This window comes from Phyllostomus hastatus, unplaced genomic scaffold (genome assembly GCF_019186645.2).
Source record: "Phyllostomus hastatus isolate PE091 unplaced genomic scaffold, TTU_PhHast_1.1 phas_scaffold_78, whole genome shotgun sequence".
Classification (NCBI taxonomy): Eukaryota; Metazoa; Chordata; class Mammalia; order Chiroptera; family Phyllostomidae; genus Phyllostomus; species Phyllostomus hastatus.
In genome coordinates, this window is record NW_025334041.1 from 29923946 (window position 1) to 30060841 (window position 136896).

Below are 136896 nucleotides of genomic sequence, written 5' to 3' on the forward strand. Positions count from 1 at the left end.
TATTTAGGGATGGTGAGATTTTAACAGATCTTAACTTTCTTGTATTAGTATGTATCATTTAACTACTTTAATGTAGAGATATATTATTTGTTATTAAAAATATAACTTTTATTGTGCACAAAAAGTTTTTTAAATATAATTGTTTTTAAAATAACATATAAAAAGTAACTGTGATATAGTACAACTAAAATAACATTGGAAGATAAGGGATATTGAGGTGAGAAAAAGATTCTGTAAATCCAAAAGAACAAAGTCAAACAACCGAGGAGAAAACATATGAACAAACAATTGTTCAGAAAAGCAAAACCCAATAGCAAATAAACATCGAACAACATCCTGGTGATCACATAAACTTATAATAAAGCCACAATATGATACAATTCCATACTCCTAAGTTGGCAAAAAATAAACACAAATAAAGTCTAATATACCAAGTGTGATGACATTGTGGAGTAATAAAATCTCTCTAATACATGGCTCGACAAAGTGCACCTCTGAGAACAACTTGAGGACACCTGATAGATCTGAAGTTGCATTTCCTATGACCTTCTCATTCCCTATCAGAGAACCTCCCACAGATGCACACAAGGAGACACATGAATGCTCCCTGCAGCACTGTTTGTGATAGAGACAAATTGTAAACAACCTGAATGTCCTTCAATAGAAGGATGAATAAATATTGCAAGTATGTAAGAGTTGCATCAATATGGATGAATCTCAGAAAATTTCATTTCAATTAAAAAAATAAGCTGTCACAGGAAACACCAAGCATGAGTCCATTTATTATAAAACAGGCAGAAAAACAACACAAAATTCTGGAGTGTGGCTGGACAAGGGTAAATGGGATGGAGGTCAGGCTGTACATGTACAGATCTTCAGGAACAGTTTGTTTTAAAAAATTAAAAAAACAAATATGACAAAATGTTGTGACTGACAAACCTGAGAGAAGGATGAAAGATGACGATGATGATGATAAATATTGTAGATGTATATAAATAAAAATTTGCGTAATGTAAAAAATCTTGAAATATTGTAACAATGTCTTTTCCAAACTTTTGCTAAGAATAACTTTTTAAATGAAAATGTGCATAAAATCACCTGGCACATAGTAGCTCATAAAGTCTTACTTTATTTTACTACATGAACATAATCTATTTTTACTAAGCTGTCAAAGTTCTATTAGGGGCCATTGGTTTCATCAGGATTTCATAGGAAACACAACTCTAACACTGGATCTATACCTAACAATTGATCAAACCAAGGCACAGTTGAACTAGTCATTTCAACTTTCTTCAAGATCAATATCAATCACTACACTATTGATTGGAATACAAGGCCAGATAGAGATTGCAAAGCTGGAGGAAATGATTGGCTTAACCTGATTTTAGTGTCAGCACAGCGTGGCCCAAGAGAAACAGAAGAGCAAAATCCTTTCACGTGTCAGATGAATGTTATCAATTTAGAATCCTACCCGTTAACTTTTCTTACCTCCCACTTTACTTCCTGGGAAAATTTTCCTTTTAATTTTGCCTTTTTAAGCTCAGAATGACTACATTATTTCTGAAGACTTCCTGTACTCATTCCCCAGAGAGCAGGTCCGATTTATTTTGACAAAACAATAATGGGAATATAAGCCTCCCCTATGCTTGATTAAGATTCAGACTGTAAAATCCAGACAATGAAAATCTGGTGGACTAAACCTGTGGCACGAGGTGGGATGAGACTGTAATAAACTGAAATTTACATAACATAAAGCATACCATATAATATACATATTCCTGAAATTTGAAAGCTCTTATAATGAGTGGATGCCATTAAATTCCCTGGGTCATGTGGAAATGTTGGGGTTTTTTCCGTGTGATTATGATCATTACTAGAATTAGAATGCATCAACAGTATGGCTGTGATGCACGAACAGAGGAGACAGTGTGCATTTCAATACAGTAGGCTGAGACATTATTCAGGCTTCTTTTATTACCTTCTTAAACCAATCCCCATAATGACATAGTGGAATTATGGAATGCCATAATTGTGGTCAGCTAGCAAGAGTGAAATAACATAATCTGGGTACTCCAAGCAGCACAATTCAGGATATCCAGCAAAGCAAATACCTCTAACAGTCTGCTTACAAGTAATGCCTTCTTACTCCTATGGCACAGTTATACATAACAACAGCAGCTAGATGTAACATGCAGCAAGCAGCCTTCAGAATAAAGAAGGGAAATTTCTATTTCAAACTTTTTTTTTCTCCCAAGTTAGGGGAAAGATGTAGGGAAAAAAACATCCCTGTAGAATGCTCAGCATTTAAGTCTCCGCACAGCAGTGTGGGAGAGTTCGTCTAATGACGCCTGCCAGGGAAAAGATGTAGATCAAATTATTCATGGATACCACCTGCTGGTAGACATGCAGCGTTGCTTCATGGAGAAGGGCACAGAGGGGAAATCGTACTCACAGAAATGAAAAAACCAGAGTATGCTGAATAGAGAAATATGACATTTATAAAAAGGTGGTGAAAATGACTAAGTTTTATTGCAACACCTCATTTTTTTCAAGAACTTTTCTAACAAATTTCTGAGTTTTGATTTGGAAATGTCTGTAGTAGTGGTGACAGGTAGCAATTGACTCCAGTTTATAACTTTGTAATTACTAATTCTTGTACATAAATTCAAAATTTCTAAGCTTCTAATTCATATATCTGGAGCAACGATTCTCAATAGGAACAATTTTGCCACTCCCCCCACCAGCCCCATTGGGAAATTTGTCTGTCTGCAGACGATTTTAGTTGTCGCTATGGGGGTTGCTACTGACATCTAGTGGGTAGAGCCCTTGTATGCTGCTAAACATCCTACAATGCACACAGGACAGCCCTACAACAAAGTATAGTCTATTCTAAAAATGAAATGGTCTCAAACTTGCAGAACTCTGACATAGAGAAACCAATTCAGAAATAAACATACACAAAATTAACATTAAACCATGACACTTGCACCTTCTGGCTTTACATAGTCTTTACTATGTATCCGCTGCTCTTCTAAGACCTTCAGGAACATTAACATATATTATTTTCATAACAACTCCAGGAGGTATATGTTATTAAATAATCCCATTTTAAAAATAGGAAAACTGAAACACAAAGAGTTTAAATAGCTCATCTGAGATGTTAAAATTAGCAGATGCTGGAGCCATAAGTAGAACCCAGGGAGACTGACTCCATAGTCTACTCCCAAAACTAGGAAACATGCTGACCACCTTTCAGTGGACCCACTCTATTTATCTAAGAATATGTCCACAAGTAGAATTGCCATTTCGATATTTTTTGTGCATCTTTGCATCTTCTGCTGGAACCTGATGAAGTCAGTGTGGTGTTCCTGACTGCCCTCTTTGATGTCCTCATATCAAGACAGTAAGTTGACAAAGTAGGAAAAACAAAAACACCGGGTTTTGAAACTCAAAAGGTATGGGGTCAAAGGCAACTGAGCAAATGGAAGAAGATATTTGCAAACAATGCTTCTGATAAGGGCTACTATCCAAATTGTATAAAGAACTCATATAACTCAACAACAAAAATACCAACAATCAGATTAATAAAGGGGCAAAGACCTGAACAGACACTTTTCCAAGGAGGACAAAAAAAGATGAAATACTGCCATTTGTGGCAACATGGTTGGATCTTGAGAGTGTCATGCTAAGTGAAATAAATCAGACAGAAAAGAACAGGAACCATATGATTTCACCCATATGTGGGGTATAAAACAAAAAGTAACAAATGAACAAGCAAAATAAACATCAAAATAAAGCTCCCAAAAACCCTCAGCTACAGACGAGAGAATGGCGATACCAGAGGGGAAGGAGGAGGAGGACAAAGAGGGTCAAGGGCATCCGACCGTGGTGAAGGAAGGAGCCTTCAGGCAGGAAGCGCACAACAGAGTACACATATGTCGTATCATGAAGCTGTACAGCTGAAACTTATATAATGTTATAACCAATGTTACCTCAATACATTTAATAAAAAAATTTGGAAAATGATAAAGAAAAAAGAAGAAAAGGTATAAGTTCAAATTCTATCATTATCCTTTTACTTAGTGACCTTCAACTTTCAACAGTTCCTTTCATATAAAATAGAGGTATTAATACTTGCAGACCTGTTGCAGACCTGTTGATAAGGTATGTTTGTGTGCATAGCACACAGAAGCCATTGAAAGTCATAATAGCCAAGAAAATATGTTATTTTTTCTTTTTAATAGACTAGAACTTCTTACCAATATCCAACTGATTCCATATTCCCTCTTCCTTGTACTTCACTACCTCACTTCCCATCCAAGTCTGAATAATTAGTTCTAGAACATTTTGGCTCTCCCAGTTGGCCCCACTACATTAATTATTTCAATTCCCAGGCTATGTAAGAAGTAAAGTCACTAGGATCATGACTATAGAAGTACATTCTTTTGTTATTGTGGTTCAAGTATCTTGAAAAAGCATTTTTATATTCACCTTGCTATGTTGGTTTCTTTGTGCCAGTTCAGACATTAATTCATGTCTCCTATATTATTCCTTTATCTGAAGCAAGACAACTCCCTGGTCCCAGACAGAAAATAACATTATAAATGGTTCGATTTGTGCTTGCAACATCAGCATGGGCTGGTTAGACTGCCTGCAGTAGAAGACCCACTCAAGCTTGGAACAAAAAGTAGTGCATGCGGTAACTTGTACCACTGGGAGGTCAGGAAATGTCGCAGGTCCTGGGGTTTCAAGGATGCCTAGAAAGAAGATACTGCCTCTTTGGCCATATGTTTTTTTGTTTTTTGTTTTGTTTTCGTTGTAGAGCCTTCCCTAATATCTCTAGCTGAAAACTCCCTAGAGGCTCTGATGAGCCTAAATAGGTAACACGCTCACCAGTGAACAATCACAGGACCGGTGAGAGAGGGTACTCTGACTTTTCTGTCCTATGCCATATCCCTTTCCCCCACTGACCAGAAAGGGAAGAGCTGTGCTCACTTACTCAGACAAAAAGGGTTTCCAATGAAACAAAAGTTTCATCACCAGAACAGATTGCAGACATGTGCTGCCCCTACCATCACCAAAGAGTTTGAGGAAACAAGTTTTGGTTTTGTATTTGCATGTGCTAGATGCCTAAACCAAGATTATTTTTAATGTGCTCATTCTGTTACCTTGAGAATTTATCTTGATCTAAAAGTTTAAATGTTGTAGAAGTACCTGAGGAATCATTAGTGACGAAAATATACTCAACCAGTAGGACAGGGCTAAAACTAACGGCAGGCATCAGAATAATAGGAACCTAATGACAGGGAAGCGAAGTCCAGCCAAGCACAGCAAGGGATTTGGGAAATATGGTGACAGGTAAAAAGTTGTGCTTAATAAGCAGTTGCCTATGGAGAAGTTTCATAAAAGTCAAGCAAACTAAAATATGTGGGTCTGTAGGCATGAGCAGTAAAACTAAACAAGTCCAAACACCTATTACAGCCCTACTCAACTGTTTCTCATAGGCTGGAACCCACCCAACACTGACTAGGGTAATAGAGAGAAACCTATAGTACAGAGATCAAGGGTATAGAAGGTGGTTATTGAAGGCACCTTTTGTAATGGAACCCAGGGCGGACTAGGAGACATTCTTTTAACATACAAAGACATAGAGAACTGCTCCCTAGGGGAAGACTTATTTTTAATGCTATATCATTAGCTCTTTATTTATCAACATAACAAAGAAATGAATGACAATCCTTATTTGCAGTGATAAAGAAATAATAGCCTTTCCAATTCACCACTCTGAGGCAATGACATCATGAAGGCATCTGTTCCTCCTCCTGCTTTCAACATCAGAAAACCCTCTCCCACCTCCTAGTCAATGACAGAACTAGAAGTACTGAGGATGGCTAACAGCACAGATTACAAGACAGATTTTTTCAGAAGGCTACAAGATAGATTTTTCGGAAGGTACCACAACACTAAAAAGCACAGGGCAGCTCTGGGGGCTGACAGAGAGAAAAATTGGTGAGCAGAGTGTAGAAGTAAGAAAGACAGAAGGCAAAAGCATGGCATAAGCTGAATGTGTGAGAGAAACTGCTTTTGAATATCCATCATCCACTGGACTCTGAATGTACTAGAAAATAACATTTGCACTTGAAGTACAAGACAACTTAGACATTCTTCAGGATCCTGTGCATGTACTTAGCTAAGAAGAATGAGGTGCTTTTATTATGAATTTGACTACCCTTGGCTTCTATAATCATATAATAAGGGAACATAGATCTAGGATGACATGTTCATTTGAAAAAAGTTTGTTGAATATATGATACATATATGCTAGGATCTGTGTCAGCACCAGGAATACACAATTAGCACAGTAGGTTCCTGACAGAAATAGTGATAGGTCCTATAAACAGTGGGATGAACAGAACTTCATGGAAACAAAGAAAGAGGCAGTGAAACAGTAGAGAGAAAGAGGCTGGAGACATGTAACTGGATAGGAGTGCATGGACCTTATCTTTTCATAGCTAGGAAGACTTTAAATATAGGACTTAGGCAATTAAAAATAAATTAAGAATTTGTTTAAAATCTAAGAACAAAGCAGAAGTCCAGGTGCTAGAACTAAGCAGTGAGGGTCAAATCAGGTCTGATGACAGAAATGGATTTAATCCTTCGTGCACCAGGCAGAGATCTGCATTCCTACAGTCTCTCCCCTGCTGAGACGACGCAGGTCTCAGAACCCACACATGGAGAACAGGCCTGTCTGCAGGAGAAATACGGTCATCAAGGCAGTTACTCAGTAGTCAGTTATGACTAGAGAGAAATAGACACCTATTCATTTGGGTTCTTCTTTTCTGATACTTTGTATTTAGGATATCAGCAATTTTTAAACCTTAGCCCTGGTGATCACTGGGGTGAAACCACTCAAATTCTTCATCGAATTCCTATTTTTCTTAGAACATCACTTCAAAAGCACTTCAATAGGATTAACACAAATGGTAGTGAATATGAATGTGTACTTGGATAGTCCAGCCCGAAGTGGCTTACCTTAGGCATGAGAATTTTGTATTCCAATCATTATTTATCCATATTTATATTACACATGTTGTTATTAAAATGTTTACCTCAAAACACTTCCGTAACAGATAATACAAGATGAACACTATTTGTCAAACAGTGATGGATGCTACAGGAATCTTGCCAAATGTCCCAAAGGAAACAGACTCAGTTTGAAAAACTTAGTTTTAGAGAAAAAGAAAATTCTTTCTATCTTCAGGGAAAGAGAATAATGGCTAAGTTTGGATAAAATTACTCCATGATACTTCCCCCACCCTTTTCTCCCCCTCATGACATAAACATTCCCAATATTCTTTGGAAACCCATGTCATGTATGTGCTGGACATTGATTCCACTGGTTTAAACAAGCCCCTTCTCAAGAGGCTTTAAATCCATCCTGATAATTTTTTTAAAGAGCAACTCTTTTTTGTTAGAGTCATTCTGCAAATTTGAAGCATAACCCAGTGAAACAAACAAACACAACTATCTTTTAATCTTGAAGGACACATAGTTTGATGGGGACAATTGTTATGAGAAACCTTTTGAAGAAAAAGTATCAAATGTGTTGTCAATTTCTGATTTACAGAATTGACTTCCACCTTGTATGTCAGACTGTTGGAAGAAGACTATAGTTGATACTCCGTGACCTCCAGGCACTTTGCCTCTGGCGCCTACATACACCACAATGCTTGGCTTTCTGTGCGGAGCCGAGCTTACATCATGATTCCTTAAAGCCAAGAGATGAGAACCATTTTGACAGATGTTGGGCTTTGTTGTAACAAATATTCAATGAAATGTTCTCCCAAGGTGGTCCTACTGCTTACAAAATTTGCCCTTCACTGTCCCGACTCTCCAAGTTGGAGGCTAAGAGATAACAATAGATCATAAATAATTCCCACAAATGGAGGTTTTAAAAAACTGTAAAAATATGTACTTTCATCATCTTACTGACTTTACACATGAACCATACCTCAGAGTAAAGAGTCGTGGACAGACTCCCTTACTAACACAACTGTTTTATTGTGAGTCCTGGTCATGAAGAAAGTTAGGATGTGGAGCTCGTAGTATAATAAACTTTTCCTCACTAATTGTCACAGCTTCTCCCTTCCTTTACTTGCTTCAGAAATGAAGACCCTTCTGTCATTAGTGCACAAGATGTAAAGATATGCTCAATTTTCAGGTAGACTCCTTCGACTAAGAGGTTAGGAGCTTCCAGTTCAAGAGGGTGAAGTAAGAAGATGGATTCTAACCTCGTCTCCTTCCACAAACACACCGAATCCCTAGCTACATGGGGAATAACCTCCTCTTTTAAAAATCTAAACCTATCTGAGCCATTTCTAGCATCCGTCAAACAAGACAAGGTCCACATGGAAGCAGGCAGGAGAGGCTGGGGTGGGTCACTCCCACTCCACGTGGAGACCCTCAGCAGGGAGAAATCTCAAAACCTGGAGCTTCTCACTAAGGAGGGAAGGGTGTGATGCCCACATCAGGCACCCCCAGCTTTTAAGGCCTGCACCTGAAAAACAAGTCCCCAAACAGCTCTCCCCAAGAGGAGCTTTTACACCATCTGGTGCCCTCATTTTTCCTGCTGCCTCCCAGGGGATGGATGGCCCTGGACTACCTGACTTGTGGCCAGTGGGTGTTGCATTCCTGGGCCCCACAGGGACAACCCCAGAGCCAGTTCTTGGCACACTGCTACTCCCTCTTCGACCTGTCCTCAAGCTTTGGGCAGAGGGACAGGCTCCTGGTTTGACACTGGTAGAGTCCTGGGAGGTGTGCTAAGGTCGCGCACCCAGACTGAGCTGCCATCTAGGAGCTCTCTGACTGCCTCCTTCCCGCTCATGGGTGTCTCCCAGACTCGAGCTTATACACTCGTCTGGAGCCCTGGTTTTTGGGACTGCTGCCCAGGGGACACGCTGAAATCACCTTGAGCTGGTGGCCAGTGTGGCATGTGCCTGTGGTCCCAGAAGACCATGTATACTTGCATATATTAAGAACTGCTGCCTTCAGATTACTTACCACAATGTAGCACACTAGAAGACTCTCAATAGGAAAAATAATCTTCCACAATCTCATCAGTGGTCCTTGACTTTTGGATGGGGGCCATGCTCCAGTCCTTGTCCACTTCATTTTCAGAATCTGTATGAATTTTTATTTTCTAGTGTGGTAATTTTCAAGTATAATATTAGTTTTTTAAAAGATCACTCTTTTTCTGTATTTTTATTGTATTTTTTCCATTACCTTTTCTCCCGCTTATACCTCCTTTCCCCACAATCACCACTCTGTCGTCCATGTGCATGAGCCCTTTTTCCTTTTTGCTCAGTCCCTCCAACCCCTACCCTCCCCAGCCCCAGGCCTGTCAAACTGCTTTCTTTGTATGAGTCTGTCTGTTCTGATTGTTAGTTCAGTTTGTTCATTAGATTCCACATACAAGTGAAATCATATGGTATTTGTCTTTCTCTGACTGGCTTATTTCATTTAGCCTAATGTTCTCCACATCCATCCATGCTATAACTGGTAGTACTAATAAATCAATTCAGTAGAGTAGCAGGATACAAAATTAATATCCAAAAATCAGTTGCATTTTTTATATGCCAATAATGAACTATCAGAAAGGGATATTAAGAAAACAATCCCATTTACAATTGCTTCAAAAAGAATAAAATACCTAAGGATAAATCTAACCAAGGATGTAAAAGACCTCTACTCAGAAAATTACAGAATGCTGAAGAAAGAAAGGAAAGGAGATACAAATAAGTGGAAGCACATACTGTGATCATCAATAGGAAGAATTAACATCATTAAAACACCCAAACTACCCAAAGTAATCTATAGATTTAACACAATTCCAATCAAGATACCAATTATGTATTTCAAAAAACTAGAACAAATATTTCAAAAATTTCTATGGAACAACAAAAGGCCCCAAATAGCAACAGAAATCTTGAGAAAGAAGAACAAAGTTGGAGGAACATGCTACCTAATATAAAACTATACTATAAGGCCATAGTCATCAAAACAGCATGGTACTGGCATAAAAACAAACACATAGATCAATGGAACAGAAGGGAGAACCCAGAAATAAACCCATACCTTTATAGTTAATTAATACTCAACAGAGGAAGCAAGTACATACAATGGGTTAAAGATAGTTTATTCAATAAATGGTGTTGGGAAAATTGGACAAATACATGCAGAAAAATAAAAGTAGACCATCTTCTTATGCCACACACAAGAATAAGTTAAAAATGGATTAAAGACTTAAATATCAGACATGAAACCATAAAAATCTTAGAAGAAAACATAGGCAGTAAAATCTCAGACATTGCTCATAGCACTATTTTATATATGTGTGTGTGTGTGTGTGTGTGTGTGTGTGTGTGTATATATATATATATATGAGCTATATATATCTCCTTAGGCATGGGGAACTAAAGAAAAAATAAACAAATGGGACTATACCAAACTAAAAAGTTTTTGCACAGCAAAGCAAACCATCAACAACAACAACAAAAAAAAAACACTAAATGGGAGAAGATATTCACTGGTGCATCTAATAAAGATTAAATATCCAAAATTTATAAAGAACTTATAAAACTCAACATCAAAAAAAAACACAAGCAATCCAATTAAAAAATGGGCAAAAGACCCAATAGACACTTCCCCAAAGAGGACATACACATGGCCAATAGACATATGAAGAGATGCTCAGCATCATTAATTACCAGAGAAATGCAAATTAAAACCACAGGGAGATGTCACCTCACACCTGTCAGAATGGCTATCATCCATAAATCAACAAACAACAAGTGCTGGCAAGGATGTGGAGTAAGAGGAACCCCTTTGCACTGTTGGTGGGAATGCAGATTGGTGCAGCCATTGTGGAAAATACTATGAAGATACCTCAAAAAATTAAAAAATGGAACTATCTTATAACCTTGTGATTCCACTTCTGGAAATGTATCCAAATAAACACCAAACACTAATTTAAAAGAATATAAGTACCCCTATGTTCATTGCAGTGTTATTTATAATCACTATAGATCTGGAAGCAGCCCAAGTGTCCATCAATAGATAAGAAGATAAAATAGCTATGGTACATACACACGATAGAATACTACTCAGCCATGAAAGATCACTCTTAAAGAGCTATAAGTATTCTCTACCAAACACAGCATTAGATTCTATATGTGTCATGAATAACTTTCTGAATATACCCTCCTTGTGTTTCTTTTCTTTTTCATGTATGGATTTTGCTAATCAGTGACTGTCAAAATAAATATTTTGCATTAATCTTTTCAATCATGATTATTAAACTTCACAGATATAGTCAGTGGTTACCCATGATAACTTATGAAGACCAAACAATTAACTTGTCAAATCATTTTAAAAAACAAATTTATAACTTCAAAACCTCTGCATACATATACTATAACTATTTGAGGGTCTTTTTAAAGCTCTTTTTTAACCTTTTAAGGCTTTTCTCTAACTTTGCCAAGTACAGTATTAATAAATCTCTCAATAATTAAATTTAAACAAATTTTCTTCAATTTTAAAACAAATTTGCAATGTTGTGTTTATTTAAGCACTTTGAAAAATATAAAATATCAGGCATTCTTGAAAGCAAACTTTAAAAAAACTGACCCAAGACATTCTCTGGTGCATGACTTCTGTATTAATAATTATATAAATGCAACCAATACCCCTTCCATTACTGTAAGGCTTAATGGTTATGGTCTTATGCCAACATTAAAGGTTTTTCTAAATAAGTAGCATCCATATCTTCTTGTGAATATTAATTTTTTAACTTCAAGGCAAGGTGAGGAATTGATTATTCTGTGATCATTTATATCAGATTAATTTAATGTGAATCCTTCCTTAAGGTAAATCAATTAACCTTATCAGTAAGTCTTATTTTGTTTTAGATATGCTTTGTAGTCTTGACTATTTGAGTTACACACACCACATTAGAGCACATTAAAAGACTTAAAATAACAAAAATTATCTCCCACATTTTCACCAGCAATCCCTGACCTTCTCATTTCTGCCACCCTTCAGTCCTTGCCCACACTCATCTTAAGTAGTGGTAGAATTGTGAACATTCCGGGCTCTGTGGCAGAAAGGGAAGGAAGTTATTCATCAGACATCTCTATATCATTCTGCCCAAATTTCATGAGTACATCTTTTAATTGTCTCTTTTACCAATCTTGTTTTTACTTAAAAAATGGGTCTTTATTTTTTCAAAAGATTTTATTTATTTATTTTAGAGAGGGAAGGGAGGGAGATAGAGAGAGAGAGAGAGAGAAAGAGAAACATCAGTGTGCGGTTGCTGGGGGTTATGGCCTGCAACCCAGGAATGTACCCTGGCTGGGAATCGAACCTGGGACACTTTGGTTCCCAGCCCGCGCTCAATCCACTGAGCTACGCCAGCCAGGAAAAAACGGATCTTTATTATTTCCATTAATAACACTTACCCAGCACAGGTCTTCACCACTGGTTAACACTATCTTCATCCAGTGCTATCCTCCTTTTCCTGGCCCTGCATTTGACATCCTATTTAGATTTTGACCAAGTTCTACTATAACTGTATGCTATTGTTAAAAATCACATAGCAAAAGAAAGTATCCCCTCAATATTGTCCAGACAATATATAATCCTAAGAAATGATCACTAAAAAAGCTTCTTGGGATCCTGTCTCCATTTCTGAGGAATGGAAAGTTCAACCAGATGGGAAACAAAACAGAATATAATATTGAATACTATTCCAATTGTTTTTCTATATTAGACTTTTCTGATATTCACAGAAATCCAGTGGTGTAGATACTTGGGCTCCAGGGTGTGTGGCTTTAATCATTGCACATATTGTCTCATAATATGATTAACATGATCTACCTTTTCTCACTTTCTAACTTATACCTCCACTGGACCTAGATGGATTTGAGAGTAGCTGAATACATACAAGCAATTCCAACTTCAAATTTTCTAACAATCTTTAGCTTAAAAAAAAGCCAAAGAGTATATTCTCAATATTTCAGATTTTAAAAAGAATTTCAGGCAATTATGATTCAAATTCAAAAGTACTTGAGAAAAGATCAGGAATGTTGTTGAAGTATTAAACAGTAATTTCCTTTTCACTGTAAAGCTATATAATATGGTACCACAGATAAAGAATGCAACCAGAACTTAGAAGACCCAGCTCTGGTCTTGGCACTGCCTCCAGATTTCTGTCACTTCAGACCAGTCACTTTATTTTCAAATTAGTTCCTTCTTTGATTAAAAAAACTGAATAAAAATAATGTTTTGCTCATCTCACTAATTTGTTGCACATACAAATAGGATAATGTATTTAGAGCACTTTATAAATTGTACAATATTATATACAATGCTACACAATAGTAGTTTCTGTAGAATATGGTTTGGTGCAGACTCTAGTGTGTTTTTCATAAACTCTCTCTAGCTATATGACCTTGGCCAAGTTCTTCAACCTCTGTAATATTCCACTTCTCTAACTTTAAAAAGTTATGAGAAAGTTTAATAGTAAACCAATTTCCTGGGATTTTTGTTTACCTTATATAAGATAACACACATGTATGGTTTGAGTTTCCTCTGACACAGGTCCTGAAACAAGGATTCAAGTGCAAGTAATTTAATAGGAAGTATGGAGGGCAAGTAATTTAATAGAAGGTATGGAGAGCAAGGAAGCAATAAAAGACATGTTATCAAAAAATAACCACCTTGGGTTATTAGAACTCAGTCCTGCTGGGGAACTGTGAGTCTGAGGAACAGCATAGGAACACATACTCAAGGAATGATTTTATATGTATATACATAATCTTCAAGTTGTTACTCTCATTTCTATGTCCAGTTACCAAATCCTTCAAATGAATGTTCATTTTAATAATACATTTGTCATTTCTAGAATTGCCACTTATTTCTTTCTTACACTTGCCATTTCTCTGATGAAATTCTCTATCTGTTCATAAGTCTTCTTTACCTGCCCTAGTTATCATTACTGCACAATAAATTCCTCACACACTTAGCAGCTGAAAACAACCATTTTGAATTGCTTAATGACTTAAGGATAATTCAGAAAAAGCTCAGATTTTGTTGTCTTTCATGTGGTTCTCATAAGATATCATCTTGGACTGCAGTTCCCTGTAGGCTCACCTGGGCTGGATATCAAGGTGTCTCAACCCATAATAAGCAGTTGATGCTGGAAGTCACCTGAGAACTCAGCTAGGGCTGCGTGTGCCTTCCTCAGAATGGCGATCTGAGGGTGGTCAGCTTCTTATCCAGCATCTCTCTGACTTCCTCCAGGTGAAGCAGTCCAAGAACACCAAAAGGTAGCTGTATGGTCTTTTCTGATATAGCCTCAGGAGTCACATAGGATCACTTCTGCCTTACTCTATTCAAACTTCATCTGCTTGTGGCAGATTAAAAAAAACTGTTCATAGTCAAGGTGAAGTAAAATAGACTTCTCAATAAACAGTGTCAAGAATTATGGGGCCAAGTGTTAAAATCACCACATGACTAAATTAAATAATTTAGAGGTATATTTGTCGTAGTTACATTAAAGACCCTTTCAGGTAATTCCACATATGTGTTATTTTGGAACCAGCTTCAACTAGCTCTTCCTTCTCTTGACTGTGGGTGACATTGCCCTGACTCTTCATATACCCTGTGGTTTCCAACTCAACGCCACATACTGCATCTGAATGAAACAGTAGGGACTCACATAAATAAAATTACTCTAGAAAATGGCCTGCTCTTTCCTCAGACAAGCTGCGGGGTTGAGCTGTGAAGTCAATGTACTCTATGGTTGTGTAATCTGTCCTGGCTTTTGTTGTTTTAATTGGATCCAATTCACCACTGGATTTAAATATTTAGTTGGTAAAATCAGGTCTTTCTTCAGTATAGGAAGAGGCTGAAGATCTCTCTCTAATTTACAGCCTAGCCACCAGCATTACATACTGCTGAGGAGTTTGCTTTCTAACTTTCTACCCTTTTTGCCTGGCCCCAGTTTTCCCTGAACTCATCTTGGTGAAGCTTTCATGCACCACAGGCTCATCTCTCTTACTTCGCCTGCTCAGCCCTTGGCCTCCAGTGGCCTGCTTTCTTGCACTTGATGACAGCTCTATGTACCTTAGAGATACACCTCTTATCTTTCTTTCCCTGCACCTAACTTTTATCCACTCTTTCTGTGCCTCATGGAAGATCCCATGGGAAAGAATGTATCAAACTGCTTTGTGACTAGGATTTTTAGAAATCTAATTACTCATTGCCATCTATATGCAGCCATTCAAAGTTTGCTAAAAATTCAGACTGCTTTTTTCTTACCTCTACCTATTAGAAGCTTCTCCCACTACCAGAAGAAGGATGAGAGCAAGCATAGGCACCTTCTCTCCTAAAAAGGGATAGTTCTTATCTGAAATTTAACTCATTTGGATTGCTTTACATTCTCAGCTTTCTGAAGTTTCTGGAACATTATGATATTGCAGTAGTTTATAAGATGTATTTGTGTTGTTAAGGATGGAAAGGGTGGTCTCTTTCAATGTTCTATATGAGGAACTGACTTTAAACGGGAAAATTTTTGTGCTATATGTAGTATAACCTCATTCCATAATGCTAAGGGTCTGCATTGTGATTCTTCCATTGGGATTTACTGCAGTCTCCACATGTTGCAGTCATGTGCTGCATAACAACACTTTGGTCAACAATAGATGGAACATTCAATGGTAGTCCCATAGGAGGTCCCATAGGTTTTCATAATGGAGCTGAAAACTTCCTATTGTCTAGTGATAATGTAGCTATCTTAACAGCATAGTACAATGCATGATTAACATGTTTGTGGTGATGCTGATGTCAACAAACCCACTGTGCTGCTAGTTGTAGACTAATGTAACACACACAATTATGCACAGTACATAATACACAATAATGAAGAGAAGCAACTATGATACTGGTTTATGTATTTATTCTTTGATACTTTTTATCATTATTTTAGAGTGTACTCTTTCAATTTATTATTTTTAAAGTTTTCTTTAAAACAGTCTTATGCTGGCAAATCTCATACATCTTATGCTCACTGCGTCTCTTGATTACAGCATGCTCTGGGGGGCTTAGTTTGATCTTGTGTTGTTATGTTCATTCATGGTTCCTAAATGTACAAAACCTACTGTTAATGTTGCCAATAAGAGGCCACATCAAGTCACTGACATGGAAACAAAATTAAAAGTGATTACAGACTATGAAGGTAGAAAATCAGTGAAGGGTATTGCTCACCAGTCAGGCATGTCTTTTTCTAGCACAGCTCTGACCTTGAAGAACAAGAAAAATGACAGAAGCTGTTAAAGAGTCTGCTTTATTGGAGGCAATGAGACATAAAACAATTTGAGAAGGGCCTGTATCAAACATGGAAAAACTTCCAATGGCCTGGATTAAAGAGCAGACACAGAAGCATATGTCTCTAAGCACCATGATGATCACAGCCCAAGTCAAAATTTGTTTGCAATGTTGAAAGAAAAGGCTGGACCCAACTATGGTACTGAATTCACTGCTAGTTTTGGGTAATTTAAATTATTCAAGAATCATTATTCATTACATCATAGGAAGGTGTGTGGTGAGCCGTGAGTGCTGATGAGAAGGCAGCTGAAGAATTTTTGGAAACTCTAGGGAAGCTGACTGTGGAGCAAAATGACTTGCCACAGCAGGTATCCAATGTGGATGAAACCTCTCTATTCTGGAAACCAAAGCCTGACAGGACTTTCATCCGTAAGAAGACCAAGTCAGTGCCAGGCGTCAAGGATTTTAAGGACAGAACAGTCTTGCTTGGGGGCAATGTTGAAGGCTACGATTGAAACCCTCTGTGATCTGGCACAGTGAAAGCCCAGAGCCCTCTGGTATATCAATAAGCAAACACTGCCCGTATACTATAGGAGCAATAAGGAATCATGAATGGCCCAGATTCTCTTCCAAGGTACTCCTCTGAATTGCTATGCCAGAGAAATGGAGAAGTACCATGAGGAGAATAACCCACCTCTCAAGATTTTGCTTATTGTGGAGAATGCTCCTGAACATCATCCTTTCCTTAGTGATATTCATCCCAAAATCAAAGTAGTATTTCTTTTTCCAAACACCACCTCTTTGGTCCAGCAGCTTTTAAAGCACACTACCTGAGGAAGACCTTGTCCAGGTTACTGCTGTAACTGAGGAAAGCTCTGAGAAGACACCGGTATAATTCTGGAAGGATTACAACATCTATGACTTCCTCAAGAACCTTGCTTAGGCTTGGAATGATGTCGCCATGGAGTATATGAATAGCATCTGGAAGGAAACATCCAAGAGGTTTACCCATGACTTCAAAGGGTTTGCTAAGATGAGGAGGTTGCAAAATCAACCAAGCTGTGCAGTTGAGAAGGCAAACAGCTTTAACTCAGGTGTGGAAGAAGATGACATTGAGCTTCCCCGGACATGGTTCCCAAGGAATTGACTAATAAGGAGTTGTGGGAACTAGAAGAGGAACACATAGTTGGAGAAGAGGCAAGAGAAAAGGAAATTGCAAGAGAAGAAAAAGAAGAAATCCAAGTAAACTCTCAGTGAAGGGTTTACCAGAATGTTTTGTAGACTTCATCAAGCTCCTTAAAAGTTTGAAAACAGACCCCAACACTGGAAGGTTTGCACTAATAAAAGGAATGCCATTGTGCAGTATCTGCTTCTAAGCAAATCTATGATAAAAAAAATCCAAGCAAACCACCATCAGCATATTTCTGAAAAGAATGACACGTCCTCAAGAAGAGCTTTCATCAGGTCCTTCAGGAGGGAAGCCTGAAAAAGGCATCGTTATCCTAGAAGATGCCAGATGACAGCTTCCTGTGTGTCACTGAACACGATGTGGACGTGAAGGACAGTGATGCTTATGATCTGGCCCTGTGTGCCTCAGCTAATGTGTGTGTTTGAGTCTTAGTTTTTAATATAAAAATTTAAAAAGCATAAACAAACAAACAAACAAATATATTTTAAAACATAAAAAAGCTTATAGACTAAAGATGTACAAAATAAACTATATTTGTACAGCTGTACAACGTGCTTGTGTTTTAAGCTGTGTCATTACAGAAGATTCAAAAAGCTCAAAAATTAAAATGTTTATAAGTGATAAAAGTAAGCTAAGGTTAATTTATTATTGAAAGAAAAGTATTTTTAAATAAATTTGGTGTGCTCTCACTGCACAGTGTGTATAGAGTCTACAGCAGTGGACAGAAAGGTCCCAGGCCTTCACATGCACCCACCACCCAATCACTGACTCACCCAGGACAAACGCCAGGCCTGCAAGCTCCACTCTTGGTGAGTGTTTTACACAGGTGTACCATTTTTTTAATCTCTTATGCTGTATTTTTAACTGTACCTTATCTGTTTGGGTATGGTTAGGTACACAAACACTTACCATTGTGTTATAGTTGTCTACAGTATTCAATGCAGAGCACACTACACATCTGTAGCCCAAGAGCAATAGGCTAATCATATAGGCTAGGTGTGTAGTCGGCTGTACCACCCAGGTTAGTGTAAGTTCACTCTTGGATGTGGGCACCATGACACAGTCGCCTAAGGACACATTTCTCAGAACACATCTTCATCATTAAATGGCACATGATTGTATGTAATTTGACAACCCATCCCTGGTGTGAGGCTATAAATTTCTATGTTTGTTCATCCCCAGTGAAGTTTGTATGATCTTCTTTCTTGGTTGGGATTGAAAGGAATACTCTTGTTAGACAAATAGTCTCATTCAATGTGCTGCAAACCAAATGAATCTGTATAATAAATATATTACATCTGGCATAGCAACTGTAATTGGGGCTACCACTTTAAGTTTTCAGAGGCATATCATTAGCCACCATGGTCCACCTGGTTTTTGCCAGGTGGCAGATGAAGATGCAATATCTGCATTCTTTCATTTTTGAAAGTGGCACTGATCTCTGCCATTCTACCTAGAATGCTTCTGATACACTACCTTGAATGGTGGAATACAGCTTAAGGGACTTTTACATGGCCTTTCCCACTCTAATGGATATTATTCCAAAGGTCAAGGAATCAATAGGAGAGCCCACCAGTTGCTAAATATATGCATCCTTTTAAGCACATAGATATTAGATGAATAAACACAAGTTGATCCACGGACCCACTGAACCCACTGCCAGATGGACTTCGGCCATGGCTCTACTTTGCACCTGGTCTCAGTGTGCTTCACTAAGCTAAGAGTCATCATAGCATTGATGTGTCCTGGATGCAATCTAAGAGGAGGTGAATCAGTTATCTATTGCTGTGCAACAAAATATTAGCATTTTAAAACAAGAAACAAATTATTATCTTACATAATTTCTGAGAGTCAGGAATCCATAAGTGGCCTAGCTGTGTGATTCTGGGTTAGCACCTCCCATAACTTTGCAGTCAAGCTGTTGGCTGGGACTGGAGTCATGTGAAGGCATGGCCTGGGCCCACGGATCTGCCTCAATAATGACTGACTGACAAGTCTATTGGCAGGAGGTGCCAGTTCCTTGACATAAGAACCTCTTCATAGAGCTACTCAAGCATTCACATGATATGACAGCTAGCTTCCTCCAGAGCAAGTGATCCAAGAGGGACTGCAAGGAGTTACCCATGATGTCTTTTACCCCTACACACAAAACATCACTTCCACCACATGCTAGGAACAAGTCACCAACTCCAGGCAAATTAGGAGGGAGTTTGGCTCTGTTTTTAGAAAAAGGAGTACTTAAGAGCTGTGAGCATATTTACAACCACCACAAAAGGATTTGTGTGCAAATCGTTTGGTTGGAAGACAATCCTAGGACATACCAGAAGGAGAGAAGAAATTTAGCACAGACAAAGAAGGAAAAGTTCCAACAAGAAGGATGTTACCAACTGCCCACTGTGGGCAACTGAAGTGTCACACTGCTGGGGAATGGGAAAACCCCTCTCAGAGTTTTGTAAGCCGTGGTGTGAGAGGGCAGAGTATTTATTCAACAACTCCTGTCAGTCATTGGTGTACATGCATCACTTATGTTCACAATTCATTGCTCAGGACTAGTGGTCCCAACCAACTTTAAGGGAACCAGTACAAAAAAGTACAATTCTGCCGTTTTCCAAGAAGAGAAATGCTTACCTAAAATAGAGAGTAACTAACTGGATATTGGTGTACCTAACTGGTGATGACCACAGCCCTTAAGAATCAAACCCAACCATGAACAAAGCATGAACAGGCCTAGAGTTTTTGCTACAGTGAGAGACTGGAGAGATAATGGCAACAAATGAAAGTCCTGTGGGGCTGGTCCTGAGGGAAAGGGGATGACAGGGATAAACCTGAAGGTCACAGGACCTAGGAGGAAGACCCCAGACCTGGAGGTTTTCCCATCCCTCTGTTACTTTACCAGTGAGCCAGAGAAGGCCTGATTCAGCACCTGTAGATTATTATCATCCTAGCACTCACTACACTTCCCGTATGATTAGCCACATTATTTATTTACACCACTGACTTATAGGGCCCTTAGTCCACAGCTGCCTTCACTTTGCTACAGAAGCAATGCCTGAAACCCTGTCCAGCCTCTTCTGAACTCCCCACGCATATACCCATTTTCTATATCCGAGGGGGCATTCTTAACACCTAGAGAGGCAGAGATAGTAAGAAAAGAAGTTCCCAGCCATTGTACTTGGGAAGCACCAGTGACGAAAACCATCTCTGTTATTTGCTACCTTTCTGCTAACAACTATAACTGGTTAATGAAATTCTCCAGTTCCCACACCATGCTAGATATCTGAAAATGTATTATACTGAGGAAATGAGTGTGTTAAGCTTCTCATAATCCCATTCATTTCCATCACTACCGGTCAAGTATCTTTCAAATGCAATGTGAGGTACAGATCCAGACTTTCTGTGATTATTACAGATTTCATTACACTCTTTGTGAGACTGACATTGCTAACCCCAGTGCCTGGCTCAATTCAAGGGAAAGCAATTATATCTTGTCTCAGTCACCTTTTGGAGTCTGTAATCTTAGAGTGAAAATTATTTTTTTTTGCACGTCTTGGGCTATGATTTGGTGCATTTTAGAGAGCTCCTGAATTTGCCAGTCACTTCAAATTTCATATAAAAGTCCTAACTTTTAACCAAGAAAAAAAAAAGATAGTGAACATTTCTTTAATGTCAGTGTTGTCAAATTACATCAACATATTCAGCTCTGCGTTCTACGTGAATAGATGGATATTACTAGCCTCCACATCACCATAGAAATAATCATCAAAGTACAGTAAAAGCACATTTCTCTCATATGGGAAAGTGGGAATATTAGCCAAAGGTCTGGCAAATTTTCCTCCAATTGAAACAAAATTAAATCTTTGAAACAAAGTAATGTAGCAGGCAAAAAAAAATAGATAACTTTTAACCAAGCACTTCATGACTTACCTCAGACTTTTTAGGCTTTGTCCAAATAGAAATTGTCTTTACTGAGAGGAAATTTCTTTCTGAGGAAGCAAAATTCACAACACTCCCAACTCTCCCTCAGTTATTCTTCACACCATTATTTCACTATTGAGTATTATTCATCACATTTAGGGATGATAATTCTGTTTTCTAGTTTATGACATATGGCATACAGAGAAGAGATAAAGAAAGTATGGAGACTGGATATTAACTGCAGAAACTGTGCTTTCATGTGTCATTAAGCTGACTTTTAATTTACATTATGTTGATAGGGTCTCTCTTTTCTCTGTGTTTCCTGAAAACTTTCCTGAGGGCAGAACTGTTTGGAAATATAATTTGGTGATAGGTTTCTAAAATTGGTTCTAGAGCCCTTATAGAAAATATTGTAAATATGCCTTACATGAGTCAATTTATTTTTCAAAAAGTGTGTAGTGAGAATGCGAACATAGTAAAGGGGGATATTGAAAATGAATGAGCAACACAGCTTGGGCTCTGACCAATCAGAATGGATGTTATGACTGATGAGAACATTGGCCACAATTAGTCCATCTCTATATCCATGCCTACCACGTGACTATACCATCTGAAGACCGAGGTCACCAGGAAAAACTGCTAGGATATATGAATAATAATGAAAGAATGTGTGTATTTTTAAAATATCTCAGCAAAGCTGATATATGTAAGATTAAAAGTATAGTAAGAGATATTATAATCCTCATTCTCTTGCCAAAAAGAAAAAACAAAAGCATGAAGGGATTTTATGATAATAAGATCCCTGACAGATTAAAATATAGAAAAATGTTTTGTTTCATTCATTTCCTGATGGGCACTTAGGCTGTTTCCATCAAGTGGCTATTGTAAATAATGCTGCACAAACATAGGGGTGCATAGGTTCTTATGGATTGGAGTTTCAGGGTTCTTAGGGTACAATCCCAGCAGTAGAATCGCTGGGTCAAAAGGCAGTTCCATTTTTAATTTGTTGAGGAAAATTGGGACAACTGTAATAGAACAACAATAAAAAACTAAAAATTAAAATGGCAAAATGTTAAAGAAAATAAAAATGTTTTGTAATTGCTAACACAGAATGCTGGTCACCATTTCTAGTTCTCTAAATTTATGTTAAGGATTTTATTTTGTATGAAATACATACCCCAAATGAATTCATGTCCCACATCACTAATTATTTCTCTACCAGATAAGAGGACCTACTTAAAGATGAATGACCAATGAATCCAATTTTGGTTTATTCCTAGCAATAGGTAATTTGGTGATGTCTCCAACTGAGCAAACGGGCCACCCACGATGAAAAGTACTCTGTAATGCTCCCTGAACAGTGCATGGGATGCTTAGTAATTGTAAGAAAACTATCCAAATTTCACACTGAAAAAATACAGGGTGACCATGGAGGAACAAGATATATTTCAAAGTTATTTCCAAAGAGAAAATGCCCTAAGCTTTCTTTTGCGTACTCAAAATAAAAAGAATCTAAGGAAATTTTTAAGCTTTACATTGTATAAAAACAGGTCGTGAGACTGCAAATCAAAAATGAACAAGAAGTAAAAATGGTCAGTCAGTGAGCACTCAGCAGTTTAGATTCTGGTTTGAGAAAGTAACCACAGTTCTGCATTTCGCCCTCCATCACTCCCAACTCTCCAGACACCTACAAGAAGGCAGTGTGTTTCGTCTGAAAGAGAATTTCTCTTTGTGAGGTCCCAACAGACCCATCCTATATTTAATAGGCCTGTAGGAGACTGTATATTCCAAGATAAAGGCATATTTCATTTTCTTCCCTTCTCGTTAACTTTGATAGCACCCTTTGGGGAATCAAAACTCTTCACAAGTGGGAAGCTAACATTTACAACTCTCTTGCCACTTAGGTGTGTGTCTATCCAGTTAAGATGACAATTTTCTTGAATTCAATCATCAAATCCTTCTAAAGCATAACATATATCAAACCATAGTGTCATAAACCATTTGTTTTTCAAGACTTTTTTCGCCACAACTCAGTAAATAAAAAATACATTTTCATCATGATCTAGTAAGCATACTTATATGCTTGCATACATATTAATTGAATCAAAGAGCCTCACTATAAAATAAAAGCTAATATTCTCTATTCTGTCACAGCTGGGTCACTTTTAAGCTGCTATATAGTATCTTTTTTTAAGATTTTATTTATTTATTTATTTATTTATTATTATTTTTTTTTAGAGAGGGAAAGGAGGGAGAAAGAGAGAAAGAGAGAAACATCAATGTGCGGTTGCTGGGGGCCATGGCCTGCAACCCAGGCATGTGCCCTGACTGGGAATTGAACTTGTGACACTTTGGTTCACAGCCCACGCTCAATCCACTGAGCTATGCCAGCCAGGGCATATAGTATGTTTTTATTATAATTGCTACTCTATCTAGACCTACTAAATTGATATTATAATTAATTTATAGCTTGTGTTCTTCAGTTTGGAAAACACTGCTGTAAAGATCTCAAAATATTATCTAGACCATGGTTCCAAATAGTAAGAAATTGAGAGGAGGGTCTCTGTCCTAAACATAATGAGTTCTCTAGAATAAAAAGGCACTGGTCTCTGAGGTAACCTACAAAGCCCAGCAAGAGGAATCTGTTTCAGGCGCGAGGACTTGTGTGGCTCAATGCTTTCAAACAATCTCTAAGGCCTGATGGCAAAAGTCTGGGATCTCACAACCTTGTGGAAACTCTGTAGGGCTGCACTTGAATCCACCGTGCAGCCCCCCTTTACTGCTTCCAGAGATAAAGTTATACCTCAAATGTAAAAGGTCCAAAAGGTCATGTGGCATCTTGAGGTCTGCAAAATGCCAATATAAACCTGATCTTGTGACATTATTATCAGCATCATGCTATCAATGTCAGTGTCAAATAGGATGGGTGTTACTACAGTTTGCTGATGGAGGCAGGAGCCCCACAGGATGACCTCACGGCTGTATTAGCCTATGAGGACACACTTAGCACTATTTTTATAATATCACACAAAAAAATCTTGGAGCATTTTCGTAGTGTTGTGAATTGGTTAGCATTTATTTCAGTTGAATTTGCCTTTGTTTTTTTCTAGTGTTCCACTCTATTTTTATACCACAAGTCCCTAGGCCCATTTTCTCCTTTTTAATAAATATATTCTTATATTTTAAAGAATATATTCTTTTTAGTTAAACATTAAAGTTCTATGCCCCCTGAAGCCCTTCAAAAGAAAAAAACATACACAACAATGTTTCTCTTCTTTTATTTCCTTTCCTAAAGAAGAAGCAACAAAACAACATGACTAAAAGATTTTTCCACATTTAAAACATTATTCTGGGGGAAAAAACATTATTTGTGGGGCCAGCATAAGTGTTCAGTGGCATGGGCTACTCACGATGGTCCATTATCTGCCATTATGCATCATCTTACTATGGGTTATATTTTAGTAAAAAGAGAGTAAAGGGATCATTTTTTAGAAGCACATTATCTTCTTCAGGCTACTGAAGTGTTTGTGCATATTAAAGAAAAAGCTTTCGATCCCCAAAAGTTTAATGCACCTTTAATAAAGAAGAGACTTTCTTCCTAGTAGGCTTAATGTAGAGAGAAGAACTACCAGTAGACAAGAAAATTCAATAATACAGGCTACACTGAATGTAATACAGACAGGTTCAGCCATTCCAGACAAATACATTTTGATACACCTAAACACTGTAATCAGCTGAAAATAGCTATGCGAACGCCAGGATCATTTTGTTGCACGAAGTCTTATGTTCACTTTGACATAAAACAGAAAAGTATAAAAAAGAAAGCATGTGTAGAGATATTAATGTCCCCTCATCTCTCAGCAAGATGCAGAAACAAATAGATCATTTTTCTGGGGTTTATAAAGTATTTTAGTAGACTATCTCAGTTAGAATCTGGTTTATTTGTGATTAATTTTTTTATACTTAATAGGGTATAATTTGGTCAAATCAACCTAAAGCACATTTTAAATAATTATTATTCCAGTAATTAAATAAGTAATTATTACTTAAATTATTAAGTAAATAACTACTTATTTAATTACTTATTCAACAAATAACTTGATCTTTATCTTAGATCCTCCCACATCCAAAATTTTATTATACATATTATACATTTGAATAAAAGCTCCCTGTTATTACAATAATATTGGGGCTTTTAGATGTATGACTATTGCTTCTAAAAAAAGACTTAAATAAAATTAATCTGGGTAATAAAATATGTATTTGATGTGAATTTATGCTTTATGTCCCATGGTAGTGTGTGTATGTGTGTGTGTGTGTGAGAGAGCTCACAGTGGCACTATTACTTTTCTTTTTAGCATAAAATAAGCAACCTTTAGTGAAAGATAGCATTAGCAATTGTGATATTGGTGAAGCTAAACCTTCCCAATGGTAACATTGAGAGTCACAGAGTTAACTGGATATTGAAAACAAACTTAATTACTTCACTCTTAAAAGAGATCCTGCATTGTTTCTCATAAAGACATTCCCAGTCATGTGTGGCTTGGTCCCAAATACTATAGGTCTATATTATTCATCTTTGAAGGCCAGGCCAAAAAATAGAATTGAAAATCTCCCAACTGCAAAACTTTACCTTTAATCATTAACAAGTATTTATGATATAAGCTTGATAGAATACCTGAGTTTGCTACTTGTTCTTAAAATGGCTCTTTTTAATTATATAAGTCTTTCTCACATTCTTAGTGTCACCTAAAGGCATCCATTAGGTGGACAGGAGGCATTAATATACAAATGCCATTTGCCACAGATGATTCACAGTTGTGTAGCTCCAGCCAGACACTTCCATGTGGACTCTAAGAAGGCCTGTTTGAATCTAGCAAAGTCCAAGTCAGTAGGCATTAGAGTAAACTCTAAAATTTTACTGTACCTGATTTGTTTTTTATGGGCGGGGGGGCAGTGAGAGTAGCATGTCAGTACATTGGAGTAGCAAATTTGAGGGAGATAGAGGAAACGACCAGCATAGGACTCACATCCTGCTCTAGCTCGAAGCGATTTGGCCCAACAGGGTTAGGAAAAATGACTCTTTCACATACCCCAGCCTAGAATTTTTGGATTTTGAGACAAAACCCCAGTTAATATAAAATACTGCATTACCTAGTTTGTCTCCTTTGTGAATGGGTTTCTTTCAGGAGTCAAATGCAGACTAGGTCTGTTTGGGTGAAACACTATGTTTGGCATTGAGCCTGAGCATTATGCATCTGCAATTGTTTCTGGAAGCCAGCAAGTGCATGCCTAGGAAGGGGCATGTGGAGAACAAGTTACAATGTGGACAGGTTCCTGCATCAAATGTGGTTTCTTCCTTTTAAACCTCAAAATGAAAGTGTACTTTTCTAATATGAATGGGATTGGGGATCCAGAAATTTCTGGGATTTTAAGGCATAAAAATATTTAAAAACCTGATGAAAGAGACTGACTTGGAGGGAAAAGGCACCTGGCCACCACTAGGCCTAAGATTTGTTTAGAGGAACATAAAACTTACCCTTTAAGCCTCAGACCAAAGGGAAAGCTGCTGTTATTGTGGACTGGATCTCACAAGGAGTCAGCAAGCTCTTACTAAAGCCTCAGTGGATATCAATGGCTGGAATTCATTTCTAGGAGCAAGGAGTCTCAATCCTAAATAGAGACATGAGCATTGGTTTTCCCTACTTGTTGAGGGTTTTTTTAAATCAGTACTGAGAACTTTCATATCTCTGCATAGCAAGTCAGGTTGTGCTCCAATTAGAAAAAAAAAAGATGTAGTAGATAAAAAACATGGTATTCTAATCAAAATGTTTTTTCCTTTATTCAATAAATATGTATTGAGCACCTAGTATGTGCTAAAGTAGTGAAGTTCATTTACAGCCCCAAAGGGCTGAGATGAGTTCAGGAAACGAGAAGATGGATTTCAGGAGATGAGGTGTAGGGTTACGTACAGCATGAGACCTGGGCAAAGGTACTTTGCTTCTAATCTGGCCCTGAGGCCCCAGTCTCCTGAGGGGAGCATCCGGAAGCACAGCTTTTAGCAGCAAACACTTGACAAGCTCTTTTGGTGTTCCAAAGATAGTAGAGAAGTGACACCTGTAGCACAATTTACCCCTTAGTGTGAGATTTCTTTTAAATGCCCATTAACATCTAGAAGATTGAGGGATAGTCTGAAAAAGCTGAAACCAAGAGTCAGTCAGTAGACAGACAGACAGACAGATAGATACAGATAGAGATATCTCAGAAGCTGTATGAAATAAATATCCTCTATATTTATCCTATCTACTTTGTTTTCTCAAATGATGCTTTTTAGCTACCAACTTCAGTCTGAACCCAGACATTAATAAGAAATTATTTAGAGAAATTTCTTTGCTTGGGAATTATTATTGTATAAGAGAATCAGCATTTTAAGTGTAAGTTGCTACTTTTAGATTAAGGGGTCTTCTTGGATCCTGGCAAATATTTATAGTTAAGTCACACAGGTATTATTCCAATGCCATAGTTCTATGTTGTGTTGACATTCTGGAACTTAGAAAAGAATATATGCATGTAAGAAACTGGTCATATTAGTTAACTATTGCTACCCAACCAATAACCCCCAAAACACTTTGATTTTCTCATGACTGTGTGGTTTGGCAGCTTAGACAGGGCTCTCTGGGACAAACAGCATGTTCCCATTCCACGCAGTGACAGCTGGGCTCATTCATGTGTTCGTGGTCGGCAGCAGGTGGGCCAGGATCTAGGTGGTCCTGGATGGCCTCAGTCACATATGTAACAGTTGGCTTGGGCTTTCAGTAGAGGCTCTTCGATTCTTTCTCAGATGGCCTTTTCTTATGTCCAATTCAGATGTTGCAATTCAGATGTTCCAGTGGCTAGATTTTTAAAATGTCATAGCCCAATGCACCAATGCTAATCAAGCCACTGTTTGCACCACATATGCTGATGTTTAATGGACAAAGCCCCAAAGACAGTCCAGAACCTGTATGGAGAGGAGCACACAAGGGAGGGGCCAGCTGGAGCCAGGACTCTTGGGGAACCATTAACATAACAGTAGATACCGTTGTGCTGAGACTAATCCCTCTTTGGCAAAGAAAGCATATTAGTGGTTCTGTGCAAACTGACTGGGGCTAACCACACATGCATGTGTGCACACACACACTCATTCACTTGAGGAAGGCTTTTATAGGTAGGGCCAAATAAGATAAGAAGTGTTAAAGAGCCAAACTGAAAATTATCATTCTGTTGTCAGAGGAAGAGTGATCCAGTTGTGAGCAAATATCTTCTCCTTTGCAGAAAAGAGTAGGAAAATTAATTTGCCCTTCTCTGTGGGAATAGGTGTTTTCTTGATCATTAAAGGAAATTATTGCATTATTTGGCCTATAGTAGCCAGAGCACAATGTTCAACACTTTGTGATGAGTGTGACTGAGTCACAAAAATTATTCAAGATAGGAAACAGAAGAGATGGCAAACTCTTGAGTTGATGTGACCTTAGTGATAACTTAACATTTATTCTGACTGACTGCAGAAACTTCTGGAGGGATTATAGAAGATTTGAGGGTGGAGGGGTTTCAGAATATGTCCACAAATTCTTTGATGGCCCCTCCTTCAAGTGGCAGAGTTTAATTTCCCTCCTCTTGAACATGGGCTGGATTCCGTGACTCACTTCTGATGAATAGTGAGTAGCAGAAATGATGGTGTGTGATGTGCAAGATCAGGACATAAAACACAATTGGCTTCCTTGTGGATCATACACTCTAAGGAAGCAGCTGCTATGTCTTAAGGACACTCAAGGAACTCTACAGAAACGTTCATGTGGGGAGAGATTGGGGCAGTCAGCCAACAACTATGTGAGTGAGCCACTGTGGAAGCAGACTCTCCAAACCTAGCCAAGCCTTCAGGTGACTAGAGTGCCACCTGATACCTTGAGGGCAACCCTGTGAGAAACTCTGAACCAGAACCATGCAGGCTAGCCTTTCCAAGATTCCTCTCTCTCAGAAACTGTGTGGGATAACAAGGGTTTGTTGTTTCATGATGCTAAATTTGGGGTAATTTGTTGCACAAGAGAGTACAGAGAAGCAGAACTCTCATTAATCCTGGGTATACAAAATAGGGTATGAAAACTGTTCAAGAAAATCACCGTAGTGATGCAGGTAAGACTTACTGATGGCTGCTGTCCTCTTTCCCGGAGAGAGGCAACCTTGCCCTCAGCTGATCACAGAGCTGATCTTTGCATGGAATTAACAAGAGAACTCATACAAAGATAACAGTTTTGGCTTGTGGGGAAAGATATGACAACTTCCCCTAAACTCCTCTCCTCCTTCCTATGCCTCAAGAATGAATGAGAACCAGGTGAAAACTACCAGCAAGGAAGCCCATGCACTACACTGAATTTGGGGGGCAGCAACCGCTGGTTAACAGAGACACCCCAGAGTCCTGGCTCCATGTAGACAATCCCCATGGCACCGAGCTGACAGAGGAAGGCCACACACACTTTACTCATTCTTTCCACTTTTTTTCTCTTCTATCCACAAGACATAGAGAAGCCCCAGGACTTGTTTTCCTTCAAAACAAAGAACGAAACTGCTAGCTTTCTCTTTCTCTCTTCTCCCTCTCTTCTCCTAAGTGGAAACTAGCACAGGTGTTGCCATCAGAGGTAAGATACTAGACTCTGATGGGCGTCTGTCCTATGGGGAAGTAGCCTACTATGGAAAGAGGAAAGCTTTTTCCGAAAGCCCAGCCTACCTACTACGGCTTTATATTGTCTTCCAGAGCAAAACCGAGCCAAGAACGAAATAACACTTGGCCTTCTTTGTGCTTCTTTGGGCATGTGCATGTCTTGGGGGCTCTTGGGGAAGAAGGCAGAGATAGGGTTCAGGTGTTAGTTGTTGTTCTACCTGACCAATGGCTTTTTTAAAATGTACATTTATTAAGTAAAATGTGGGTGTTGTCTGCTTGCATTCATTGGGGGATCAAGTTAAGAGATGAATACAGTGACATCAGCCTAGATTGACTGGCCAACTGCCAGTCAGGCTCAGTTTCTATGGCATGTGAGGAAATGCAGGATTATTCTGAGTAGGGATTGGGCACCGTCAGAGCAAGCAAAATGTCATAGTGTCAAGTTCAAAGTAAGGCACATTGGAATTAGCAATTTAACATCCTTTGTCTTGATTTTGTAGTTTCTGTACCCAACTCCCATTATTTGAGGGAGCAGTTTTGCCTGAATATGAATGGTGGAACCGGATCACAGCTGAAAAGCTGTGAAATAATTTAACCACTTTGAGAAGGAAGAATAAAAAAAGACCTAGGAGTTATCACTGTTGTGACAGCTTAACAAAACATTCTGTTCGGTGTGGAAAGAACCCTAAAAAGCAAAAACTCTATAGTCAGTCTAAAGAAGTGATCATTATATATTAAAATTATGTATTGAGGGTCTGGTATATGCCAAATTCATTACATGATTCTCTCATTTGATTTTCATTAAAAATGACTGTGAGGGCAGCACTATTATCATCCCTATTTTACAGATAAGAAAACCGAGGCTTAAAGAATGTGAATGTGTTGGTGATGATCACACAGAGTGAGGAGGCAAATGCAGGTAGGCTAACCCCAAAGGGCTCAGTCCCAGCCGCCTTGCTATAGTGTCCCTAACAGGAAAGAACCCTGAGAATACTGAAGTATTATTAAGTACCACCAGCAAATTCTTTAGACTTGATCATTTCAAGGGAGAGAAATAAAGAATATGTTTTTACTATGTCTTTTCCTGGCCTCCAGGCTGGTAATATTATAGTCTGTCTATGTCTGTCAGTCTGTCTGTCTGTCTCTCTTCCTGTCTCTTATTCTAAGATTACGGATTGTAAAAACTTCAATCCTTTCTCTCTGACTCAAAGCTGGGTATGCAGGAGAAATTCTTTGTGTAGTTCAAAATTGCCACCTTCTTCCACATTCAAAACACAGTCTCAGGTCACTGCGGTCACTGCTCCAACCAACAGTTCCCAGCATCCTGGAGAAAATCGATATGCTGCACCTATCCATCACTGTTGCCCAGTGAAGCCATCAGAAAATGTTCTACCTGCACCACTGAACACGTGGTTTTCCTCTCCACTTCAACTGTTCCGGTGCTGAATTTGCAAGATAATATTGTTCCAAGTCCTCAGTTTTGTGCAGGAATTTCAGCGACATCTGCTGTTTGACTGTATTATCTCCTCACTCTGGAAGTCTGTTGTGGAGCCTGAGGGAGCGCACCAGACAGTCTGGGTTTCACTTCACCAGGACAAAATTGACTTAAGTTGCTGTTAAATGCTGGGTCATCTTAAAGTGAATGATAAATGAATGTTCCCAGTAATTTAAAATTTATAAATGGAATTTGTAGCTGAATTTGGTCCATGAGTATCAATATAATTATTTGAAAGCTGATCTAAGAGAAATGAGTCAAAGTTAAGTAATAATAGATTTAAAAAAGTATCTTTAATTTCTTCCACATTTTCAGTATTTCACACACAGCATGTAAGCAACATAGACGATAAACTGTTTGGGCTATTTCTATGAACAATTAATGTTCTTATGTTAACAGGAAAATGATCAAGTCAACAGAAATGCAGAAACTCATTTTAATCTCCAATATTCACTGAAGTATCTATACTTTTCTATTAAATTATATTGTTGAAGAAAATGTGCCATTATGGAAGGTAATGTGGTTCTTAAATGCAAATCATGATAATCCTACATACATTAAATTAATAATAAAAGAAATAGCAGATTGTGAAAAAGTCATAAATATGCTTGCTAAAATCTCTTCCAAAAGTTTTACTACAATCTGGCTATGATGTTTCTGTTTCATCCTCTTTGCAGGGTTCTTCACCTGAACGAGTCACTCCAGACTGCGACAACACATCAGGAGGTATTGCTCAGAGGGATGGGTATTTCCAGAAAGAAGGAGAGGAGGAGGGGGTAAGGCCCAAAATAATACTACGTGGGATACCATACATACTTTAATTTTTTTCTTGTCAATTGGGAGAACGAAAAACAATAATTAGTGAGAGAGGGGATGTAGATGATCAAGCCCAGTTGCTGTCAAGGAGTGGGGACAGGAACTGCAGAGCAGCCTCCTCGTCTTCCCAAGGAACACATCCATTTACAGTGACACAACAATCAGAAGGGGTCACTTGCATCCTCATTTTATCCTGTTTTACATCTTAGTTCACAGCAATTTCTCTAACCCCACAACCTCCATCATCGCTTATTTACACATGAATCCCCAATGTCCATCTCCAGGTCTCCCTTCTGCCCTGGGGTCTAGATCCGAATGCTCTCCATCTCAAAAAGGCATCAGTAACCCAAAGACATTAAAAATGAAAAATAACGACTTTTCCCCTGCCCTGCTTCCAACTCACTTGTTCTCTACATCGGTTTATGTCATCCCCTTTACTGCCCATTTTTACCTACATTCTCTCAGCCCCAAATGGGCTTACCTACCCCTGCAAGATCCTTTTATTTATCTCCTCCTTATTATCTCTGCTAATGACCTAAATTAGCTACCATTACCCCATCTTTCACAAGGACATTGGCCATCCTTGCTACTGGTCTGTACCTTCCTCTCCCTTTCCCTTTTAATTAAGATGATTTATTTCCTAAAATCCATATTTGATCATATGTAAGCTCTGCTTTAGAGCTTAATCACCTTTACAGTTACATTTCCTGTCATTTATTTCCCACAATCTTAGATTCCAGCAGCATGAAGCAATTCACATTTCTTCAAACAAGGTATGCATGTGGGACCTTTATGCTTGCCTGGTGCTCTTCCCTCTGTGGGAGGTGCCCTCTTTATTTCCCTTCTCTGCCCACTCATGTTACCTGATAGGTACATCCATGGCACCTGCTTCATGCTTCCCTGTCAAAAAAACTGTTCTCTCTTCTTTGTGCTCTTAAAGCATTCATACACACACACTTCTATTGAAACACTTATATTTTGTGTGATACTTAATTTTTTACAAGATTTTATTTATTTCTTTTTAGAGAGGGGAAGGGTGAGAGAAGACAGGGAGAGAAACAGCAGTGTGTGGTTGCCTCTTGAGCACCCCCTACTGGGGACCTGGCCCACAATTCAGGCATGCGCCTTAGACTGGGAATCGAATCGGCTACCCTTTGATTCCCAGGCCAGCACTCGATCCACTGAGCCACACCAGCCAGAACTGTAATACTAAGTTTTTTACTTCCCTCTCCACCACACGGCGGCTTTGAATTCTTTGAGAATAAAGACAATGATTTATCCGTGATTATATCCTTAATATATAACACCCTATCTTGTACATAATAAGAGTTTGTATTATCATGCTACCCATCTAAAGGTTGTTTTTTGTTTTGTATATTCCTTCTCCATGAAAAAAAATTATCCATTACTTTAGTTTTATTCTCAAAAGAGAATGACTTGAAATGGTCAGGGAATCAAACCAGGACGATACTCATGCTATGATGGCATTTACACAGTACACTTTAAGTGCACCAAAGTGCTTAATAATCACCCTAATTATTTACTAAAATTTAACTCTCCTTTCTAGTTAATTAAACTTGCATTTGGTAAAGCTATCCAATTTTGGCAGATAAGCAGCTTTCTGCATGTGTGTATGTATGTGTGTTAAAGGCTGACTAGATATAATTTTTACAGCAGTAGAAGATTTCAAATTTCCCTCCCTATTTAAATAAGTGGCAACATCTTTAATATGGGAAGGATCCCCCAAAGGACAATGAGACTTGATCTATTGCCTCTAAAGGGGTAAATCTTAAATTATTTAGAGAGTTATTTTTCCTTTACATATCTACATGCTTACAGATTGAAAGTACCTTTTTTAAAAAAACAACAAAAACATAAATATTCAAACAGTGTATAACATGGTGTTTGGTCTTCCTAAATAATTTATCCTACTATGAGTCAATGATCCGCATTTTATGCCAACAAAAAATTGCAGAGCCCTTATTACTTCAGGCATTCTCTCCTCCAAACTGTCTCTCAATTCCAACACAGGATGCTCCTTTTCTGGGAGACCATGACCTTCCTCTCTGGTTTTGGATGCAGGTGCTACTTTTTGAAGTACCCAAGCAGAGGCAGACACATTTTACAGATGTGCAGAAACTCTAGAACTGCTGATATGATTCTGGAGTTTCAGTCACAAAAACATCCCACTCCAGTAGGGTCATCTGCTGCTGGCACCACTCTGTGAGGGACTTCCCCCGGACATCCACATTCGAATGGCATCAAAACTCCACTACGAGTTCTTTTTTTTAAAGGGAGGGCTGTAATTTTTTTTCCTTTTTAAACTTTTCAAGTTATTTAATTATAGAATATTTTAAACATAAGAAACGAAAAATAATTTCATAGCATTCCATATACCCATCAACTAGATTTGACAGGTATGACTATTTTGTCACAATTTACTTCTGATTTTTTATAGTTTTTTGAATTTTTAAAAAATTTTATTTACTTATTTTTAGAGAGAGGGGAAGGGAAAGAGGAAGGTAGGAAAAGAAACATCAATGTACAGTTGCCTCACACACACCCCTTGCTGGGGACCCGGCCCACAACCCAGGCATGTGCCCTGACTGGGAATCGAATTGTGACCCTTTGGTTCACAGGCCCACACTAACTCCACTGACCTACACCAGCCAGAGCTACTTCTGATTTTTTAAAGAAACTAAACTGTATCAGTATTTCCTAACTCCCACTCCCATCTCTTCTCCTTCTCTCTCATCTAAATAATAATATAAACAAGAGTATTATATATCTGATTTATGGATCCACCTAATTGTACTAAAATATAAAAGGTTTCTTTTAACTAGGGACTTAGTTACAAAAAAAGGGTATTCATTCAAAATTTGTGAAACCATACTCTAGAGTCCAGAGCAAGAATTGGCAAACTTTTAGGAAAAGTAAAATAGTAAGTTTTTCAGGTCCATGTTGCAATTGTTCAACTCAGCTTTTGCAGTGCAAACATGGCCAGCCATGATACACAGGTGAATGAGCATGGCTGTATTCCCACATAGTTTCATTTACAAAAACGGACAGTGTGCTAGAAGGCTCTCGAGTTGTTGTTTGCTGACCCCCACACTGGAGAGTCTCCAGTGAACTATTTATTTTATCAAAGAGTTGCCTGAAACACAATTATAGATAGAGTAAGCTATAAATAATATTCACTGTGGTTCTTGTAATAACTTTTCTAGAAAAGATCAAAACTGTCCACTTTATCCATCCTCACTTCCTTTCATTGATACAATTTTATCACAAGTTGGTCTGGAATAAAAATTGATTTTCCTATATTATTTGCCCATATTCATTGTGCCAATGCGCTGTAAGTACAAGAGTCACTTAGCAGCTTGTGTGAACTTCACTTGAAAGAAAGCTGGCACACACCCTTCAATGCTCTATCCTTTGCTTCCTGCATCCTGCCACTTGATGAAATGTGGTTGCAGTCACTGGAACTCTGTCTTAGGTCATAAGGACATGAGTCTCACTCTAGGAACAGAAAAGCAACAAGTTGGAAGGAGTCCAGGTCTTTGGGGACTCATAGGAACAGATCCTATTAGCCATATTCAAGCGCTTTTCCGCTCCTCCCCATCCCACTTTCACTGCCTCACCCACTACCGACCCTCTCCAGGGGCTCCCAGGTGGTGCTGTCCCCCGAGTAGTGGCTGAAGGAGCCAGGGTGGCAAGGTCTCCCGGGAGGGTTCTTTTGGAAACTCACCTCCCTCCGAATTTGCATCCTCCAGAGAGGGGTCAGGGCTCCCAAAAAGCTGTCTCCAGGGACGGTATGAATCTCCTAGACCGGACCACTGCCCCCAGCCCACCCACTCCTCCCTGCCCCAGGTCTAACTCGGGTCCCTTTCTTGCTTTCCGTGTTTACGCCGCGTTTTAGTCTCCGGGACCCGTGGAGTGAGTCCCAGCCCGGACTGGAGCAAGGCAGCCACGGGCGAAGCCCCACTCGCGCTGTCCGGGCGAGAGGGGCTGGCGCGAGGCGCTTAGTGCTCTCCAGCTTGCCACTCCCCCTTCGGGGACAGGAAGGGGCTGGCGGGGGCGGAGGGGAGGAGGGGGGCGGCTGGAGCTCATCAATTCCGCAGCCACCTCCTCTGCAGCTGGGAGGGGGGCCGTGAGGGAGGAGGGAGATGGGAGGGGTGGGGCGGGCGTGCGGGAGAGTATAAGACTCCTAAGTCAGGAGAAGTTTGCGCACTGCTCACAGCTGAGGGAGAGAAGGCAGGCGCCTGGAAGGTGAGCCTCCGGGACTTTGGGGAGGTGGAAATAAAGCATGGGGAAAAAGCAGTTGCCTTTTAGCCTGTAATACAAGCTGGAGCTAGGTTTAAAGCATCACTTAAGGCGGAATTCAAGTGTCAGGAAATCAGGAAGAGGGGAAAGGGGAGAGAGGGTTCAGGACTTAACGCTGTTTGCTCTCTTTTCAAACTAAGAAAGGCAGCCCCCCAGGCAGACTCTGGGTGGGCTGCAGTGCGCGGCTGGCCCACCTGCCTGGGTTGGAGGGGTGCGCACTGTCTGCACCTCACCCAGCACCTAACATCTCCTGCCCTGCAGATGAACGCTGTGGCTTGAGTTCCAGAGTCTGGAGCACCTGAGAATTTCCTTCGCTTCTACTGAGCTGTGCCCAGCCGTCCAGCGCCAGTATGCGAAGTAAGGAGGGTCTGGGGATGAGCTTTGGGTTGTTCCCTGGGATGGTTAACAGTGGCACTGTCTGAGGTACCTTGTTTCTTCTTATTGCAAAACTGCTGTTTGATTGTGGTGTTTGAGGTTCTGATGTGGGGGTCAGCTTGGTCTCAGGCGCGTCACTGTGCCCTTGATTGAGGAAGAAAAGGTGGTCTTGGGAAGATGCTACAACTTAGTTTCATATTGAAAAGTCCTCTGAATTTTGTGACTTTTGTTATGTTGTTAATATAATTTTTCACTCAAAATTTTGTTATCCACCTTATTGGATATGGAAATTATGGGGCTAACAGTGGTGGGTTTTTTTTCCAAACGGTGTTTATTAACTAACAGAAAGATAATGTCAGCGTCTATGTGATGTGTTGTGGCTGTTCTGGATGTTGGGAATGAGCACAGGGGTGAATGGGGTTGCTTGTTAAGTCATGTTTTACAGAGAATTATTTTCCAACAATCGTTTATGCATAGCAGCCATTCTTCACACCTATTAGGAAAAATATGTTGTGTGCACAGTTTCCAAATGGGTACTCTTTTCTCGTGATGCTCTTCCCAAGCCTGTGTGAAGGGCACCTAGCACAGCTCTAATAAATTAACCCTTTTTCCGAAAACATATATTCTTCTTGAGACCCAAGAAAATTCAATCAAAGTCAAAAATCAACAGTCCGATCAGAGTTTTAACACATTATTCAGGCTTTATTTTGCAAATCTACTTAAGTTCTATCCAAAAGCTTTAACCTAACCTTACATGGTACATGCAAGACTGGAAGGCAGGGATGCACTAGCGGACATTCAGGAGACCCTTCCGATGTCGTGGCTGTGGTTAACCTGAGCCAAGTCATCTAGTCACAGCTATTTGCTGAAATTATTGCATGATTGAAAGTGAAATGTTCAAGACAAACCAAAGTGTGACCACGTAGTTCCTGGAACTAATCGTTAAATAGCAGAATGTCCAAGTTTGAGTGTGTCTTAAATGATAAGAGAAGGCAAATGTTTTATGCATTTGGACCACTTTGGCCGACCATGAAAGACAAAGTAGGAATTAATGCATTTGGTGTTGTGCAATTTATAAAGTATAGTTTGTAATAGCATGTTGCCAGCCTACTATGTGTTCAGTTCAAGAACTCAGCTTTAATATTTCAAAATTGCTGGTCCTCTTCATTAGCATTATGAGAGGAACTAAGGTCATTAGATTTGCAAAGCATCTCTGCAGTTTGAGCCAGTGCTCTTGGGGGGCACTCATTTCCACGCAGTGTTTTAACTAGCTCAAAATATCCCTCAGCCGTGATTTGTTTGGGTTTTATGCCTCTAATCTACTGTTAATTTCGGGAGCTCTAGCCACAGGAATAATATTCAGTCATATTGAGAAGTGCTCTAAGATTACTTACTGACCACACCAGCATATTGAGCACAGAAGACATGAAATCCTTATAATTACTTACGCACAGGAACACATAAATAATCTTAGAGGTGTATTGTCTTGTGATGCTTGGAATTGAAGAAAATTAGCTGATATCAGTTCGGCTTCTGTTTCCCACTTATTTGTGTTTTTGGAATTCTGGATAATGAATGATGATGACTAGAGAAAAACAGAATTTGCTCCAGTTAAAGAAATAGAGCTAAGTTTTGGCCTCGGAATGCTGCGGCAACTCTGTTCTTGGTGAACTTCTCAGACCCTTGCAATGTTGAGATGAATGATTATCTATTGTCAGTTTTTATTAAGAGTAAAAACAAACTGGAAATAGGAGACCGGTGAAATTTTCAGTGATAGCCTAAACCAGTGTTCTCCACTTGGGCTGCAAATTAGACTCAATGGAAGAACTTTAAAAAAAAAATATGGCTGTCCAGACCCTCCCCGAAACCAATGAAATCAGAATATCTGAGGAAGGGGTCTGCATTTGCATTTTAAAAATATGTATATATATGACGGTAATGTGCAGCCATAGTTAGGAACCAATGGCCGAGATGGTTCCCGTCGGATTTGGCAGAGCCTGTTAGTGTCAGAGGGTCTTACTAAAAAATAAATAGTATATGTTTTATTGATGGGCTAACCTGTTTTCCTTAATAAAGTATATAACTTGACTTCCTAATTCGAAGAAAGAGATTTTTGTTTGGTAGATGTTTAAATCATAACAGCCACCAGGAAAAAATCTTTCTCTCCAGAAAACAATCTATTGAGTTTGAAGCTTATTGGCTGTCCAGAAAATGTTTCAGTAAATTAAGTGTACCTGTAGGAGATGTTGGAAATAATCCTTTGTGAAACAGAACTTGACCTTATTTTGCTAAGACCTGCATGGTGTGTAATGTGTAAATATGTACCATTTTGAAAGGGGAGAAGGAGAAAAACAGTACCATTCTCCTTGGCACACCAACAGATTCCAGGTGCTGACTATGTTCTAGAATTTTCACATGAATTATTTATGTAAAGCTTACAATTGCTTTGTGAGGTACCAGCTATTATTCTGATTTACCTATGAGGAAATTAAGGACCCATTAGGTTAATGTACTTGCTCAAAACCACAAGCCAAATAAATTTAATATGTGTTTGAACCTAGGTCTTCTTGTTCTAAGTGCAATACTGTAATAAAAATATATATTTATATACATATTTTATATATTTACATTTAAAGACAGAATTTTAAAAGGCAATTTTAGTTAAAACCACAGATTCGGCATGGCTTTGCTTGGGTTTTATGCCTGGCTCCATCACTTTCTAAGAAGCTGTGGGTTTTGGAGCAAATAGTCTAACCTCTCCAAGCCTTAATTTCCTTTGTAAGACAAGGGTTTTCTAATGAGTATTAAATGAGTTAATATTTGTAAATCACTTTGGGTAGGTGTTTGGTGCATAGTAGGTTCTATGTAAGTGTTATATTTCTTTAAAATATCATTTATTCAAAAATGGTTTTGATGGTTTATTATATGCCAAGAATTACATAACACTTGATGTTCCATAGAAAAATAAGACCTGTCCCAATCTTCAAGGATTTTGTGTCTAATAAAGGATGACCACTACATAATCATTCCACACAAGAATGAGATTTTCTTCTATTTTAATTATAATTAAAAGCATTATTTTGTGAGACACTGTGTGCTTTTCAATATTAATATGATCTCCCAGAGGCCTGTATAATGAGGATTATAAAAGACAATTGATAATAACTTGGGTTATCACAATGGTATTAAATTATTTTCAAATATACACAAAACACAAAATAATATTCTCATATGTTTCTGGCTTTATGAGTGTAGAAAGCTGGTAATGTGGAAAGGTTTTTGAGTCTTTAAAATTTTATTTTTGAGGTGAAGAATTTGGGGTGGGGGGAAGAATTGATAGAGAACATCATCGGAGTCTACTTCTAAATAAAATGTTCTTGTTTTCCAACAAGAGTGTTGTCTGGAACATGGTTTTGTTTTTTAAATAAAAAGCAAAATAATTTTAGGGTAGAAGTGTCCATCAGGGAATACAATTAAAGGCCTCTTATACAGGGTGGCTCTGCAAAACTCGATCTTGTAGGAGCTGGCTGTGCTTCCTCCACTGAGCCGATGCCCAGCATTACATGGTACCTGCAGGGAACCTGTGATATCTGAGGTGTTAAGATTCTGTCTTCATTCAAATGAAAAGCCACTCATTAATAAAAATAGCATATGAATTGCTATTCTTTGTGAAAGAGTAACACAGACACTCTAAATCAATGGAGCTATTTACCGCCCCCCCCCAAAAAAAACAAAGTACCTGGCTTCTGTTATATATGTTCTGTTTTTGTAATCAATAGTTAACCATTTTATTTCATTAAAATTTCTGTTTGCAAATGTATGTCTTTCTTTGCTCTTATCAAATCTCAAGGCTACTCCCAATTTTTCCATGAATGCTGCATTTTTCTTCCTCATTGTTTCACTGCCACCCCTCCAGTTTAAGCTTTTATTACCTTTGACAAAATAAATATATTGTAAAATATTCATTCAAATATATCGTAAAATATTCACTTAAATAAATACCCTCAAACCATCCAAGCGGCCGCCTGCAGTCCCCGCGTGCTGCCTGCAGTGTTCTGCAGTGCGGTCAAGGCTTGTTTACCAGGCTCCCATTGTGCCACCCTCTGGTCACCACGTCTCACGGATTGCCTGGGGACCCAAGACTCAGAAACAGTCTTCAGCCTGACATTTAAGATGTTTCATGATATAAGATTATCCCCATTGTATCTTTCTTATCCAGGCTACATAGAAAACCTCAACGGCCACCTAATTCCAGTTCTGAAGCCTTAGTGTCGCCACCAAAATTGACTCCAGCTTTGGAGGCCCTCCTGCACTTTCCCCCTTCACACACTTGCCCGTCCACCTCAGTCTGTATCCTGTTGCCTCAGCATTGGGGGGTGTGGCAGGGGAGAGGGCTTTACATCAGCTGCGGAGCTGCTTTGCTATAGTGTTGGTTTCTACCAGAAACCCTAGCGCCAGGTCCTGCCTTTTATTTGTCCAGTAGTTCCAAATTCAGCATTTCAAACCCTACCTTCCTCTGTCCTTCAGAATGTGTTCACCATTCACCCGTAGCATATCCAACAAATGCTCATTCTTATAACTTTGCTCATATTTTAAAATTTAGTAAATATTTACTAAATTCCTATGATGTCCTAGCCAGGAGATACTGTGACAAATTATAGCTCCTGGCTTTTTGAGGACTGGAGGAGACAGGCAAACCCGTGTGGTAAGTACCTCAATAAAAAATGCCGTAAGTGCTCTGGAAGCAGCGACAACACTGAGCTGGCCATCGGGAAAGTTGTTTGATGAAGGCGACCCCTAAAAGGGACATGATACAGCACTGAATGGGCAAGACAGAATGAGGAGGGGAAGAGATGAATTGTGTTACAGACAAGACACCAGTCTGTAAAAAGCCCTGGAGGCTTGAAACAGGTTGCTGATTTGGGGAACCAACACGTATTTAGTTGGCCCTGAGGTCTACAAGGCATCGATTACAAAAGGGTTTGTGTGCCTTCAGGGCTGAAGGGTGTGCATTTTATTATGAAGACAATAGGGGTCCTTGAAGGAGTTCAAGTAGGGGACTGAAATAATCAGATTTGCCATTCTGGTAGATCACTCTTGTGGAAAAATAGGAGAAATATTATCCTTAAAGAAGGATAGATACAAATGAACTGGAAGCTGGGAGCCTTTTGCAGTAACAGGGGAGAAAATAATTAGGATCACCTTGTTGGAATTAGAAAAGGAAAGAAAACATTATTGCTGGAAAAAGGCTGATGGTGTGATTAATTCCAGGTTTCTTTCACAGATGATAGGAGAGCTGGGTATCATTCACATAGTCTAGATAAGGAATATTTTAGGGAAGGAAGATAAAATAATTTAATTTGAAACATGATACATTTGGTTTATTTATGTGAGGATGTCCAGTAGAGGTTGATACAGAAATTTGTGGCTCAGCAAAGAATTCTGTACTAGAGATACAGATCTGGAAGGCGTAAATGTGTAGGAATGGAGAATTTCACCTTTGAATAAGTAAAAAAGAAAAAAAACAGAGGCAGAAAATTCCAAAGAAAAGAAAAACTAAGCCAGAACTGGATCACCAGTTTTTTAAAAGGAACAATTAGAAAACTAGCCTGCAAAGAGGGCAGTGATGAAAAGCTAGAAGAAAGGAAGAAACACAGAGAAAGCAGTTTTATGGAAGCCAGGCAGAAGAAAGGCACCTAAATTAGATGTTATAAATACATGTAGTAGGATAAAGAATGAGAGATCACAGTTGGATTTAACTAAGAGCAATTTCAGTAGTGGGCTGGGCGTAGGCTGAGGAATAAATAAGGGAGGAAACAGAGGCACTGAGGGTACACAATAATTTCTTCAGTTTGACATGTACCCCTCCTGTTGTCTCCTCTTTGAAATCTTACAATCCCCTCAAGTTTAACTTATATGCTTCTTCCTCCTTTTTAACCTTACCGGCTTAGCCAGTGACCACCTCCCCCACCCCCACCCCCTCAAAGCAAGATGTAATATTGCATCATCATATCTCTGGCCTTAGAGCTTCCAGAGAAAGGTGCATGCATACCTGTGTGTATGTGTATAAAGTATTCTTCCCTTTTGTCACTTATTCATTGAAATAATCTTAATAGCTTTATTATAAGAATATATCAGAAAAAAAGTATGGGTTTTATAAACCCCTACCTTTACAGATTGCAATCTCGAAATCCCAGAATTACAGCATCCAAATATTTCTCAAAATGTTTGTGCATTCAACAGTTGCACAGCTGAATTTTTCAGGGAAACATGCCCATTTTGGATCACAAATTATACCACCGTATCTGTCTTATGGCACTTTCTTCTCGTCTTTTTGTTGTGGATATCTGTTAATTTTTTTTAATTTCCCTACTAGATTAAAAAGGACAAATTCATTCGTTGATTCCGTATTCCCCAGTGCACACGGGAGGCCTCCCAGTGAAATGAGTGAAACTTCCCTGAATGTGGCCTTACGTATCCTGCTTCTTTTTTCCCTGACATCTTTTTTGTCACATTGAGGCTTACGATTTTCCTCTTTTAAGATACCAACTAGCTGTTGCCTCAGAGACTTCAGCCCCTTCTCTTTGCCACTTCCTCCAAATCAATAATTCATTCACATTTCTTACACCCACATTCTTATTTCCAGTTTGCATCAGTGTCGGCTGAAGGAGCCCACTCTGTTTTCTTTAGCAAGCATTTAAACCAGAGCCCACATATTCAGAACACAGCATTCCGTTTAAGCATGTAGAACGATTTTCCGTCAGGCCCTTGACACTTTCTTAATCACAAAGTATAGACCTCTGCTTCCCCCCTGCCTCTTGCCCAGGCTGAAACTATATAGGTGGTATTTATAGGTATTGTAGGCAGGAAAAACAAATAGGACTTTTCTTCTCATATTCTCAATGAGAGCCCTGGAAGCAAGCAATCCTAAATTGTTTGAATTACTGATCACCAGCAAGTTAATACTTCCAGATTTAGGAATGTAACTAAAGTGATAACAAAAACCAGCTATAATCCCTGGATATAGCAATGCTCAGTCATTTCTCGTGACAGTTCCGGATGTTATCAAGCACATTCTATAGATGAAGAAACAGAGACTCAGAAAGCTTACATTACTCTCCGAGGTTCACGGTATCTCTGAAGCAATAAACTAAGCAGGACTCAAATCTAAATTTTCCTGATGCCGAAAAGCCACGCTCATTCCACTACTGAGTCCAGTGACATTTCAAAGGTGACAGAGATCTTTTTATTATAAGCTATATATATTGTCCTGAATGATTAGAGCCTTTACTAACAGATGGAATTAGGAGTCCCTTCCCATGGACTTTCAAGTCAGTATTTCTGGAGGCTTCACGTGCAGCTCTCCAACCCAGTGGGGCTATGGAAGCCGTGGCTCTACTGAGAGTTGGAGCCCGGCTTTCTGGAATAGCCTGCAATAGCCCAGGCTCACTCTCTATGTCAAGTGGACGTTCTCCGTAGCCACATCCATAAGCAGGAGGTTCCTGCACAGCAACAAAAGTGTAAAATGTGAAATAGTTCTTCTAGGCTTTCATGTCTGACTCAAATCTGTTTCTGTTAAGTAGATGTGAAATGAATTTGTTGTAAACAGATACAAATGTGTCAGCCTAATATGAAAGCTATATTTATTGTTTCCTGGGACTTACAAGTAATAGCACTTACCCCAGGACTATACTAGGGAAAAAAATCTCTCTTTGATAAGAATAATTTTCCAAGGGAAGCTCGGCCATTTGAGGAAATCTGCTTTCTTGCCGGGTGTTTACAAGTCAACTCGAGCTGCAGGGGAAAAGGAAAGGCAAATTGTGCTAAAGGCAAATTTTAATTTCAAATTGGCTTGGCTTATCCATTAATTAACCCAAACTTTGGCATGATTATTTGTTTCTAACTTTCCCTCTGACAGACAGAATTCTTGCAAGCATGAAGGTATACTGTAGAAAATGTCAGTGTCTGCAGACATCAACATGTGCTCTCTTTAGCCTGAGGTTCAAAGACGATCTGGCACAGAGAACACAATCATGCAGATTGCTTTAGCGCCTCCTTCCTTGGACCTACCACAGGGCTAAGAGGTCAGGACTATATTAGAACACTCTTTCATTCCAAAATCATAGAGACCACAGTGATGGCATGTGGCACAGCCCCAGCGAAGTGGAGAGTGAGCCTTGTTGTTCGAGGGACAATTCCGGAGAAATAAGAAGTCACGGAGTTGCTTTCTTTCCCATTCAACATGAAAATAATTTTATTGCCCCCAATGAAAAGATATATATTCTTGCAAATTACTTATGATATTTTAGTGGATAGACTTTAATGAGAAGCTTGGATTTCTTTTTAGCTACTAAAATTGTAATAATCTGGGCAAATTTATGAGGTACCTATCAGCAGATATCAAAACCAAAAGTTGCCGTCTCATTGAGCTACACTTTACCTTGCGAAAGGGGCATTCCTCATATTTGAGATGATGACGTACATTTTCTTGGTAACTAGCATTTTACCCTTATTAATCAGGAGTCTGATGCATTCATTAAAGAGGAGACTGCAGCAGAGGTGACATTTCCCCTCCAGCAGGTGACAGTGCCGCCGTGACTCCACATCCAGTGCTCTCCCCCAAGAGCTTGCAAACTCACAGAGAATCACGAACGTTTTAAGACAAATGTCTGCATGAACGTCCCTACAGATGACCACAAGGAGAGTTAAACACATAAGTGAGAGTGGCCCTGGGCTATGTTGCATAAGAGGCAGAGCCGGTCTCTGGTGTCTCTTCTTTTCTCTTAGTTTCCCAAATGCCTGCTACTCACAGTGTTCCCGTTTATTCCTGTCCTGCTTTGTGAAGGGAAAGCCTCTTTGCTCAAGGCTTTCCACAGGCTCCACCTTGACTCCCTTTGTCCACCAAAATGAGTTGCTTTTTTTTAAACCCTATTACTGCAAACCCTGCTATCTGCAAATCACAAAGGGTCCAATGCAAATCACGCCCTTTTTTTATTACAAAGTCATAAGCATGTAATTCTGTAACATAAAAATATCACACTCAAGCACACCATATGCCATTTTAGGTGAAATGTTCAAATTAAAACCATAAATTATTACACCCTTATTATTACTGTACCAACCACACTCAAGCAGGTCCTGCATAGTAGGGAAAGGAACCCTTATCTCCATCAGGAAATAAATACTTTCGTTATCAGTAATTCAGGAGGTCATTCTTGAACTTGCATTTCCTGATGTGTGTTCCTGGATCAGATCACTTTAGATGTTTATTCCCAAACTCAATGCTTCGTACAACACATAAGCATATTAAAAGCTGTGAGAAGTCTGCTTTGCTGCATATCCACCACTTTTAAAGTGGCCCAAGTGCTATTCTCATTCATTCGGACCACTCCAGTGGCCTCCCATCTGACCTTCTCACTAGCCCTTGCACCCCTCCTGGACACATTCTCTGCTAGCTCCCAAAGTGAGTTCCCAAAATGTACATCAGATCAGGTTTCCCCTCCGTTCACAACTACTTACAGACGTCCAGCCATGCTCTCACACTCCTCACTGTAGCCTCAAGGTCCTCTGTGACCTGGCGGTCACAACCTATTGCTCCAACCTCGTCTGCCTGGACCACTCACTCCACCGGGATCCATTCGCAGGAATGCACCACATTCCATCTCACACCCCCTGCACGTGCTCTTCCCTCTGTCTATGATGCCTTCGACTCACTTGCACGTCCCGCGGCTTCTCCTGCTGCAGGCCATGGCTTAAATGCCGCCACCTCAGAGGCAATCACACTTCTCAAGTATTTATTGCCCTGTTAATCTCTATCTCCAGTCCTTGTTTATTGCCTTCAGAGTTATTGATACAGTTTGGAATCCTTTTATTTATTTTTGTGCCTGTTTCTTTTCTATCAACTGCATTGAACTATAAATCTCGTGAAGCCTGTCTTGTGTCATTTCTAACAACAAATATCCATCTAATGAATGAAGAAATATAACCTTTTAATCTTGTCCTATCCACAACATTTCTCAATGTATGTGACCATAAGACCCTTTTGTGGCATATTAACTCTTAATGTCCTGGTGAAAATCTTTGGGAAATTTGCCTTTTCTAAAACAAAGTTAAGTGATAACAGTTAAGTACTGTTATCGGTTAAGTTTATCAGTTAAGTACTGATACACATGTGCCTTGGGGAAAGGGTGCCTTTCTGATCATTTAAATCTTCCTTTAGATGTGCCCTCACTGGGGGCTAACTATCTAGTATCATATCCACAAATCTAAATAGATCCTAGACCTATTTAGGCAAAGTTGCACCCAAGTTTATAGTAGGTAATTTTAGTGTCTATCATCCTTGAAGGATACAGCATTTTTTAAAAACCTCATTACCTTCATAAGCTATTGTATCTACTATTCAGATGATGCTGACTGTTCGTGGCCTCTGTGGAATCTGCAATGTTCATCACCCCAGTTGTCACCAAGCTGCCTCACTGTCTATATGTAGAGGTGGGCATTTCTAACTAAAATACTGAAGAACCTTCCACAGACACTGCAAAAACGAGCTGAAATAAGCACCCCATCTTTATAGCCAACTTGACCATGGCAGATTCTTAGAAATTAAGTTCTAGTGTTGGGAGTGACGGGACTTTGAACAAAGCCAAATGTGAAACTTAGATCACTATCTGCTCTCCAGCAAAGTGCAACTTCCAATTTTTAAGAAAACTATGTTTTAAAAATTTTAAGGAGACTTGAATATAAAATAGACTTATTGAAGTATTTCAATAATGATGATAATGGTAGTAATTATAATAGAAGCAAACACTTACACAGTACTTACTATAAACCAATAATGTTCTAAGCCTTTGATGACTTTAATATATTAAATCCTCACAGCAACTCAGCCAGGTAGGTACTGTTATAATCTCCTTCATGCAACGAGGTAAACAAAGCACAGAGAGGTAAGTGACTACGGAAGCACACACAGCTAATCCACAGCAGATTCAGAAGTGAAACCAAGGGGATCTGGCTCCAGAGAGTAAGTACATTCTAAAAGGGAAGTGTGCTTATTATAAATTTATGTTAAAAGCTTACCAGCAAAAGTTTTATCATGATACAGATCTTTTGGTTTTGCATTTTTGCAGGTCTTTCAACAGCAGACCCACAGATATCTCTCTTTTTCTTAAACAATTACAGGAACTAACTATTGGTTTTCCTTATTTGTTCTAAATGTTAATATCTGCAGCTGCCACAGATGCACTTGCGCTAATAGTATTTCACTCCGTTCCATGGTTTACAGAAAGGGGAAATTGTTCTCCACCAAGCTGACACCTCATTTCTAAAAGGCAGCGTCAAATACAAAAACTTAATGTTTTGTTATTTTAAAGATGCACTTTTTACCAAAGAAACACAAAACTCTTTGCAAAACATGGTTCTCAATAGAACTGTAAAACTACATTCTGATTACTTACATGAAAATTTGTCAGAAACCCATGATATCTACGGTTTTAATGACGTGGAAGAAAAAAAAGTGGTTTAAAAATGGCAAGTACAAATACATTGAATTTTAATTAGGCTAAAAATGGTCAAGTTTCCTATTTACTCACTTCACGGTGATAAACTTTCCAAGATCTATTTTGGAGCATGGCTACTCTTTTCCATGCGTGCTAAGCAGCCTCGGTTCCCCATGCGGTGGCTCCGCGGGCACTCCGTGTGCTCCAGCGGCGGGGGCGTCTGTTCGGATCCCCAAGGAAAGTCTGTGTGTGCTTCCGCATTCAGGCTGCTCAGCTTCCTGCGAGGGGTTTTTATTTACCATCTCCGATTTGTTTTTAATTTATTTACCATTGCTGTGGTTATTTTCTTTTCTGATATTAATTTTAGATCTTTTTACTGTTTGAAAATATTTTTGCATTCTATTGTATAATATAGTTTAATAAATGTGTGTTATATGTTTTCATTTTTAATAAAAAATTTTAATCTAAAGTTTTTATATTTTCCTTTTCCACTGCCACAGCTCACTTTAAGAATAATGAAGGGGGAAAAAAGAATGGAACACGTATCTCAGGGACATTTCAAAGTCTATTGATCTAGAACCTGACTGCTTTGCATCAGATTATTCAACTTCCATGTGAATCAGGTGGTTTCCCAGCCATTGGTTATCATTTGAGAGACAAGGAAATGGATGCACCAGAAAAGGAGAGAATATTATCCTCCAAAGTTGTATGAAAGTGTAGTCAAGTTCATGGAGAAAAAGAAGGGAGGAGAAAATTGTGTATATAGTACAAGGAAAAACTATTTTATTTCAATCAAGTTGGAAAAGAAAATCTACTCGTAACCTTTCTTCTGTCAATTTGATATGATGCTATATTATAAATACTCACAGAAAAATAGTTCAGAATTTTTTCCCCTTTGTCAATCTTAAAATATGACAGAATAATAACTATATTATCCTCAGTAATGCAAAATATATCCCCTTAGGATAGAAAAATAAAAGCACTTGATCTTAATGGAGAAGCTCATCTTGAATGCTTTTGAACTTCATCAATGTCATTAATAGAAGAGGAGCAGGCATAATTCTATTCAGTTTAGGTAGCCATGAAATAGGTAAATTAGTCAAGTCAATTTAGAAGAGCCCTAAAGCTATGTAATCATTGCATCATAGATTTCATTTAGACCCTGCCAAAGTTTTTCCCTGCCAGAAAACCAACAGACAGTTGGTTTACAAACTTGGGAAGGTTATGACTGAGAGCAGACTGGCTCTGGCAATAGCATGCTGAACCTTGAAAGATGATACAGAGCCTCCTTCTTTGATACTTCACTATTGATTTAACAGTCAGGGATTTTCCTAAGCCCCCTTTTGTTATTTGATATGTACCACCTCTTAGAGTAACAAGAAAAACACATTTGAGCTCTTCCTCTCATTGATTATATCCACAGAACCCCACCTAGATTACCAGGATAAAACCCCTAGTTTTAATACACTGGGTTTTGTCAATAAATATTATTTCTCACTATCAGTTTTACATATGCATGTCCACTGCCAGTTCTCATTCAGATTCTGAAGTCCTAATGTTAGTTTAGGCTAGTGCAGGGTCTATTTGCACATTTGAGGAATTTTTAAAAGAATGGAACATCTCCCTATCATGTTCCCTCTCCTCTCTGTCACTTGTAAATCTTCTAAAACACCCATTTACCTTTGCCTACTACTCAATACACACACTCTTACCAATGAGGAGCAGAGCAGATCCTAGGGGCCCTGACCCTACTCCTTCATCACGTAGCTCACGTAGGCGAAGAATGAAGGAGACAGGGCTTTTCCACATCATCGATCCTTTCCCTTCCCCCCTCAGCATGTTTGGGAGGACTGGGAGGGGAAAACTATTCCAGTTTCATCCCATAATGCATCAGACAATTTTACATTTGGATTTAGAGGTGAATATTAGGGAAAAAATAGGACATTCTCCATCAAGGAGCCAAGATTATAGCAATATAGGCTGAGTTTATCTCTCCTTCAGACCCCATCACTACTGTCTAGAATTGTCCAGCTGGCCAGATTTCACTCTACATTGAATTTTTTTTAAAAAGGAGTTGGGATCCAGACATAACCACCAGGATGACTAGTGGGCAGAAAGTATGGAGATAACTGGGACCGCAGGTGACTCGCTGAGTTGTCCACGCTGATGGACACTTGAAGATAGAAACTTAGGCAGGAGAGAAAGAAACGTCATCTGGTCTCACCATTACTCATTGTATCCAAGTTTAAATTATTTTGTTGCAAAGTCTTCATCTTTTTTCTTTCTTCTTCACAATACATTTAAGCAAAGCTCCAAAATAGATACTGCTCAGTTTTTAAACATTAAGCATGCATGTGTTTCGCTTTTAAAATTTCTCTGTGTGCCTGATTAAATAACATTCAAAACTTTCTCAAAGGCAGTTTGTTGATGGAATTGCTTTCAGATGCACTAAGAACCTTAAGGGACAAATACACGGGACAGGTAAGTTTTCAGGCCCCTGAAAGAGGGATTGGCTGGAGCCTGCAATGGAGTTCCGAGTAGAGTGGCAAAAGGGATGATATTCTTCCTTTTCTGGTTTGGGGGAGCCAGAATCTGGTTGACAACTATGAATGCACTAGGGGAATGGGGACAGGAAATGTCACAAAAACTAACAATGATTGTTATTAATTGGGCTTCTTATGTATGCCAAATTATGTACAAACATGCATTGTTTAATTTATCTACAACAACCCTGCAAGTCAGGTATTTTTATCTTCATTTTACAGATGGGAAAACTGAAAATCAAGGAAGCTAAATAAATTAGTAGTAAGAAGAAGACATAGAAAGTAATTATAGTTAATAATACATTTTGTTAATTTAAAAACTGACATTTTTGAGGGCTTATGTTGGGTTTTGGATGAATTATTATTGCATTTAATTCTCATACTAAACACAGACATTATTAGTAAACCCATTTTAGCTCCAAGGAATGGTGAGGCTTAGAGACTTAAAGACAGATGATGCAACAAGCAGCAGAGGCAGGATTTAAACGTAAGCAGCCTAACTACAGAGCCCAGGGTTGGAATAGCTGTCCAGTGCTACAGGAAGCAGAGCACGCGTTCCCACCCAGGTCTGTGCGCTGCGCAATCTACGGTTTTTTTCAGGGTCCTGCGTGAGCTTTCACACAGCAGTGCTCAGATTTGGTCTGATGACCATGCTGATCCACAACAGACACCATCGTCTGAAACACACCCATACAGAAAGAAGGAGGCCCATGGGAGTGGCCTTGTGCTTTCTGGCAGCCAAGATCAAAGACAATGTCCAGAATTTCTCCTAAGTGTGCTCAATTTAAAAAATTGCACATTGTGTTCTTAAATATTTAAAAATTAAAAATTTGTCAACCCTATGCCCCCTACCTCACCCTGGGGACAATGAAAGAAGAGTTGTATTTATTCATAAAGTTTTAAGAATCTGGGTTCTTTTGAAAAAGTAAAGAATGCCTTTAGGGAATGAGGGGTGGTACACGAAGCAAACTCCCACAGAGCTGCCCAAGACTAACCCATATGCCAGCAAGTACCACTTTATAAAGAATTCTCCAGAAAGCAGATTACACTTGAAAGAAAATTATATCAATGTATAAATATATTTTTTATAAGTAGCCCCCTCCACATACAGAACGCGTTGTAGAGTATGTGCACACAGTCTAGGAAGTTCTTCCACATTCAGACTCTCATCCCACTTGTGTGCGCCCAGCGGCAGGGTGGTCACAGGAAGGGTGTGGTCTTGCACGTGCACAGCAGGACACACTACTGATTAACACTGCTTGGCCACGCTTGGCCTCAGTTTCCTTTAAGGAGTGAATTATTCTATCTTGAAAGATGTTTTTAAATTTTATTTTGCAATTACAGTTTATATTTAATACTACTTTGTATTAGTTTCATAGGTACAGCACAGTGGTCCATCATGCACCTTTCAAAGGAGTCCCCCAGTATTTCCAGCACCCACCCGGTACCATACAGAGTTATTTCATTGTTGTTGACTGTATTCCCTGTGCTGTGCTTTACAACCCGTGACTCTTCTGTAATTGCCACCCTGTACTTCTCAATGCCTTCACCTTTTCCACGCAGCCCCCCAACCGCCCTCCCTCTGGCAGCCATCAGTCTGTTCCCTGCGTCGATGAGTCTGTTCTAAATGAAGCAAGAGAAGTGCTGAGCATGGTACAAGGCGTGTGCAGTCAGTAACTGCTATTGTTATCATAATTATTATAATCCTCATTTCACAGATGATAAAACTTTAACTCAGATGAAAACATGAGCTAAAGTAGCTCATCTAGTTAAGTGCTGGGGTTGGAGCTTGAACCTAAGTCTGTCTGCATCCCAAGGTATCACCCACAATTCCACATGAATCACAAACTCCTCTTCACTCTCACATACCCTCATCGCAGTGATGGTAAAGATGTGAGAAATCCCATTGATTTGAATGAGCCTCCATCATTCTGTAGATGTGTGTTTTAGATGGGCATAGCACTGAGATTTTAAATGATTTAGTGAATCTATCAATCCAATTTAAAAAATGAAAACAAGTGCAAGTAGGAATGCAAATTGTGAAGATCACCAGATGGAGTGAAAAGATTCTCCAGGGCCTAAGGGAGGCCGCTGAAGGTCCTCAGTTCAATAGGAAGACAACACTTGAAAGTGGACCCATAATTTTTATATCTGTAAAAGAGACCTTGTTGAGTGACTAGCGCATGCTAGCAGTTATATTTTACTAGACACTAAGTGAAAGGCACTAATAGTGTGTTCTTTGTTTTTTATTTCAATTTTCTGAAGAGTGACTTCATCTCCCTAAGGTAGAGGATGGTTTTTATTTTAACTGGAAGATTAGAAAAGTGAGTATCTCACTGACTCCTTAGTCAAAACTTTATTTTCATCATAATCCTAAAGAATAAGAAGTTTCTGACTTTTAAAGAGAAAGAAGAAGCAGTTCTTACAGTGAGTAAATGAGGAAGGAAAGCCAGGTTTTTTTTTCCTTCAGAGAGGTTTGCCCTTAATACGGCACACTAAGTTAGAGTTCCATCTCTCGAGTTCATTGGAGACCTGGAGCTTCCACAGCCGCTTCTAATATATTCAGAGTCAAGTGCATACTCATTATACACTATGTTGTGAGAGTGAATATCTTGGACTTCAAGAATTTAACAGTTAAGTTTCATATCTTCCTGTGATTTAGGGTGCCAGAGCTCGTCACGTGATGTGTCAGCCACCAGACGTGGAAGATAACAAGGCTGGACTCCCAGGGGAAGTTAAAAATCGTGAAGTTAAGTTATACAAGTTAAGAGTTAGGCAGGGACACCCATGAGAGTGTGAGAGAGTGAGATAAAATGTTTGAGAATCTCACTTGCTGCTGCACTGATTTATGAAAATGACTTGAAAATATTTATATCCAAAGACCAACATAGTTCTTCAAAGATTAACTTTGCTCCATTAAAGGTAGTGAGTAGAAATCTTCAAAATAGTTTTTGTCAACTACCTAAGTGTCTTGCCAGCAACTCACCACCGCTTCTCAAAGCAAGGAGGGGAGAGAGTCACAGCATTCAGCTTTGGGTTTATTTCGGGTGCAATAGTCAGCTGGACTTACGAAACCAATACACCATTTTGCTAAGTCACAAAAGGGCAAAGGCCTTGACACCTCATTCACCTCCTCTCCCTACTGCACTGAAGCAGGTCTCTAACCTCAGCCAGCTACATGATCACTTGGAAAGCTTGTTAAACAGAGGTTGCTGGCCCCAGCCCAGAGTTTCTGATTCAGTCCATGGTGGAGCCCCAAATTTGCATTTTTACTAAATTCCCAGATGATACTAATACTTTTGGTCAAGCTATCAAGCTCAAAAACACCTCCCAGGTACCCCTTTGAACATACTGTCTGTCGTGTTTCTTCTGTAGTTCAAGGGTTTTTCATCTGACTGCTGCATGCCCAGTACTATCTAGCCTTGCACCGGCAGCCCTAGCATTTCACTGCCTGGTCAGGAAGTCAGCAAAGCACTGACAATAGTTCAACTGTATTTTGAGTGAAGCATTTCAAATAATTTACTTCTTCACTGTCCATGTTCCCATACTTTCTTTCCTTTCAATATCTCCAGTACTGTCTTTCTGATATTTTCAACTTCATATCAAAAATGGGTGAATAAATAAAAAGAACAGGTTGTTTTTCTCCCTTATTTTTCTTTATTATCATTAAATGTTGATTAATAAAAAGAATCACCTTTATTTTAAAGATTATCAAGAAGAGTGAAACATAAAATCTGCCCTCCCCACTCAACATCTCTACTGAGTCTCTAAGAGTTACAAAAAAAAAAAAACACCCACCCAAAAACTGATGTTGTCTCTTAAAAATATATATATTTATTGATTTGAGGGAGAGGGAGAGAGAAAAACATCGATGTGAGAGAGAAACATTTATTGATGGCCTCTTACACAAGCCCCGACCAAACCCACATGCCTAGGTTGTGGAGGCATGGGCCCTGACTGAGAATCGAACCCTCAACTTTTTGGTATGTGAGATGATGCTCCAACCAACTGAGCCACACCAGCCAGGTGTGGCCACTCTCTTTATCTCAAATAGCATTCTTCTAGCTCACTAAAAGGGAAAATTCCAAGATGTGGCTGTTGTTTCTTCCTAAAACAAATAGCAGACTAAATACTGTTCTTTTAAAAAGTACAAATAAATTTATTATTAGTTGTCAAAATTACAAATGCTCATACCCTTTGGCCCAACATTTCTATTTATTATCTACTCTATAAAAATGAGGGTCTTTTTGTACTTCCAGTATTATTTGTAATACTTGAAAGGTGGATACTTCCTAAACACAAATCTCTAGAGGAACATTTAAATGTATTCTGGCATATCCATTACTGTGCAGTAATGTACAGCTAATAGAAAAGAATGAAGTACATGTACTGGCATGGAAAAGCATTCATCACAATAAGGAAAAGAAACTTTCAGGTGAATAGATCTAGAAACAGGTCCTGTTTTGTAAAATTACATGTCTTTGCATATCTATGTGCACAGAAAAATATCCAGAGTGGTAAACCTCAAACTGGTCATGATTTTCTACTCCAAAGCAGTTACATTGAAGAGGAAAGGTGGGTTTGAGGGGGAATTTTAGCTTATATAAAATATAAAATAAGTTATAAAATAAGATCAAAGTTCCTACCTGTTTAGATTTTATAATAAAAATGTGTATTTTGTTAAAGGCAATAAGAAAAAAATGTAATGGAAAATATATTTTTAAAAATTTTCATCAAAAGGTAAAGAACCTATCAACAACACTCCAAATGACCCTCACTGGTGGGGCCCAGTGGACTGAGTGCGGGCCTGAGAACCAAAGGGTCACCTGTTTGATTTGCAGTGAGGGCACATGCCTGAGTTGCAGGCCAGGTCCCCAGTTGGGGCACACAAGAGACAACCACACATTGATGTTTCTCTCCCTCTCTTTCTCCTTCACTTCCCTTCTCTCTAAAAATAAATAAATAAAATCTTTAAGAAAAAATTCCAAATAAACCAATATAAGCCATTTCTCCTTGAATAGGACTTCTAAATGCAAGAAAAATGCTTCCCATTTATATGTGACTCAAGGATACCAAGAGCCTTGAGTGCCAAGCTTTGCTTTCATACTTTTCCAGGCCACTTGGATGGTAATTATAAGAACCATCCAAATTCCATTGCCATTCCCATCCTCCATCCCTACTCTGCTGTTTTAAAGGAAGAACTTGCCCTGGAAAAACAAATTCAGGTATCCCCAAGTGTCTTGGTGACTTCAGGATAATCTTAATGGATTCTGAAGGGACTATCTGTCCATGCTTATTTTTGAACTGTTTGCAGGATGTGGTATTCAGTTACGTTAAGCCAGGCAATATGAAATATCTGATCCATTCACTTGGCCATCTGAGTTACTCACCTCTGCATCATGGATTAATTTTAATCTTTTCATAGTTGGTGAAAAGGACCTCAGTGAATATGGGATGTTTTAATAAGACTAAAATTGAGCATAAATACTTGTTCAATCACAAATGTCCACCAATCAGCCTCTAGTCTTATCTCTTTGCTGTCAAATTCTTGTTTAAGACCTGTTTTTAAAGTTATGATTTCAGATTAGATATGAATTTGATGTTCTTACCTGTTTTAATAAACCTATGATCAGCTCAGTGCTGTGCTTAAAATCAAGCCACTTTTATACAGTCATTAAACTGCATCCATAAACTATTTAACAAGTTTGGAATTTAATGTCTCCCCTTTGATAAATGTCTATCCCTTTAAACCAACTTAAGGGGAAGCATTATTCTAAAGGCTTGCATAATCTGCTCCACAAGTATCTTTTTGCTGCTTAAACCATTATCAGTTTGATTGGGGGCTACCAGCCCTAGTCCCTCGCAGCTGCTCCACATGCCCCAGGAGCACGAAGGCCTGTCACTTTCACAGCCAGTTTGAGGATAATGAGCACCTACGCTCCTGTGGGCTCTGAGTTAACTGCACCTGCACTGCTCAGGAGCACGAAAAAGGTGGTGCTGGAGCCTGATCAGATCAAAATCCTCTCTATTAAGCTCCTGATCTTCTATCATGTAGGAGTTTCTGCAGCCCTGTGCAGAGTATTGACATCTGAGTAGTAGTTCTGTTTAACATTCTCTGTCAATTGGCTGGGACTTACCTGCAAAGAAGTTCCCACTAGCCCTTGAGCCCTTGGGAGATGAGACCTAACAGTCACCCCATAAACACAAGGACCCTCAGTATAGTAGTTAACTACAAACTGGAGTCAGAGATTCTAAGATCAAGTCTTGGCTTTGCCAGTTACTGGCAACTTGGCCTCGAGGAAACAATTTAACCTCCCTATGCCTCAGTTTTCTCATCCATTCAATATACATCATAGTTGCTACCACTCAGAGTTACTGTGTCAATAAAGATTGAATGAGTAAGGCTCTTACTTAGTACAGTGCCTGGTTCAGAATAAGGGCTCAAATATTAATGATGTTATGTGAAATATAAAATGGCAGGTACTGTTTTAGTATCACAACCTATTCTATTATATAAACCTGGCTATTGGATGGTCCACTGTCCCCTGTCTTTGGAATTCTGCATTCGCCCTATCGCTGCAGCCGAGACTTCCCTTTGGCACATAGTGTTAGCTTAGACTAGAAACAGCCTGCTGCTACTTGCTCTCAAACTCTCCGCTCATCCCAATGGACTATTGCTGGACTCTGTCCTTATAGTTCTCCTACATCCCTTGTTTCCCTAGATTAACTCTTGTTATTAGCAAAGGTTGATGATAAATAGCAAGCCTTTTGGGAAAGAAGTTTTTACAGGATCATCTTTAATAATTTAGGTCACTTATACTAACTTCTATCTCTTTAGATCTCTTTGAATGTAGATATCCTTTCTTTGAGGAAAGTTTGCATTTGTAAGATGGTTCTTTATAAAGTGTAGGAACAGATCTCTTATAGCAAATGTTCAAAAACTTTCTTGCCATTTTCTAAGAAAAACAAAATATCATGAGAAACAAATATACTGTCAATTGAAGCTAATAAAAATGGTGCCTCTAACAAACCACTAAAAGCAACTTTTATAAATCAGTTTTCATAATGGTTTATTAACATGCACATATTTTCATTAAAAAAAACAGATGAAATCAAAATCTTATGGCAATATACTAAATCACTATGGAAATATCACACCAAAGCCAAAAGGGGAGTAGATGTAGCATCCTGAGGTTGATCCTTTGATCCTGACAAGTTCTACAATTAAAGTTTAAATGCAAACATCTGAAACAAATGAAGAAAAGCAGAAATGGTGAACAGGTTTCTCCTCATTTCTCTACTCTGGGGCTCTGTGTTGAGAAGTATGCTGAGGTCACATCAAGTGTGCCCATGCCAGATTCATATGTAGCTTGGCTACAGCAGTGGGACACGGCAGGATTTGCACCACATAGTTGCCACCCCTGCTTGTTTGGGGGTCACAGATACATTTCCTTTACGTAGGCAAAAGTGGGGTGTATATTTTGTAGAAAGGGAGAGTTCACTGCATTTGGGGGGTGCGGACAAGAATTATTCTGAACCAGCACTACTCAAAGCACTTTGCATGTACTCATTCATTGAATAACAAAATACAGAACCCTAAAAAGTACACACTACTTACTCCATTTTATAAATGGGGACATGGAGGCATGGAAAAGTGTCAGCAACTTGCCCAAGGTGATACGGCTAATAATGAGCAAAGTTCACTGACAGAGCTGTCCGGATGTCTGGCTACAAAGTGTCCTTACCACTGCTTCCAAGGTTTTTGCTACCAAAAAAAAAAAAAAGCCCTCAAAAACAATACAGTCCATTTTTTAAATGTCTTCTACAACATACATTTTATAAACCTGGCACCGTACCATCCTTGTGTGCAAGGATGTTGCTGGTTATCTGGACCAACCTCCCACCTGTTAAAGGATCCAGTCCCTAGTGCCCAGTCCCATCTCCGTGTCTCCTGGTTCTTACCTTCCTGAATGGCTCTCAAAGCTGATATGTAGAGCCAGAATCTACTTCCCTATGACTCACACCTTCTCCAGAGGGTGGCAGTCAGCCTTGTGTCAGTGGGGTCTCTGCACTGTGAGTGCGACCCACCAAGCAAATAGGCAGCACATTGCAAAAACAGCCCATAGCTGAGTGAAAGGCTATTTATTTTAAAACATTCTGCCGCAGACACCAACACTACACATTTTAAAAGAAGAAGATTGTTAGGGTTCCTATTTCTGTTTAGCAGCTAAAAATAATGAATACTTCTGCCATTCTATAGAAACAGATTCTCTGTTTATCCCACCTAATGAGTAAGAACTTCGCAAGGGACTCAGACATAGTCCACAGAATGTGGTTCGCCATGTGCGACTGAACAGAACTATCCAATTTTTAGGGGAGGAGGGGGCTTCCTAGGGAGGAGGGAGCTTTACTCGAGCATTTCTTCTTATGATGTCCCTCAATTGCTTGTTGTTTGAGATTCACAAATAACAATCTATTAATGCCCTGTTCTTCATGTATGAAGATAATACTAATTATCATGGATTAACTTTGAAAGTAATCTGTGGCCTGCAGAGAGGATGGAAATGGACCAAAGATAGATCACTACAGAGCTACGGTCTATTATAAAAGTTTAACGTTAAATCTGATTCACCCATAATTCAGGCCATGAAAGTGACTTTCTAAAGATGGGGCTGTATAAGATACGGCCAGTCAATATGCCCACTCTTGTGCATACCAATGGAGCTGAATCATAGTTTTAAAATTACTTAAATGTAAGCCCTGAAACAATGCTGCCTCAGAAAGGGCAACCCATCCACAGTCAGGAGACCAGGCTTCCAGGGCCAGCTCTGCCTGCAGGTTTGGTGACTTTGAGTAAGATCATGGTATTCGTTGAACACCTGTTAGGCTTTGAGAAACTGAGCTGAGCGTTCCATCTTACTTAAACTGCTTGGCCACTTTCTGAATTGTATAATACATTTACCTTGTACAGATGAGGAAATTAACATTCTGAGAGGCTAATTAACAATGGCCAAGATCACTTAGTTGGCCGGTGACAATGCTGGAGTTTGACACAAGCTTTTCTGCACATCAAACTGTTTCCATCACTTAAACTCCTGAGCCCCACTTTACTTCTTTGTAGAAGTGAGTGCTGCATGCTCTCCATATCCTTTGTCACTGAAATTCTCTGATTTTGCAGTAAATATTTAATGTCATGTTCTATTATTATTATCCATTATGCATTTCCCTTGCTGCTGGCAGAACTTTTTCTTAATTTGTGTTATCCAATTCGAACATTGATATCAGATTTACCAAATAATGAAATTTCTACTTGAGTTGGCTTAACATATCCTTGTGATTTACTTTTACTTTTGGTGTATATGTAAAATAAAGTCAAATATTACAGAACGTGGCTCCCGCAGCCCGAAGCTGCAGGTACCCTTTGCTAAAGGTGGAGGTGCTGGCGCCTGTTTTCCCTTCCATTCAGTAGATGCGGCTCACAGGATGGCCCTCGTGTTTGTTTGCCCAGAGGGGGGGGGGGGGGAGGTGGGAGTCCCTACAGCCTTTTCATGTTTGCTGTCACTTTTGTTCTGGTGCCTGCAAATAAAGTTGTTACTGCACACGTGCAAAGGGAATCTAAAATCCCTGTCACTGAAAAAGGACATTGTTGCTGCGGGTTTGTTGTTACTGTTTGGACATTACAAGACTGACTCTGAGCATATGAATCACTTTAGGAAAAGCCTTCCATAATAAATGGGAAATAGTTGACTATCAAGCAAGTTAGAAAAGTTTGCCTGCATATATCCCAGAGCTTCATTCAAACTACTGAAGACTCAGCAGCCTCACAGTGGAAATACACAGTTCAAGTTGAGTGCATTTCTTGGTAGTTAACAAGTTGTCCAGTAGGTGGCAGGGTGTTAACACTCTGTTAATAGCTTTTGCTTTTAAAAGGAATTTTCTTAAACACGGCTGGAAAACAATCTTAGCAAGAACTTGCTTTAAATGCACAGTGTTGAAACATACATGCAGCATATTTGTTTCATTTTTAGAAATAGACTGAGATTAAATAATAGCTGAGCTTTTATATCTCATTTGGGTTTTGCTAACTTTATACGCAACCATTATCCTTCCTTCAAATTATTTCTCATATATACTTCTAATTATTTTTCCTTAGAAATAAATAGAAACAGATATAGATTAGAAGTGGATTTTTTCAGAATTACAAATATTTATTGCCAAGCTTTTTGAAAGTGAAAATTTGCATAATCAAGTAATCACAGTAATTAGGAATTACTGGAAGCTGATACGCTATCGTGCACTGTGCAAATGAACAGTAGTAGTGGCTGAGCAAAATGATGGGAAGGGCACATCTAAAAATTACAGAGATAATTCAGACAAAAGCAGCAGTGCATTCCACATATTTGAATATATCAAGTAGGTATTTTGTCATCTTTAATCTATTCAGATATTGTACTTGCCTAATACCCTTTTCCAATTGTCCCAGTTCCTGCATCTTATTTTCTTGTGTGTGTATGTGTTTAGCCTAAATGGAAATTCTTGGTTACAATAAATTAAATTCTAAAGATACTAAAATCTGCCAACTTTGATCAAATGGACAAATTTGTCCACTAATTTGTTTTTAAGGGGGGAATAAAACCATCTAGCACACTGTATAGTAACACTGTCTAGCCAAGCCATTGTTTTGAGAAGCAATGCTGCTTAAATATTCTGTCCTGGGAAAAATAAAAAAATACTCCATCTCCCATTTTGACATTTTGTTGTATTTAACTAAAGTGCAACAAATGATGAACTCTATCATTGTGTTCTGAAGCAAATCATTGCATTTAATTATGTTGCCAGTCTGATCTCTCCAGAAGATAAGATTTTTTGTGATTGAAACTGAATTGCCTGTTTGCACTGTTGAAAGCCCTGCGCCATCAGCAGCGTGCAGTAGTTTGGGATAGATAAGCTCCTGGATAGCCCCTCTTGAACATGCTTGTCATTGAAATAATATTTAAACACGGCTCATGGCCTGTATATCTCAACCGAGTTACAAAGATGCAGACCTGCATTATCTTTGCATTCTTATTAACTCTACTTAATAAGGTCTTTGACATACCTTCCATCTGCAGAGGATTTATCCAGTCAGATGGTCTGGATGAATTCTAAGGTCAGCCTCTTAATTTTTTTTTAATTTAATCTTTTCATCTTGAGACCATATTCACAAATCTTAACTGAAAATTATTTTCCTGGGAAACTTTTTATAAAAAATTACAAATGACTTCAGCCTCCAGAGTAATTGGTTTCATATTATCTACTTTCAGCTCCCTAAGCTAGGTGTTTTAAGTTGCCCATGAGCTGAAAATTCTCAAGAAATGAACTGAGAAATTCAGTAGCTGAGAAGTCCTCATTTTACTTTTCCTACCAGATTTTCTCTTCTCCTTCTCCACCTTCCCTAGTTGAGAATTGAATTGAGAATTATGAGAATTGCCTGAAAAATGTTATTGCCCTTAAATATAAAAAACAGGATGTCTAAGAGCACATTATTAGCATCAGTCTCTAACACCGACGTAAGTCTCTAGGCACATTACAGAGCCCACACGGCGTGTGGTCTTGTCTCATTGCATGCTGGAGACAGACAAAGCAGCATGCCTGGCACAGTACCTGGCACCTTGTTAGAATGAACTGTTAACATCCTATTAATATTTCCTGAGGGATTGTATCAAAAATTTTTCTGAAAATGTGGCATTCTCTTCCATATTAATATGTTCAGAGTTTGTAAATTTGCAGGTCTTCTTTTAAAGGAAGGAAAGGAAGTGTGCTCCAATGTTTCACTTACTCAGCCCCTGTCCTCACTTTGTGCAATAAAAACACATGTGTGGAGTGCAGCAAAGGAGGCTCCTTCTGTTCATTCCAACCCCACCCCCTCCCCCGCCTCATCTGATGATGAAAGTGGGGTGATGTGAGGTCAGCTCTGCACTAGCAGCAGGACTAAAGTTTAACTTCAGGAAGTTGACAGTTATTTTTATTTAGATCTAAAAAAATTTGAATACACTGTGTCAAAAATCCAGCAAAAAAAAAAAATTGGTAATAGGAGCAAAGAAATTCCAGACTCAGAAGTCCCATGACGTCATCTCTATACCTCTTGCCAGCATAGGGTCTTTAAAACACATGTTCTCAGGGTCCTGGCCAGACTTCCATCAGCTGCCCCAAAGATGGGGCTTCCATCATTTCTTTGGCAAAACAATTTTGAAGTACAGCAGGCAAGGTCTTCTGACCTGCATTTCTCAGTTCAATAAAATCCCAGTACTAGGAGATGCTACATTCACTTACTGTTAAATGCAGCTTCTCAGCCAACATTTGCTTCATCTGAGCCTGTGCATCTAGAAGCAAAATTTACATTCCTAAGTTTAAATTCTTTTCATATTTACCATCAATAGATTTAGAAGTGCTCTTCTAAATCTAAATTTAACAAGGCCAGCACTCTCTACTTGGCAGGAGGACAGGACAGAATCTTTAATGTCCTGTGACATGAAAAGCAACAGCATACATGAAGGTCACAATTTACTGAAGAGTCTAATAGGTTCCCTTTTTCCTGAAAATAATAACAACAGGAATAGCTTTTGTACAGGGCCACCCCCCCTTGCAAAGTAAGCCAAGACACATGGTCTCATGGGTATTTTGTTCTTTCAGTCCCACCAGTGTAACACTCAGCAGGTCCAATGTCACGCATGCAGCAGCCTAAGGAAGGAGAAAGCCCGGGCGGCAGCACTGTGTAGGGTGTTTTGGGCCCTACTCCACCCCGGCAGTCCGGGAAAGCGTGGGGCAGCTCGTGAGAGGATGAGTTCATGTTCAGCCTGGGAAAGCGGCACAGCGGCCTTTCCTGCTGCTCGGCATGAAATGAGCCATGAGCAGCATGAAATCACTGACCACAGGTGTAGAGATTCACAGTGACATAAATATCTTTGCTGATTAGCAGTTGGAGGAAGGCTGTGGGAAGATTTGCCCCAAGCTCCTCCCAGCCAAATCTGCTTCTATAAAGAAATGGTCGTTTAGGCCACACTCTTGCCAGGGAGCTTGATGAGACTCATCTCAACTCCCAGTGAAGGGACCCATGAAGAAGAATTAGAGAAAGATGTGGGTGGGTGCTTATTTCAGTTCATTCTCAGGAAAGGAGTAAAAGAAGAAATCATAAGGTACAAACCTGATAGTTATGTTTGACCACAAATACTTAAAATCTTCTGTATGTTAAAAAAACTCCATAAACAAAATTTTCAAAGACAATTAAAAGCAAAATTGTAATCTGTATGATGAATTATTAACAATAAAACTATACAAAACGTTTTAAAGTTTCTTTAAAAAATGAGTTTAACTGATGTGAAAATATGCAAATGGAAAGCAAATCACCAGAGGAGAGGTAAAGTCATAAAATATATGAAAAGCATCCAAATTCACCAATACTGAGATATATGTAAGTTAATGTAATAAATATACTGTGTTTGCCTGTGAAACCTGAAGCCTTTTTTTTTATTGTAACATCCAGCCTCAGCAAGGACGTAGAAAGGGGAGACCATGCCATCTGATTTCAGTGTTAAACTCTTCTTTTTTATTTAGTATCAGACCAAAAATTTATTTATATATTTTATGGATTCATTTATGCACCATTTTTTCTGGTTTCTTATCAATGTAAGCAAGACACAGATTTTTAACCAAATTAAAAGTTATAGTCTTTTAATGGAAAAAGACATTCCAACTATATTCATTGTCATATTGGCATGATTGCTCTTAAGTTTTGCTGTAAATTCTCTAGTTTCCTTTCTTATTTTTTTATTTTAATTGTTGTTCAAATACAGTTTTCTGCCTGTTACCCCCATCCCAGCCCACCCCCCAGCCCTCCCCACCTCCCTCCCATTTCCACCCACCTTGTTATTGTCCATGTGTCCTTTATTCTAGTTTCCTTCCATTCTGCATTTCTTTTTGTTATCTAGTCAATGCTAGATAACAAAAAAATGCTTGTTTATTTTTAATTTCTACTGAAATCTAAAATGTGGAAGTCCTGTAGCAAGTATTATCACATATAAATATAACATAATTACTAACCATAATTATAAACAAACCATTACAGAAAAATATATAACTAATTAATAAGAAAAACTAAATATATTAGATTTACCAGTTGATAGAATATTTCAGTTATTAAAATTTTTATTTATAGAAAACTTTGACATGGAAAAAATCTGGCAATATAATAAAAACTTGACAAGCAACTAGTACAGTATGATCCCAAATATACCATATACATAAATACATATGAGTATATATAGTATTCATGGGAAAAAGACTGAGGATTAAATACACCCAAGTGGCAACAATAATGTCAGCTATTTGTCAGATATGGGTAACTTTTTCTCTACTGTATTTTTGTTAATTTTCCAAATTTTATGTAATGAATTTATATATTTTTTTATTTTTATTGTATTTTTCCCATTACCACTTAGCCCCCTTATATGCCCCTCCCCCCACACTCACCACACTGTTGTCCATGGCCTGGGGTCCTTTCTCGTTTTTTCTTTGGCCCCTCCACGCCCTAACCTCCCCCACCCCCAGACAGAGCTGTACTTTTTTATAATCCAAAAACAACTACTAAATTGAATTTTAACTTAATGCTTATCAATGAACTTCCCAGAAAACAAAAATATCAGAAACCCTTCTAATGCCTTCTAGCAGAAGAATAACAGGGATTATTCAGAATTCCAAAAACTGAGTTGGCAGTAGACTGTCACAGGCCACACCCTTGAAAAAGGATGGCTAGTTCCAGCCCCACGAGGTCATATCCGTCGATGGACGATGGAAACAAGTGGAAAGGAACTTGACTTGCACTCTGCCCAACTGTTTTCCTGTGTCAGCATGCGAGACACAACCTTGACATGCCCTTTAGCCCGTAGATTGTCTAACATATACCAAAAGAACATAAAACATAACACTCCAGCAGATGATTTTTTTAAATTATAAAAGTACTTGTGCATTGTTCTGAAGTTGAGATATAATGCAAATGAAGTAGCAACTGTATCTTTTCCCAGTTTCTATCACTTAATTTTAATTCTATTGTTCTTTATCTTAAGAATTCAGGCTCAGTTTCTTGTTTCATTTACAAAGCCTATGAATTTGTTATTTTAGAGTTTATAATCCAATTTGTGTCTATTGTTCAGCCCAGTGGAGTGAATTTGCATGGCAATCATAGGCTACAAACAATACACTCAAAGCAAAACTGAAATGTTGCCATCTTTATAAGGCTACCAGGAGTTCTAATGCCAAATTGTTTGTCATTTTTCTTAAGGAAACTGAACTTTTTGCCACCAACTATTTTCTATTGAATCCTTCCCAATTGATTATAAATGGGGAAAGAGAGAGGTTAAATTAACTTGATTTATAGAGCGATGCTAATGCTTATATATTCCCACTCTCCTATAGCCCTTAAATATAATGAAGACATATATCTTTTCTTTATAGGTGTCTTAAAGTTTGAGCATATTTTAAAAATAGGACAACTGGGAATAAAACAATGCAAATTGTTTAAAAGGAACAAAAAAAGCAGAGTATACTACATTTAAAATAAACTGATTACAGTACTGTCGGACACCAAATTTGCCTCCAATATTTCTGTCAGTAAATGCAAATCAAGAAACATTGAGTCACAAAAAAATAAAAATAGCTAGAATATGTATCAGCAAAGATAAACTTTTTACTTGATCTCTGTTCAAATGTAATGTTATCACATGGTTCCAGTTATAAAAAAGTGTTGAACATCAGCATGAAATGATTTCTACCACAGCTGTGGCAAAGACAGGGTGGCGGTACACGGGTGCACGGTGTGTGTAGCTGCCCTCCACACGAGAGAACTGTGTCCCCACCCCTGGCTCTCATCTCCCAGCTTAACATGCTAAGGCAGCTCTTCCCCAGGTACCAAAAACTCATCAAGTTCCAAACTGAACTACCTGCCCCTCAAATCCTGCTGAATTAATCAGTGTTTTTGATTGCACACAACAGAAACTAATTTGTAGTTGCCGTAGCAACTGGCATTTTGTTGGAAGGCTCCTAGGGCAGCTTACAGAAACTGAACACAGCTACTCTGTACACCCTTTAGGGAAGGGAACTATACACATCGAAAGCCTGCAAGAAGCCTGGTATTACTTCCTTTCTAGCTCTTATCTCCGCTGCTCTCCGATTACTGGCTTCCTTCTACTGCAGACCTGAACCATCCATGTCAGAGGTCAAGGGCCCCGCGGATCCTTCCCTGACATGGGTCCTCCATTTCAGGCCATACAAAAGCACGGCCTGCCTCTTTCTTCTTACTCTCTAGAATTTTGTCAAAGGAAAGCTTTTTTCCGTTCCCAGAGTACAACACACTCTCTTCCCATCACAGCCTTTGCCCCAGAATGCTACCCCTTTACCCACCCAGCCCATCTTTGCCTAACTGGGCATCCTTAGGTGTTCAACGTAAAAGTCCTTCCTCCAGGAAACCTTCCTTTACATCTTAGGACATTCATTCATTCACTCACTCACTCACTCACTCACTCACTCAACAAATATTTACTGGGCACCTCGTATGTGTCGGTCACATGGAAAACTAGGTATTGGATGATTACTGATCCCTACCTTAATGGAGGTTATAATCTATGATAAATATATGTTTACATTATGATAAATATGATGGAAGAAAGCAATAGGATAAAGCATAATGGGGGGAACTCAGAGTGGTCAGAGGCAGCCTACCTGTGGAGGCGATATTTCAGCTTATGCCCCTGAAGGAGAAGGAGTCAGGGTTCTGACCCAAACAAAGGAACCAGAAGGTGCACCAGTTCCATGGTGCATTTGCAGGATTGACTGAAAAGATGAACTACAGCAGGCATGTCAAACTCATTTTCACTGGGGGCCACATCAGCCTCATGACTGCCTTCAAAGAGCCAAATGTAATTTTAGGACTGTGTAAATGTAACTACTCCTTAACAGTTAAATGAGAGCTGGGCGCTGCCGCCAGGTAGAAACAAGATGCTGGGCCGGATAAAACAAGGTGGAGGGCCAGATTCAGCCCTCGGGCCTCGTGTTTGCCACCTGTGAACTAGATTGTGGCCATCACAGAAAATACAATCACATCCCAAAAAGGTGGTGGAACATAAGTGAGTAATTAGTAATCAACATACCTGATTTGGCTGCAGGTACATTTAACTGATAGAATACTTTAATGAATTTTTTAGTTTTTTACAATTTTAGTATATCGGGCAGGCAACAACACGCTGCACTCCACACTTACATCAGGCCAGATCCAGACATTTATGCTACTTGCCAGTCCCCAGAATTCCACTTGGAAGGTGCTGGAAACAAATTACATTGGCTGTTTCTGTGGCTATGTGGAAACACCTAACGGAATGTTTATAATCTTAAAGGTTGTTAATATAGTAGAATAAGGGGATCCTGGAGCCACAGTAGAATCTCACACAAGAAGTGAAATCATGCTTCATTGCAGGGTAGCCATTTTATTTCTCTGCATAATAAATGTCCTCAAAGTATTTGTAAGGCAATAGCTTAAAGGAAATGCTCTTAAAAGTTTTGTATTTTTCGATCTCATGCATATGTTCTCAGAATTGATAGAAATTGTATTAACTGTATCAGGCTTAAAAAGAATGGAACTTTTAAGTGGAGACTACATTTGTATGCACACTAAAAAGTGTCACCACTCCATTACAGAAGTGCTTTCAGAAATATGTTCCATTTTGAAAATTGTGAAAATGTGTTAAATATACAAAAATGCTTCAAATTTTAGTATTCTATGCCACAGAAAAAGGTGACCATAAATTATTTCCTAATGGAACATTATATTGTGTACGATGAGTGATTAACATATACCTGGGTAAGGTGTTAGGAAGACCAGTTTGTAATCCCAAATAACAATAGAAATATTAAAGGAAGCATTGGGGAAGCAGAATGTTTTCAGTGTTAAGGGGATCAGCACTGTCTAGTCCAGGAGAGAAACACTAACCTAAGGGTGAATTGAGAACACAGCTCGTGAAATGGATGGGAATGCTGACCAAGTGTTCACCTCCTCCAGCGAAGGTGGAAGGAGAATAACTACCATAAAACTGTAGCAGAAGGAACTGAGACAGGCAATAAACACTTCACACTAACAATGCTGGGGATGCCCCAGAGGGCAAGAACAAACTAAATAATCACCTGTCTGGAAAGTCAGACAAACCAAAAGATGGATTATCCAGGGCTGTCTCCTTCTTCTGTAGAAAACATAATTACACATTCTTGGTTGCTTTTGTTATTATGATAACCACAATGGTCCTTAATAAAGGAAGAGACTTTCTGACACTTAAGGCATTTTACTGTTTAGGTGTATTAAAAATTAGATTTAACTTAGTCCCTTATTATGATTTCTGTGTCCTTCATTAATTATCTATTATCACAGCAAATGATCATTGCTACAATTTAGTGGATCAGTTAGTGATGTTTTTTAAAGGCATGTGTTGAGAACATACTTCTGTCTAATTTTCTACTGGCAAAAGATGTGAAAATTTTCTGTAATTAATAGTACTCAATCTAAATAGAATAAATTGACATTTATAAATGAATAATATAAATCAATTTGGATTGTGGCTAAAACAATCCCATAACAACTAGTCAACTTCAGTAACTTGGTAAGAGAAAAAAACTATCAAACATGTTTAACTTATGTAAGAGAATAAAAACATTGATTTTTCATCCAAATAGCTTGAATATTATATGTATAATATTCAAATACATGAATATTAGATATTAAATATATGTATATGTAAAGTAAAAAAGGTTTAAAGTATCAGGATTACAAATAGGATGGGATGTGTAGAGAAAGTTATTCAGGGAAAGAATTGTAACAAGCTGGTTACATGATTTATATGAACATTACTTTTGCTAATTTTTAAAATAAATTTACCAAAGTTGCTCAAATTACACAGACTAAACTTAAACCAATAATAATAGGAAAAACTTAAGACAGCATTTTAATTAAGTTGAAAAGCTATGCAATTCCACAAAGTTAAGAAAGGGAACAAAGACATATAGTTATATCTATAAGTATTTATGTTTTGAGTATGAAAAACATTTAATTGAATTCATATCAAAGAGAGAAGTTAAAAAGTAGAAATGTATGTTGTGGAACTATACTAATAAAACCCGATACAAAAGCAATATCCACAAACCTGCAGGACACCGTCCGAGCAGCCGGGGTTTGCAGGGGGGAAGCAGCATGTCGGAAAGGTGGGTTTCAGCCCCACGTCCACCACCAGCTTCCGTCTGAATCTGTTCTGACACGCCGTGGTTCACGCCGTGGTTCTGGGGAGTCATCAAATGAGCACTTTCTCACTCAAGGTGCTGAATTATATTGTTCTAAAACACTAAACATGCTAGAAAATGGTGTCAATGAGGGAGTTTCACTTTAGCCTGAAACCTAGAATAGAGTCTAAAAAAAATATTTTCATTTGTTCACCAACTTTCTTACTTCACAGTTTAATAAATGTTTAATGATGCTCATTTAAAATGCAGAAAATTGTCTCACAACTTTTTTCTTAATAGTAGTTTATTTATTTAACTTATTTTCATAGAATTTTAAAATTACAGAAAAAGTCCCAAAGACTAGTACAATGAATTCCTATATATTACCCCTTACTCAGGTACACTGATTAATTGCTTTAACATTTTTCATAATTACTGGAACATTTAAGATGAAGTTGGAACACTGTCGCCCTTTGCCCTGCGATACTCCAGCATGCATTTCCTAAGAATAAGTGTATGCTCTTACATAACCATGATTGAGTTCTCTGGATCGAGACATTTAATGATACAATACTATTGTTTAGTCCACTGTCTATAGTTAAATTTCATCACCAAGTTCATATATCAAGAATGACCCAAAAAGTAACTTCATTTAAAAAAATATAAGAAAATTAATACATCACTAAACATGTAAAAGACACACACACAAAAACTTTCCTCTTGGGAGAAGAAAATAAATAAAAGTCAATACTCTCTGCTACTCTCTATAATTTTTAGAGATTTCATTATTTTCCATGATGTGAGAAGAGCTCAGAATGTTCTGCAAAGACTCTGGTTTTCCTTTCCAAAATCAGTTAACAGGAAACACTAACACTAACAGAAGTGCCTGGCACAGAAAGGCAGATCTCTTTAAGCTGATCAGTGGAGCAGGAACAAAATTAATGCCTAAGATTGGTGACAAAATGTACCATTTACTCCCATGAAATAGTGTGTGTTGGTCTGGGGGCAAAAAGCATTTAGCATAGAAAATAGCTACCAGGATTTATTTTGCACTTTAAAAATGCTCTTTGCTTCCTTCACGCACTCTCAGCTTCAAAGCAATGGCTGGAGAATCGAGAGGGGATTTCTGGAGCACCTCTACCCTTAAAATGCCTTCTACTGAGACAGAGTAGCAAAACAGTAACCTGGATGGATTTTGTATCCTTGGTACATGCACAAAAACACATATGATGTTAAATGAAGAGAGAAAATTATTCAATACAACAAAGTTTAAGAAGGCACCTTGAAGAATTATAGGAGAATTGTTATAAATATCATAAAATAATCACTAAATAATGTTGAGAGGCACTATGGTTTATGAGTTAGGGAGACTAGCATTGCAGCTATATCACTGGCTGCTTTAGTGACATGGGTCGTTTTCATTCTCTGAGTCTCAGTTTTCTCTTGTATAAGGTAAAGATAGTCATCAGCCTCTTGGTTTTTGTATAGATTGAGACATTAGACAGAAGATATCTAGTATAACTCAGTAAATGTTCTCTCTTTTGTATGAGTATTTGAATAGTTCTCTATGGGATTTTTATATATTTCTAAACACTGTAGGCTCTCGAGACTTGTAGGGTAGATATGTCTTATAGCACCTGTGTCTCTCTTTAGTAAAGCTTTGTGATACTATTATTGTTACTGAAAAATGGAGAAATAGAAAATGTAATGAAAAGTTTTATAAAAAATATTGTCCCAGCCCTGGCTGGCATAGCTCAGTGGATTGAGCGTGGGCTGGGAACCAAAGTGTCCCAGGTTCGATTCCCAGCCAGGGTACATGCCTGGGTTGCAGGTCATAACCCCCAGCAACCGCACATTGATGTTCCACTCTCTCTCTCTCTATCTCCCTCCCTTCCCTCTGTAAAAATAAATAAATAAAATCTTTAAAAAATATATATTGTGCCCAGTTCTGCATCCAGTCTTCCATGTGAGATTAATAATCATTATTACTATAAGAAATGCAAACTCTTCACTAGAATAGTTTCTTTCAACACTGTCATCAGGAAGACTTTGGCACTTTGTTGGAAGGGGTGCTCACATGGACAGAAACAGAAATAATGTTTACCTGCACTTACACCTTATTCAGAAGAATGGCAACTGCCATTCTTCTGCGAGCAAATCCGTGCACTTGTGACTGGAGACCGCATCTTAAGGGGCAGCATGGGTAAGCGGGCAGCAAATGGGCTTTGAAAGCAGATTAACCCCAGTTCATCCACCGACTTCCGGTGTAATTTGGGACATGCTTCTTAATCTGGCTCAGCTCTACTTTGTACCCTTTCAACAGAAATCACCAGTGCTTACCTTTGGGGCTGTCATACATATTAGAGGTGATATGCAGCACTCACCACATGTGTGATAGGTGTTAGGTAAGTTGTGTTGCTTAGTTATGTGTTTAGCTACTTTGATACAGAACTTCATGACATGGGCAAAATGTGTCCACTCAGTTTTCTCCTTTAGATCATTCTTTTTAAAGTGGCATCCTCAGAATCATCCTTCTGTTAGGAAAGGGGATCTTTTGTTAGCAAAGGCCCTTGATTTGTTGCCCACTTTGGAAATGTGGGGTAGAGAGCTGTTCTTTAGGGTAATGACAGTATCTGTACAAACTGCCAAATAAACACCAGGAAGGTAAAAGCAGGCTGTGACCAAACTCTTTAGCAATGACCCCCAGATTTATTTCCCAAAGCAATAACATTCATAGCAGGAAAAACCACTGAGAACTTTCTGAATTTACTGGGCAAGCGGGGAAAGGACTCTAAAATGTTAATAGCTTATCTCTATGAATTTTAGACCTACTTAGCTCCTAAACCTTATGAGCAAATATCCCTGCCTTTCCACTCTCCTTCAGAGTGCACCCAGAGTAAAATAATGAAAGGAACAGACTTTTAGTGTAAGTGTGTTTCTCCACTCTATCGTGCCAGTGCATGGTAAACACCAAACAATACCAAGTCTTTTTGATCTTTCCTTAATATCCTCCCCTGTTGAAACCTCATCTCTGCTGATCCATTAACACAAAAACTAATAGAACTCTGTGCTTTATTTTTCCTATCAGTTTTTGCATTTCAACAGAGGTCAAAGGCCAGTATTTCAATTGAAAACATGAAGCATAATTAGTTTTAAAAAATGTCAGGCTTCTGGAGGAAGGGGTGCCAGTTTAGGAAGATGACTAGAACTTCCTGCAAATATTGTCACACTGGATCATTGCTGCCTGTCAGTTGGGCACTTTGGTTAATACAGAAAGAATGAAAGTGTCCATCAGACACACTTCTAGCTTATTCAAAATGAAAATCATGTAACTGAGTCCCATGGGAAAAGGAGTTACCTTCAATATAGGTTAATAGTTTTATTCAGTAAAACAAATTTTAAAATGAGAAAATAGGCACCACTTCTGTCCACTAAAATGTTAGTCCCCAGGTAATTTTTAGAGAAGTATCTTTAACCCTTAAGATTTCAGAGAAGTATTTTAATCCCACATGTATCTAGATATTGTCCCTCTTAATACTTGTCAGAGTCCTGGAAGGTAAGAACCATTTTTACCCTTGTTTTGTGGAAGCTCAGAAGGGAAGAGTAGCTAGGGCAAGTAGCTTGGATAAGTATCAGTAGAACTGAGGCTAGAATTAATTTATCCTATTCAGTGGGCTATTTACTGAGTGCCTATTGGGAGCCAGGTCCCCATGCTCCTGGGCTTTCCTCCTTGGCATTGCAGGATTTCTTCTCTGCTTGGTCTTGGTATGGCAGAGCAGAAGGCGCCATGCAACCTTTCATTACACTAATGTCATGAGTTGACCAAGCAGGGAGAGGGCTTTGGCTTCTCCAACTTGCATTGCACTGCAAAGCCCAGATGCCCCAGCCCCTACAGGGTGAGGCTCCTGGCTGTGTTCCCTGGGTTAGGCTGCATGTGCCGAAGAGAAAAAAAAAATCAAAGCTCTTCTCTTTGATCTAGAACTGTTATTCTGCTGTAGGCTTTTATCCCACAATCTTTGAGCAGAAAAGTGGTATTCAAAATTGGCAAAACTAACTAAAGAAGTTGACAGTCAACCAATTTGAACATGTGATTGCTTTCTTCCTAAATTTAAGGCCAGTCCTAATTATAACCATAATTCAAAGAAGTCTGGTTCTCCGGGGCTCCTGCGTCTGTACACCAGAGTCCTGTGAAGGGAATCCAGAGCGCTATTTCCCCCACTTGTCTGGCAGTACATTGATCTTTTGCAGAGGCTGTCAACCAAGTAAATGAATACTGCATCTAGTATGCCAAGCATTTCTACACTGGCCAGGACATGGCAAATAATATTTCATACCAGTGATATTGAATACTCATGTCTTTTTTTTTTCTGATTTTTCTGCTTTGGTCATGAGCAATCAGGTCTTCCTGATACAGATACACACTGAATTTCTGCAGAACCCTCTGGGCCTTTTAGCAAAGGAGCACCCCTGCCAGTTTTACTCCAGAGAATTATGTCCAGAAGCCAAAATCTGTCCACTATTCCAAATCTTCGCCAGATGGACTGTTAACGGGTCTGTTCTAATTCGGGAACCATTTTAATTCTGAAATGGTGCCTTAATAATTTTGTGCCGTGTAAATCAGCCTTTGACCAAAGTTTTGGCCCATCATGAGGAACAATTATGAAACTTTCTCACTACTATCAGCATCCATCTGTAAAGCGTCCTGTCAATAAACCACATTCCCTGTCACTTGGGTTTTTTTTTTAATCTAGCCTCCTGAACACAATTCTACTTTTCCTAAGGGAAATGGAGATGCAGCAAACAGCACATATGACAGAATAAAGACAGACTGGTGGCTGGTACATAGTGGAGGGGACAGCACCCTGTCCCACTCTTACATCCAGACACTCCGGACAAACATAATCTCTCTGGGGCTTGGGGGTGTAGCTCTTTATTATGGAGCCTGCACTTTAGATAGACTTTGTTATGCAGGATCTTTCCTAGGATTGAGGAGGGAAGTTTTGAAGTAGTGAGAACTTTGATTATTTTACCACCACTTTCTATTATTCATATCATACCATTCTGACAATTATTTCTGCATGGCAATCTGTAGTTTGTGAGAGTATTCCATAGTCTTCATACTAACAAAACTTATAATCTTCTTAGTATGTATAAATTTCTTTTTAATCTCAGAAAGAATGACATTTTTAATTTAGTATGAATGTCAACCATATTAAGAACTTTGTTGATCTGGTCATTCAGTATCCTAAACATCCTTTAACTATCATTTAAAAACAACTTCTGTATAATTCCTTAATGGTGAGTTAATTCTATTAAAATTTTAGCTACACATTGAATTTTTTAAAGATTTTATTTGTTTTTTAGAGAGAGGGGTAGGGAGGGAGAAAGAGAGGGAGAGAAACATTGAGATGAAGAGAGGGAGAGAAACATTGAGATGTGCGAGAAACATCATTGGTTGCCTATTGCAAAGCCCCCACTGGGGACCTGGCCCACAACCCAAGCATGTGCCCTGAATGGGAATTGAACCAATGACCTTTTGAATCACAGACCAGCACTCAACCCACTGAGCCATACCAGGCAGGGCTCTACACTGAATTTTGATTAAGACTTTGGCCACCAAATCTTTGGGTTGTTTTAATTACCTTAAAACTTTCATTAGCAGTGGCTTTCACTGTTGACAGAATACCAATGAAAAGAACAACAGAAGTGAAAGAAATAAGGATTCAAAATGTATGCATAATTGTATGACCACATAGATTCATATTTCCATGGAATTCTGAAATTGCTTTCAAGAGTATATAAAAATCAATTCCAGAAAAAGGAATATTTTTTTGTATCTCTCCCTGATTGGTAATTTGCTAATCTCTCCATCTTGTGAAATGGTTTGTGGTTTTTGGTTCTATTTTGTGGTTCTATTTTGTGTAAAGGCAATGTATGATTAAAGGAAATATTCCTGAAGTCATTCGGCATGCAAGATGGACATGGAACACCACAGGTGATAATTTGGCATCTCAGGGCCATGTCAGTTTGCAAAGACTTTAACAGCAACTCAGCCTAGGTTCCCATCCTCCCTTCCTCCCATCCCACCATTGGCTGAAGCCAATTTTCCTTCACAGGGTGAAGTCACATTTGGCATCCATCTAGTGCTATATCAATGAGTTATTAATTCAAATATACTAATTCTAATTAATTAAAAATGAAATTAAAGATAAAAATTGAACATTTTATCCATGATATAATTTGTAATTTAAATACAATATAAATTATAATAATATTTTAACTTTTACATTCCACTATGTTCTCTCTAGAGAGCCTTTTTTGCAGGCATCTCCAAGTGGCTTACGGCAGAGGTCCTCAAATTTAGCTTTTGTGGGAATCCTGTGGATTGTTTGTAGTAACACTGATTCCTGGATCACCACCAGCATGTTTTGAAAGCTCTATAATGAGCAAAAGATTTATTTTTTTCCAGCTTTATATTGAGATAGAATTGACCTATAACATTTGTAAGTTTAAGGTGCAGAACATGTTGATCAATGAACAAGGAATTTACATAAGGATCTAAGAGTATTGATAGGGAGATGCTTTTAATATCATCTGGTATTACTGGTTGTTCCTGGAAATTCAGACTGCTTTCCTAGATGGTGTTGTTCTCCTCAGTCAAAGAAGTTAACCGTGTCAGCGCTTGTGTGACTAACTGCCATTTATACTCTCTAGAACCTTGCTAATAGGAGAGCTTGTTAAAGATTTTTAATGAATTTTACAATGTTCCACTTATGGGTGATCTTAAGCACTTTTTTATATAAAGGAAATCATGGACTTCCTATCTAATATATTACATTACTCCAAATAAATGAAATTGAGCCAACTCTTCACTATGATATGACATTAAAGTCAAATTAAAAGGGGAAAATAAAGTCTGTACTTCCATAATTTATATACCTTCTAAAAAGGAAAAAAAATAAATAAAAATTAAAAAACCTGGGTCACCAGCTGAGTCCCCAGATAGGCCTTGCTGTCAGGAAAGGATTAAGGAGAATTCTCCACTGTAAGGGACACACATATGTATCTGCCATTCTTAAAAATAACAGAATTGGTAACAGCTTAGACTAAGCAAAAATCTGAAGATTTTCATTTATAAATTTATAACCTCTGTCTGCTACAGACTTCCTCTGCAGATCACTTAATCTCCCACTGTGTTTTCTCATTTCCATAATCAGGGACAGTTATGTTGACCTGCCCCATAATTACGTGGGGACACTATTAATGGAAAAGAGCTCTTTTAAGAACTTAACTGTCTGAAATATGAATAATGATCAACGTACTTATTAGTATACATTTGCTTGATTTGGTTAACCAATTTACCTCCAAGTTTATGCTGTAAAACAGGAGTACTAATAGAGAGCAGCAAATTTGTTATAGAATGTACAAATAGTGAAGTTTTTTAGGCATTTGCTAGTATATGGGGAGTATAAAGTGTTAATCTAAACACAGAGGACAATTTGCCCTCACATATATTAACATTAATTTTACTGTACTATCTTCCTCAAAACTACTGTATTTTAGATTAGTAATCACTGACTTTGCTCAAACCTTAGTCATTTTGCTGTTCATTCAATTATTCAACAAATACTAATACCTAGTGTTCTATCTGAACCATCACTCTACATTTTAATAAAAATTATTTAAGTCCCAGATGCAATACATTGAAACATGAAATTAAAAGAAATAAAGACAACAAATTAAATTATACCTGGCATTTATGGGATAAGTGGTTTAAAAATAACTGAACAACAATAAAATAAGTAAATAAATAAATGAAAAATCATAGTATCAAACATACAGGCTTTATGGTTCTTCAAATTATTGTTTTACTTTGAAACTATATGAAATATATACTTATATTTTTATCTTACGTTCAGTTGTCAAATTTCATTCCTTAATTGATTCATCCATATATGCAACCAGCATTAAAATAAATTAATTTTTAAATCGCATTTCAGGACAGTGTTTATAGCTATAGAACACAACATTACTCCAAGACAAATTAAAGACCAAGGTTTTGTATAGAAATAAAGCCAAACATTCCTCTTTCACAAAATCTCCAATAAAATTGGCCAAATATCCTACATATATCAGTTTCATGCTAAATTAGCAACTTGAGTGATTGTAAATCAGAAGACTTATTCAAGTCTTTTGGGAGAAAATAGAACATTAGTGTTATGGAACTTTCACTTTGGGAAATTTCACTGTGGCTTTTCTTTTGTATTGAATTTGTTCTTAAAAACTAAATATGAGTTAGATATATTTCTAATTATTTTAAAACCTTTTAAAATTATATTACATTTTTAAATAAAATAATGTTGCTCTATTTAAATGGAGAATAATATTTTAGAGCTTATTTATATTACATTTTAAATTTTTTTAAACATTTTTTATTGTTGTTCAAATTTTGAATCTCATTTAGAAACATTATTGAGGGTGCACTTTGGACCAGACACTGCAAGTCTCTGGTGATGCAGAAATGAGTAGCCTATGGGTGGACCCAAAAGTGTTGTGGTTAGTGTTAATATTTGTTATTAGTGTGCAGGATTTACTTAAACATAGACTTACCTTTTGGACTAATCAGTGGTATCAGAGCATTTACTGAGCAATTTTAGACTCTGATGAAAAAAGACTAATATTTCAGAGCAGTAGACACTGGTGTCTTGAACTCTGGAACCTCAAATAAGCCATTCTATTAATATGCTTCTTTAATAAGCTTATTAAATTAAATTTTAAAGATTCACACTTTCAGTCAGTGAATAACAAAAACTTCATCTCTGTAATGAAAACTGAGCACATCTGTTTTCCCCTAAAATGCCTCCATTTTCATTGTTTTGACCCTGAAGTTAGCATTTCTTCTCCCAGTGTGGCAAGCCTGCATGAAGTAGCACAGAACCCTGTCCTCAAGAAATGGACTTCTACGTAGTGAGCTGCTTCTGTTGCTTATGTTTCTTTTTCATAATAGCTATGAGCTGTCTTTTTGTCTCAGGAGCTTATCTGCAAAGCTATTCCTAGACAATATTTTGAAGTGGGCAAATTTCACTTTGGATACTTTCTTTTGAAAACCATTCAGTCATTTTTTTAAAATATGTCTATCTACTTCAGTTATTTGCTATCTTTAATAAGAGAATGTTAAAAAAATAAATAAAACTTATTTACTCAAAAATCATAAGAGTAAACAAGTATAAAATGAACTTAAGTAATTAAATTTTAAAATGATATTTTATAGTTTACAGCATGTGTAGTTTGGAAATTATTAAAGTGTATACTATATGAAGATTTTGAGTATACCCTGTAAATAGATACACAATATTTAGATATAAAATTTAAATATAAATGTATACTTTTACTGATCAGTACATAATACATATTAACTTATAGAATTATATATTACATTTGTAAACTTGTATAAATTTATATATGAATATTTATTTTACTATATAGGTTAATATGACAACTATATTATATATATGTATATGTCTATATATAATCCCCTGTAATTCACCTCTTTGCCAAGTAACCCATTTGACAGAGAAGAAGATATGTTATTGAGTGAATCTGAAGTTCTGTTAAAGCTAGAACACTACTTTGCATATGATCAATTTTTATAAAGAAAAATATGTTTCATAATACAAGTCTAAATTTGGGAGAAAGAGAGCAGTCATGAAAAAATAGATTTTTTTCTCAAAACTATTTCATTCTGATCCATAGTTTTATGTTCTTTGGAATAACTTAGCTTAACTTGTATCAAAAGACAGTTAACCTAATGCCATGTATTCTGGGAATAGCATGACCCAAAGATAGAATTCTGGTATCTTATACTTGTTCATAATCTTATACAGTCAAACAGAGACAATTTCTCTCCTTTTAAAGAAGTAAAATTTTGTTGAAGTTAAGGAACTATATTGTTGAATAAATTTCTAAAACATATAGTTAAAAGAACACCTTATTGTCTCACTATCGGCAAACACGGGGAATCATTTTGTTTCTTTTGCAATAATTTGCTACTTTTAAACTGTATGGCCTGCCAGAATTAAATAAAATTTCATAAATTATAAGTTCACATCATTTCCTATTCCCTGAAATATTTTGAAATCTTGTTAACATTCTTAATTGTCATAGTTAAATAAATAACCCACATACAAATCTAAGTGATTCAAAATGTTCATTATGAACTGCAATTTAATTATTTTCTTTCCTTGTCTCTGAATTAATATTGGTAACATTTTACTTTTTTCCGCCTTCTTCACACTGGTCTAGAAAGGGTATTGACCATTTACCTCTAGCAGAAAATAGCGGTGTGATGAACCGATGCAAACCAAAGAGTCAATGCCAGAGCAGGTGGTGCTTCTCCATGCTCTGCTCCTTTGCAGCAGTGCCGTTTGGGGCACATTCCTCACCCTCCCAGGGTCCAAGTTTCCTCACCCCAACAAACAAAACAACAATCCATTTCACATGGATGGATGCTAAAATCCCTTTCTGTATTTTACTGCCAATGAATCTTTTTGGAGTAGTGGTTTCTCATCTTTATATTGACTCCTCATCAAAAGAGCCATTGATGCATTGATTTTAACCACATTTCACTCATCCTTATTTCCCACGTCTGGAAGTGACAATGGAAGCAAAAAGGTGAATTACAGATTTGATCACATGTTCCGCTAGGGTTGCACACTGATTTTTCCCCACACACAGAAATTTTTTTAAAGAGTACTGAATCACTTTTAAACTCAATATAAAACAAGACTCTAAACCACATAAGGAATATTGACCAAAAGGAAATATTAGAAGCCATTACTGAAATATTCTATAGCCAAATAAATAATAAATAAGTGAATGGAAGTTACACTCATTCTGCAGTGCATGTAAAGACATGTTTAAGAACCCTTGGAATAAAGATGTTTCTGAGAACATTAGAAAGAAAAGGAAGGAATTTTTTCATTCTAATTCCTAATAGGCTGTTAAACTTGCACAGGACAAACTTACTAAAATCCCTAGACCAAAACCTCCGGCCTTGACCTCAGTGCGTACACTGCACTGCAGTACTGATGCCCAGAAGCGATGAACTGCAACCCGCAAAGCAAACCCGGACTGTGTTCTTGGCTCCTGACTCCTTTAGCTTTGTGTTCAGCATACACACTGTGGCCTGCTCTGCATCGTCTTCTGCTCTCAACCTTCATTCAAAAGCCTCTCTGCCTTTGATGGAATAATTAGTTCATCTATTAGTGTGAACACAGTTCTGAGAAATCCAAATAAGTAGCTTTTAAGATAGCTTGTGAGTCCCTAGTAGCCTAGCAACTTCTATTAGATGCTAAGTCCAGGTTTGTAAAAAAACTTAAATAACTAGAGAAAAGTACAGCCAGGAATCAGTGTTAAAAGGTCATCTTTTCAAACATATTTTGCATTGATCAAATGGGAAGATAGAAACATATAGAACAAAGATAGGAATGTTTAAGTAATTTCTAAAAGATAATTATTACAAAAAATAATTATCATTTTCTATTTAACTGAAGCCAGGAAAAGAAAAAACATTTCAGCCTCAAGACATGGGATTACTATTTCACCACAAATACTTTCTTAGTAATAATAATTATGTCGACATTCGTGAAACCCTGTGTGTGTGTTCAGGCACTTCTCTACATATACTGCATGTGTTAATGTCTTTACTTCTCCAAACAACCCTTTAAGGTAAATATTTACATTGGCCTTTTACCTTTAAAGATGAAGAGGCTGACACTTGCAGAGGGGACGTGACTTGTCCTAAAAATTTCAGTTTTACAGTAGAAACCAATAGGGTATAAATTTCACTTTAAAGTGTACTTCATTATGGGTGGGTTTGGAATTAATTTTCTGAAAAAGGTTATAGGTCTTATTACCTACTTAGAGACAATTAGGCACACACATTATTTTTATTTTTATTAATTTTGTTTCTAAGTCTAATATTCTAATAATTCTGTGAGATCAGTTGCATATGTGAGCACCTTGTGAAAGAAGAACACGACACAATCAGTAAGTTCATGGGACAACTGGAAATTAAATTTGCTTACTTAGTATAAGAAAGCATTTTCTCCTTGAGCAGAAATAAAATTAATAAGTGAAATACACGTGACACACAAGTTTATAATTTGATTATAACATGGAAGAGAAAATTATACATGTAAGTACAAAAAATTGAGGAAAAAAGACCAAAATATTGGAGGTGGTTATTGCTGAGTTGGTGGAACTTGGGCCAATTTTCTTCTTCCTTTTACATATACTTTTCATTTTATTTAATGAGTGGTTGTCACCCCCATGAATACTTAAAATACTTCAAAAAATATTTAAATATGGAAAAAGAACATGCAATTATAGAGTGCTGTAATCAGAGTCTTAGAGCTATAAATATATCACCTAGAATAAATTTCTATAAAATATGGGCATCCATTATAGAACATTTTAGGCAGTAATATGCACATTTGTTAGAATGGAAATCTTAGAAACTTGCTACTTCAAAAGGAAACCTACCTAATTATCAGATTTTATATATTTGAACCAGATATTGGATTTTTAATATCTACTTACTGGAAAATTCTTTATGCTAACCTCAATTTTGTTTCACTATTGTGGCTTAGAATTAAAAATACAGGAACAATCTCTAGGATCTCTATGTTTAAAAAGGCAATTAAAGAGAATGTTTTGCCCATTTGCTAGTAATTTGGAAGTGCTGTTTTGTTCAAAGCTCTCTGCTAAGTATCAGCTGAGGCTCACCGAGACCAACAGAACACGAGTTCTGTCCTCAAGGGGCTACCAGTTTTGCTGAAAACATGAGACATACATGCTCAGGGGGCTTCTTTCAATCCCATGATTATAAAAAATATTTACATTTTTATCTACTATTTTAATGTTTAATGTTTTCGCATTCACTTATTTTGTCCACCTAAAATTTATTTAGATATACAATATAAAGAAGAAACTCAATTTTTCCAAATGGCTTTGCAATTATTCCAGCACTGTTTAAGTAATTCATCTTTTCCCTACCAATATACAAAATGTGCATGATAGAACAAAACGAAACTGGTCTTTGAGTGAAAAGATTTGGATTCTAGCTCTTTTTTCGCACTTATATATGGGTGATAAGGCAAAGTCCTAGGCCTCTTAGTCCTATGTCTAGCCTTTATACATATGGTAAAACATGGGCAGTTTCCACTTATCTAAGCATCATTTCCTTATCTATGGAATAAATATATTTGTATTTGCTGTCTCCATTAAGGGCTGCCATGAGATACAGTTGAGATTATGTAGAAATCACTTGCAGCTCTGTGTCTGGACTGGACACGGACATGTACTTAGGGAGTGGGAATCATGCCTCCTGGCCTTCATGGGGCCTCTGGGTTGCCTTTGATGCTTTATTTCTTACCCAGCAGGCTCTGCTGCTTATTAGTTTCATGCCAGTTCCTAAGGACAGTAACCAGACATTAGAAGGAAAGTAAATTGTGTCAGTGTTCCTATTTATTGAGGAAAAAGATTTGATGACTGCTACTTTATGCAGAACCAGATAACTTTCCTGGGAATCATCTGACATTCTTGCTGGTGTGAGGGGCAGATGCAGCCGAACCACCTGCAGCTCTTTAAGAGTGACCAAAGAGCCTCCTCCACTCCAACTGAGAGGTGATTTCAATCAGGCTTTTCAGGTGGTCTGTAGAAGTCACAGTAATTCATGTTCTCAAAAAGTACAATTATCTTAAACACTTTAGGATCTCCAGCTGGATTTAGTGAAGCAGAAGACTTCCCCCATGTTTATACTCACCAAATGGTCATTGATTCCGTGTAAACTTTACAAAAGTCCCATGTTACGCATATTTTTAAGGTTCTGAATAATGTTTTTCTTTACAAATTCTGGTGTCATAAAACAAAAGAAATGTTTATCTAAAATGAGGAAAGCATTGTTGAAGTACTGGAAAAATGAAAACATGCATTGTAGAGTCAGAAAAACTTAGGTTTGAGTCTCTCACTAAATGGAAAACTTTAAATAAGTCTCTTAATCTCTCTGGGATGCAGTTTCTTCCTTAATATAATGAAGATGCTGTGAACCACACAGCTTTGTTGTGAAGGTAAATAGGAAGAGTGTTAAGAGTACCCTATGAGTCCTTCCCCAGCCTTGCTCATTCCCTTCCCATTCAGAGGCAACTATTACTTGTTATTTTAAAATGTCTTATTATCTCCATGATTTTTAAAATTACATGTGCTTATGCTTCTAAACAATATACATATATTTTTTCACCTTGCATATTTTTACATTTATCTCTCTGTCCTCTGCTTCAGGTCACCTCCTCCATGAAGTCTTCCCCAACCCCGCAGGCTCCAGCTCCCTGATTGTCCTTGCCTCTGGGATCATTCTTCCCCAACTCTTTGTCCAGAAAGAATCCTGTCACCCTCCCAGTCAACAGTCTAGAGGCCCCCCAGTTCTTGGTCCAGGCTTAGAGATGAGGGATTTGATGCAACATAGGCAAACTGCTGTGCCATCCCTAGCTTTTCTCAAAAGCCTGATTAAAGCTCCTTTAGGGAAGCCCAGCAGGGGTGGAGGAGGCGGGGGCAGTCTTCCCAGAGCTGTACCTGGAGACAGGCCTGGAGGCTTCTGGCAGTGAAAGATGAGTCCCACCTTAATAGTTCCTGGGGACCTACCCCTGTGGCCCTTGGACAGGTCTCAGTTCCTCATGTTACCTGAACCAGGAAAATGTGGAGCAGAGAAATGCTACCCTACTGACTTTGGTATATAGTTTTTAGGGAAGACACATTTTTATATCATCAATGTAGGTGATTACTGAGTACTTGCTACTCTTTCTCTCTGAGCAGAAAATATAAATAAATGCCTTTTCTCACAATGGGGAAACGTATAGGGAGAAAATATCTCCAAAGCCCATAGAAAAATATCTCCGAATCATCTCTGAAAATCCATTCTATACTAAAAAATTAGCAAAAGTCCTATAAATCTAATGTCTAATGTTACTATAGAGAAGCTTTAGAGTGATGTAAGGGGACTATATTTTATATATTCAGCATATTAATATCCTCATTTTGGAATTAGAATGAACTATTACTAATTTTATCATAGAGATTTTTCAGTTCGGTATTTAAACTTTCAAGATATACTGATGTCATTCACATAATTTACTTAATGCTGAGTCCCTAGTCAAAGACATAGTCTTCAAATGCAACATTGTTCCTGGAATAAATAAAATTCACTTGATAGAATGATTTTCCATTTGGAAAATAAGAAATTTATGTATTTTTATAGAATTTATTAGGGTGACATTAGTTAATAAAATCATAGAGGTTTCAAGTGTACAACTCAATAAACATTATCTGCACTGTGCACCCAGCACCCAAAGCACAGTCTCTTTCCAACCCCATCTACCCCCCTTTCCCCACCTCCACCTCCTCTACACCCCTTACCTTCTCCTACCCTCTTCCCCCCTAGCTATCCACTTCGTCTCCAAGTATATTTCAAAAGTTGCCTTGGCCAAAGTCTTTAGAAAGAAAATAAAGCTAGTTTCTGAAGTTAAACTCCAAAGCTTTAGATTGAATTAAAATTGGGATTTTTTGCTGAGTTGTCTTGAAAGTTTTTTCATTTTGTTTTTGTCATATGTACTAAAAGGTCCAAAAGGACTTGGGCATCTGTTTATTTATATGATATGAGATTAGGAAGTCTGTTAGTTCTTAAATAGCCTAGAAGGATCTTCTCTTTCCAAGGTAACAATATATTTCTAATAACTCAAGTCTCAGAGTTGCCAGCAATTCTTGGGAGAATTGCTCCACAAATTAGATTTTCAATAATATGCTAGATAAGATTTCATCATTTCCTGTCCAAATGCCAGTATCGTTGAAGACAATCTAAGAAAGTTGAGGAAAAGAATTGTGCCTGGGAATTTAAGGGACCCCTCCCTGCCATGCTTTTATCTGAACCAAGATGGCACTGCTAGGCCTTCCTCTGTCCTCAGCTCAGCCACAGAGTTCTCAAAGGCTGAGTCCGACTCCAATCCCTATAAACAAAGCATCGTTCTCTCTCACTAACACACACCATCTTTCAAGGGGTAATGTCCAATCTAAAGTGCTAATGGTCATCTTCATGTTTCCTGGGCACAGAGGATGGTGCTTCTGAAAATGATAAATTGATCCCCACTCACCTGGTATAATCTTTATTATGGTTCAGTCGAGTCACAGCCTCCAAGCCTGATGTTTTCCTGCATCCACAGTTCACTTCTGCCATACAGGATTTTTCACATAAAAGTTGGATTTCTCTATGGAAAGAAGGAGGAATCATACAATTTTCACATAATTTCCTTCCCTTAAAATAACTATTTCCATCAGGTCAGTTAAGAAGAATCATGTTTTTTTCTAAAAATAAAAAAGCATATCAAATGCCTCCTGACAGAGAATTCCCCTTTCTTCTCTCTATTTCCCTTCCAGTAGAGAGCTCAGGGAAAGGGGATGCCAAGAGTAAAGTGAAGAGCTAAAAGTTCCTTTGAGATCTAGCCAGACGACTACCCAGGAACTGAAGCTGATGTCTCCTTACCAACACCTGGGCCATGCCCAGTGAATCAGAATCTTGAGTGACAGGCCAAAAAACCAGTGTGCTTTTAAAATTCCCAGGTGCTTCTTATAAGCACCCAGGCTTGAGAAGCCCTTAGAGCACAGGTGGCAAACACAAGGCCCAAATCTGGCCCTCCGCCTTGTTTTATCCCACCCGGCACCTTGTTTCTACCCGGTGGCAGCACCGAGCCCCTTGCCCCTAGTTAAGGAGTAGTTACATTTATAGAGTAGTTACATTTACACAGTCCTAAAATTACATTTGGCCCTTTGAAGGCAGTCACGAGGCTGATATGGCCCCTGGTGAAAATGAGTTTGACACCCCTATCCTAGAGTTTCCGATCACGTAACAATGTTGAAGGCCTCCCATGCCTATAACTTATACTTGCTAGTACAATATTAACTGTGTGACTTTTAATATCGTCTGTACTGTTTTTGTGTCTGTAAAGTGGAAGTGGTGGGTGGTGACAACTGCTCTAGGGTTTTTTTTCATTATCAAACCACAAGCAAAAATATTTACTTTCTATGTAGAAACTCATTCTGTTTGAGGATGTTGTAAACATGCATTGGTGTGATTAGGATGATCAGTATTATGACTTCCACTCCATTCATTCTGTCAGTATTAATGCTCTCAAGGTATTAAGCTAATGGCTATTATATTATTTTCTAATTTTTTATTGACTTATTCAACAAGAATCCATTGAACACACCTCATGATATTCCCTTATTTAAAATTCCCCATCACAGAATCATGGATCCTAAGGCTGGACGGAACCTAGTCCAGTTTTCCCAATTAGAAGATGGAAAACCTGAGGCCCAAAGAGTATTGTAACTTAATACAAGACTAAGTTACGTTAGACTAATACATCCAGGTAGTTGTAAAGCTAGAAATGGAGCAAAATACTCTTTCTTAATCTTTTACCTGAAGCCCTTGAGCTATATTTTATTATAGTCATCTATTGTCACACTAACATTTAGTAGCTTAAAACAATAAAAATCATTTATTAATCTCTCACCATTTCTTTGGGTCAGGAATTTAGACAGGGAACCAGGAACAACTTGACTTTGTTCTTTGAAGTCTGGAGCTTCCTCTGGACGATATAAAATGGGGCCTAGAATCATCTGAAGTCTCTCTCAGCACCTGTGTGGCAGTCAATGCATGGTCTTTCCATCAGAACACCCATACTCGGCTTCCTTACAATATGGGGACTGGGCTCCCACCAGTCATGTTAGATTCAGGCCCTCCCTAATAGTCTCTTGTGAATGATTTATCTATAGATAAATGAATTTATATAGATATAAATGAATTTATATAGAGATAAAATCTATAAAATATAGATTTATACAGACAGGTTGTGTGGTTCAGTGGATTGAGTGCTGGCCTGAGAACCAAAAGGTCACTGGTTCAACTCCCAGTCGGGGCACATGCCTGTGTTTTGGGCCAGGTCTCCAGTTGGAGGTGCACGAAAGGCAACCACACACTGATATTTCTCTCCCTCTCTTTCTCCTACCCTTCCCTTCTCTCTAAAATAAATAAATAAAAATTTTAAAAAACAGAATTAAAACATTTATAGCCCATGTATAATACACCTTATTTTTCCTTAAAAAATCTGGGCAAAAAAGCGCACATTATACACAACAAAATATGGTAATACACTGATAGTGCCTGCTATTTAATAAGAAATAAAATATTAATTTTATTATTCTAGAAGCCTTTCTTCTGTGCACATATAAAATATATTTACAAAATGGTATTTTACTGTGTAATTTTTAAATTAATATACTGTACCATAAATGATTTATCTACATAATTAAATATTCTAATACACATTTTTAATGGTTGCATAGTATTTCATAGTGTAGATGTACCAGAGTTTGTTCAACAATTTTATTATCTTGAGCATTTAGATTAGTTCCAAACCCCACCACAGTAAACCATATATCCATAATTAAGCCTGGGCTAACTGATGATTCTGTCCTTCGCAGGGAGAAAAGAACTGGTCCAAGGGTATAGACATCTTAAGGATTTTGGCACACAATGCCAAATTGTTTACAGTCTACAAACTTCTTTAGTAAATAAAGAAAAACGTTGTAAATTAAATACAACTTACTCGGGGGGACAAGTCTATCTGGCTCACTGTGTAGATGCTAATTGATACCTAACAGAATATGTAAAATCTGTAAGTGATGCAATAAACATACTGTAGTTCTAGATGCCATAACAACTACTCACCCCTGGTTAAAATATGGTTTTCACACAAATCCCATTGATTAAAAGAAATATATATTTTTTAAAGTTTTACCCCTTTATTATCTTTCCTTACGTAAAATTGTCTGCAGTCCTGAAAAACTGTCAACATCTGTGACAAAGCAGCTTGTGTCAGGCTGCTGTGGTCAGAGTAGGAATGGTGACCTGTTCAGTGATATACTGAGTCCTTGCTGTGCAAGAAATTCATTCTCAATAGCAACTTGAAGCTTGAAGAAAATTTTGTAGGAAAGAAAAATATTCAAGGCTGCACATAAGACTCCTTGAATAAAAGTTGACGTTTTAACTACCCAGAAGATGTGACTGTTAATCCTTTACAAGCCACAGATTTTATTTGTTCAGGCTCCTGGATGTTCCCTTTGAAATCTTCAGCAGTGCTGTTGATGTCGCATATTCATTGAAGTTCACACTGATTGCTCTCGAGGTCTCTGAATTCTTTATTTTGGTCTTGATATGTCAAGGTGGCTCCAGAATGCCTTCATGAGGACTTTGGACAACAACCAGACAAGTGTGTGTTCTGGAGGGCGGGAAGTTACAAGCATACTGTTGTTACTTACATGGATTTTATTCAGGGTGACTTGAGACATTGCTTCTCTTCAAGTGGAATAGAAAGACAAGGAAAAGAGAGACTATAATCAATATTAAAGCTATATCAATTTAAATGTTTTTGTTCTTTTTTCTAGGAATTAAAAAATCAAGTTCGAGAGGAAAGATGTCCTTCTCACTTAATCACTGGTGCTTCATACTGTTCATCTTTTTATGCGTAAGTAAAACAAAATTATTCTAAGCTATGTGAATGAAGAATGCTGAAATATGGAGGAATGTTTTTGGTATGAGTGAATGGATATTATAGTAGAAGTAGACATTGTTCTCCAGAAGCTACAACTAAGTTCCTCAAAATTATCATTATCTCAATATTTTGTTAAGAAATCTCCCCTCAAAACTTCATTTGATTTAATTTAGTATTACATTTACCCAGAAATGTGAGCCTTGTTGGTTTACAAAAATTTAGTATTAATTTGAGACGTCTCTTTATTATATTGTAAATTAATACTGAAGGTTAATAATGTTCTGGATAAAATGTCTTTCATGTTAGACATGTGAATTTGAGTTACAGTTTCTGGGCCACCATCTTTTTTAAACATTGAAACTCTTTCAATCTGTTTATTGATCAAAAAGACCATACAGAACCTGGATATTTTAAAAAATCACAGATTAAAACACCACTGAAATATCATAACCACAAAAGAAATTGACATCTCTATGAATACAATTTAGGATGATGTATTAGACAGTGATCTTTGTAGACACACACACAACAACATCAATAAACAAGGGCCCACAATGGTGACAAGGATGAACTGAGACGGACAAAACTACTGTCAGTCAGCCTGGACCAAAAATGCAAAACAGTTGAAAGAAATACTCAAGATTTACATTGATTTTCACCAATAAAAATGAATAACCCCATGTAGGTCAAATGCTGATCAAACAAACTAAGAAGCTTCAGGCCAATTATTCAAGGCAGAATATCTCAGAATAGAGGTGTTTGTTCTACGGAGTGAATGGGGTGAATTTTTGGCAGTGCACAATGTACATGCAAATAAAGGTCAGCTGAAGAAATCCAATTTTAAAAAGCTTATTTAATGCACTAATATATCTATTTTTAATAACATGATTAATGATTCTTAGGAGTTCCAAAAAAATGAAGTTGATTTAACATTACCATTGTTTGGAAATCAGGTTATTTTCTTTGTTGACATCTAAACTTCACAACAATAGTAAAAATCAAAATGGTCCTATATGATGAACAGGTGCATGAGTGTGTATGGCTGCTGTACACTGTCAATATTGAATGGGATGAATGCAAATATGGAATCTGTAGGTAGAATTTGTAGATGCAACATAAACACTTATTGGTCATAAAGTAAAACTACTCTCCATGGAAGCCATGCACAATTGTTGCTTGAAGGAGGAAAAAATAAATGTTTTCAAGTGTTTTATTATTTCATTTATTTATGTACACACCCATCCGTACTCTCTGTAAGTAACTGATTTTTGTCTTTAACGCAGCAACCAGCCCTGGTCCTCCCCAACACTTCAAATGACACCAGTCCAACCGGGGAGCCCGAGCCCTTTCTGTACGTTTTAGGACGAAGGAAAATGAAGGATGCCGAGTCCAAGTGCTACAAACGCATGCAACTGCTGCCCCCATACCAAGGAGAAGGTAAAAAGAAGGATTACCTTAGCATGTGTTTCAAATATCACTGAAGGTTTATCTTCTTCCATGGGTAAATGTGTATGAACTAATTTTAACTTAACATGCCAGTAGTTTTAACAATGGTCTTCATACCATGAAATGTTTGTGTATTTCATGCAGCAGACATGTCTGATTTCTTTACTCAAGTTCATCCAAAGACTTTCTGGCCAACATCTGCACTTAGGACAAAATTACTACAGTAACTCAGTATTCACACCTGGCAAGCAGGAATAATGCAGGACTAAGTAAGGGAAAGGAACTGGAAAATGACAGGAAAGAAACTGGAAAATCGTGGGCAGAGAATTTGCCCGAGTGTGGAACCTGTCAAAACTGGGTCTTGTTTGGGTTAATTAGGTAGTATCTTTCCCCACCTGTCAGTTGGTTGGTAACTCATGCTATTTCTTCTCTTCTTCTACCTCCAGTTCCCAGATGAATTTTAAAAAGTTATCTCCTAGGCAGAATCGTTTACCTCTCACTTCTCTAGAATGCTCTACATGATTGCCCAAGTATTCTCAGGGCCCAGCATATTTGATTAGCTGGAGAAGGCCCGTGGGAAACGAGAAGGAGGATGTGAGTGACCCAGCGTTGCTGTGTCCCTTCAAATTCTCTCCTCTGTGTCCCAAATCATTTGAAAAGACCGAACAAGATCTTCTTTGGAGGGGACAGGGATTGATTGGTTAAATATAGTCTATTATATTACTACATGGTTTGTCTTCAAATAGTTAAAAATTTAATTTGTAGCTCCCACTTTTGTTTAAACAAAAAAAGCAAGTCAATTAAACTTAGATACATGATATTTTTCTGTCTGCAGTAGTTTCAGTGTTTTTTAAGAACCTGAAAAGGCATTAGATGCAACTTACTGCCAAAAAGAAACCATTTCTCTGAAGTAAATGAAGCCATGGCAACACAAAACTGGTATTTTCAGAGGCCAAGTGAGTGCAGCCATCCTCACTGTGGTCTTAGTTGTCTTGGGAGGTTGAAATTTTGTGCTATTGATCAGTATTTAAAACTATGTCTTTTTGAGAACTTCCTTTAAAGCTTGAGGCTCATTCTTTTATAAAGATAAATGTTTGTGTTCTGGGATAGATTTAATTTTTGAAGATAGTGGGAAACCACTTGGAGCCAATGTTGATGAATATGTGATCAAACTGAGCATTATTTTAACCAATAATAAAGTGTGATTCTAAGGTAATAGACTGTTTATATTGTAATTCAACTGGCTGCAAATGTATCTTCACTAGGAGTTTTGAACAATTGCATCATCTTTGAATTAAGAATAGAACCACCCAAGGCAACCCCTTTGAAGGTTAGTGGTTAGTAGGATACTTATGTTCCAAAGCCATATAGTTTTTTTAAAAGGTAGGCTTTATGCAAGAGTGATTTTGCATATACTTTCACAAGATTTTTCTTATAGCATTTCCAGAGATATTTTAAAGGAAAGATTTGGAAACAGCCCAAGTACCCATCAGTAGATGAGTGGATAAAAAAGCTGTGTTACATATACACAATGAAATACTTCACAGCCATAAAAAAATAAGGAGCTCTTACCTTTTGCTGCAGCATGGATGGGTCTGGAGATTATTATGCTAAGTGAAATAAGCCAGTTAGTGAGACCAATATCATATGATTTCACTTACATGTGGAATCTAATGAACTGATGAACAAAATAGAAACAGAGTCATGGATACATGGAGCATATTGACAGCTGTCAGGGGGGTGGGGGGTGCTGGATGAAACAAAGTAAAGGGATTAGCCGAAGAGCATATATGCATAACCCGTGGACACAGACAACGTTGTGCTGACAGCCTGAGGGAAGGGGGGATGCAGTATGGGCTGGGTGGAGGTGGGCAAGGTGGGGCAGGGAAAAGGGGACGTCTGAAATAGTGTCAGCAATAAAAATAAAGTTAAAAATTAATTAATTAATTAACTAACTAATTAAAGAAAAGATTTTTGGGTGAAAGATTCCATACAGAAGACATATGTGTCTTTTGAGAAACAAATAGAGAAAATGCTAGAAAAAATGTAAATTCCATGAGTAGCTGATAAAGTTAACACCTCTATTTTGTTGCTGCTGCTGCTACAGTTGTTTGTAAATGCATTTCCAAGTGAAGAGCCCCCAAATAACTGACTGTGCACCACTAAACCCTGCGGAAGCTTTCGCAGTGTCTGACTACGGCATGTCCGTTTCTTTCTGAACCACCAGGTCTGTTTTGCAACCGCACCTGGGACGGATGGCTGTGCTGGGACGACACACCGGCTGGGGTGACATCCCACCAGCACTGCCCCGACTACTTTCCGGACTTTGACCCCACAGGTACGACACTAATTTTTATTTTCTGTTTTGCTAGGAAGCTTTTAGAGTTTGCATCAGATATAAAATACACCTACCTAGTCATACTCTACACACTGCAGTGTGTTCTGAGGCACTTCCATGAGCGAAATTACACGATTGCACAACTATTACAGGCTGTCCTTATTTTTTACGTCACACTACTTGTCAGTTGTACATACTGGTCATAAATTCTATGACATTTTGAATAAAAATTAATTACATATTTTAAATATTAAATTTTAGTAAACATATAAATTAATTTTTCTGAAATGGAACAGTTTTTTTTAATGTGTGGCTCTTTTACATTTTTAATTGCCTCACATTTTGGTGACTTATGCAAATGAGTGATCTAGACTCTGTAAATACCAGGCTGGTATAACATGCATGATAAAAATTTTATATATAATGTTGAAAATTCTATAAAATCATGCTGCATAAGGGAAAATAAATCAGAAGGCGTTAACTATAGATAGCAGATTTCTGTTCCAGCAGATTATTACAATATGCTCAGAAAATAAAAAGATGCATTACACTAACACCCAGCTCTGGGCCCTGCATACAAGCAGTCAACACGTGTGCCCAGTGAAAGGGCAACACCAAACTTACTTTAGTTATAAAAGTAACATATGAATACTTTTCACTGAATATTTAGTTTTTTACTTTTCAAAACACTTTTATACATATTATATAAAGTGGTCATAATTATTAACTAAAAGGCAAGTTTTGGGGTCAGGAAAACAGGAATTTGCAGGCACCAGTCCATCTTTTCAGCCTGGTTTTTAGGTAGAACTTCTTCGTCTGGAGGACAAATCTGCTTCACAAGAAAGCACACCTTAAAAATCCCCATAGTGAGCAAACAAATTCCTTAGGTTGTTACCATTAACCCAAAACTGTGTATCTGAATGATACACAAAACAGTTTAATGAAATGGCAGAGATGTCCTTTTAGACAACGTGCTTGGTAGAGGTAGGCAGGTCATGGAAGAGTGAATGACAGTGCTGAGATTCAAGAAAGGCTAATAGTCTGAAGGAATACGCTAGAGTGTAAAAAGCTAATTTAGCAAGGAGGTATTTAAGGCTGCCCTTGGAGTCAACCACTTCATCCACACCAATGGCACAGAGCTAAGATGGGTGAGGACCATGATTTCCAGCCCTGACACCCTTTGGAATTAATGAGCTATGTAAAACCTCCCATGCCTGCTGCCTCTCCAGACCGGGGGAAATTTGAATCCCTGAGGCTGGGCCTGAATATTTGTGAAAAGCTCCTCCATGTGAACCTAGAGTGAGGGAAGCATGCTGTCCTCCCAGTGGGCCAGTCCAAACTCAGGATGTTGTAGAGGGAGGGCAGTGTTGCAGTTCAAGCCCACGCAGGAGGCTCCAGGCCTCACTGGAAGAACAGTGAGCTGTGTGTGTGAGCGAAGGGGTTCAGTTTGGAAAGAGAAATCAGAATACACATATTCTCTCTTCGAATGTTGAAAGACTTGCCAGGTGGAAAAAGTCAAATTCTTGATGCCTGCGACAATCAGAACAGGAGATGCCTGTGTCCACACTGTAGTTAAATCAAAACAAAACAGTAATATGTCCTGCCACCCTGTCCACGACTGGAATGACTCCAGGACGAACACGTCTCTTCTGTGTGATATATTTTGCCATATGTCATTACATAACATTGTTAAAACCAAATTGTTTTTATTTTAATAAAACAAAAAACTACTTCTGACAGTAAAATGCTGCATTACAAGCCACTTTTTAAAATTGCAAGTAAGCTTGGAATGGTCATCATTGACAAATAGGATTAACAGAACCATTGACCAGTTTCTAGTGCTAATTTTTCTAAGCTGGTTAGTGCTAGCTGTTTTTGAAATGTTGGTGATATCCACTTATTTACACAGTTTTTGTCCAATGGTTGTCTCAGCACGTTCATAATTCAAAAATTTTCTGTTTGACTCTTTAACAGATTTACATTAAGCAATGATACTAATGGGTTGTTCGTAAACCTCTTTTGCTTGAAAATGTGTTTTTGCATCCACTTCTTTTTTATTGTTTTTCAAGTACAGTTTTCTGTCTTTTCCCCCCACCCCTTTCCACCACTTTAAATAATTGTTAGGGTAGACATAGAAATAAATATACAATTTGCAGTTTAAATCTTGTGTTTAGTCTGGTAGTATCTGTTTCAGTAATACAAAGAAAAAAATTACAAATTTCATCTAAAAACTGACAAAGATAAAAAGATTTTCGTACTGCTTCTCAGCATATTGATTGACTTACCAAAACTACTGATAGAAAACTATTTTTAAATATTATCAGATCTCAATGATATTTCAGTCAAATAATTTTTTAACATGACTTTTTTATTTAGCCTTTAAAACGATGGCTGTGTCCTCCAAATATTAGTATATGATTTCAATTTTCACATCCCTCTGCTAAAAAAAAAAAAGGCCAAAGCCATATAAAATAGAGTTATCTGTAGATTCATTTATCTACAGATCTTTGCTTTTGTAAATGAAGAAAAATACTTCAAAAATATTTTCCCCAAGAAATTATCAAAAATCAAAACTTGTTGAGTATTCCAAATGCATTGGTAAAATCTCTTTGCATTTTATACCTATTCATGTTATACAATATCTCAGGCAATATATACATTGCAGGGGTACTTTGGAGAGCTAAATTCAATGTGGCAAGTGCCAAAGATAAACATTTGAATGTTTAACTTATCATTATTTTGATTTTATTTAATTCAAAAGAATTTTCTTCCAATTGTATAGTAAATTTGATTGGAATTTAAATATTATCTTATAGTAAACAAAGATATTTATGATTCCTTGGGTCACTGGAATGGACTATAAGTAACCTTGCCACAGGACTATATGGTTAAATGCAGAGTTTAATAGCCCTGCCATGGCCTTGGGATCAAGTAGAGCTGGGTTTGATCCTGGCCTTACTACTCGCTAGAGAAGGGGAATTTACTTAACTTCTCTGAGCCTCAGTTTCCTCCCATGTACAATGGGAAGAGCAATACCCACTTTAAATGATCATTAGCATTAACATTTAGAAGATAATTCTGTAAAGTGCTTGTTAGCACAGTGCCTGCCCACTGCAAAGGTAAAGATCTTTAATACACCAGTCCAGCTGAATCAGCAAATTTCACTATCATGTAAAAGATGATTTAAAAAGCAATTAATAGCCCTGATCGGGTATCTCAGTTGGTTAGAGCGTCATCGAATATGCCAAGTTTGTGGGCTCGAACGCTGCTAGGGCACTTGCAAGAATCAACCAATGAATGCATGAATAATTGGAACAACAAATCAATGTCTCTCTCTCCTCTTTTTCCTCTCACTAAACCAGTAAGTTAAAATAAAAATAATTATTTCAATTAATTAATTAAAAACAATGAATTAATCAATAAAAGCTAAATCTAATAAATTCTATGTGGGATGAAGAGAGATGATTCAGATGAAATCTTTTTGCCCTGGCCATTGTGGCTCAGTTGGTTGGAGCTTCATCTCATGACTGAAGGGTTGTGGGTTCGATCCCCAATCTGGGCATGTACGGAAGGCAATTGATCCAGGTGTTCATGGGAGCCAACCAATCGATGCTCCTCTGCCACATCGATATTTCTCTCTCTCCCTTCCTCTCTCCCTCCCTCTCTTTCTAAAAGCAATATGAAAAATGTCCTCATGTGAGGATTAGATAGATAGATAAATAATAAAGTCTTTCTGAGAGGCATAAAATTGACTTCTTTATACATCCCTTAGTGGTGGACTTCTTTGTTCCATTGAATTTAACCATGTGAAATTGCCCATGTCTGACCATCTGACCCACAAAAACTACGGTCTCATAAGTCAATCTAGTAAATAAATATTGTGTATAAATGAAGAAAGTATGTCTTGCTCTTCTCACATAGTTCTATCTAAAATCATTAGTTTAATGTCTGTTAAAAAACATAGGAGGTACAGTGTAGTTAGCACTTTGGCATCCGACAGACCAGGTATTCAGTCCTAGCCCACCCGCTGTGCGCTGACCTTTCAAATTCCACAACCTCCCTCATGGCTTCATGCTGTTTGGGAAATGGAGGTAGCAATGTCTGCTTTACAGGGCTCTGCTGCAGATAAAATGGGACAGCACATATGAAAACATTTTGTATAATTAAAACATCTCTATAATCTAGTAGATTCATGGTGGCCTCTGTTTAGTGATATTCATATTCAAGTTCTATAAAGGGATTAACATTTTAGAATGACTTTTAAGCCTTATTTTATTATTTTTCCTTCATGTTATTTTGAAATGGTAATGTAATAACAACTGTTATATTTCATTAACAGAAAAGGCTTCAAAATACTGTGATCAAAACGGAATTTGGTTTGAAGATCCTGAGAGGAATAAGACCTCCACTAACTACAGTATGTGTAATGCTTTCAGTGCTGAGAAACTGAAGGTAGGATTTATTTCAAATTTCAGTATTTGCTGAAATGCCATTACTTATACATAGAAATATGTGATAACTGCAAAGTACCTGCTGCCAGAAAGCTAAACTATATTATAGAAGGAAACAGATAATGACCTGTATATTTAATTCTTTTCAATTTAGAACATGCACTTTAGTTTGTTGAAAACTGGACATGTAAGTATCAATTGTCCTTTTTTCCCGTATTGGTGTTCAGCGTGCACCTGTATTCCGTTCTGTGAATGAACCGCGGATGGATACTGGAGTTGCTCCCACTGTTTCGCTCTAATAAATAAGGCTGCTATAAACCTTTGTGCTGACATATATTCTCATTTTTCTTGTTTTTTCTTTGATCAGTCTTGAACAAATTTTTTAAGAACTAATTTTTATCTTTGTTGTTTTGTAAGTTCAAATTCTCTTTAGCATTACAATTTCCTTTCTTTTACATTCTTTTAGTTTAATTTAATTTTTGCGTAACTGGAAATTTAGGTCATTGATTTTCAATCTTCTTCATTTTTTTACACATGCTTTTTAGTCTTTAAACTTCCTTCTATGTACAGCTTCACCTTCATCTAAAAAGTTTTGACATGCCATTGTGAGTTCTTCTTTGATTCAGTAGTCATTTAGAAATGTATTGCTTAATTCCTAGCAATATGAGAGTGTCTTTCAAATTTTCTTTTCATTGACAACTTCTAAACTATTGTGGTCAGCAAACGTGATCTTTAAGATTTCAGTTACTTGAATTATGTGGAGATTTGCTAGACTGACTGGTGTATGTCATCTTGGGTAAATATTCTTTGAATATTGAGTCAGCACTTGAAAAGAATGGGTCTTCAGCAGACGTTGGGTACAGGGTTTATTACATGCGAATTAGTAAAATTTGTTAATCACGTTGTTCAAATCTTCTATAGCTTGATTTTTGTCTGTGTGCACTATCAGTTACTAGGAGGTTTCAGTTTTTCCTTTATGCTTCATATGGTTTGAGTTTATATTATTAGGTATGTAGAAATTTAAAATTGTGGTATCTTCCTGACTTAGCATCTGCACCTATGTGGTATCACACCAGTCATCTTGTGGTTAGTGTCAATCTGGGTCACCTTTCCCATCCTCCTACATTCACTATGTCTGTATCCCAGTGTTTAGTGGCATTTCTCAGTAGTAGCACATAACTACTTTAAAAATCATCTAGTCCAACAAACTGCTTCACAGATAGGACCACAGAGGTAGAATAAAAGCCACACAGAGACTTAATAATAATATTCTGAGTAAAGAACTATTCTGATAAGCCCAGTCTTGTCTTTTTCCCACAGTATCATGCACGTTCTTAATCTTATACTACTCAATCTGTTCATCGGTTTATTATAATTTAATATAAAGAAGTGCTCTGAAATACTTGTTACAATTTTAGTAGGAATTTTAAAGGAGACTATTTCCTTCTTCTATAGTCAGTTATTCATGCATTTGTTTTTGTGAATGTTTTATTGTTGCTGTTGTTCCAGAACGCTTACATTCTGTACTACCTGGCTATCGTGGGCCACTCTGCTTCTCTTTCCACTCTGTCGGTTTCACTGGGAATTTTCGTGTGCTTCAAGTAAGTACCCTTATAGCCTCTGCTTTTTATCTTCTTTATGTTACCGAAGTAAATGGAAAACTCTGTAAAAGTTAGGTGGGGGAGGGGAGGATTTTCTGCAAATCATAATATATAGGAGTCATGAAATAGCAAAAATAATAATATTAATTAAAATGCACTTTTAACCCTACCTTAGAAGACAATAAGATAGATTCATATAATCTTTCAAGGCAGCATTCCTCCTTCACAAAACCAAACAGTCCCGAGCCCTTGAGTCCACTGTGTGAACAGGGTAAAGGTTCCATTACCATGACTAAGGTTCCATGAAGTACTGAGGAGAGGGTCTTCCTCCTTCTTTTACCCCCACTCAAAAATATGGAGGCCGTGGCCACAAGTTCAATTGCACCCTGCCTGATTTTGAGCAGTGTCACAAGCGGATCTGGCCAGAAGAGAAGTGGGACTGATGGGCCATGATGGTATTTTTCCAGAGAAGGAAGGTGAGCCTCCTCCCTTCTGGCCTTGACTCACCCAGCCAGGGTCAAGGAGAAGGTCTGCAAGAAGATGGCTGTTGTCAAGTGTCAATCTTTTGCCCTTACAAACCTAGCATTGTTAACTGCAGATATCTTTTAAGACAGTGTAAGGAATAAAATTTCAACATGGATTTCTGTTCCGACTCTGTGTCTATACACTCGATCGCATTATCTGTGGCAAACGATGGAGTTGATATAGATACTGATTTCCCAATAACGGAGAATTTAAAACACTGATTCTGTATAGTGTATGTGAGAGAGTAATATATGTTAAATTTGGTCCTAAAAATGTCCTAAATTTAGTGTAATTTCTTTAAACCAAAGGTAGGAGGTGCTACATTACCCTTTCCTGAGACTTCTGGCTTCTATGTTACTGTGGGGTCTTCTGCCACTAATTTAGTTGTGGTGGAATTACAAGGGGGAGACCCAAAAAGGCTGGAATTTATTTATAAAAAAATGTGTATTTATTCTTACATGTTTAAACTTCAGTCACTTTCAAAGTGGTCTCCATTTGATGCAATACCCCTATTGAGACTTTTTCCCGCTGCTCAAAAGAATGTTTGAACTCGTTAATTTTGATGCCTATATAGTGCTTCTGCCATTTTTTGTTTTACCTCTTCCACATCACCAAAATGTTTCCCTTTTTGGGGGCAAGATCAGATGAATAGGGAGAGTGCGGCACAGGGATCATGCTGTTTTTGGTTAAAAACTGCTGTGCACTCAGGACCCTGTGGACAGGTACACTTGTAAATCACCCATTATGAGACAGGGAAACATGTTGAGTCTTCAAAAAAAATTCTCTGAAGCTGAGCACAACCTCTCACAACAACACCAGCTAGTACACTGATACAGATGGGTTCCTAAACACTCACCTAGCAAGGGAAGCCTGTACTACAAGGGGCCCGCCTTCCAAAAGATGAAGAATGATGAGGGAAAGCTTCTTTGTAGTCCAAACTACAAATAATGCTACATACTTTGGAAATGTGTTATATAATTAAATACATAGTGGTTCATAAGCAGGATCTTCATTTGATTTTTCTTAAAATATCATGATGACACTGAAGAAAATTAAACCAAGAGAAGCACTTGTAAAGCCACCCTTACCACAACTATTGTTTGTATTCTTTCTTAATCTTTGTCTATATTTTATATCATAATTATATATTATATTATGTCTAGACCTTATGTAGTCAAGATTCTTACATTGATCTGGCAATATTACTGAATATTTTTTAACTGGATAGCAAATAATAACAGAGAATGAGCTCCTTTCATACATAGTATAACAGGAGAAAGACATAAGCAAAGCAATGAGACCCGAGGGATTAATTACTAGAATTACAATAAGAGTATTTTCAATTACAATGATCAAAATATAGCAAAGTAAACACATGGCATGATTGATCTTGGAATGCCTGTTCATTTTCCCACTGCACTTGGCAACAGGAAATAAATACATCGTGGCTCTCACACAGCCTTGATGAAAAATTCTGCCACTGAAAGTCTATTGTTTAAGATTTTTGATATAACTGAAAGAAAACTCAAAGAAAAAAGTGCTCAAATTTATAATGGTGCAAATAATAAATTTATTCAGGACTTTAAAGATTAAAAATGTCAAGGAGGCATTTCTTAGTTCTTTATTTCTCCTGCCACCTGAATAATTGATGAGATGTGAGAGCCAAACCAGCAAAGAAAAAATGTTCTCACAATCATTGCTACATTAAGTCAGTGCAAATGGGTGTTTAAAAGTGCAGCACACGGACCAAGTGAAACATTTCCCAAATCCAGTTAGTCCCAAAGCAAGATCACCCTGCTCAAACCCAGATCAACTTTGGGGGCAGATTGTCTGGAAAGCACCGGATTTTGTTCTCCTGTCTCAATTCCAAGAACCTGTCAAACAACTTAAATCTTGGTTAAAAAAAGTCTTGACTTATAATCTGAATGTAATAATGGGAAGACATGAAATAGCTGTTCCTCCAGAGCACACACAACAAGAAACAAACAGGATGTGGAAAACACTCGTGCTAAATATCCAGATCCAAATGGAGTTATATCAGATTTTTATACATGTTCTTAACCTCATCTTAAACCTTCCCAAACCAAAAATATCAAGGACACCATTTTCTTAAGATTACTGTGTGTTTCTAATTCTTCACATTTTTCTTTACATTTGCATCTCAAAATATTAAAAGTGATTGTGAGAAGTGAAAGGTAAATCTAATCTATCACTGGATTTTCTCTTTTGATTAGCTACTATGATCAATTTTTAGCATCGTTAACTGAATGCCATAAGTTTTCACCTGATGCTAAACATTTTTTAACTGGATCAAATACAGTAAATGCAAGCTATTTATTTATCTAAGATAATCATTCCAGTTTTGTTAGAGCCATTCTACAGGCTCTCTTCACTTACAACAAATAGTGAAATAAGATATTTATGCTCATGAACATCCATCCACACAAATACATATTACAAGTTTATGAAGTGGAGGGCAAATGAATAAAAAGAACCCAGCAACTTGCTCAGCCCCACAAGGTGTGTCATCAGATCCAAACCACACATGCCTCACAGTGAGATCCAGCCTGAGCGTATCTGAAATTCTTTGCCTGTGTCTGAGCTCCACCATCAGGAGGATGTGGAAAGTAGGAACCACAAAGTCGATCCCAGTTGGAATATGAGAATTAAAAATCTGTTCAAAGAAATACCCGCAGAGAGGGACGATGGGAGACTTGATAAAGCCTGTGTATGTGATGGGCCAAGGACACGGGTTCAGTGCTTTGTCACAGGCCACCTTAGTTCGGACCTCATGCCCTGTTGTCCCATTTGCTACACGATTCCTGCCTGGTTGCATAAATAAAGAGTCAACTTTTCATCTGAAGCACATACCAGACTGTGATGGTTTCTCTTGTAAGAGCTGTCTTCTCAAGTAATTTCACATCCGTTATAATTAAAAGTGATTTTATCACACACCCCTTTCATTTGTTATGAAGTCACCTGAGGACTGAAAACTATGAGCTCCCATGACTAGAAAACTTTTTAAAAATCAGACAGAAAAGTACAATAAGATTTATAGATGGGACCAGCCTCACTTACTTCAGTATGTTCTCTCAACTATTGCTAAAGGCAATATTACAAATATTGCCAACATGTTTTCCCCCCCCAGGTACTTCAGCATTTTGGCACTGCTTAATACTGTTACTTTTCCTCCCAGGAGCCTCAGCTGCCAGCGGGTGACTATACACAAGCACATGTTTCTGACCTACATCCTGAATTCCATCACTGTTCTCATCCACCTGATTCAAGTGGTGCCCAACGAGGAGTTCGTGAGCATGGATCCGGTGAGCGCTGCTGTGTTTATGTTCAATTTTATTTTTAAGAATGTAAGACTTAATAGTATTTGTAAGTAGTGAACATGGTATTATTGTTTGATTTAAGCAGGTTTTTTTACATGTGCAACCGTATTTAGTTTTACAGTTCAGTTTTGCATTAAGCAAGGCATACCTTTTATTTCTATGCAGTTATTAGAACTAATTGGTATGTGCTACAGTAAAGGGATGGGAATAATTCATTCATAAGCAAATAAGTACACAACCAGTTGTGAGTTTTCACTGCTAATTGAAGATGCATGAACATTTATGGGGAGTTGACTGCACACACCATATGAACATAGGCAGTACTAGGTACACTGGCGCAGTGCTTCCCCAGTGGCCCAGCCTGTCACTTAATGGGCTACAAATGTGCCTAAACATTAATCCCCTCAGCATTCTGGCAGCAGGCTGGGCTTGGGCCAGATACTTCAGCAATAGATAACTATGCATTGACTCTAGCAAGCCATCTAAATATTAATCATATTCTCTATCTGCATGGCTTGAAAAAGGTTTAATTACCCCTACTTCACTCACTCTCATCTCCCATCTCCACTGATGGTCCCATCAACTGAGCTCAACCAGAAACCACAGGGCAAGGAAGCCCTCACTGCCACAGTCAGAGGTGTTTCCCTGTGCCCAGGGCAGTGGAGCAGGGTGGAGAGTGCATTTCGAAGCACAGATGCTTTCTAGCACAGAATGAATGGCCGAGGGGTGTTTGCATTTTTGTTTCTCTGCTTAGCTGTGTTATGCAAGCATCTGTAGATAGCCTCATCTTTCAGAACTGGCATTTGACAACTCTGCCAACCCAATGACAAAAATGCGTGAAATCTGCCCAGAGCATGCATCCTGTGTGACAGTGGCATGGCATGGGAAAGCAGCTTAATTTGGCTTCTAATGGGCCCATGGTGTTAATAATTTTTTGCAGTGTGAATATATCCAAAAAGGAATTGTGATCCATCGTCTGAAACCATGGCCTTTGTCATCTGAGACAAAGTCCTATCTTAACCTGTAGAACGAGAACCAGTGGGTTTATCTTGATGACTTTTCTTTTTTTATTGTCAACTGATTTCAATAAAAGTAATCTCATTTCACTTAATTCTCCTAACACCTCAATGGAGGGTGGGTATTATATCCATGATGAGCTGAGTAAACAGAGACACAGTAAAGGTTCGTGTCCTCTGCGCTGTGGCAGGTCAGAGATGGGATTCGGACCCAGACCTGCCTCCCACAGAAGCCCAGCCTCTCTCTGCCTCACTGCGTGTGCTTTTGGTTGTCTCGTTCTTTTCCTTGGGAAGAGGCGTTCTTAAGGAGATGGGCTCAGCCATTCCAGAAGAATGACTGTCTGTAACTGGACGTAGACACTACATTTAATTAAGGAGGTTGACCCCCACTAAGTTTGAAACAGATGTAGAAGCAATTAACTAAGCATCTCTCAAGAGGAAAAACTCAAATTTGTGGCTTCCCATTTCCCACTAAGTGTGGAAACCCTGAGAAAGCTCTTTATTATCTGTACAAAGTAGGCCAGGAAATGGGGATTTCACTGAATAATCACTAAATGATCAACCCTGTGAGCTGTGCTCCATCAAATTATGAACTATCATAAATTCTTAAATAAACCCTTATCTCTCTTGTGGGGTCTGACACTCATGTGTCGTACCACCAGCCCACTCCTGGCTGTTAGGGGGAAGGGGGCTTCTCATCTATTGTGAAATCTGGTAAACCTGTTATCTTCCTGAAATAGTCTAAGTTCAGGATTTTTCTGAGTTCACTGTTGAATTATATAAATTATTTAACCTTATCTATCAAATGCAAATAGTAAATACTTCCCCTCTTTTTCCCAAGAGATTGCCTTATAGTTCCAAAAAAAAAACATAAAGCTTTAAAAAATTTCTAAGGGCATAATATTGTAAGCAACTGCCCTCAGGGTTGCTATGAACCTTTGCCCTGTGGCTGACTCCCTAGGTCTCTGCACAAGGCTTTCCCAACCCATCTGTTGCTCTAGTCATTGCTTTTAATGGTCTTATGAGTTATCATCGCTGGATATTTCCCCTTTCATAGGATACTTTAGAGGCAGACATGCCTATGTACTCCATCAGCCATTGCACTCAGTCTGCTTCCACAGCACCAAAAAGCCAGCCTCACTCTGCCCTGCAGCTTTCATATTGCCTAGAAAGCTTTACACCCAGCACCAGGTGTATAGTGTCCTGCCTCAGCCACTGTACAGCTGGCGTCCTGGGGGAATGTTACATTTGAGGATGGGGGAGCCAGAGAACTGTACAGGAGGTTTTCTTCTGGAGGAGTGGGTGGCAGTCTCACACACGTTAAGCATCCTCAAAGTGACCTAAGTTTGAAAACCAGGGAAGAAGCTTATCTTTATGACCTAACTAACCCTTGATGCTATCAAATCAAGATATTGTGGAGCCAAAAGACTTGTTCTTTTTAGCTATGCAAAAGCAAACTTCCTAGAGAAAAAACAAACTATAAAACACTTGAAAGGTAGAATTTAATCCAATCAATCAAGTGTTGCTCAGACTTGTGGATATAGAGGATGGCACGTGTTGGCAGATGTTTGGGGAAGCTAAATGCAGGCTGATGCAGACACTTTGGCTCATTTTCACATTTACCCTCTGCTCACTGTCGCATCCTTGCCCGTGTCTCCTACTGAGTATGTCCATTTCCTTCCGACAGCTGAGCTGCAAGGTTTTGCACTTTATCAACCACTACTTGATGTCCTGCAACTACTTCTGGATGCTGTGCGAAGGGATCTACCTGCACACACTCATCGTGGTGTCCGTGTTCACTGAGAAACAGCGCATGAAGTGGTACTATCTCCTGGGCTGGGGTACGTATTGCCTCCAACTGAGTTTTGAGCCTCTTTCACCTCTGTCTGTGTATGTACAATCTCCTTCTGGTCTTGGTGTCCGAGAACAATCAGGGGCCCAGGTCCTTTGAGGAATGATGAGACAGATGCAGGAAGGAGTTTGGTCTCCAGGAGAGCTTGGTAGAAGCCCTTTAACAAGTTTATACAGACTGTGGTGAACATGGGGTGGGGACAGTTTGGGGACAGAGGGACACCATGATGAGTGTCTTCAGGGCATTCAGCTACTGAATGGACAGAAAACATACCCGACCGAGAGAAAATCGGACTAGGCCCCCTTCAGTTTTATTTATCACTTGTTTGTAGAGCAAAGGAGAATGTCCCATTTTGAGTTCTGTATGTCCCCCACCCTGGCCCACATACCTTCTTCAAGAACATTCCTTCCTATCAATCCATCAGCAGGGTTCCTCCAACCAAATGTCAAGGAGTAGAGTCTAGATGAGCAATGGGTATAACCACGTGGGCCTCCAAATGGGGCCCATCTGACTTCATAGTGCATGGCAATGGCTTTGGAAAACTTATGGCTGGATTGCTCACGCGGTAACCGCTTCTGTAGATTGACTAAAGTAGGGCTCTCAGGTCCATGAGGACTCCCTAGAATTGCTTCCCTTCCCCCAGGGCTCTATCAGTGTAGCCCACTCTGGTAGAAAGGGGGAAGATAGATAGTGAGGTCTTGAAAGGGAAAAGTTTCTGGGACAAAAATGCACGCTGCTTTATTTTCTTAAAAGTCCCATGAAACTCCCATACTAGAGGAGGATTCTTGCCATCTGCCAATAAGATGACTGTGACTCTTAGAGCAGAGGCTATAGAGTATCTTCAGCTAAGTGTGATGTTTAAATGCAGCATTTTGGGGAACTCCTAAAAATACTGGTAAGAGTGAAAGGATTTACTGAGGATAGAGAATAATCCAAAAGCTCTCTCAGAACATCAGTCTTTGTATTTAAACCCCTGCCCAACAGACAGTGTTACCAAGTGTATAGAAATGTGCCCGGGAAGTCCTATAAGCAGCTCAAAGTCTTTTCTACAATCTAGACCAGGGCTGGCCCTAGGCAAGATTTGTTTCCATAATGCCCCTCCCTAATAGAAACACATGGATTTTTAACCAAGCACATGACCTGAACCCAGTGAGATATCCTGTAATCGTGGGTCAATGGAACAGATACTCGGGGTATATCAACATTGAACTGATGATGTTATAACTCTTTGGTTGCAAATGACAGAGATCAAGATGTTCTAATTTAAGCAAAAAGAGAGAAATTATCAGAATAAAAGTATCTCATGGAAATAGCACCGCATCCCAGGCCTACCAATATGCACTCACACACAGACACCATTCTGTCTGATCTAAATAGTTTATTTCCATCCTTTGAAGTCAAATCTATGGTATACTTCCTGTATCAGTTTTTGACTAGTTAAGAACATCTATCTGCCATACTCAAAAACTTTCATGGAAGAAAAAGGAGGTAAATCTATTTCTGAAAGAAGCACATTTTCCTTCCTACAGCAGGATGAGGTGGAGTGAGACCTCCATATGCCTCTCTTGTCGTCTCATTAGAAGCATGTATTTCAGAGAAAATTCAGAGAATGAATTTCTCTGCACCCCCATGGGGAAACAGTACACTAGAACTGCTGTCGATATAACACAATTATGTTTTGTGTAAATGGTCAAATTCAAAATTATTTCAGGTCAAAATTACAATTTAATCGACAGTCCTATTGAATTATACGCTTCATGGCTTTAGAAGATGAGGTTGTTCTCTGGTGGAAGCTCAGGATTTTCAGGGATTCCCTTGTTTGCCTGTAATTCACAGAAAATCAAAGTGTGTAGGTCTAATTCACTTCTGAGACACATTTCTTGATCTGATAAAATTTGAAAGCTCATTCTACAAGTTTCTCAACCAAATTAAACAATGTGCTATTATACATGAGTACACTTGAGGAAAAAGACATCTTTTTTCTCACAAAAATCACAACTTTCATCTAGATTAGCTGTATAGAATGAACATTTATTTTTTTTAAAGAAGTATCCTGACAGGATGCATTGCCAATAACTACCTCCATCATTCTGTTTGTAAATTCAAAGTTGTTTTCATTAGCACTTCAAGGGCAGTCAGGGAGGTCAGTGCTAAGCTGCCTTAATACAAGTCTGCAGCCAGAGCTTACTGGCTACTCTGAAGCTCTCTTATTGAAAGAGAACAGCATCGCTGCACATGGTAGAGACAGAGAAGTAAAAAGCCACAAAACTATACTGCAAACACCAACAGGGCTTTCAGAGCAGTCAGACCGCCACTTCCATATGCTCCCAGTGACCCCAGCTTCTCTCCCTAAAAGAGCCCAGGTCACACGCAATGAAAAGTTTTCTGGTCTACGGTCGTCATCATCACCTCATCGAGACGTAACAATGGTGCTAGTCCTAGAGAGGTAATCATGTGTCTACCACCCTGGATAATTTGTGAGAGGCTTTAATTATTTGGTTGCTCTTAACCAAACTCTCTGAAAGCTTATGATGTTCTAACCAAGAACATTTTTACCTGGTTTGACCAAAGATATTTGTGCAAAAACATCAGGGAACTATCTTGAGAGAAACGTTTAATTTGCCACTTTTTTAAAAAAGTAAGCCATCATTTTCTATGCAACTGTAGTTATAGCTTATGACACAGAAGCCAGGTGTAATTGGTACCTTTTCACATTTTTAGGTTTCCCCATGGTGCCAACTATCATCCATGCCGTTACCAGGACCCTGTACTTCAATGACAAGTAAGCACTGTGGATGTTTTTAGTTAACATCTGTAGATAAGATGCATTCGTACTGATGTATTCGCCCCCTCCCTTTGTCCAGCTGCTGGCTGAGTGCGGAGACCCACCTGCTGTACATCATCCACGGCCCGGTCATGGCAGCACTGGTGGTGAGAACTGCTTTTGGAGTCCGTTACTAACAGTGTCATCTCTGGGGATTTCTTTGGCGATGGTTCTATTAGCATGTATGATAACTTTCAAATGAAGCTAACTTAATGATAACCTCTAATAAAAAGAACAATTACTGATGGATGCTCAGTGTCCCAGCAGTGCCAAGCACACTGAACGACCCTTCAGGCAGTCCTGTGTGGGTGGGCTCCCCACCCCAGGGAAAGAAGAACCGAGGAAAGTGGGTGTCCTCCAGCGGTACTGACCTGGTGGTCTGCTCACTCGTGACATCGTGTCTTTGCAGGTCAACTTCTTCTTCCTGCTCAACATCATCCGCGTGCTCGTGAAGAAGATGAAGGAAGCCCAGCAGCCCGACTCCTACATGTACCTGAAGGCGGTGAAGGCCACTCTGTTCCTGGTGCCCCTGCTGGGAGCCCAGTTCGTTGTGTTTCCCTGGAGGCCCAACAACAAGGTGCTTGCCCAGATCTACGACTACCTGATGCACTCTCTGATTCACTTCCAGGTGAGGAAGCCAATGGTGTGTGTGTTCCATGATATGCTCTGCTGATTGGTGCAGGATGACCCATCCCCTGGGGCTCATCTGTGATGAGAAGACCCTTTTGACCATGTGTAACCTGGAAGGGATTCTCACTGCCAGCTTCCCTGTTTTCTGAATCTAAAAGTTGAAGAAGGAAAGAGGGGGGTATGGGCTTGGAGAGTCACCTCTATGTCCAAATATCTGTTCAGGGACGGAGCCATCACACGGTGCTAAGAACAAGCTCTCATCTCCACAGTCCTTTCAACCTCTCCTTCCCCTCCCCAGTATTTTGAGGGCTGTATTTTGTTTTATTGGAGGGAGTTCTGAAGAACAACATAACCCATGCCGATCAGTTGCCCAACTGCAGTGAAGCACTGGATGTGAGTGGTAGCAATTGCTTTTTCATCGAGCCTTGACTGGCTATCGCAATAGTAAAATGGTCCTCTCCAGACTGTCTACTTATATTAATGGCTAAACAATGTAATGTAGATGAAAGTAACTTCAACTCTATCTTTCCTCCTCTCTGTAGGGATTCTTCGTCGCCGTGATTTACTGCTTCTACAACAGCAACGTAAGCATGCCTTTCATATGATAACACTGCTTGTTTATATAAAGCCAGCACTTTACATCTTCCAGAGGGCTGCTTTTCATCTGGGCTCACGTCCACAGTGCTCTTTTCATGGCTCCATGACTAGTGGGGTTGTGTTTTTCCACCACTGCAAGGTGAATCTTTTCTGTGCTGTGTGGTACAATTGCAGATATTACTCAAACAGGCAGCTAAATTATGGTTTCCTTGGATTGCACCCTGAGCAGCAATAGTGAAAGCCATGCTGGATTCCCACAGAAAGAAAGGTCATGCCCCATTCTTTTTAAAAGACCCAACTGCTCACTAGGGCAGAGCCAATATCCAGCCTATTTGTGTGGTTCGCTGCCTCCTTTCCAGAAGCTTGGTGCAGTAGTATGTCACCAAGACAACATTTTTGAAAATCACCCTGAAGTTAAGACTCAAATAATTAATATACTATCTGAATATTCAGATCTAAAATCGAGAATGCTCATAGCCAGCGTGTTCAGGCATTTCTAGCCAGAGTTCCCTTTCTTCCGGTGAAATCTAGCCAAGGAGCCCAGTTTGTAAAACATAAAAGTGAAGCTGCTTAAATTTGTACCAAAGAACTCCCAGGGCTCCAGGGAACGTGGTTCGAAATGTCCCTCCTCTTTCAGGTGAGAAATCTGAGCTCCAGAAAGATCATGTGACTTGCCCAATGTCGTAATCATAGTTGAATCACCAGGACTAGAACCCAAATTTCCTGATTCTTAATCAAATGAACTAAATCTTCCACTGTACTGTATTATGTCCATGATTCCTCCCTGAAGTTTTGTTAATAGACTTTCTGTAGTTATATGTCACATAACTTTTAATGTAAAAGTACTTTTCATAACATTAAATCAGTTTCCTAGAAAGAAAAATTCTACCAAGGAAAATTACATTTTATAAAGAGATCAACCTATTATTTCCTGTTAGCAATTAGAAAGATTTTCTAATAATCAATAGAACCGAATTTAGTGAGCACCAATATTTTGCTGCTCTGCGACCTATTTATATCATCTCCAATCCCAATATCTCAAGATTATTGTTGCTTTCCTTTTAGTACATTTTCTTCTTTCCTCCATCCACTCATCCATCCACTCATTCATTTATTCAACAAAAATACAGTGTGCATTGACTCTTACTAAGGGCGAGCCTGCAGGCCAGCTGTTAAAGTGTCTCTTCCTTTTTTTAAACAATAGTAAAAACTAATAAATAAGAAGGGCTTAGGTCACTCCATCTTTATATCAATTTCTGTGAATGTATATCCTTGCCTTTTGAGTTGTTTCAGGTGACATACACAATAAGTATTTTGTATCCAAACTAATATTAATATATAGCTAATATAAAAACCAGGGTCAGCAGGGGCATACCATGAAAACATGAGAAGATTGCATGCATTTGTAAAAATACATCAATATTTATTGTGTCCTAATTTACGATGCTGTCTGTGATGTGTTGGGCACAGAAAGCAAACCCAGAGGCACTACTAACAATCGATGTGTCTAGTTCATGGGAGCAGGTTATCTCTGCTTTTTGAAGAAAGAAACCATTCCCATTTTAATTATGATCCTGTTGCTGGTGGAAAGTACAAGTGTGACATTTCTAATAACACATAAGTTGTGTACTGTTTCAAATGTAATATCACAGCCCATGGATTTAGGTATCGGGGTCTGAGCTGTGCCTGCTGTGAACACACCGTCTTACAACATTAAGCACAGGCAGAGTGCTCATACGCACTGGAGGTTATTTCCCGCTGTATCTGATATTGAGCTGTGATTGAGTTTTGCCTGGTTGAATATTGAGTGTTAGCAGAGACCAAGGGGGCTGATATGTCAGTTGTGCAAGGAAGATGAAGTTTTCAATCACCTACTATCAGTATATTACAAGTGACTCCTATTGTGGAAGTGGGTTAGACAGTCAATGGATCGATTATAAGCAGGGGAGAAATTTGGAGAATCACAGTCGTAGAGATCAGGAGAGGACCAGCAAGCATGCTTATAGATCAGATATTTCCTACAACCCTCCCAAGTATGTGGATGGTGACCATCCACACATTTCGGTAAATTACTGAGTACCTACGAGACCTCAGAAAGATGATGATGACTATGAAGCTGCCCGACTTTCCCAAGCAGTAGTTTAAGACTTGAGAGAGTACTAACAACACTGTGGATTTTCTCCCCTTTCCATGCCTCTTGCTATTGCCCCTGCATTGTGGATAAAAGAGTTTGTAGATCCAAGTAACATGATCAGAAGGATCTCAATATTTTGGTCACAAATTAGAGTATGTGAACTACAATTTTGTTTATCTGCTGTAACTTACTGCATCTTGCTTTGAGGAGCCCATTGTACTAGCCTCTAAAACAGGCATACCTTGTTGTTGTTGTTGTTTTATGCTTTTGCTTTACTGCACATCACAGATGTATATTTTTTACAAATTAAAAGCAAGACCACCCTTCTCAACCACCAAAAACATTACAAATCACTTCGCTGCAATACTTGCTTTATTGCTGTGGTCCAGAACCAAACCCACAATATCTCCAAGGCATGCCTGCAGTTTACAACAGTCTCTTTCAAGAAAATACATACTTGGTTCAAGAGCTTTTGATCAAAGGTGCAGCTGGTTACCAGTATTATGCCGGCACCCCCTGTTGAAGTTCATGGTGGCTCCCCTCACTTCTGTGAACCCTACAGGTCCTTTCACCCTGCAGCCTCCTCCACCAAGCCCCAGCCCTCTTCTGATTCACAGTTCTCTCTCCCAAACCACCTGAGGAGCCCAGAAATTCTGGATCCTCTCTTATACTGTGAATCTGTCTTCACCGTAAGCCATTGCCACTCCACTGCTTGGACATCATGTTAGACATGGTGCCAGGCCAAATATGTGGGACTCCTTTACAGGGTTATCCGTTTTAGGACTCTGCTCTCAGAATCAAAGAGAAAAACCTACTATATTGAGGTGTTTTTATTATTCCTTGCTTTCTTTCTTCTCCCCATTTTCCCAGGTATTTCCCCCATGAAGGGGAAATGCAAGGTCATTGTGTCTATATACCTCTCTCTCCTCTTTCTCTCCTGCTTGCAAGAGCTCTGCACTCACCACTGCCATTTCCTGTCTGTAAGGGACCATGTCATATTCTACATGGTCTCTATATTATGGCTTTTGGTAAAGTTCTATTTTTAGACCAGTAAGGTTTTCATTGCATATACAAAGAGAAGCTTTTCTATTTAGAAAGTCTTTCTTTCACTCAATAAAACCTGATTTTCAAAACTAATATCTTTGTAAAGACTCAGAAAAATCAGCTTTGGGACTGAAAACTAAGCCATGATTTCTTTGCTCTAGACCAGTGTTCTCAAACTTAAGTGTGCGTCGGAATCACGTGGGAAGTTTGCTGAAACACAGACTGTGGCCACCTGCCAGCAGTTAGTTTCCTATTCATTAGAGCAGGGACAGGCCTGAGAATGTGCATTCCTAACTAGTTCCCAGGTGATGCTGATGCTGCTGGTCTGGAGACCACGCTTTGAGAACCAGTACTCTGGGCAGAATGTTATTTGTCCTTCAAGCAATGAATGACCTGGACTTAATGAATGGGGGATGTGCAAAAAGAATGTTATTTAAGAAACATAATAATTAAATATTTTCAAAAATACAAACCTTATATTTATTGTCTTTTAAACAAAATATCTTCCCCAAACATAGGAAAATAGGTAGTGGAAGGGAATTAGAAAGCTCTGATCTTGTAATTGTCAGGTACCCAATTATCTCAAACAAAAGACCATATGAATTCTGTAAGATGAAGACTGGTAGAGCTATTGCTGATATGCCCTCCAAAAGGGTGGGAAAAATATCGGTGACAATTTATACAGACAATAATATTCAGAAGTATCCCTTAACATTTAATTCATAGGATATTACAAGGTCCCAACTTCCAAAAGTCTTATAAAAACATTTATACATGCAACTACTTTTTAATTTCCAAGTGAATTTAAATTATTTTTTTTTAATCATGATTTTTCATCTTAAATTTATTTTGCAGTCTGTCAAATTGTGGTGGCAGAAAGTGAAGGGGCAGGCCTTAGAATCTTTTCATTCATTGGATCAAAACTCCTGGCAGAACCCTTGCCTTCCATTTAAGTATATAACGTAACTGCAGGTGATTGTGGAGAACTTAACAGGCAAATAAGACCAAAGTGAAAATATTCTATTACAACTTGATCTTCATTTTTACAAATGTATGTAAACTGAGGCCCAAATGCACCAACTTTACACAGCAGGTTAATAAAGGAATTGGGTGCAATAATTATGTCTCCAAACATCAGACCAGGGCATTATTTCTTTAAAGTTGGCAATAAATAAATTGAAATAATCAGGGGAAACTCTAAAGTGACCTGTATTAATTGCTCTTAAAACAAGTGATAATTTATACAATAATTCAAAACTCTGTATGTTACACTATCTATCCCCTTGGCAACTCCTAACATTTCTAATGCTTTGGGAGCAAAAAACCAAAATCTCTTACTTTTTTTTTGTCACACAAATTTAATAACCTTATTCTTGGATCAAAGCAGCATTCGGCCCAACCTGTGGCATTGTAAAAAGTGATTGCCCTTATTAAAGTGTAATTGCTGAAAGTGTGCTGCTAAGGGTCTATTCTACTATGTGTGGTTTACAGAGTAAAGCAGGTTACCAGTATCTCCACACAGAAGGATAGGTTATAATTTTGGAATACGATTATAGAGGGCTATGAACATTTCTGTAGTCATTTTAAAAAATTAAAGTAGACTTCAAGTCCTTTCACCTCGTGCTGGGCTGGGCACTTAATTAATATGCATGGTGCCCCAATGGGGGTTATTTTAAAAGGACAAGTGAGGAGAAGCCAAGACATTTTTATTTCTGCCAGGTACTTTTACAAACTCATTTACACTTATCACGGTCTACCTTGACTACCTCTCCATGTCTTCTACATAAGGCTTCTGCCTTATCAGAGGTGGTAGCAGATAAAATGTTTTCCAATTCTTCCTCCCTCATGGGATGTGTATGCCATGTATTCAGCGTGAAACCAAATCAAATTTCATTCCTTGGACTGAAGGGCTAAAGAACCCTTTGCGCAGTAGCAAGTCACCTTGCCCACGGTGGCTCAGGCAGGTACTCGGGCCAGTTCTTCCCTGCACGGCCGGGGCACGAACCACACAGCCTTTTACATTGGAATTATGGTTCAATCACCCACCTTTAACTTCTGCTAAGTTCCAAGAATTGTGCTCAGAAACTTGGCTTGTGTCGTTTCTGACCTTGTATGAGACTAAGATTCCCTTTTCTCCTCCAGGTCCAAGCTACCCTGCAGCGCCAGTGGATCCAATGTAGCATCCAATGCGACCAGCGCTACGGGCGCCGCAACAACAGGCGCCCCAACAACAGGCGCCCCAACATCAATGCCGCTGCCGCTGCAGCTGCTGCTGCCGCTGCCGCTGAGGCCGAGGCTGAGCCCGGCAGTGGTCTCCCCATTTACATCTGCCACCAGGAGCCCAGGAACAACGAAGTTGCCATCAACCCTGGCGAGGAGATCTCTGAGGTCATCCCCATGGAAGTGGTGGAAGTGGTGGAGCAGGAAACAAGCGCTTAAATGTGAAGCCAATAGAGCATCGTGATCTCTGAGCCTCCATGTCCTGGGAGAAAAACCAACCTAGTGTTTAAAGTGATCCCCATCCTCCCAGGAGCCAAACATGTCATCTGTGAAGAATCATTAAGTAATTTTGTCCATAGTGAAGCTGAAGAATATTCTTGGTACTATTGCCATGGGAGACAGGCTAGGAATGGAGTCTCCCACTGCAACACTTGTGAATCCCATCTTCCATCCAGTGCTGAAATGCAGGTGTAATGCATGCAAAGTATCCAAGACAAACACAGTCGAATTGACCTAGTTCAGATACAGGGTGCTCCTTGTTAATCTTGAGCCATTTATACCTTTAAAAATGAAAATCACTGTCAAAATCTTTTCTTTTTAACTCTAAAATTTGAATTAGACTATTTCTGTATTTGGCTATGGATCTGATTTTTAATTTTTTTATTTCAATCGATTCTGATATTACTCAGATGTTGTGCCATCCACAAATTACGGCGTGACCTCTACACGGCCAAGTGGCTTTCTCACATGGGGATGACTAGGAACGTGGAAAGGAAGATGTAATGCTTTGAATGAAAAAGAAATTGAGTCGATTTGCTTGAAACATTAGATGGGCCAATTTGTTAACTGGCTTATTGTGCTTTGGTCACTGGCATATATAAATTGGGAGGTCACAAAGAATCCTTTGCTAAATTTTTCACAAAACTGCCAAAAATATAATTTCTAGTGGAAGAGAATATTCTCTTTAAAGAAAGTTTTCTACTTTCCTAAGCTCTAGGATTTAGAAAGCAAACCACTCCAAAGTTTATAAAGCTGATTACCTCTTGCCCTTGGGTGCTACCTAGCAGTAAAAGATATATTTAAGACTGGTAATTAAAGGACTCCATATAAGTTCACTCACTGCTTTCCACCCGGCTTCAACGCTTAACAAGATATCAGTCTTTTTCAGGAAGATTCAGCAGGGCTAATTATAAGTCAGGTTGTAGCTGACCTCTTGTTTGCTGTGCACAGGAGGGGGGAAATGTAACCACTACAAGTTTGACCATATACCAGTTCATTTAAAATTAACATGGTTTCTCACTGAAACCCAAAATTACATTCCCATGTCTCTCTTTATTCCTCAGTATAAAATCTTCAAAAGTCCCTGAATAAGCCAGTATTATTACTGGAACCTGAAATTAATTTGTGAATTTGCAACAGTAATCAGAGTTATCATCGTTTAATTTGTCTGCTAAATGAGGAGATACATCGAAACCCTTAAATCACAAATCTCATCTTTGACACTTTCTGCCATTGCCTGTGGAAGTGGTTTAGTTGTGGAAAGACAAAACATTTGTTCTGGTTACATAGATAGGGTACCCCCCAAAATTATATTCTTTCAGAAAATATTTTGGATACTAAAGTAGTTTAAGTCTCTTTTACAGAATGTAAAGGAAGAGTTAAAAAAGAAGGTATTTTTCCAACCACAGTGTTTATGTAATGGTGTTTCTATTTTTGTTTACAAACATGGAAAACAGTGTATTTCAGGCAGCTCTAGTACAAATGTGATAATATATTGCTAAAATATTCTAGATGTTATTGAGCTAATATAGTAGGGGCTGAAGAAAATTGCTTATAATAGAATTGTACCTACTGCTCAAATTATATGAAATGCTTATGCTATTGTATATGTATAAATTAATACAGTGTATATGATAAGCAAAAAGGTGTATATTTGTGTATTTTTCTAAAGAAATATATTCTTCATCTTTCCATTCATTCATCTCGTCTCCTGCTCATTCCATCTCCTTTTTCATTTCAGTCATGGGTCCTGGCATCTCATCTGGCTGGTCCCGCAGGAGGGAGGGACATAATCCAAAGTACAGGTTAGAAAACCATGTGCAAAATGGTAACAGTATTATCTTTGTCAGTTTTACCATCTTCAGTCTTCAGTCTGACTCCATGACACATTTCTCACATCCGTGATAAAACAAATACCACATACAACTATCGATTTATATTGTATAAGTTTGGGAAGCACAGCAAAGCAAAGAAACCTAGGACAAGACAGTATCGTATCCTTTTGTATTCTGGGGCCAGACCAGCACTGCCCAGCATCACAACGGATCATTACAATTGTTACAGTCATCGAATTTCAATACAGTTTGAGAGAGAGACTTAAGGATAAAAGGCAGCTAATTAAATCATTAGAATGCATAAAGGCCACTATCGGAAAGATCTGGAAAGTATGAAAAGAAAAGATGGGGGTTAAATGAGACCGAGAGGGACTCATAACAAAAGGGAACATGGGCAAAGTGTGGGTTCTTCACGCTATGCAGCAGCATCCAAAATCATTGGTCTCGTGGGATCTGAAGAACTTTTTCAAAAAGGATACATAAGAGAAGCATCTTTCCCTTTATGTTCCAGTGAATGATACACCCTTGTGATCCTGAAGAACAAAAACAGTCTCTCATCACGTCATAAAATCTGATTCTTCAGGAGGGAGGTTGAACTCCGATGCTCAGCCGCCCACCTGCCTTCACCCCTACTACAAAGCAACCTGGAACAGGCCTCTGGGCTCACAGGAACATTGTGGGGTCCTGAGGAAGGAGAGGCTTTAAACAAAAACAGGACAAAACACTCTCATCATGGAGCTCCGACCCATCCCATGCATTCCTTCATTCACTGTCACTGCTGTTTCATATAACTTTCATTCAGCTATACAACACATGCTCATTAAGTGTAGTTATCAGGGCAAAACTTTTTTGCAGTGACAATTGCTTCTTTCTGTGTCAATGGTAAAAATCAAAACCTGCTCAGTGAGCCAACACCCTAAAACCATAACCACTGATATTTGGGGATTGGGGGGCACAGAGCAGCTGTGTGGTCGGATGAGGCAGCGATCAGGTAAACTCAGCAGCAAACTTCATTTGTTGTTTTGACAGGAAGACAAGCTGTCTCACCCCTAACTTAAGCTTACTAAAGTTGATTTTACTTAACAAATCCACAGACAACCTGTGTGGGTGGAGCAGTAGGGAAACAAGGAGTGAAAGCATAAATAAAAAGGATACACACGTATGTGTGAGGACAAAGGAAGGTAGAAAGGCCACATTTGAAAATTAAAAACTAACTATATTCCTGATAGTGTTTATTCTTCTGGACATATTGATAGAATTAACCTCTGTTTATTAGCTGAACAATGTGAACACTGAGAAGAGGAAACACAGCCACTGAGACTGAAAACTAACTTAGGTCAAGATTTTCTAACATCCCGCCTCCCTCCACTTGGATTCGCAAGCATCTCTGAAAGATTTCAGAGATTTTTCCACCGGCACTGAGCAGCCATGTCTTAGGTCAGTGATTAGTGCTCTTTGTCCATTCACGGAGATTCAGTGCCTTCTGTCTAACCTTCCCAGAACCCCTCCCCGGAGACCCGAACTGTGCCCTCGCTCTTTCCCCGACCTACCAGCGATGCCACTGCATGTCATCACTGTCTCTCTTATCTGAGAGACTGGCCACCTTATTTTAATTTGGAGAAATTGTCCCCAAATAAAATCTCAGGGTATTGCTAGTGAAGTGCTGAACAGAAGTTTAGTAAAACCACTGGAGATGTCTTTAATGAATAAAAACATATATAAAAGCAGCCCCATTCAGAACAGATCAGGATCTGAGTCTCCGTCCAAACCTGCCAGACAAGCTAGCATACCAGTCTCTCACGAGGAGACCCTGCACCTAAACACACCCCAAGCTGCACACTCGGAACTTTTGCACAGCAGGGCAGGTGGTCAGCCGTGGGGCCGCAAGCCTTTCCCTGGAGACAGCGGTCCTCCAGTGCACCCGTGCATCACAGCTTCTGTCCACCGTCATCGCAAGAGGGAGGTCATGGAGCTTAACATTATAGAGCACATTTGAGAACAAAAAACAACAACAAAAAAGAAAAACACTGCAGTCAATATAGAGGTAGAGACATCAGCTTCCTTACTCTGTGTAAGAACCCCAAATAGTTTTTTCCCATTTTAGTGAGGAGAAAACCAACGGAAGGGAAGTGGAATAATATGCCACCACAGTCACATGGTGAGTGGCCGAGCTAGGATGTGAGTCAACAGTGCCAATGCCTCTGCTTTTCGGGGGTGGGGGCAGGAAAATGCTTTATTACTACACAGAGGGCATCACTGGCACCTGAGGTCATCAGGACACTTTCAAGAAGGCCTCATGTAGGACCTCCAAACAGCCTGTGGGGCTTCTGGGGCCCCAGGCCCGGGTATAAGGCGGGATCTTCCCATGATGCAACTGTGAGCTCTTCCAGAGACCCAGAAGCAGCGAGGAGGGTCTGACTACCTGTTTTGTGGAATGAATTCACAGTCGAAAGACATTCAGTTACCTGGGACACAAAGTCTCGCTCCAGGTTCTCCATCAGGAGGTCTGCCGGCTTCTGGTCGTAGGCCTTTCAGGTCTCCAGGTACTGCCCGGCCTCCTCCCGGCTCCAGGCAGGGACCAGGGTGCAGTCAGCCAGGAAACACACTTCAGCAGCAACTTGAAGGCTGCTGAGGATCTTTCCCGTCCACGTGGGTGAGCAGGATGCACAGGGTGGGGCTCTTCCCAGGCTCCACAGACACTTGGGGTTGTAGTCTGGGTGGAAGTGAGTTGTGGTGGCGGTGACAGTGGCGGTGGCAGTGGCGGTAGCTAAGGAAGAGGACACAGGTGCTCTGGCCCAGCGTGTAGTCAGGAACCATGTTGCCAAATTCCACAGGCACATGGCACATGAACTTCAGCCTCTGCCAGGGGCTCACAATGAAACTGTTGAATTTTGCTTCCAGTTTGAGGGCGTGGGGGTGGGGAGATCTCTTCTGCCTGGGGTTCTGGCCCCATGGGGTGTGGGGCTCCAGCTCCTCCTGCAGGTCCCGAGACGGCATACTCCGAGTAGGTCTGAGGGGTGGCCCGGCCAAGGTCTCCATGGGGGGATGGCTGTGTGTGGCTCTGAATAAGGGCGTGGCCCAGCAGGAGGGACCTCATCCCCGTCCAGTGTGTGAGGAAGCTCTTCCTTGTGGGTGGCCCAGCAGGCTGCCACACTCCCTCTTCCTCCATCCCAGGGTTATTCTGAGGCCACCTTGCCCCAGAGCCTCAGGGAAAAGACAGGAGGGGGATCCAGGTGCCCTCTGCCAACCTGGGCCTGATGCCCCAGCTGTTGAAATCGCCATCTTGATTGGCCCTACTGCACCGTCCTACCTCTCAAAGCACAACTGGCCTCCCTCAACTCTAAAGGATACCAGAGAGTTGTCTCCTCGTGATTGAGAAGACAGGGATTGTTTGCAATATGTATCCATTCAGTCCAAAATTAATTCATGACCCATAATGAGGGGTCTTCCAATATAGAGGGGTCTTCAGATGAAATTTATCTTTCTATAGTTTTAAAGGATTTCTTTCTATAGCCAGAGAGTTTTTCACACACTGTGTTGGTTTGCAGTTTCTCTCCTTCCAAGGTGGTCGTTGTGTAGATACCTGGGAGACAAAACGTGTTGGGGACACAGTTCATGGTCTCCCCTTGGACACACCTGGCCTTCCCAGAGGCTTGCTGTGGAGTGGGGTGAGAGTAGGCGGGACAACTAGCACTGTGTGCAGTAAGACTTTCACTTTCTAGTTTTCTAGAATTGAGTCCTGATTCGTTAGGATGGTGAGGACCACAACTATTTATTCACCATTCACCTAGGTAGGCACCAGGTGGGGAAGAGAGGTAGAGGATGGAGGAGGACGCTCTGAAACTGTAGGCCCAGCTATGATGGCAAACTAGGGAGGCCAGCCAGCTCCCTCTGCAGATTACCAACCCTGGAGAAGCTATAAAAGCTGAGGGAGCACATGCATTTCAGGACTCAGCCATTAATGAAACCAGGAAAGGGGAAAAAATGAAAAAGTCTAAGCTCTTGAACCAGTGTGTATTTTGAGGAAGGAGTGGGAGCACAGAGAACCCCTAGCAGCCACAGCCACAGGCGATAAGGGATAGGGCGGAGGACACAGTTTTACTGTGCTCTGCTCTTTACCTTCCCGTTGCTCTGGGACTGCACCTGCAGCCACAGGCCTTATTGCTGTCCCAGTGCCCAGAGGGTACTCTCAGATCCTGAAGGAGTAAGAAATCCATGAAAACAAATAAGCGTATACTGAGCAGTGACCTTAGGCATCCATCCCTCCCCATCCTTCTCCTCCAATCCCACCAGACTGATGGATTACAACCTGGGGAGTTTGCCTCCCCCGCACCAGTGTTTTACCCCGCAGGATTTATAAGGGGCAGGTTTACGTTTTCCCGGTGGAGTGGCAGCAGAGGGAGCGGTCAGGGTCTTCTGTGGTGATTAGATCTTTACCCTGGGACTTACTCCCTCCATTCTCCTTAAAGTCACTAGGATCCACAAAACCACAGCCTCGTCTTTGACCAGTGCCCAGTAGACTTTAGAGACCAATTACTTCAGACACAGGAACTCATAGGCCAAGATAATTAGATGTCTCAGGAATATGACTATTCCCAAAGGAGAGCCAACAAACTAACCAAAGTCTACTCTCTGCCAGAGTGACTGGGAAATGCCGATGAAGAATCCCACATGCCACTGAACATGGACTTTTTAGGACATAAATACAATCCTTAGCAATATAGAAAACAACAAGAAAGGAAGAAAACAACAAGAAAGGAAGAAAACAACAAGAAAATCGCCCAGGGATTATTGGTTATGAAAAAGTGCAATCGTTGAAATTAATAACTCCATAAGCAATACTTGAGATAAATAACAGTTAATTAGTAAGATGGATACAGCTTAAAAATCAATTAGTGAGTTAGAAGGTCAGGTTGGATATTTGATCTTTCCGGAGGAAGCAGGAAAAAAAAAAGAGAGAGATGAAAAATGGAAAAGAAAAGCAGAGATACAGAGACGGAAATGCCACTCTCTGGCCAGTGGGAGTGCCAGAAGGAGACCAAACAATACAAATGAAGAAGGGAAATATTTGAAGATGTATTTAAAGTTGTCCAGGATCAAAGAAAGATAAAAGACCTTATACAAGAAAAACTCAAATGTGGCCAAATACATAACCTAAACTAAAATTGTTGTTAATTTGACAAGATTGGAGCAAGATAAGCATGACAAAAGAGCAGACTAAAACCTTGCCCTTTTAGGGAATAGAGATGTGGATCTTAAGACGTATGAAATGTCTTAATATAAGATTCATTATAACACATTGGTCATGGTCACCAATTAAAACCACAATTTCATGTTGGATTAAAATATTGAAGCCCCATAACATATTGGTAACAGGAGACACACCTGAGACAAAAGAAAGAAAAAGAAAGAAAAGATTGAAAATGAATGGGAATAGTTGTGCTAAGGAAATATGAACTCTAAAAAAAGTGAGGTTACTTCTGAATATCTAACCAAATAGAATTTTTAGACAAAAAAGTCATAAAGGACAGAAAGGAAATTGTGTATGAGTGAAAGGAATAATTGAACAAGAAGATTAGAACCATCATAAATTCATATGCACCTTAAAATACAGCTTCAAAATATATCAAGCTTGGAGAATTATATAATTGCCTGATCACTACATTGTACACCTGAAACTAATATAGTATGGTGGGGCAGGGCTCCGCCCACAGAACCCCTCTAGCTGCTACAGATGAGAATAAGTCTACCAAGACATGATCTGCTTGGCCAACCTTCAAAGGAGGAGGGGGAGGAGCCTGTTCCTCAATGGGCTTTTATTGGGTTTAATTTGCATAGGAATATGCTGGTGGTGGATCCAGCACAGGGCTATATCCACCACCGGCATTATTTCAGACTAAAGGCATTGTTTCAGGCTTAAGTCAGGCAGGGGAAGTAAGGCAGCCAAGAGATTAGGAAACTTCTTGCAGACAGAAAGAGGACTCAGGCTATGTCAAGGCCAAGGGGCAAGGGTCCATCACTCCCTTTTTATATAGCCCTCCAAGTCCTTCTCTGAGAGCCCCTTTGCGACAATGCCTGTCTTAGGTCGTCCCTCCCTTGAGGAATCTTACCCAACATCGGCTAACCAGTCACACACCCAGGGCCAAGCAGGATCAGGTGCAAGGGGGCAGAGGCAGTGCCCCTACAAGAAAGATAAGCTTTGTCTCCTAAGTGGCTTATGGTGCCAAGGTCTTTTTACTTACCCTTAACCACGAGAGGCTAAGTTTCTGAAACCAGGCAGGGCAGTTCCCCACAGTGTTGCATGTCAATTGTAATAGAAAAACTAAAATTAAAATACATCAAGCAACATTGAGAAAACTTTAAAAAGAAAGAGATAATTTATCAATTTTAGTTGAGGATTTTAACATACTGTCTCAGAATCTGATAGACCACTAAAGTAAAATATTAGACATGTTATAAATATCTGGAAAATATAACTGTGAAACTCAAGCTATTAAAAGTATATCAAACTCTATGTTCATCTAACAGGAAACATGTGTTCTTTTTGAGTAAACACAGAATATTTACAAAAACAGCCTTACTCAAGACCATAAAGAAAACCTTCATTAGTTCCAAAGCATTAATATCATTCAGAGGATCTCTGACCAACATGCAATAAAATTAGAAATTAGTAACAAAATTGTAGCTTAATCTGTTGTTGGAAACAATAAATATTTCTATATAACCCTTTATAACCCTTATTCTTTAAAAGATTAAAAGTTATAGAATGGTGACTGTTTTATATTAGTGTCATATTAGTCTGTAACTATTAATTCCAGTTATATAAAGAAAGTGTCACACCTAAAACAGTTCCTTGAAGGACACTATATTTATCTAAAAAGACACAAGAAGGTGAGCACAAAGTAAAAGTGAAGAAGAACCACAAGAAGAAAACTGTTATGTGAGAAATTACCTTCATGCAATGGTATCCTCCAAGTAACACTATCAGGCAGCCTTCTCAGAGGTCATGGCCCAGAGAGGTTCATAGACTAAATAAGGGTGCTCAAATCAGGCAGTTTATTTAACCAACTGAAAATACTCAGGGAGAAGATTGGGGTAGGTTAGCACACTTAAGATAGAGTACCAGCAGGGTAGACTAACCACACTACCTGAATACCTAGGTGCAGTGTTTACACGTCCTGTCTGGGCCCTGTACTGGTGTATTTTCTGCTAAACGTGTTGTGAGGACCCACGCTGAGGCCTGAGCAATGGACACGAAGACGGGAGATGCCTGTAGCCAACATATGGCACTCACTCTTAACTGAGAGATGCAAGGCTAAGTGCTTGTGGCTGCAGTGGTAGCTTGCCAATGAACATAATAACTACGAGTTTTTCTGCATTTCTTGGCTAGAGGACACAAACACATGTGAGAATGAGAAAGAAACAAATCACGGAATCAAAAGTGAAGGGAAAATAATAACCCAGGGAGATGGATGAGTGCTCACAGAAGGCAACTGCACGTGGAGGGCATTTGCCAACGTGAACCTTAATTTTGGCAAATAGGATGGACAACTAACAGACAAAAAAAGTTTCCGCCTCACGGTGAGTTGGCATCCCCAAACAATCACACCATCAGAATTCAGGGTGAGGGTGAATCGAAGTGCAGTTACTTTTATGAAATTACATCCCATCCCACTGTTCAGGACAAACTAGAAAATTTCAGATTACTACAATCCACTCCCTCTGGTAGGGTCACACCTTCACTCAGCCAGTCTTCTTCCAAGAAGGTGAACTGGTGGGTCCTGGAGACAGTGCACTTTGCTAAACTAGAAGTGAAGTGCAGAGACCTTTTCTACACTGCCATCAAGCAAGGCAGCTACAGCCAGTCCTGTGATGATGGGCTTCTTGGTGAAGGTCAATATCAATTTTTCTCTTTTCTTAAACTTAAAAAAATATTTTTGTTATTTTCCAATTACAGTTGACATTTCATATTACATCAGCTTTAGGTGTGCAGCGTACTGGTTGGTTAGACATTTGTATAATTTACAGAGTGATCCCCCATAAGGCTAGTAGTACCCACCTGGCACCGTACACAGTTATTACAATATTATTGACTATATTCCCTATGCTGTGTGTACTTTACATCTCCTCTTACGCTTCTTCAAGCATTTCCAGTTTTCTCTGACTGGCTCTTCTTTCAGCATTTCTAATTCAGTTCTGATGGGGAGGAAACAACCACCTTCCTTCTACCATTGGTGGGAAAAGGAGGGAGTTGGAGGTCTTGAATACTTACAACTTTCTGAAGAAATCCTCGTTCCTGAGGCCCCTTTACCTTAACTCTTTTATACTCGCCGAGTGTGTGGTCGGACGATGTTGGAAAACTAATTTACAGTCCCTGGGAACCTCCAGTTCGGGCTCACTTCTGTTTGGGGGTAATGTGTAAGGATGTTGGACACTTACCATACTCTTCTCGGCCAGTGTAGTCTCAGTCAAAACTGAGCCATGACTGAGCCAAGGGCTATTTTGACATTCTATTTATGGTATTAACTAACATAGATGTACATGAATTTCACAGACTTTTTATCTGGAAGAAGGTTGGTATAAAGAAAAGAACACAGCTTCTCACAGTGGATAAAATTTGGTTCAAATTTGATCTTGGCCACTTAGTAACTGTGTACCACATTGCTTATCTATTAAATGTCAATATCAAACTTTACAGCATTTTGAGAATTAAACTAGATAATAAATAAATGTGTATAATAACTTCACTGACTCATTACAGGAAATCAGCACATCGACTTCCTTATCCCCTCCCAAGTCTCCGACATAGACATTGTGATCACCGATTTCCTAAGGACATCACATCAGGAACTAAATGACAGAGACCATTCTCGAACACAGGCCTTCTCACTCCCAATGTCACTCTCCCACTACATCGGCGTGCCTTTATGTTAGAAAGGCCGAGACTGTGATAGATGCTGCAGATCGATATCCTTCTCTACTGGCCACTCCTAGTCCATACAATGTTGTAGAGATGGTGGAGGACATGTTCCTAAACCCACTCAGATACTTCCACGGTGGCTTAGATAGTGTCATGCTTCCTGAACGAACCCATTCAATTCAGAATTTTGATTCGTTAGCAAATTCACAATAAATTGAAAATCTCTTAAGATTCAATTCTCAGGTCCGGAGACGGCTGTTGATGACTATATTTATAGAGAATGATTGAGAATTGTCAAGTTCCAAACACCACCATTAAAATGCATTTTTGCACTCAGGATGTTCAAAGCCTTTCCACTTGTAGGTGTTTTTATCCAAACAAAGTAAATGAGACATTGGCCTCAGTCTTCTTCACTTACACCATGCACACGTCCGTAGGTTTGCAGGTTTTATGTTTTTTTTTCAGGGTAATTTACTTTATTAATGGGATAAGGAGAAAAATCATGACAATCACAATAGATGTGTAAAAATCTTTCAATAAAACACAACATTCATTTATAGTTTTTTAAGGAAGAATCACTTAGCTGAATAGAAGTAAAGGTGTTTTATTATTTAAGAACTTTATTAATAGGTGTTTGTGACTTACTGGCTCTTTTAAAAACCTGTGTTGTAAACTTTTATTACAAATTTAAAATGAAATTCTTAAAAATCCCAACTTGCCCTGACTGGTGTGGTTTAGTTGCTTGAGTGTTGTCCCACAAAGCCAAAGGTCATCGCCAGTCAGGGCACCTCCCTGGTTTGCAGGCGTGGTTGCCAGTTTGCAGATTTTAAAGAAACAGGGTGGGAATGAAGCAGATGTTGCCAAGTGTCATCTGGTTCTCCCTTTGAGAAAAGACCCGCCGTGCAGGTGTGTGGTTGGCTTTGCGTGGCCAGCTGTTAACGCCAAGTCCTCCTCATCTTTTGAGCTGAGCACATGCTCTTTTCCGGGTGGCTCCCCTCCAAGGATGAGAGGGCAACAGATTTCTTTAAAGTCTAAGAAGCTAAAACACGCAAGAAAAGAACTCAAAGCTCAAAATCCTAAGATTTTTTATCATTTTCCCAATCTATATAGTTGTCTCATCCACACTTGCCTTAACAGCACTTTTTGTAACTCAGTAATTACTGTTCCAAAGCAATGAACTTAGTTTTCTTAAAAAACAACTTGCTTTTCACTCTTTTATTTAGCTTTATATGATACTTACTCAAATTATGTAATCACAAAACCAAGAGCAACTGGTAGCAAACTATTTGGGAGCAGACAAATACTAAGCATGTGTACTTGTCACAGTGCTTCTCACACTTTAACACGTTCACAGGTCACCTGGGGATTGTCAACGTAGAGCAGGATGGGAGTTGAGACCCAGAACGCATTTCTAACCAGGTGACACCAGGCAATCACCCAGGTGACACAAACGCCTCGCTCCTCCTCCACACCTTCTTGACCAGCTGCTAGCCCAGTGCCTTCAGCCTGCCCCGGCACCCGCTGGCATGTTCACAGAAGGGAGGACAAGCATGGCTTACCTGGAAAACCAGGAGAGTTCCTTCCCTAACGATACATGAGCTTTGACTTTGGTCACACACTATGCTAGGTACTTTACATACATGAATTTATTTTATCCCCTGAAACACTGTATCAAGGAAGATATTCCTATTCAATGGATGACAAAAGTAAGGCTTAGCTAGCTTGTCACACACCGGTACGTGGCAAGAAACACTCTGACTAGGAGAGAGCAGAACTCATTTCCAGTTAAGATTTCTATATCAGCTCAACGGAAGGACATGTAACCAGTCTGAGAAGAAGACAGTCCACCCCTCGGTTTCTTCAGATAGTAGTTCAAGGAATTTTTCCCAAACAGAATGTAAAGCAAAAGAGAGAATGACAAAGTATTCAAACTCTGAGACTTCTGAGAAGATTCCAGGGGAGGTAAGCCTATGCTGTACTTCATTTACTAAAAGCAAACTCTTACCCTTTTCAGTGTGAAATTCTGTCTTATTTATTAACTGAAAATGTTTGTGGACTTCCCAGTGCTCAACAATCAAACATGCATGTGACATTAGCCCTAAAAGGAATGCAGTGTCAAAAGTAATAAATATAAGTGTGCAACCAAACCCAAATTGACTTTTTCTGAATCCTAAATATTTACTAAATTGATGAATAATCCATCCCTATAAAAATCTAGAAGAGGCCCTGACTGGTGTGGCTCAGTTAGTTGGGCATCATCCAGCAAAGCAAAATGTCGCCAGACCGATGCCCGGTCAGGGCACCTGCCAGGGCTGCAGGTTCGGTCTCTGGTCAGGGTGCGTGTGAGAGGCAACCGATCGATGGTTCTCTCGCACTTGGATGTCTCTCCCCCTCCTTCTCCTTCCCTCCCCCTTTCTCTAAAAATAAGCAAACAAAATCTTCTATCTTTATTAGTAAGGTCTTAAAAAGAAGGCATTTATATTTTATCCTTTTCCTTGAATCACTATCTTATCACCTACAAGAGGAAAAAAAGCAGCACAACTAAACTAGGTCCCTAGGCAAAAAGAAGCAGAATGCAGATCATTTTACATTTCCTCTCCTGAACAATGGTCCAACTAACAGCAAATTTCAATTCCACAATTTTTTCTACTTTAGTTATATTAATTGCTAGTTAACAGAACTTTAAAGAATACATTTAACTTCACAATCACTTTAATAGGAATAACATCCCGCAGATGGTAATTCCAGTCTGTCGGGTATTCACGGCAAGCCTTACTCCGCCTGGCAGAGGTTCCCAGGCCTGCTGGCGGAGAAGGAACAGCGCTGTGCCCCGCAGCCTCCCCTGTGGGCGAAGTGGGGGCACCTGCCTGCTCCACCCAGGGTCTGCCACAGCCAAGCACCTCTCTTTCTTCAAAACATTGAGTCCCATGGGGTAGTAAACAGACAGGAAAAATAAAATTTAGTATTTGTTATTTTTAAAAATGCAATTTACAAATAGCATTTTCATTTTCTTGAAAAACCAAGGCAGGGGTGTGTGTGTGTGAGTGTGTGTGTTTGTGTGTTTCGGTAAAAAACAATGACGGAGAAACCTGAGGTGGGGTGGAGCCTGCAAAAGGGATGGTGGATTTGGGGTGGGAACACCAGTACCCCAGCCCAGCTCTGTCACGTGCAATGCTTCGCTTTGCGTATCTGAAATGATGTTCCTTCTGGCTTTACGGCTCTAAGGCTGTGTGAAGACTTTCCTTAGCAATAATAAAACTTAAAAAAACCCAAGAACAGATCATTTAAATGCAACCTTGTATCACAACTACTCCAGATGAAAGGACATGTCCCTGTGGTCTGCAGGGAAGTTTGTCAAACTTCAGGGACAAAAGGACATCTGTCCCCAAGACGATGGCATCTAAGCCACCCCGGTAGAGGAGAACGAAGCCTCTCATTGGAGGACACCACAGAAGGCACGTCCATGCCTACGCTGACCCAACCCCGGGGTTCCAGCACCCAGGGAATACTCCACCCTCTGTCAGCTGTGGTGGTGTCCCTGCGTACAGATTTCCTCAGGCTTCCTAGCCCAACCACCCTTGCGCTCACTCTACCAGTGTTGACTTCGCAGGGCCTGGCAAACACTGGAAAATTTCAAGTTACAGAATATTCTATGCCAGGAGCAAGTAAACCTCGAACTGCTCGTGCACACATCTAGCACTCCCCAAGGTGTTATCAAGCTGTTTCCCTCTGTTTGGACTAGTAATCAGCGATACTTTTTTTCTCAAAAATTAGAAAATAAAACACATTTAAATACACTTACTGTAATTACTTATAACTTTCTATTTTTAATTGAAATAAGGTCTCAACTCTAAGATTCTCTCTACTACCAGTTGCCATTTGGGTTTTTATCTTCTTTTTATAGTCATACGCCCACTGAGGGAGATCAGCTGGAGATGCCAGTCTTTTAGGGGATATCCCCGCAGCACACACGGTTCCTCACATTCAGCAAAGCTAACAGCCGCTTGACATCACCTGTACTGGTGGGAGGGGGTAGTGATGAGGGCTATGAATTAGCTCATCTGTCTTTATCTTTCAAAATTTAGTGCAAACAAATTTTCATTCTAGACTAGTTGAGTCCATTTCAGTCACCTACAAAGCCCTCATGGACCATCCCAGCTCTAGCACCTCATGAGGACGTGTATTACAGCATTTTATTTTATTTTTAAAGGTTTTATTTATTTATTTTTAGAGAGGAGAAGGAAAGAAGGAAGAGAGGGAGAGAAACATCAATGTGTGGTTGCCTCTCACACACCTCTTACTGAGGACGTGGCTCGCAACCCAGGCATGTGCCTTGAGTAGGAATTAAACCAGCGACCCTTTGGTCCACAGGCTGGCACTCAATCCACTGAGCCACACCAGCCAGAGCTAGAAGCACCTTTTTAAAATTACGTTCTTTAAATAGGGAAGAACTGATTAATAAGGTGAAGATGATGAGAATGTTGGAAGAATAAAACCAAATTTCTAGGATTCACAGTACATAGTCAAAAATGGCCACTAGACCATACTAACTAATATATGTTGTGTAATTCTCCAGTATGACATAGTCTATGATTCCAATTTTACAGATAAGGAAATCAAGGTACAAGGGGTTAGGTAATTTGCCCAGGTTCACCTAGCAGACTCTTGGGCTGAGTCACTTAGTCACTATATACTATCTCCCTCAAGAGAAACCAGATTTTAGAAAACGGTCAGTAAAAGAAATCATAGTCTTGTGTCTGGAGACTGAAAGGGAATTTAGGTCTAGCAGAACTTTTCAAGAGAAAGAAACTCTAACTATGGCGTTCTAAGACATCATTCTGAAGGAGGAGAAAGGCGTCTGAGGCGTGTGCCTGCCCGCATGAATATTCTGCTCATATCTGCTCATAAAGGTAGGAAAGATGAAGAGAGAGGTGGGTGCGTGGCCAGAGTGGCAAGGGGCCTTTCGGGGGCTGGAGCACAGTGTGGCCTGAGACACGAAAGGCCTCTGGACAGCTCTGGGGTTTTTACACGAGTGATCTGAGCAGGAAGGAGGAAAACACCTCACTCACTGCTCGAGGTGTGTGGGGTAACATTGATTAGATTTTCCAAAAAAAAAAAAAATGTTCATCACGATTAGAAAGGGAACAAACACAATTAAGACGAGTGGAGGTCAGAGGTGGATAACACTCCAGCAAGTGAACACACACCTTCACCGAGTGCAGACCGTCTTCCTGTGGCTCTCAAGGCAGTGAGCACAGCAGAATTTCAGCACAATCATATGGATGGAGGAGAGGAGCCTGAAGTCCGGAATTACCGTGTTTTCAGACCATAAGATGCACCCAGGTTTTAGAGGAAAATAGGAGGAAAAATTTTGAAGCAAAAAATGAGGTAAAATATTTAATAACATAAATAACATAATATTTCACCAATGTAAATATAAACAGAACTCAACAGCAGTATTAACCACCATTATTCCTCCAATTTGGGGGGGGAGGGAAAGTGCATCTTATAGTCCAAAAAATATGGTAGGTGAGTAACATTCTAATTTATTGGGAGGAATTAAGCTTACCACACAACCATCTTAGTCACCTTACCATGCACTTGGCAGATTTCCAGAATAAAATATGAAAAAATAGTGTGGGGACACATTAACAATCAAAGGTCGTTGTCAAAAGCCAGCATGGATTCAAGTGAGGAAAGGAGGACAAAATGTTTCCACTCTCCATTTTGGGGGTGCTGTTAGTATTTTATTCCCAGCGAAGAATTTCACAAAAGTTCACATTACTTTTAGCCGAACTGGGAGGACAATGGGGAAGTGACAGACTGCGGTGCGTTCCTGGTCCGCACGCACCTAGCCAGAGCTCTGATTCCTGGGGTTGCCCGGGCTGGGCCTGAGAGCTCTTTCTTTGGTTCTGTCCCACTCACAGTCTTTTCTGTCCCATTGACATTTTTATCCACGTGGCTGAGGACGAACAAGAAATACTTCCTTGCCCTGACTGGGTGGCTCAGTTGGCTGGGGTGTAATGCCAATAGGCCAAGCTGGTGGATCCCTGGTTGGGGCCCATACAACAATCAAGCAATGAATGCATGAGTAAGTAAAACAAAAATCAATCTTTTGCTCTCTCTCTTTCTCCCAACCCCTTCTTCTCTCTCACTAAAAATCAACTAAAAAAAAAGAAATATTTCCTTATCACTAGGGCAGCAGAGTAGCAGTCCCCTTAAAGAAGAGGTCCCCAACCTTTTTTGGCACCAGGGATTGTTTTTGTGGAAGACAGTTTTTCTTTCCACGGATGGGGGCCAGGGCTGGTTTGGGGATGATTTAAGCACATTACATTCAAGCTCACCTCCTGCTGTGTGGCCCAGTTCCTAACAGGCCAAGTCGGGTACCAGTCTGTGGCCCAGAGGTTGGGGACCCCGGTTCTAAATGGCAGAATCTGAAACCAACAGATTCTACACAGGCTGCAACAAGGCCAAATGTAAAACAATAATTAAATGAAAATTACATACACTCTTGAATTAACACTTCAACCTGTACAGATGCTGAAGAGGATAGATTTTAACAGCACTGAGTAAGTTCAAGAGCTTCGGCTAATGACAAGTTCAGAATGAGTTAACATTCTGCATGCGCCCTGGTTATCACTGGTCAGTGTAGCCACAGGCAACATCAGCGTAAGGGAGTTGGTTTCCTCATTGCCCCCCACCCCCCTCAGAGGGCGGAACACAGCACCAGGGACGCAGGCCCCCACAGAGGGCTGTTTCAGACCCAGGAAGCACTAGCTGGGACTGACCCGGCGGGAGTGCTGTGAAGGGTATCCTGCCTCGTGGATGCCCAGAGGTTACGGATACCCATAACTCACCTAGCAGAAGGTCGCACTAGGTGACCTCTAGGTTTTACCAGCTTCAAAACTGTTAGATTTTACTCTGGAAGTTTCTAAGCCCCCTGTCATGTTGGCCCCTGGGCTACATACCATGAGATCCCTGCTGCCAGGCCCACTCGCTGCCTCCTGGGCAGATTCGCTGGATCCTGGTTGAACACAATGTCTCTGAACTTTGGGTTCACAGGACTCCTGACACAACCCGCCTGCATGTTACTCCCCCGCCTCCAAGCAGGTCCACTGTGGACTCTCCCAAAATCTTGGGAAGACATCAGTGCTTGTCTTTTTTGTTACCTCTTTTTACTAAAATACTTTTTACCCTCCCACTCTACCTTGCATTGTGGGCAACCCTAGTGTGATGTTGTCACTGCTAAATCTTCCCGTTTCTGATGCTACAATTGTTATTATGTATCATCCCTGGAGCTTTGAGAGCAGCAGCTCATAGCCTCAGCTGACGACCCCTGTCCACCCCAACCCTGCACAGTGACCTGTGCCGCCATCCTGTTTATCACATCGCGGTCTCTTTCCATATTTCCTCTTCATACTCTCCTGGACATGAAATGCAAGAGCTGAAAGAGCAAAAAGAATAGTCACAGGGAAAAGAGGAGGAATCTGACCTTTAACCAGAAGACAACAATCCATTTTTGCTTTAAAAAACACACACAGAAAAAGAAACAAGATGCCTAAAACCAGAGCACCAAATTGCCATGACAACGGTCAAACAGCAGGCCAAACACCACTGCAGGTTGTCAACATGTTGAAAGCCCCTCCATTAGGCGCAACAAGGTCAATGGAACTTCACTGATAAAAATCATTTTGCCTTTTCTTTATAAGATGGTTACAAAAGCATTGAAACCAGCTTCTGACAAGTGAGTTTGAAAGAGGAAGACAAAGTACTTACTGGAAAAAGTGTACAGGCACTGCCAAATCTCAGTCCCTGGGTGTGCACTCATTAGAAACTCATTTAGAATTTTAACACTGACAGACACTTAAGTCGCAGAGGCAGAACAGCAGCGAGCTTGCCTGCCATGAGCCTGGACCCAAAGACTAACGAGTCAGAAGAGGTAACTAACTGATGGACCTCAACGGAAATCAATTTTCAAACAGCCGCCCCATTGTCCGGAGAAACAGACACCAGGCATTGGTTTTGTTCAGTCTGTGAGGCTGCGGGTGCAGGGAGACGCGTGAACATGTGGGCCAGGGCAGGGAAATATTAGGTCCTTGTATTTGTACATTTATAAACGACAAAGAATTCTACTAAAAGAATTGAGAGGATTCTCCTAACCACCTTAAGATATTGATAACTGGCAGGGTTAGAGCTCCATTAACGCTTCTGTTGGTTTTCTGTGTGATTCCCTTTTCTTTGCTTCTCACTAGCATCCAAGTGCCACTTCCCCCTCCTTCCATCCTCAAAGAAGCTGAATAATGAATCTAAGAAAATACTAAGTGTAAAAAAAAAAAAAAAGGCCACTTGCAGAAGAACTTCTATTCCCAAAACGTAAGACCGGAGCTGGAGAAAGGGGCTGCAGTGGGGTAACAGACATGAGAGAGGAAGGCATGGAGAGGGCAAAGCAGAAAAAGGGAAAGGGAGTTTGTGCCTCAGGGCAAGAGATCAGAGTAGAAGGGACTCAGTGCCCCAAGTGCAGACATTTCTGTTACCTGTCAGCCACCGCCACTCAACAGCCCCGGACTTTAGCCCCCTGAATGGAGACTGGGAAGACTGGACATCTTATTACGGATAAGATGGTACAGAGGAACGTTCTCCACTCCTGACAGGGAACTGAACGTAACACTGGAATGACCTTAGAAATTCGTAGCAGCATGAACACCGATGTTCATTTCCCCAAATCAGGACACATCACTCACCTGCAGTAACAGCCTCTGCTGTTGGATCCGGAGGTGCTCAAAACAGGAGTCCTACTGAGGAGCAGCATGCTTTCTGCCGTGGGCCAGCTGACCCCTCGGGAAGGAGGCAGGCGTACAGCCAAGGAATGGTTACCGGGATGCAATTCAGGCAGGCAGTGTTCAGAAGAAATTTGATGAGGTCCTTCAGTGGACAACAGACAGATGACAGCAGTGACGGGAAGAGCACTGGATTCCGGCTCTGGTTCCAGCCCTGGCAGTGGGACCTTGGGAATACTGCTTCAGGCTCGTGGGCCCCCGCCACCACCCCCACGGAACACGGTGAGCACAATGACCACCACTTACTGACCTCCTACTCTGTGCTAGGCCCTGTTCTGAGAACTTTCTCCACATATTTTAAAATTATTTTTCTTTTATTGAATTTATTGGGGTGACACTTGTTCAGAAAGCCAATACAGGTTTCAAGTGTACAACTCAAGATATCCACACACTGCATCGTGCGCCCATTGTTGTAAGAAAAGTCTCCTTCCTTCCCCACTTCCCCCTCCCTTTGCCCTATTCCACCTACTCCCGGCCCCCTTTCCCTCTGGCTATCACCACACTGTTGTCTGTGTTCTTATATATATAAATGAACTATATATATACATAGTTTTATATATATGTATATAGTTTTTTGCTTAATCCCTTCACCTTCTTTTATCCAGCCTCCCAACACCCCTCCCCTCTGGGGGACATCTGTCCGTCTGTTCCATGTGTCCATGCCTGTTTCTATTTTGTTCGTCAGATTACTTTGTTCATTAGATTCCACATATAAGTGAGATAATATGGTATTTATCTTTCTCTGAATGGGTTATTACACTTAACATAATATTCTCCAGGTCCATCTATGCTGTCCCAAAAGGTAAGATTTCCATTTTTTTTTTTGGCT

At 39.2% G+C, this 136896-nt stretch overlaps 1 protein-coding gene and 1 pseudogene across 2 annotated transcripts; one reads left to right on the forward strand and one right to left on the reverse strand.

Moving 5' to 3' along the window:
* Nucleotides 1–36704: 36704 nt before the first annotated feature.
* Nucleotides 36705–116718, forward strand: CALCR (calcitonin receptor). Of its 2 annotated transcripts, none has more exons than XM_045828311.1 (14): nt 36705–36762; nt 37078–37173; nt 90074–90153; nt 91464–91617; nt 93854–93964; nt 98304–98416; nt 99925–100016; nt 103690–103864; nt 106583–106736; nt 109469–109529; nt 109612–109678; nt 109981–110199; nt 110744–110785; nt 116119–116718. In XM_045828311.1, exons 2-14 carry the CDS (start codon nt 37167–37169, stop codon nt 116413–116415), a joined length of 1572 nt encoding a protein of 523 aa, XP_045684267.1. In that variant the 5' UTR covers nt 36705–36762; nt 37078–37166; the 3' UTR covers nt 116416–116718. The 2 variants fall into 2 exon arrangements, with proteins under 2 accessions (XP_045684267.1, XP_045684268.1); XM_045828312.1 differs by having other exon boundaries at nt 103738–103864.
* Nucleotides 116719–120582: 3864 nt separating this feature from the next.
* LOC123811196 lies at nt 120583–121479 on the reverse strand (annotated as a pseudogene).
* Nucleotides 121480–136896: the final 15417 nt, after the last annotated feature.

Excerpts from the sequence above, each read along its gene's own strand:
- CALCR (XM_045828311.1), top strand. Across the intron at positions 90,154-91,463 it reads TACTGTTCATCTTTTTATGC|CAACCAGCCCTGGTCCTCCC; the intron begins GTAAGTAAAACA and ends TCTTTAACGCAG. Across the intron at positions 98,417-99,924 it reads TCAGTGCTGAGAAACTGAAG|AACGCTTACATTCTGTACTA; the intron begins GTAGGATTTATT and ends CTGTTGTTCCAG.